This window comes from Astatotilapia calliptera, chromosome 7 (assembly GCF_900246225.1).
Source record: "Astatotilapia calliptera chromosome 7, fAstCal1.2, whole genome shotgun sequence".
NCBI lineage: Eukaryota > Metazoa > Chordata > Actinopteri > Cichliformes > Cichlidae > Astatotilapia > Astatotilapia calliptera.
In genome coordinates this window covers 3,397,501-3,505,647 of record NC_039308.1, presented here as the reverse complement: position 1 = coordinate 3,505,647, position 108,147 = coordinate 3,397,501, and the positions used below count along the sequence as shown (strand labels likewise).

Here is a 108,147-nt window from a genome sequence, read left to right as displayed (position 1 = left end):
CTGAAACGCTGTGGTTGGTTTAAGAGAGCTGTGCATGAATGAATGCTGAAAACATGAATGAACAACAGCAGCGCTGTAAAGACAAGTTCCTCCACAATGACGTGAGACACGAGTCGCCCAGAAAACCATTGCTGCAACATTTTGCTCCTAAATTAGGTCCTAAAAGCAACTTAGTAGGGTACATACACTGCTTCTGCAGTTTGGCTTCAATTTTTATCAGTAAATAATGACACGGTGTAATATGTCATATGTTGGTGTTCATCTTAGGTTGTGTTTAAGTCATTTTAAGACCTGATAAGGACCAGATTGATACATGAAACCTAAGAAGTGACAGACACACCTACAGCTACAGAAACTGTACTTTTGATGCTAATAAGAATTTTTGAAAGACTCAACTGGTAATAGAAAAAAATAGATGACCCTACTGAAAAGACATGCTACTGAACATTTGATGGCCCGTTTTTACAATTTGATACACCACTGCCAATTAAGACAGACCAGTTACACATAAAATATTCAATATATAACACATTACTGTTGTTCCCACTACAGTGTTGCTGGTTTCTGTTGTGGCTTTCATTTTATGAAATAATGTTTATTATTGGTTTAATGGCAAGCACAGACACCAAACAGTTGCTGAACCTTTTAAAAGGAACAACCGTCAGTGTAAATACGCTCTAAATATTTGTCAGTTTAAAAGGTGACACTTGAACACATTCATGTGTACAGTAGTAGCTCTTTATACTGAAACCTTATTTCAGACTTTAAAAACAAAGTGACACTAAATGTTTTAATAAGAAATCCAGTGAGTTTGGACGCAGACTCATTTTGGAAATCCTTGATTTGACGTCGCCGTAGCTTCTCCTGTCAGTGCTTTTGTGTTTGTTCAGTGCTGAATGTAACCTATTTAACTGTGAGTGTAATAAAGGTATTTTTCATAAACGAGGTGCATTTGGACCTGGTGTGATTCTTTTTTTATGAGTTTATGAATTTTATCTGTAGTAATTCAACATATCAAATCATTTGATATGTTGGAATGCTCTCCTTTGTTTTTAAGTTTACTGTATGGAAATTAGGTCTCCCCTTCAGAGGGCAGGTGAGTGGTCAGGTTTGGGTAGAGATCAGTATTACCATTTAGCCAGCTAAAATCAGAAACAGTTCAACACAGCTGGACAAAACCAGTTGCTCTCTGAATCTGATGCTGCTAATAAACAACCAGAGTACTTGAGGTCAAGTTTAAAAATGAGCTTCATGAAAAATCTTCAGAAAAACGAGGGTAACTGCATAAGTAGAGGCAGAAACATTAAGCGCCACCTACAGGAACTCTTAACAAAAGACAATCATTTTGAACTGCATCACATTAAAATAAAAACAACAAAAATCAAAGGTAAGCACCTCCCACATTTTATCCATAGGGAATAATCCAAACCTTTGGCAGAGTTGGATGAAAGGATATACCATATACCGTATATCATTGGACGAGTCACTGCAGCAATTTAAAAAATGAATCCTTCATCCATGTTAGACACAAAGACAGGTCTGAAAGGTAAAACCATCATGGAAGTGGAATTTAAACCTGCATTCTTCTTCGTGTCCTGCAGGGGGAGACTGGTGGTTGTGAAAGGAGCTATGCTCGCTAGCTAGCAACTTGTCAGATTGGTGTTTCAAAACAAAAGAAGCAAAAGATAGAGGTGGGCGGATTGATCCAAATGTCGATAGCATTAATGCCAATGCTGGTATTGGTATCGGGCTGAAACTAGTGCAAAAGGATCAATGAAACTGGGTCTGACAGGTTGCTAGCAGTGTTGCCAACTTAGCGACTTTGTTGCTATATTTAGCGAGTTTTCAGACCCCTTAGCTAAAAAAAGACGTGAAAGCGCGTATCGCTTTTACTCTCAACAAGCAGCGGGTGCTGTAACGCAGTCAGTTCTTTTACTCTTTTACTCTTATGCTGTTTTGTGGATCACAATTTTTAAAACTACTTATAAACACACACACACAAAGTAACTCCACCAGAGCGCCTATTTCGGGTCACTTTTACCGGTCCAAGCCCGGGTAAAGGAGCAGGTTTGGAATTGTGACATTAAAAAAACCAATAATTGCTAAAAGAAATTTAATTTGTAGTTCTAAATAAACTCTAAATGCATTTAGGACGTTTTTTACTCACTTTATGTCTCTTCCACGATGTTATTTCTCTCTCCAACAACATAGGTTACAATTAGATTAGCATGACCAATTATGCAAATTAGGTGATGACGTCGTTTAGCGACTTCTAGCGACTTTTAGGACAACCAATAGCGATTTTCCTTACTGAGGAGTTGGCAACACTGGTTGCTACACTGTAAAAAAAATCCGTAAAAATACAGTACAATCTAGTGTATAAACGTGAAGGAATTTTCCGTATTAGTCATTTACAGGTATTTTTCTGTATTTCTCAACTACTGCAATGCATTGTGGGAAAAAGAACCTGAAAAGGAGGGAAAAGTAAGCGCAAGAGCAGCCATTAGGCTTCTTTCAGGCTTCATCTGGATTTTGGATTCTGAAGTTGGAGAAACTGCCTTCAAATTTCTGTGGTAAGTATTAAAACTCATGTTTCGTTTTATTAAAATAATGTTTTTCAAAAGACTCCGTGTTTTTATTTAGAAAGAATTGTTAATTTATTTGTTAACTGGTTTCGGCTGTCTCCAGACAAGTCAGGAATATTTTGCTGACTCATTTTTTAAAATAATTGTTATTTAGGTTTAACATGACTTAAGCTTTATTTTAATTAATGTTAAAATAATTTTTACTGTGATACCACCAGTTTTGCCCTTCAGTGGCTGAACCAGTTTTCATAAATATTATAGTTAGCTGTCTGTGTCTCTCTGGGTATTACACAGCTGTGACTGCTAACTAGCTAATTAGCGAAAGTCAGCGATGTGGATAACTGGGAAAGTGAGAACTTCATGGTTCTAGAAATTATTCTAGGACTCTAATAAGTACTGTATCAATACCTGTGTTTTACAGTTGGCTCTACTGTACACTTTAAAGGGTTTCAGGCAAAGTTACACTAACCCTAGTTTAAGCCTCAGACCTTACTGGCTGACGCTAGCAAATGCTACTGTTAGCCTCTGATTTGGGCTGCTAAAGTAAAGACTTTTAGCTAGCTGACCAGCATAGATTATTTCGGTGGTTAACAGACTGTAGTGGTAAAATTATTGAAAGTATAGTTTCACCTCAGCACATTTACAATTACAGTATGTCTATTTTGTAGCACATAGAAATGTTTAGTTAATATTTACAGACAGACACATTTTCCCTGTAACTGTGTTTTTACTCCAACATTTGTTGAAAATGTAATTTATGAAATGCTGAGCAGCATTTCTTGTATGTGGAATATTTTTGTCACCCCACTGTGCTAATGTGATTAAATACTAAAAATTATTACTAAAAAAATTCAATAATAAATCAATAATAACTATTTCTTGATTGAACTATAATGTAAGTGCAGTGCTGGTGTGCAGGGGCTCTATATGCCTTGTCTATATCAAGCTTTTAGCCAAATATAAGCAGAGATATTTGTATCTTTCTTAAAAATCCAGATCCTTACAGATTATTTGAGAAATGGATCAACAGCTATCACTACTTGAAGCACTTTAAGTCCTGCAGTGGAAAAATATCCCTTATTTCACCTTTGATCACACACTTTGGTTTTCCAGTGCAGAGCAATGGCCAAGAAAAGGAAAGACTTCCCCTAGTGAAAAAAAAGATGAAGATACAAGCTGGTGATGATCCAGAGCAGCTGGTCTCAGGAAATGAAGAAAAACCCTGATCACCTTCTCTACAAACACAAGGTGAGTTTAATGTTGTGGTTGATTTAGTTTTTCAAGGTATGTATGTTACTTTAATTATAAACTGCTTTTGTTGCAACAGAATGGTGTTATGTGTATGCAACTCTACGTGAATTATAATCCTTTGTAGGGCTGCGTGATATGACCAAAGTCTCATATCCCAATATAAGACGTATCTCTCCTGATAACGATATATATCACAAAATAGTGCATTTTCTGTAAATTCTGTGATTCTCGGGCAACTCGACTTATGTGAAATGTTTTCAGTTGGGCGTCGTGTACCTGGAGTCGAGTGTTTTGACCGATGCATGAAACTATACATTTTTAGACATGAGTTTAAATGGCCGCCATTTTCTTTCTGAGTATTTATTAGACGGCGTGCTGCAAGGAAAAGCCTGTTCTAACGTTTGAGTCTAAGGATTATTTTGAGCACCTGACGACTCTTTTTTGCTTTTCATTCGTAAACTCTCTCGAAACTCTTTCATGTGATTCTTGTGTAGGTGGTTAAAGAGGTTTGTCGTGTTCGAGTGGTGGTGGGGACCAGTTTGTGGCATAATTTGCATAGTACAGTTTTCTGGGGCGTGTCAGACTTTTCATAACCAAACCATGTCCATGCTACAGAGGTAGCCCCTCATTTAACAATAAGGTCCTCGATTTCTTTTGACTGGTCCTTCTGGTTCTGCCTCATCCTTGCTGGCCATGCTGGTATTCTCTGTGCCTTCATCTGCGTGGTGACTGTAAGCGCCATTTATAGTTACTTGATGTTTTTATTTGAGGTCATTTGTTTGATGCATATTCTGAAATTTTATGTTTGAGAATAATGTATATCATTTCAGTTTAGTTTGAAAAGTCTCAACAGAAACTTGAGCTTTATTGTGAAAGGTTTATGTGGAAAATAAACAAGCGGACGGCGGAGCCACACGATGGTTTTATCCTCATTGTTGGTAACGAAAGTACGCGTAAAAACAGTCACTTGTCCGTCCATAGTGTGGTTATTTTAAGTATAAGAGAAGGAGAGAACTTTAAGAAATAATATAGCAACTACAGTGACCATCAAAACCATGAAAAAAATATTGCCGTAAACAGTTTATTTTGCAACACCACAAAACAAAGAATAGTGTATATGTAACGGAGCGGAAAGGCTGATTTTATTCCCACAGTGTCGTTTTTTAAAGGAAGGAAACCTTCCTCCAAACGGACAGAGCAGTGGAGCCGCCAAGGGAAAGCACACGATTAAAAAACTGTAGAATTAAAATATAATTTATTATATTTAAATAGTTAAAAATGTAAGATAAATTAAAACAACCTTGGCCAAGGGATAACACAATAAAAATCAATAAAACACAACATTAAAAGTCCAGTGGGATCCACCACAGCATAAAAGTCCCAGGGAGTTAAGAAATCCAGCGGAGTCCTCTCCTTCCTTTCCGCATTCGCGTCTTGATATGCTAGAGAAAGGGAGGAGCGGCAGTCACTATTCTTCCGGCAGTTTTTGTTCAATAAAAGGGGATAAGTCGAAGACTTACCCCGGGTGGGCAGAGCTCTCAACTCCGCCCGCCACTTCTTTAAAACTGCAACGCCACACAGCCGTCCCGTGCCTTCCGCTGGTGCTGTCTCCGCTCTCCCCGCTGGTACTGTCACTCTCTGCACTGGTGCCCTGTGCGCTGGTACTGTCCGTTCTCCGGTGCTGTCCGTCCTCCTAACGCCCAGCTCCACCAGCCCCTTCGGCTTGCAGGCGCCGCCGCCGCCTGGCACCACTTACTCCTGGCCGTCATTCTAGCCTCTCGGTCGAACCCCTTCCTTTGGTCTGCCAGGCCCTCTTATTGGCCTCTCTGGGATCTCTCGCAGGTGTGATCAGTTTATTATCAGGTAGGGGCGGAGTCTTTCCAGGACAAGTCACCAACTAAATACCATTAAAACATGCAGTAAAACTCATAAAAATAAACCAGTGTACAATATTAAAATATTAAAAAGGTAAAACGCAGCAAAACATGCATAGTGGACAAACTTAGGTGACTTGTCCCTTTCCACCCCGTGACATATAATATGAAACGATAGACATTTTTATATCGTAATCTGATATATATCGTCATATCGCACAGCCCTAATCCTTTTTTTGTTTATGTTGTTTATGCTCTAGGTTAAAAAAAATTATAAAAATACAAACTTTTTAAAAATGTCTTGTTGTTTCTCTTTTTTTCCTCAGAATAAATTGCGACTAGTCTCAATGGCTGACACGGAGGAGCAACACAGCGACACGTTAACTCCGACTGCTGCAGTTCCTGTATGAACTGAGCAACTCTTAAAATCCAAGGAAAAGCTGAGTGTATTTTACTTAAAGCTCAGATGGACCTTGATGTACTAACATGCAGGCTGCATTCAGGACTTTGTCACACTGTTATATGAAGAGCGGTAACAAGACTTTGTAGTAATTTGTCTTACTATTGTCTTATTTGTTGTGATTTAGGGTCTGTGCGCACAAGCAGAGGTTTTTGTTTGTAACTGTAACCTCGTTTTCAGAGCCTTGTCTAACATTTAATGGTCATGAAATATGTCAGACTTTTTCCTCTACTTAACCAGCTTAGAGAATTTGAACACCGTGGAGAAAAAGGTGTGCATTAAGGATTTTGAACTATGATGTTTAAGTGTTGTCACTGCTGAGGATTCGTGGACACAGATCCTTATTCACTACGCTGCTGTTTACAGTTTAACTTTTCATCAGAACAAGCACTTCTAATTATACTTTGCTCCTCACTGACAAAACAAGTCCCGTAAATACACTTTTATCTTTAAATTTGGGACAGTAATCTGTCTTAATTTATTATGTGTTGTAGTTATCATATGGGGAAAAGTCCTGTGGTTATCCATCAGTCCTGTTCGAATAAACCCAAAGTTCAGGAACATCTTCTTTAGATCTGTTCAGTTGTATTCATGTGGCACCACTTAAACAGTCAACAAATTTTGACTCAAGTATGTTATATTGTAAGGTAAAGAGCCCAAAGAGTTAATCTCAGACAAATGTTCACACAAATGTGAATTACATTCACTTCATTAATGAAGTGAATGCAATTCAGTAATCAAAGGTGTTTGGCTATAACTGACTACATGTGTATACTGTATCATAAGTGGACAGAGATGGATGTAAACCACACCTTAACCATTTGGCTGAGGCAAAACTACCACAAGGCAGTGATTCTAACTAAAAGGTACTCTGGATATTATTAAATGTGAACATGTCGTTAAATATGACATTTTTTGTTTGTCAGGTGTCCTGTTTGAAGAAAACACTTGGTAGCCACTTGAATGAATGTAAATAAACACATTTACATGAGGGCAACCTGATTTCAAGGAAATAAAAATGCTCAAATTTGAAAGCTTGTGAGTTATTTTGTTCATGTATCAGCTGTTTAGTAGTTTTATGACAAGATGGATGCTGTCATTATATTTAAGTATAGTGTTTGAGTTAAGGAGAATAAAAGAATATTTAACATTAATTGTACCAATGTTGTTGTGTACGAAGCACAAATTAATTTAAGTTTTAATTTATGAATTTTTGAGTACATGGTGTACTAGGTTGTAATTGCATAGAAATGTACGTTTAAGGATATAAAGAACTATATTTAATGAGTTACAGTGAAAAGAAGTGCTTGGAAATAGTAATATAAACAGAAATTTCAATTTTTCTATTAACGGAAAATATCAGTTAATGATACAGAAAATATACTGTGAATAAACGGAATTTTCTGTTTTATAGCTGAAGGAAATGTCCGTAAATAGTACAGAGAGTATACTGTAAATCTACAGAATTTTCCGTTTTATCATTTACAGAAAAGTCCGTCAAACCTCCGTAAAAAAACAGAAAATGTACTGGCAGAAAATTACCAGGACATTTTCTGTTTTTCTACGGAATATTTTTTTACAGTGTAGCTAGCGAGCATATCCTGGACGATCGTAGCTCGTACTGAACTTAGAGGACAGTTTGAAAACACAGAGAAAGTTGAAAGCTATGATTTGTTGTATTAACTTAAGATTATGGAGAGTAAAAGTCTCACAGTGATTTTGTGATCATTAAAATGTGTTTAGAATTTGCAAACTGATGATGAATCATCATTTCATACATGTAAATCATGACGCACTTCAAATTCAAATTTTATTTGTCACGTACACAGTCATACACAGTACGATATGTAGTGAAATGCTTGGACAACTGCTCGTGACCTAAAGAGAACAAAAAAGGAAAAGGCTATGAATAAGATAGGAAATAAATATGAAAAATTAAAAAGGGTAAATTAAACTAGGAAGGAATAAAATATAAATTAAGGTTAAAAATGAAATAACTGTACAACACAAATTAGAATGAAGGGTAAATTTAACTGGGAAGAATAAGATAAAGATAAATATATAAATTAAAGTTGAAAATAAAATAACTGTACAACAAAATACACAATACACTTCATCCTCTAACATGATTTTCCTTTATAGGCTAAAAGAATTGATATCGGCATCGATATCGCCCTGTATGTGATTGGCATCTGATCGATACCAAAACCTGCAGCATTGAACAGCACTTGCAAAAGCCTGCTTTACATCCATCTTTTATGTTGCATGTGGGTAAACACTGTATTCAAACTTGTGAATTTACCCATGCCTCACCCAGTATCTGTTATTCCTAACCTGCCAGTAACAATAGCAACTAAAGCTTCTGCATTTAATCTCTGCCTGTGAACTAAAATGCTAGCTGGCAGTGGGGATTGTTCCAGTCTCTTCCAGTCAAATGGTATCAGAAGAAATCGTAGTCAGAGGTGCACAGTAGGGGATGTCTGACATTACAATGAGCCTAATCATACAAAACAATCCCAGTGATTAAATGAATCACGTGTTGTTGACTGAAGGAAAGCTGCACTCTCTTGGCTGGTTTTAATGATTTATTAGAATCAGGACAACCTTTGAGACTGGGTCTGTTTAAAGTGCATGGTGGGTAGGTGTATGAGGGAGGAGTGTGTAGTGATACCACAGCTGGTTGGAGGAGTTTGGAATACTGAATGAACTGGTTGCAACAGAGGGGAGAGCTCTCACACAGGTAAGGCTTCTCCTATTATAGACTACAGCAATGAGGCCTGAGGTGTTTCTGTTTCACACTGATGCACTTCAGTGTTTTAAAGTGTCACCAGTGCATGTATGTGCTGCTCTTGTCTCCACTTAGAAGTGGTATGTGTCCTCTGGTCATCTTATAATGATATGTAAGCTTCATATGTGAACTCTTTAGGCTTATAATATTCTTTATTCCTATTTTGAAGCATATTTATCCTTAATTCCTCAAGAAAGTTTCCAATAATTGTTTGTGTTGAGACCTCTTGATATGGACTCAGTGTCTTAACACACAGAAGGTGTCACATGAAACTCATAGTCATTTTTGTTTACATTAAAGTGATCGCTGAGGAAAATAAACATGAGATACATGGTCACATGACTGACAGGTAATATCATGACATCATAATCCTTGTCTTCTGAGTAGTTTATTAAACTTGGAGCACGGAGCTGTAATTTGCAGGTGTCAGACCAGAGTCTATAGCAAAATCTGTCCTTATGATCATTTGCTAAAATGGGACATATTGAGAAAGTGTAGGTGTGACACTCAAACGTTGGACTGCTACATTAAACACTCTGATGTCGAAGAGCTGAAGTGTAAATTCATTCTGAATCGCTGTAAATAAAGATGAGAATGTCACAGCTTCTCAAAAGTGAAGCTAAAGCATCTTCAGCTCCCTTTGGTGTCTGGCTGCAGTATAGAAAACGCTGCTTTGTGCTCCAGCCACACTATAAAAATAAGATGGGAGGATTGCTGGGTGATTGATTTCTTTTTTAAAAAAATTTTGGTAATCACTGCACACGCAGAGGCTGACCGAGGTAACTGCTTCTGATCGCAAGCCGATTGTGCGCATTGCCTGGTGGGAGCCAACCTGTCTCTGAACAGAAATCTCTCTCGGACAGATCACTAAGTGCAGACTCACTGCTAACAATCCTGCTCTTTCACTCTGTGACCAGTTGCAAACTATTGCATAAGTGGTGGGCAGCGATCATGAAAGCACCTCTGGCTATTTTTTTAGAAGTTTTGAAGAGACAAAAAGGTTTTTATCCTTGTACTTTTATTAATCTAAAAAAACAAGACACAAACAGTTATGTTAGACAGAGGAGGATTCCTGATAGTTTCTTTTTTTAGTTAGCAGACATAATATCATTGACCATATTAATAAAGCTTAAGGTTATTGTTGCATTGCTCTTTTTTCTGTCCTATTTGATAGGTTTGTAGCTTGAACCCATCCGCTGGAACGTTGAAGGCAATATAATTACACTGCAAACAAGACACAAGTAGGCAAACTTCTTCATGGTACTCGTGCACGGGAGAGAACCGGACAGGCACCGTTCCTTCGCTTGACCCCAGTAGCTCTCGTCCGTTCTCCCGTATCACTGTCCTTTTATTGAGGTTACATGAATATGCATAAGTTCATTAACATATGACGTCTACATACACAAAGAGTACCTTGCCTGTGTGTGTGTGTGTGTGTGTGTGTGTGTGTGTGTGTGTGTGTGTGTGTGTGTGTGTGTGTGTGTGTGTGTGTGCGTGTGTGTGTGTGTGTGTGGGGACTGCTGATCAAAGGGTCAAACATCCTTGGTCAGGAAGAGGGTAGCCTCCCCCTCACCCTAGATGGTTCATCCTAGATAACACGGTGAGAAAGTCCTGCAGTTCATCTAAACAAAGAGCACTTAGACTAGAACAGACGCAACTACGTTAATCCTACCATAAAATAATAAGACACGGTATGACCTCTCATGCTCCCAAAGTGCTGTCTAATACACACAAAGTTTGCAGACTATCAAGGATCAAAACCTCTACCAATCTACAACTAATTACAAAACTCTAAGCATATATAAGTAAATATTTCTAAGCATAAATGACAATCAACAATACAAATCTAACACTATTTGGTGTCAAGAGGACTGTGATTGCTGTACATAGAGGTGTTAGATGTAGATGAGCATCAGATGACCACCATAGACTGGTATTAAGAGGGAAATCATTGTTTCTATATCTTCACTGGTCACAATTTGCTACTGGGTACTGGCTTGGATCCCCTTTTGCCTTCAGAACGGCCTCACAGATTGAACATTCTTCCATACGATGGTGTCATGACGTCGATTACTGTAACTAAAGGTCCCACATTTAAATCTGACCTGTCCCCTGCCATCCAGCAGATCATGGCGGAGTCCAGCCCTCTGACCACTCACGTGCTGAACGCTACCGACGGCGTCCCGGCAGCCAGGATGGCCCTCAGCCTGCACCGACTGGACTCCAAGCTGATGATCTGGGCCATGCTGAGTGTCGGGTAGGCTTTCATACATTCTTACACGTAGCTTAATCTCCGCTTAACGTGTTTATTATTCAAAGCCTGAAGCTGGATAAAATCAGAAACTGAAAAGGCCAGAAATGGGGGGGTGGGGGATTTCTTTTGACAACTAAAGAAATCAGGGAAGAGCTTTTCTTCCAGGTGAGCTGACGAAAACCTGCACATAGAACTAATTAATAATTTATTAATTATTAATTTTTAGGACAACAAACCAAGATGGCCGCTGCCCAGGACTCATGAACCAAGAAACTTTTACTCCTGGCATGTACAAGCTCCGCTTTGAGACGGGTTCATACTGGGAAGGCCTTGGTCAGCCCTCTTTCTACCCCTATGTGGAGGTGGGTCATGAGGTGTCACTATCCTATATCTGAAAGAAATAAACTGGTCTGATTTAGGTATATAGTAACGCACACATGTGAATAGATCCTTATAAGTGTCACGGGTAGGACAAGATGTAAAGACAACACATTTATTTGGGAACAGAAACAGTTTGGTAGCAGTTAGTTTGTTCACCACAAGGGGTCGCCAAATCTCCTAAAACACACAAATGTCATTATCAACAAATGAGCAACAGGAAAATTTAAATTTTAAAAACATTCTTACTTACTTATACTTACTTCAACAAAGTGTTTATAATAATGTCACAGCATTATTCACATCTTCATGTCCAATAAACACTGTGACATCAAAGACAGTGGGGTCTACAACAACCAATGTTTTTGTTGAAATCACTTTTGTATCAAACATTAAAAGGCATTTTTCATCTTGCTGTAATCATTTGTGTGTGCGTTTGTGTGTTTCCAGGTTGTGTTCACCATCAGTGAGCCGGAGCAGAGGTTTCACATCCCTCTACTGATGAGTCGCTTCTCCTACAGCACTTACAGAGGAAGCTGAAAGCTGCAGAGAGATGGATTTCTGCTGTTTTATAGATTCATGACTTAGGTTTCTCTTCTTTTATATTTTACTCAGGTGTTATTGTGTGCTACATTTGTTATTTGTTGAGTTTCACTTCATGAGTGTATTTACACCAATCAAAAACAACATTAAAACCTCCATTACAGTCTGCATTATAGGTCACTTGCCACTCTGTACAAATACCTGATGATTCTCTGCGGGTGTCCCTTCTTCTTATTGTGTGACATGAATGAATTTAATTTTTCTTTATCTTTAATATCTCTATGAATTATGTTTAAAGCAATAGTACACACACACTTGCTCTATTTATTATTATTCTTTAAGTGTTCCTTTAGTATAGTGAAAAGTCCATTTCTATTAGGCAATAATTTGAAATTATTTTAAAAGAAGGCAAACAAAACATTTGCTGGCTTTAGTTTTTTCTTTGTATTTGCTGATTTTCTTAAAATCAGTGGCTAAAGAGCAATATGTGTCCCTTTTTCTAATATTTAATATACCAAACAGTAACTTATTAACACTTTGAATAACAAGATCAATTAATAGTTAGTTGCACCTGAAACTTAACACTTTTTTCAAATCAACAGAAGCACAGCTTTTTGCTTAAAGTGACCAAATATTTTATTTAGATTGATTTAAAATTAAAATATATATAATTTACTGAATGTTAAATTGAACAGAATTTTTATGTAACACAGTCTCGATCAAAAGTCTAAGACAACTTGAAAAATGGCAAATAAATCTTATTTTGCATGGCTGGCTCTTAACAAGGTTCCAAGTAGAGCTTCAACATGCAATAAGAAGAAATGGGAGAGAGACCAAACATTTTTTGAGCCTGCAATTTATTGAAAACAATGCTTAAACTGAAACAGGCTGTTTTACAGCTGATCAAGAGTTTAGGACCACACCACCAAAAAAACCCTGTAAACGGGTTCCAAACATGAACTCAGTAATAAGTAGCTCCACTGTTATTGTTGATCACTTCAATAATTCATTGCGGGATGCTTGTTGCAAGCATTTCCATGAGGTGATTGGGAACATTTTTCCAAGTGGTGATGACGGCCACACGAAGGGCATCTACTGTCTGGAACTGTTGTCCATTTTTGTGAAATTCCCTTGCCTTCCTTCCCCAAAGGTTCTCAATTGGATTTAGATCAGGGGAACAAGCAGGATGGTCCAAAACAGTGATGTTATTCTCCTGGAAGTGTCCCTTGTTCTGCAGGCATTGTGTACTGGCGCATTGTCCTGTTGAAAAACTCAATCGTTACCACACAGACGAGGGCCCTCAGTCATGAGGGATGGTCTCTGCAACATCTGGACATACCCAGCGGCCGTTTGACGCCCCTGCATCTCCTGAAGCTCCATTGTTCCACTGAAAGTAAAAGCACCCCAGACCACTATGGTGCCCCCTCCACCGCTGCGCGTAGAAAACATCTGCCATCAGGACCATCAAGGTTAAATTTTTTCTTATCAGTGAATAAAACTTTCTTCCACCTTTCAGTGTCCCATGCAAGAGAGCACCAAACGTGGCGTTCAAGGAGACGACACCTTTGAAGACATTTTTGTTTTTGAAGCCCTTCAGTCTCAGATGCCGTCTGGTGGTTATGGGGATGCAGTCAGCATCAGTAACGGCCTTAATTTGGATCGAGGATCTTCCACTGTCTTCATGGACAGCCAATTGGATCCTCCGGCTCAGTGCTGGTGAAATTTTGGGTCTTCCACTTGATTTTTTTTGTTCCATAACCCTCAGGATCATTTAAGAAATTGCAAATGACTGTCTTACTGCGTCCCACCTCAGCAGCTATAGCGCGCTGCAAAAGACCCCGCTTATGCAGTTCAACAAGCCGACCACATTCAAAAAGGGAACTTTTCTTTCTCCTTTGCCATCAGTCATGACTCATGACAGTGTGACTACCTGACACAAAATGACAATGAATCCACATTTTGGCTTTTTAAAGGCATGTGGTCCTAAAACTTTGATCGGGACTGTATTAAATAATGTCATGAAGAAAGAAGCGAAGTCATTGCATGTTTTGGTAACAGCACTCGAGCCAGGCTTTCTCTCTAAGCCAATAAGTGACATGCTGTGCTATGAGGACCTGTATGATGCCTGATTGTAATAAATTTATATTTAACACAAATAAATGTGATTTTGTTGAATAAATTCAAAATAGTAATATTGCTGTAGTACATTTGAAAATGAGGAATATGACTGTTTCATTATTGCTAAATATATTTACTTCAGTAACAATTTCTGACAGGCATTTTATGGGAAGCCTCAAGGGCCTTTACATCATCCTCCGGTTGACATCTCACGCTGTTACTTAATAACACTTGCAGGCGTTACATGAAGGATCCCAGGGACAGAAGTAAGACCAACTAAATAAAAAAGTTGTGTTTTGTGGCCTGAAAATCTGGGTACGCGGCACAGCGGGGATGTCTCGGCTACTGAGGCTTCTCTCGGCGGCCGCTCTGCCTTTCTGCCGTGCTGGAGGAGCCCGGGCCAGGCTGTCAGCTGTGACCGTAGGACAGCTCTTCAGAGCCGGATACAGAAACTCCACCGGCCCGGTAAGTGACGGAAGGTGTCTGCGAAAGAGTTTTTAAAATTATCATTTTTTTACAGAAATATAAAAATCCACCAGAAACTTAGTCAACGCAAGTTTCCTTTCTGTGTGTTTTAGAAATTTAATTAACTAAATAAACTCGAGGCACGAGTAGCTACTAGCGAGGACGACTGCCTGCCAAGTTTAGTTGAAACAATTGTTTAAAGTCTTTTTTTTTCTTTTTTTGCTTAAAAGCAAATTAGTTCAAGCGTTCATCGTGAAGTCATATTTATTTTATACTTGTACCTTTTTTGTTAGTCCCTGAGAAAATCCATTTCAGCAGCTAAACATCATATGAGCTCAATGTCTTCTAATTGGCCAACTTCAGCTCAATTGCCTTACTATGCAGGAGAGCGTAAAGAATAGAAAAGAAAAACTTCATGAGTTTAACATTTTATTCGCTCACGGGCACTTCATTCGGTACATCTTGCTCCCACTGGGTTAGACCTCCCGGGTGAGCTTAAGAAATTAGCACGAGATGGTTTGAGTTTCGTGACGTGGTGCATTTTCCTGCTTGGAAACAGCCGTGAGAAGATGAGTACACGGTGGTCATAAAGCGATGATATGGTCAGCAGCAATACTCAGGTAAAGTTGTTAAGTTGTAGTCAGTTGGTACCCAAAGTCTGCCAACAACATATTCTCCACTCTGTTACTCTACCAGCAGCCTGAGTCATTGATACAAGTGAGGATAGATCCAAGCTTTCATGTTGTTTGAATTAGATTCTGGCCCTACACTCTGAATGTCACAGCAGAAACCGTGGGTCATCGGGCCAGCCAACATTTTTGTAGTCTTCTGTTATCCAGTTTTGGTGAGTCTGTGTGAATTAAATGGTCTGATTCTTATATACTTATTTCTACTCTCCTGGAGTACTCAAAGCAACTATATATACAACATGTCTCATTCACACAAGCACTTCTAAACTCAAGTGCAAACTAATAAACATTCACACACATTCACACTCTGATGAACGAATCTGAGGGCAACTTGGAGTTAGTATCTTTCCCAAGGGTATTTGGCAAGCAGACTGAAGCCAAGGATCGAACCACCAACCTTCCAATCAGAAGATGATCTGCTCTACCACTTAAGCCACCCCGTAAATCCCGAATTACAGCCCTATTGTTAGACGACAGGAGTGGCACCTGGTGGTCTTCTGTTGCTGCCGCTTCAACATGTTGTGCGTTCAGAGATGCCCTTCTGCATACTGAATGTTGGTTGTAAAAAGTGGTTATTTGAGTTACTGTTACATTTTCTCCCCAAGAACCAGGAATGTATTAGTTAGCTATAATATATATAATACAAATATATAGTATATGTCCTTGACTCATTCCCTAATGAGTCAAGGATGGACCCACTGAATGAATGTGACCTCCACTGATTAGAGGTTTATAGTTGCTAAAAGCCATTCTTCAGCAGGTTGTTGCTTGTAGATGGTGTCCAGTGTACCAGCGGTGACTGTGTGGTCTTTTTCAGAACATAACTCTGACTCCAGCTAACTTCCTGTCCTGTCGCAGATTCCAGTTAGCTCAGCGACGACTCTACGCCACAGAGCCCAAAGGTGGGATCTGCTTTTCTGTTTTTCTCAAACATCAATAACTATTTAAAAAAACTCACAAAGTTTGTTTCATTTGATATTATTGTGAATAGTTATTCACATTTTTTTTTTTTTTTTTTTTTTATTACCAAGAATGTGAAAAACAAAACTAAATGGCTAAATACACCTGTGGTATAACGCATTTTAAATTAGACATTTCAAATGCTGATGTTCAATATGAGGAATCAGCTTCTCGAGACTCACGCAAACCTGTGTCAGCCCTGTGACAAGTTGATGACCTGTACAGGTGTACCCTGCCTCTTGCCTTATGACAGCTGGAATCAACTCCAGCACCCCCTGCTGGTCATTTTCCTTTGCAAGGCCAAAATGTGTTTGGTGGCCATCAGAATATTTTATTTTTTATTTTTTATTTTATTATGAAAAAACCCTAAAAATTTACCCGAGTAGCTTCCTCAACTTGAGCCAGTGAGCAGGATCCGGGATGGGGCTGTAACTTCAGATCAAATGCATGTCAAACTGAAATAAGTAATCCAGTTTACAAAAGAATATCCTGATATTTCATGGATTAAAAACTGAGAAACTAGAAAAGGAACTGTAGCTAAAATGACATTTCTGAATTTCAGATGGAAAAAAAGGACCAACCGGAGGAGGAGGAGGGAAGAGAGGAGGAGGAGGAAAGGACTGGTGGAGGCGAATGCAGAAGGTATGTGGTAAACATTGAAAGAACCATTCAGTTTTTATTTTACAAAATAAGTGTAACAGAATTATGAATACAGCCTCAGTTTTCAATATATTTATTTTACGTAACGGGCGAGCAGCCCAACGCTGTTCTTACTCATCTCTTATTTCTTGCAGCTGACCAATTTTTCCTCAAATCAGCGTCATCCTTTCCTCTTTCATTAGCGTGTCATCGCATTAACAAATAATAACCTGCAGGTAACTTTCCTCCTGTGCCTGTGTTGGTCTGCAGGGCGACTTCCCCTGGGATGAGAAGGATTTCCGTTACGTGGCGATCACGGTGGCCGGACTGAGCTCGGCTCTGCTGTATTTCTACTTCAGAGACACCGGCAGAGAGATCAGCTGGAAGGACTTTGTCCACCGCTACCTGGGCAGAGGCAAGGTCAGGATGTTTGCTCCCAGACTGCAGGGATATTTAGTCCTGATTGTAGTGGTTGCTGACAGATGACATGGTACCAGTCAAAGTCACAGAGTGGCTCTAACCAGCCACCAACATGAAGGAAGCTGTTTTTACTCCCGTCCCTTTAACCAAGTGTTCACACAGTGCCCACAGATTGCAAAAATAGCAAAACACACAGAATGCTGTAATTACATTTCAGTAAACACTGGACCGTTCAATCCAAAGCAGAGTTTAAGTTAAGAGTCAAGTTGAATTTGGTGAACCCCTATTATCAGAGTGCATCTTTGTAAGGTGTCTCGGCGCTCAAACTCAAACATTGCCTCCAATCCTCTGTCTGTGTGATGAAATGAAAAGGTGGCTTAATATCAGAAATATTATAATTCTGATCATTTATCAGTACTGACAGTTGTGAGACTTGGAGGTGTAAGCATCACAGCAGATGCCTTTGTGACAAAGTAACTGAGAATAAAACACAGAAAAACAAGAAGGAGATTTTCCTGGCCTGGCTTTTTATAGCAGATGACCTTAAAAATATTCTGCAATTTTTGCATAATTTTAGTGTTGAACAGCAGAAATTAGGCTTTTTTGTCCGAGGTCATTTGAGTAAAAAAAAAGCAAGAAAGACTGCGGCCGACAGCGCTGTAAACAACGGTAGACTGGTGGGTAATAAGTGTGCATGAATTGTGTTGTTTTTTTGTTTTTTTTCCTTCTCTTTATCGTGGTGGGAGCAAAACAGCAAAGTAAGAGTGAATTAATGATGACATTTATCAAATGTGATCTTGATCTTCTTTTGCTGCTGGTTCAGTGAATTTTGGTTGGAGAGAGACAAAACCTGCAGCTCAGAATCGAGCGCAAAGAAGACGTAAACACAAAGCGCGGACCCGACGCATCAGAATCAGTGAGCTGTCGGCTTTCAGCCACGACGGCATGTCTGTCTACGTGCCGTCGGGTGAGAAAGCCGAGAAAAAGAAAGCTGATTCTGATGCGTCGGGTCTGCTGTGTTTACGTCTTTGTGTGGAATCTGTTACCTGCTTTCATTTACTGTTTGGTAGTTGTTGAAATACTTTTGTGAGCTTTAACCTGAGTTTCTGGCAAAATACATTTATATTTAAAAGTCGATTCAGGATTTAATGAATCGATATCGCTTTATTCAAGCTACTCACCTCCCTCCATCTGCCTGTACTTTCAAACGTACACACGAAGGACCACAGTAATATCTGGACCATGGCCAATCAGACAGGTCCCGCCCCTGACTATCTCTGATTGGTTTAGACCACGATATGGGCATAATGTGTGTCTGTTGTTGACCACACTGAGACTTTCAGAGTTCTTTTTTTTGGTTGCACCAGTGCGACCTAGGATTTTTTTTTTCTTTTTTTTTCTTTTTCTTTTTTTTAGTCACACCATTGAAAAATGTGGTCACATTTGTGACCAAATTGGTCGCACTCTGGAGCCCTGTACTGATGTTTCTGCAGGTTAACAGTTTCATGCTCTTTCCAGGTGGATCGACTGGAGGTCGTCAACAAGCAGTACGTCAGAGTCATTCTGGTGCCGGGAGCCGACACTGATGCGGTAAGGCAAAGCAAACCAATGCTCAAACTGATTTTGAAATAGATTTTTATCCAGCTGTCACAACCCCTAGTGGCTCTTCAAAGTATTGCTTGTGGTCAGTTAATTTGTTTAATTAGCCAAATTCAGTTAAATTTCTTTACATGTTTACATTAAAAAAACTAAAAGTTTCTTGTTTAAGGATTTTTTTTTTTTTAAAGGCACAATCTGGGTGTTATGTACGTTTAGAGAAAGCCTGAAAGAGTTTGGGCAGCTAGTGAAGTTTAAAAAGTAAAACAAATGTAACCAGAGTAACCATTGACCACTAGTAGTCATGTGAAAACAACCATCAAATTCGCCCCATCATCCGACCGTCCAGTGTAGACCAAAGTGGAGATGTTTGGCACATTTGGAGAAAACTGAACAGAGCATATTCGCACAAAAGCCTCATACTAACTGACAGCACAGTGGAAAGGCTGATGATTTGGGCTTAAAGTGGAATCTTCAGATGTATAAAAAGTGTCACAGTGAGGTGCTGCTACATACAGTACAAGTCAGTATTAATTACTCTGTCAGACATTCCCTGAGGTTTTTAACTCATTAAAAATGTCAAAGTTGCACAAAGACTATTTTTATTTTGCATAGATTAAAAACCCAAATGGCCTAGGAACAAGTAAGTCGCACAGTTCAGGCTACCTTTCTCTAGTTGAATGATGCATGATGTTTTTTGTCCCTCAGAGTTACGTCTGGTTCAACATCGGCAGCGTCGACACATTTGAGAGAAACCTCGAGACGGCAGTTCTGGAACTCGGAATGGAGTCAACGCACCGACCTGCTGTCGTCTACAGCTCTGAGAGTGATGGGTGGGTTTGGACACACAAACGCAGCATGCATTATGTCAGCCAGAGACTTTAATCAGGGGTAAAATCTTTATTAAAAAGGGCCTAACAACCTCAGTTTCTATAATAACATTTGTGAAAAAGTAGCTTTCCTAATGCTGCTTTTTCTTCCTTCAGCTCTTTCCTGTTGAGCATGATCCCGACCGTGCTGCTGATTGGCTTCCTGCTCTTCACGCTGCGGCGGGGACCAATGGGAGGAGGCGCTGGAGGTGGTAGGAATCCATTTAGCATGAGCGAGTCAACAGCCAAGATGATGAAGGACAACATCGAAGTGAAGTTCAAGGATGTGGCTGGTTGTGAGGAGGCCAAGCTGGAGATAATGGAGTTTGTGAACTTCCTGAAGAACCCGCAGCAGTACCAGGACCTCGGAGCTAAGATCCCCAAGGTAAAAATCCGAGCTTTGCAGACACGGACTTTTCATCTGGTGGAATTTTTGTGGTACTGCTGCCTTTTGCATCACGAGTTTTACAGCATGTTTTGGAAAATATTTTGTTTGACATCCTCCCTGTGAAACTCCCACTATCGCCATATTTTCCTTGTTTATATCTGGTAGTATATAAACATGCATGAATTAGGTCTAGACAACTTAATATTTCCATGGCAGCCTTTATTTGATGGTTACAATAAAGTCGTTTTAACCTCTCGATACATCAAGTGTATTCAATAGATCTCCCACCCCTAGTTTCTGCGATACCAATAACTTTGACTGCATTTGATCATCTGTTTTATTTATGACTTTGCTTACAATCTTGTTTGTCTGCATTGCTTTGCTCAGATATGTGTAGAAATGCTTATGAAGAGTTTATTTCACATTGATGAGTCCCTGCTGCACATTTTATTAATAAAGCTTTTACTGTAGTCCATTTTTCAGAGTTTTGTTCCATTCTGAAGATAAAGTACTTTTATTTGAGCACATTATTAGTGTAAAAACACTGAGCTGTTTTCCCTGCTGTGTGTTGGAAATTCTGGACTCTTAACAGTTTTAATCCTGTTGTAGGATCCGAAAAGAAAAATCCAAAAACGAAACCTGAAATGAAATCAGTCATTATTCGTAAAGATACAGGCTAAAGACGAGGCATTTATAAATTAGTGCCGTTTTTTTGAGGGGCAGTTTGTCTGGGATGTGAACTTCTCTCAATCACTCTTAACTGATGCCGTTTTTATCTCAGGGAGCCGTGCTGTCCGGACCTCCTGGTACGGGAAAGACTCTTCTGGCCAAAGCTACAGCTGGAGAGGCCAACGTCCCCTTCATCACCGTCAACGGCTCCGAGTTCCTCGAGATGTTTGTGGGCGTCGGTCCGGCCCGAGTAAGTGAATGAACCCGGAGCAGATCCTGGAGCATCTGAGATGACTCTGTTCAGACACTGAATGTTTGACTGTTCTCTCTCCTCATGAAGGTGAGGGACATGTTTGCCATGGCGAGGAAGAATGCCCCCTGCATCCTCTTCATTGATGAGATCGACGCAGTGGGGAGGAAGAGAGGAGGGGGGAACTTTGGGGGTCAGAGTGAGCAGGAGAACACCCTGAACCAGCTGCTGGTGGAGATGGATGGTAGGCAAGCTGCATTTTTGAAGTGGAACATACTATCCCCCCCAGCCCCCCATTAGATTTAAGTGTCTTCATCTTTTTCTACAGGTTTTAACACCGCCACGAATGTGGTGGTCCTGGCTGGAACTAACAGACCGGACATCCTGGATCCTGCTCTGCTGAGGCCAGGACGCTTCGACAGACAGATCTACATAGGTAAGCAGAGTCTTTACTGCCTTACTGCAGTCTCCACATCTTAAAGTATTGGAAAGTGCCCAAATCATTCTCCCACTAACCACAGTGCTGCCAGTTGGTGTGAGGTGTTGATTTGCTCTTGGCATTCTCCGAACATGCCATTTAGAAACCTGATTAAGTGTAAACATGGCAGCGAAATGTACCTACGAGGGATATCTGGGTTTTCCAATGTGATCAGCCTGCTGGAGGACGCATGTGGTGCCCTGTAAAATCATGCTCATGTTGAAGCTCCGCAGAATAAGTTTTAGTTGGAATGCAGAGGAAGAATTCTCTCCTGTCTTCTGTCAGGTCCGCCGGACATCAAAGGCAGGGCGTCCATCTTTAAAGTCCACCTGCGACCAATCAAACTGGATCCCAATCTGGACAAAGACGGTCTTTCAAGGAAGATGGCAGCTTCCACACCGGGATTCACTGGTTTGTAACAGTTGGATCGAATAACAACAATGTAACGGCACTATCGCAAAAATGTTCTTTTATTTTGAATCATTATATTTGATGACTGTTTTTTCCCGTTTGAATGAATCAGGAGCTGACATCGCTAGTGTCTGCAACGAAGCAGCTCTGATCGCAGCCAGGCACCTGAACCCATCCGTCAACAGCAAACACTTTGAACAAGCCATCGACCGGGTCATTGGAGGTGAGTGTGACATCACCTAGTACGTGACGGCTGTGTACGGTTGTTTCTTGTAATGGTCTTTGTGTGGTAAACGGGACAGTTTGTATCTGACGTCCTTACAGTCTGACTCCCGGGTTGTTTGCTTTCAGGTCTGGAGAAGAAGACTCAAGTCCTGCAGCCCACAGAAAAGAAGACCGTCGCCTATCACGAGGCCGGTCACGCCATCGTCGGGTGGTTCCTGCAGCACGCTGACCCTCTGCTCAAGGTAGGAGCTCTGTGCGTGCTTGGGCTGTGTCGTTTCTGTTATGACTCCAGCTGCTCTGTAAATCTCCACCAGTTACAGGTGTAGATGGAAGCTGTGGGTTAACCACACATGGTTTGTATCCAGGTGTCGATCATCCCGCGGGGGAAGGGTCTGGGTTACGCTCAGTACCTGCCTAGGGAACAGTACCTGTACACCAAAGAGCAGCTGTTCGACAGGATGTGCATGATGCTGGGAGGGCGTGTGGCTGAGCAGGTTTTCTTCGGACGGATCACCACCGGAGCTCAGGACGACCTGAAGAAGGTTACGCAGTCTGCCTACGCTCAGGTACGCACATGTGACTAAAAACACACTCCCTGTTTGATTCCCACCAGCAGAAGAGTGCTGTTTGTGCCGTAACGCATCGCTCTGCACCCTGATTTGCAGGTGGTGCAGTTTGGGATGAGCGAGAAGGTGGGACAGGTGTCGTTTGACCTTCCCCGACAGGGCGAGGTAGTCATGGAGAAGCCGTACAGTGAGGCGACAGCAGAGATCATTGACGAGGAGGTCAGAGAGCTGATAAATCGAGCGTACGAGCGCACCCTGCAGCTCATCCAGGACAAGAAGGACCTGGTGGAGCTGGTGAGACTGTCTAATATGCAAAAACACAACCTCAGATAAACGCAGAGTATTCTTTCCATGATTCATAGTTCAAGTAAGGATGAACTGAAGCCCAGATGTGGGGCTTCAGTTCATCCTCTGTCTGAAACAAACCAGTTAAGCTCCACCTCTGCTGTGATCCTCAGGTGGGGAAGCGCCTGCTAGAAAGGGAGGTGTTGAACAAGGCTGACATGCTGGAGCTGCTGGGCCCTCGGCCGTTTGAGGAGAAGTCAACGTATGAGGAGTTTGTGGAGGGGACCGGGAGCTTCGAGGAGGACACGAGCCTGCCGCAGGGCCTCCGAGACTGGAACCAGGAGAGAGGAGGGGAGGCGGAAGACAAAAATTCAACTCAGGACAAACGGCAGGCCATCTAGAGTCCAAAAAACACCCAACACGTACCAGCTGCAAAATAAAAAAAAAAAAAAGGTCTGACAGAGTCTGGGAGGTCTGGGGGAGGTACTGGGTTTAGGAGGAGCACGTGGCCATTCACCCCGATTTGTTCTACCTTCAAGAAACTTTCTCTAGTTTAACACGTTTAAGATAAGGTGAAATTAACATGTTCATGAACTTAAACATAAAAATACAAGATTTCACCAGGTGATTTCACAGATTTCAATAAAATTGTGCTTTTTATTCAGTCAACTTTAACTTTACTTGTCCGTCCTGCAGAGGATCCATACCGCACAATCTGAGACAGCTGCACTGCTCGTTAGTGCTCTGTCTTTAAAATGTAAATAGTTGGTGACCTGTATAACTAATATGAAGAAAAATGAAGGTTGGTGGTTATAATTTCCTACTACTTGTTAAAAATTGTATTTTAATATATAACTGTATTGATATTCTGCTCTGGCATCACGTCCACGCGGATTTGATTTTAATTAGATGCTAAAATAAAGTAAGGAAGTGGGCAAATGGGCAATGTTGGGAGCACCTCAGATACCTCCTCCTCAGATCCACCAGTCTCTGGTCAGCCTCTGCTTGTAGAATTTGTCCAGAGGTTCCTTCTTTCCAACATCTGGGCAGGAATTTGCTCCAGAATGCCTTTAAGACTCAAACAGGAGTCTAGAATGTACACTATGCGCATTTAAACAGTGCATACAGACTGACTCTTCCTTTATTTATTCTTCTAAAGGGGAGACCCCTTCCTGACCGATGCCTTGCTGATAATGAGGATTATTTTCTGTGTCCAGACTAAAAACACTGGATCGTTTTTAAACTTTTCTTTTTGTGGACAGCAGTTACTCTTCATACTGACACGAAGAGTCGTCGGACCGAAACACCTCAGCAGCATCCGTCACTTCGGATTTCTTTTTGTACAAACGTTTTGATCATATTGATTTTTGTGTGATGTTAACAGAAAATAAAAAATGGAACATTTCGTGTAAGTTATGCTGATTTAAAGTAAAAATCCCCCTAAAATACTGAAACACAGACCGTCAGTGATGGCTGCAGGCGTCGCATTTCAGCCCCAACGCGAGCCGTTCCCCTCAGAGTTAAAGGCTCGTCTTATTTTATGTTTTAAATTTTCATCGGCAGCATCCCTGAAGGGACTGAAACTAATTAAGCTTATCTCGCTAACGAATACTTTGAAGCCTGTTAGCATCCAAATGAGACGAGCGCCTCCTGGAAGTCTCCCAGCACAGGAGATAGATACTTCATGTCCTGATTTGTGTAAACTGATTTTTCATTTTTAAGATGGATTTTCAGGTTATTAATAAGCTTTATATTGGAAGATGGAGCCCCTACAATGTTAGAGGGGGAACTCGTACAGCTCCAGCGAGGAAGAACCCGCTGGTGTCGGGCATACGGAAAGGCAGCCTTATATATAAACACATGGGGAGTAGATAAGAACTACTGAGCCTATTGCAATAATAACCAATAATAATGTTGTAGAGTAGTAACAAGAATCATAACTTGGATTTATAGAGCACCCTTCAAAGTACCCGAGGTTTCTTTAGACACAGAAAAAAGGCTTCAGTGAGCATGTGACATTTCAGCTGCTTTTTGAGATGGAGGATCACAGATCTCAGAGGGGCGCATGTTTCAGAGTGAAAGCCCTGCTCCCAAAGGACCGCTGTCTGGAGTGCTTGATGGAGAGTGAGCATTTGTACTGAGGAAGGTAGAGTCCAGCGTGGGGAGAAGAATGTCTGATGAGTCCTGGGGAGCAAGAGCACGAAGGGATTGGCATGTGAGGAGGATTTTATAGGACATACGGGCTTTCACTGGGAGCCAGTGGAGGTGCGTAGCTAAGGGATGATTCAGGGTCACCTGATCCAGCCCTAACTACTCTGTCACAGACGAGCCTGATCTTAAAAGTGGGACAGCTGAAGGCTCTGCCTCCCATCCTACTTTTAAAAACTCGAAGAGTGTAGTGTAATGTAAGCCTGCAGCGTGAGAGCGACGCGCTCTGTCCTGATAATGAGGCGCTCTGAGGTCTTTAAGATGTGAGTCTGATCAGTCAGGACTTTGTATTTGAGGAGAAGGATGTGAAATTCAGAATTTAACAGGGAACCAATGAAGAGAAGCTAACATGAGCGTAACATGATCTCTTGCAGCGCTGTTGTGCATTTACACCTGCTTCACATAGCAGCTGATCAGCGGTGCAGAGGTAAGAGCCCATGAGCTCTGTAAGAAAATAAGGTCTGCATTTCACCAGTGTTGTTTTAATCAGCAAATCAGTGTCACACCAGTTTTGGGAAGAAGATCAAGGTTGGAATTTCCAGTTAATGACAGAAAATATACAATGACGGTGACTCTGAGAATACAATTTTATTTATAGAGCCAAATCACAACAACAGTCGCCTCAAGGCGCTTTAGTTTTCTTTGTAAATGTGAAAAAACCACAAACATGCTGCTGTGTAAAGTGAAAAATGTTTTTTTTTTATTGTGTTGACATTCCGAACAGTCCCAGTACATCTTTATCTATAAAAACTAATCCCTGAATGCTGTAGCTTCATTTCCACCTAAAGCCGCGACACCGCTTCTGTCTCAGCCAACAAAATCAGCGAGACGTCACTTTCTCTCCATCTTCATCTTTAACAGGCTGGCGCCGCGCTCCTCAGTGAGTCACAGCGTTTCCTTGCATATGGCGTGCGGCATCTTCTGTTAACCTTTGACCCTTAAAGCTGCTGAGAAAGTCTTTGAGTGTTTAAAGTTCTGCTTTTTTTTTTTTTTTTTTTTTGTCCGAATTTGAGAGTTTTGGTAAATCGAGGCTGTAAAACTCTACGTTTACACATCAGTTCTGTATCAAAAAGCTACAAAGGTGCTACATTCTTGTTCGGGTGTAATGGCAACGCGTCTCCACGCACAGGCTGCACTGTCCAGGAGGGGGTCCCCCCCTTATCATTTCTCCTCCAGCTGCAGAGCCACTGCAAAGCTGATCCAGAGTCCGTTTAGTCTATTACAGGTTTTAAAGAAAACCTTGTGTAGCCCTTTATTTGTGCTGCAAAGTGAGGCCGATCAGCAGCTGAGACAGTTTCTCCGTCCAAGTTTGTCTCTTATTCAAGTTTAAAAAAAAAAAAAAAAAAAGTCCTTTGGCTACCTGCTGGATGTTTAAGTCTCCGCCTCACTGTCATGATCATCTTGATTAGTGGGTTCATTTTGGTTTAGAACTCAGCGACCAATGAGATGAGCAGAGAGGCAGAGAAGAGAGAGAGCGACAGGGAGATGGCTGCCGCCCCGCCGCAGTCCTTAGCGTTCTCCTGTAGGACGAAACAAATGTGATGCTCAGTCCTTTCATAGCAGTTTCTCTGAGTACATCAGCATTCACCTGTTTCACCACACAATCTTTAGTTAGCTTTACAGAATGAACAGCAGATGACTTGATGTATGAACGGTCAGTGAAGTTGATTTTTCTGTCCATACTCTGGACTCATTTTAGCATACATCATATGCTAACCTGTGCATACTTAAAGCGAGTAGACCTACAGTATCACAGTTTTTCTCTTTTTCTCTCTTTTTTTGCTTTTCTTAGATGCACTCAAACTTTCTATTTACATGGGGCAGCCAATCAAACGACAGCTGGGTTAAAGGGAGGAGGAGCTAAAAACAGCTTACTAGAAAATAAGGCAACATATTTTTGGTTTGGCTTCTTTAGTTCTGAACCAACTGATGCAGAGTCTGAGATATTTAACCCACAGTCTGAGTGTTCCTTTGGAGATCATCCTGACATCCTGATAAATGATGCACCACAGTCCAGTGTAAGCAGTAGATTATTACAAGCTATGACCCATCATGCAAACCTCTTCTAGGGGAGTCCAAGAATAAAAATAAGGAGCTGGATTTGTGCCCAATACATCTGCTTTAAACAGCCATCAAGTGTGACGGGACTGATGTTAGAGATTATACACAAGCTGCAACAACGACTGTTAAATGATTAGTGGAACGTTTAAAGTGAAGAATTTGAATCCCTTAAAAAAATCACTCTTAACAAAAGAGGTGATGTTCTGCTTTTCAGCTGACTCAAGGATTTGTTGGATGTGCTGCAGGACAGAGGTGCATCAGTACCCGATTGACCCTGAGACCTGCTTCCCCTTTATTTCACACACAGACACACACAGCTTATGTGTTGTTGCTAGTTTTCTGTGTGAGATTCTTTATTTGCCTTTAAAATCACCACGTTTGTGTTTGTTAAATAGTCTTGCAGTTCTTTCGCGTTCACAGTCAGCAGTGGGGCTCAGCACTGACCTTTGGGTGGTAGGCGTGGCATGACTGAGGGCGCCGCCGCACCTTCTGGGATCTCATCCTGTTGCACTTCACTGTGGCGTTATGTTCACAGATATTAAGGAAAACTGGAAGCTCGCTGTGAAATAAATATATAATGGGGACGAAATTTTGTAGAAACAAAGCATGACGTAAATCTGAAGTTTCAAAGCCTCAGCTAAGAGCAAACAGATGTTGTGAGACTGCTCAGATAATCTATTAATGTTCTCATCATTGGCTGTGGAGTGCCAGTGAACTGCATCACTGATCTGAGGGAAAATAAGGAGATTACAGCACAAATGTGATTTTCCAGGCTGAATGCAGTCTTGCCCTCCCTGCAGTATTTGTGGCTGTAAGCATCCAGCAGGGGGCAGCATTTTGCTGCTGAGAATGTGAAGGATATATTTGATCTCTTTGGGCTCCAGCAGAATGGCTCCATACTGACGGGAGCAGTCACAGTAGGCCTGAGTCACGACCAGAACCAGGTTACTGTCAGGAATCTGCTGCACCACAAACATCCTGAAACGCAAAGAAGGCCGCAGTCAGTCACTGCCAATCATTCAATTATGCTTAAGTTGAAACTTCCTCGATTTAAGACCAGATTAACAAACTATGAATGAAGCTTGTTTTGATTTTTAAAGTGTGTGTGTGTGTGTGTGTGTGTGTCATACTTCTGGCAGCGTCCACACTTGTTGAGGCTGTTGGCCTCTCTGACAGACGGGTCGTACATGAAGCCTGGGTAAGCTGTGTCGCAGGGTTGCAGCGCGTCCAACTTCTTCTGCTTATGAGCTGTGGACACCACACACACACGTACACACGTTACACAGCATCGCTACACCTGAGATGGCTAGTCCCACTTTTTGATGAGCACAAGATGCCCACAGATGTGCTGTACTCACATGTGTGATAGCCAGCTTTGGCTGAACAGATGAAGATGGATCACAGTGACGACACAGACGGCACACGGAGGTGATGAAGGTGAGGATGGTGATGGAGAGATGATGATGAAGATGAGTAATTTATTAATGAGACCAAATGAAAACAAAACTTTTCTAATCCTTTTCTTTCATAATTTTGTTCTGTAAAGTTTCAGCGACACTGACACCTGTGCTCACTAATGTGATAACGATGGAAAGGATCACCAAAGACACTGAGTTCATCCTGAGAGGAGCACGAAAACCTCTTGAATTGCTCTACATATTTTTCCAGACAGCTACAGCATGCTGCCACCTACAAATATTCCTCCACTAATATGAGGTGCAATGATAAAGTTAGGCACATAACTCTGTATAAATAACAGAAAATGTATCCAGCCACCTCCTGTAGCTCTTTGGGGTAAATGCTGAGGTGCTGCTGAGCCAGCTGAGAGACATAGTTCCTCCACTTAGCTGGACACGCTTCATCAGCCACGAGGCATCCAGGAAAATCCTGGTCAGATGCTGAACCACCTGAATGGACTCAGGTTAATTGGGAGGAGACAGAGCTCTTTACCCCATCTCTAAGGTGGAGCCCAGACACCCATCACATGGATTACTCTTTTTGTCAGGTCATGGTCCTACATGAGAGGATGATTTGCCGTTATGGTGGCGGGGTGGGTAAAGGATTTTTTCTGCTCAAGTAACCCCATGAGCTATGCTGTCTGAGGCAGTTTGGCACCAGTAAGGTCCAAACTATCGATTGAGCAGGAGGTCAGGATGCGATTCCCTATGAAGAGAAAAACAAGGGGCCTGTTCTAACCAAGCAGACTGTATCCGGCCTAACCCAAATGGCCCTGCCTTCCTTTGGCTCCCATGGTCTGCTGTTACTTTCAGGATCAGGCAGCAGTCAGAGGTGGAGCTCATGGTGCTGTGATCCCCAGTTACCAGTACTGGTTGTAGGGATACATTGAGAGTGGTTGTTGTTCCCCTTCACAGGGTTGTGCCGTGTTAGATCCACTGTAATCAGACTGATCTCTACTGTAATGTCCTGAGCAAGCATCGACCTGTGGGACTGAAAATGAAACCAATTTGCTAAAACGTGCAGCTCCACTAATGACCTCTTGAGGCTGCCTCGAAAAAAGAGGCAATCCCAAACCAGCGCTCCTCATAAGATTTAACTTCCCGAGATACAAAGACTTCCCAGATTTGATGGTGATTAAGTGCACTGTCAGAGAACTTGACCAGTCAGGTCAGTCTGAGCTTACCATCCACAAAATAATCAGAGTGCCAGAGACCACAGAGGTTAAAGTCCAGCAGGAACCTGACAGAGACACAAAAACACCTTGTTAAAGACAAAAAAGCACCTGACATCCAGCAGCAGTAAGTGCTGTGAGGTAAACTGTGAAACAACTGAGGCACAAAGCAAAATTTAACTCTGCAGGTTTCAGTCAGTAAAAGTCTTTTGGTTCGGTGATTTAAAAGTTTGAGTCCAGCAGTCTTTAAGTACCACTATTTGATTTATTTTTAAGCTTTAAAAATCTCTCAGTGGTGGAGGTTCAGTTTGCAGTTAAAATGATTTATGCATATTAAAAATGTGAACCACGCACACTGGCTCATTATCCACACCCTGAAGACATGAAGCGGACAGAAGTCTCCCTGGACTTACAGTGTGTTTGCTGTTAACATCATTATGAAGACGTTTCTAATATAATAAGAACAGAAGCACATTAATAGTGACTGAGAGATGTAGATTTCATCCTATGTTATACCTTTACAACACTACAATGAAGTTGGAAACTGTATACAGTACAAAATATACGATAATATATATTTTTGTCTGTCACAGATTGAGTGACCCCACAGATTCGTGTGCCTAATCTGTCCATTTCCAGCTCCTTCTTTTATTCTTGTACTCTACCAGAGCAGCTTTGCATGATCAAAAGTTCAAAATAATCCTTTATTTGATTCTAAGCATTGATTTACATTTGGTTGCACAATCCCGTCAGCGTAGGACATTGTGATAATGTGATGTTGCTCTTTAGCACTTACATCAGCGCGTTGGAGAAGAACCATCTCATCAAAGCCATGATGACGTAGAATGGCTGCAAAAGGTAAAACAAGAAATGAGAACTTTTGGTAGAATAAGATCTTAAAAACCATCAGAAGATTTCTTTAATCTTCTGATGTTAACCATGTGTTGGTATATAAGAAATTTACAACAGATAATATCAAGCCTCTGTTGTCATCAGTAGCTAAATAGTAATGAGACTCACGCTGAGCAGAGGTCGCGCGCTGCTGGCGTGATGGTGGCCGGTCTTGCACATTGCCTGGTAGTCGAACAACGACACTCTGGAAAAAAGAAAACTCAATTTGAATTGTGACAGGAAAAAAGCGTGTTCTATTCTTCATAGTTACCAACATATTTTACAATAAAAAGAAACATGAGTGGAAAATGTGTCTTGAGTTAGTCATACTTTTTAAACATTCCCATCTTGAGCAACGAAGCCATGATGGACCCATCTACCTCGCCAAAGAAGCGACCAATCTGTGAAAAACAACATGAAGCCAGCAGGCTTTTGTTATTAGAATTCAGCAACATGAAAATTAAGGATCATTTACAGTGTGGAGTACTTTTACAGAGCTGTAAAACTAACAGCGAACTGGAATGGGGAGTTCATGGACTAAAACTGGATGGTAATAAAAGTGTCACCCGTCTGCTGAGCACCAGTGATACCTGTGAGGCATCTCTGCAGGACCCAAAGGACACTAAAAGGTAAAACCCACAGCAGCCAGAGCCTGCTCATCATTGGTCAAGAAATACAGTTTCTGCTTTATCGCAAAACTTCAGAACAGTTTCTTTCCTCAGGCCGTGAGACCACTGAATCATCTTTCACACTTTGTTTTAATGTTGAGATTCAGTTTTGATTATTTTATTTTGGATTTTTTGTGTTAGTTTCATTTGGTGAAACAACACTACCATGTCTATGTGCAAGCTGCTGTTTCATAATAATAAGTGATCGTGAATCTCAAACAGCTACATTGGTTTGAAAGAAGAAATGAGGGAACTACAGTCTCTTGACAAGCACCTTTTAAATGACTTTAACTCCATGACAGTTTTTGCTGGAGACAAAATTCTAACTATTCTGGTAAGAATAGAAATGAAACGTTATGTTTATTTTTTTATCTTTTTTGTATCCCAGTAGCACAAAACATTCACTGGGTACTGCTGTTTGAACACAGGTAGAAAAATCAGCTCCTCTTAGATTTTGCCATGCCCAGTTCATAGTACCATAACTCCCAGACCACTGTGGGCTGGAGAGAAAATAAAAATGGTTCCTAAAAATGAGAATTATTTTGTAATCTTGCAGCCAAAATTACACAATAACTTACTTGGGTGTTAAACGGTAAAGTTATCATGCTGACCCATCCATCCACCCTTCCCTCCTCTGTTACTCCTGTTATTATTACTATATAGAGGGCGCTGTTGCCATAAAATGAAATTCTTGGTCATGTGCTCAGGCCAAATGACTCTACATAAATGTCAACCAGTAGCCATTTAGCTGGTAATCTAAGTGCATGCACATCCTTAAAAAGTAGCCTCAAATTAAATTTCCTACACTCAACTTTCCTGAGTTTGTGGAAAACATTACTCTCTTGGCAGTCTCATCTATTCTAAGATAGCATGTAAATAGAACATGATCAGTCAGCAGGTTTACATGAAGATAAGGAATGTTTCAGACACATTTAAAGTCACTGCTGCGTTCAGCCTGAGAGTCTGCAGTGTGTCGGCTCTTTCCGGCGCTCAGCAGCAGCAGCAGGACCAGAGTCTCTGAATTATTCAGAGCATTTTGTCTCAGCGGCTCTGTTCACGTTTACAAGCTGCTCTCTGCCCACACTTCATCTCTGTCTGGACGGATTCTCCCAGCAGCCTCGGAGGATTCACAGGTTGCTGAGTGTTGGCAGTTGGATGCTGCTTACACACCAAAGTTGACCCTCTGTTTTCCTGGCAGCAGCAGTTGCAGCAGAGTGTAAACACACTGAACTAAACAAAAGCACGACGAGTGCCAGGAGCTCGGCGGGCGCGCAGCAGCAAAGGCAACCAGGCAGGTTCAGGTTTCCATGCTGCCTCTGAAGGGCTTCAACCAAAACTGGCTCATTATATTTAACAGGCTGAGAAAATATCCACCAGTAAAGATCAGGATTCATGAAATCATTGTCTAAACAAAAAAGCATAAACTTTGATTTAAAGAAAAATTAAATGTTTTTCAGACAAAATTTTTCTGGAGAACCTGCAAATCTGTGAGTTACAAGTAAGGCGTTCACAATAAGTTAAAAGCCGGCATGGTGTAAGGTTTATTAGAAGAACAACAGCATGCTTGGATCCTAAGTGTGAACCCTGAATGCTTTCAAATATATATATATATATATATATATCTGTGTGTGTGTGTGTGTGTGTGTGTGTGTGTGTGTGTGTGTGTGTGTGTGTGTGTGTGTGTGTGTGAAAACTAAGGAACAACCTACATGACGAAGAAATGAACCCACTGTGAAAAGTGTCAAAATTGCAGTTCCTCTAATGTCCACTAGAGGCTGGAACATAAACTGAGTCAGTCCCCACAGACTCCCATGTTAGACTGTCCAACTCATTAAAAATCAACACATAAAAACAGTTTAGTTCATAGTTACAGTATAATCACAGTATAATCTCAAATGTATGCTTAGCCTCAGATATTTGGAAGAAAATGTACGGATATATGCGAAGCTTCCAAACATGGTCCAAGAGAGGAAAACACAGGAAGCAGTTAGGAAACCTGCCGAAATGTAACAACAGGTGTATGACTTGGCCTCCAAATTCCTTAACCTAATTCGTTATTCAATGCAATCCAGCTTGAGATGGGCTGTAAAAACAAGCCTAGTATCCAATATCTCATATGTCATGTCTTGGTGACCTAATAGGATGATCTGATATCCTTGTGTTGGTGTTGTTCCCACATCATCATAATAAATGTTGTTCCAGGTTCAACATTGCAAGTGACCAATCACATTGTTGTGACGTCATACTTTTGCAAGCCAAGTGATTCATTCATTTATGAAATTCCAATGTTGTAAGGACAATATGTATAATGCTTAACGTTTATTAAAGAACAGTATCCTGAAATGCAAAGAATTCAAATTGCTGGATCGGTGGACAGAGGCGGTTTCTCGCAATTTATGTAGATTTTTTAAGGCGTTTTTTTCCGGTCGCAAAAGTATGACATCACAACAATGTGATTGGTCACTTGCAATGTTGAACCTGGAACATTTATTATGATGATGTGGGTACAACACCGACACGAGGATATCAGATCGTGCGTGACTAATATCCCAGGACCTTTGAGGTCTTCTGAGGTATTTGGGCTGTTTTGGTGTCATAAAGTTTAATTCTGAGAGACTAATGTTCTAAAATGTCCAAAGTATGTACAGTCCAACAGTTTCATTCAGTCAGTTTCTACTTTTTTAGTTGTAAGTAGTTTCCAGTAATTATGTTTCCCCTTACAGGGTCGCTAGCAGGCTACAGACTCCAAGACGTGTTCATTTCATCACATTATCACACCTTATAGTTGTACTTTTCAGTCTAACCTGCTTTCAGCCCCGAGGTTGAACACTGTACTCTCACAGCAGGTTCTCAGACAGGATCATTGATCATCACTCGGACGTTTCCTCCACACATGGCCAGCACCACCCAAAACAAGCCTTCTGTTTTGCTTTGTCACCCTGCTCACTACACCTTCTCTTGCTGACCCATTTCTTATAGTCAGCACTGACTTAATTTCTCTGCTGATTAAATATTTACCATGCCCTGCACAGCGGCTTCGGCATCGGGGTGGATTCGGGGCGTTTCCGCAAACTTCCTGCAAATCCCAGAGCTCAGCAAAACATCGAGGAAGTGCTTCATCATAATATCTGCTTAGTAAGACCACTGGGAATGCAGGAGGCATGCAAATAATGAAGAATGAGCTGATTCTGGCTTTAGGGTTACAGAATATTTTGCTGCTGCATGTAGCTGATGTTTCTCCTTTTAATCATACTTGAACACAGCTCTACTAGAACGTCTAGTTTTCATTTAACAGCAAATATCTCACTGTTACTCATCAGATATTGCACCAGTTGAACAAAAACATCCAGTGGCATTGCATTTGCAACAGCTCAACCTAAAAGCTTCTCACCTCCATGGGCACTTGTTCACTATGTGTTTTAGTTCCGTTCTTTTTGTGAGGGACAATCCACAAAAACATTAACCTCATGTTTAGCTTGTAGTCAGCTTCCATCTGCACTTCCTGGACAGGAATGTAGAACAGTATAATACAAATACACACATATACATATACAGAGGGCATTAAACACAAATAGAATGATGTAATAATTAGCCTAACAGCACACTTTAATAAACATAACAAGACAATTTCTCCATCACTGTCCTATCTGAATCCAAACACCACAGGCTGTGTGATATAACCATTTTTAGAGGTTTAGAATTAAACAACAAGGCACATGCTTCCACCCTCACACTCGCTCTGCATCTCCATTTTGCTTTCAAAGATCTCCTGCAGCATGACCGAGATACCACCTTTATTCTTTGTACAGGCTTTATAAAGACATTATAAGGGAGTGACACACCTTTCAGGTCTGAAAAGTGCAGCCAAGGTGGAAAAGGCATTAAATCTGCATTCTTTCTAATGACCAGCAGTGGCCGACTACTCTGGCTGCAAGAAGACTTACGTCTGTGAGATTACAGGCTCTATTTGTAGACATCTTGCTTCATTAAGAGACTTCACTGACCAATCGTGATCTCACGGTGGCTACGTCAGTCACAGATATCTGGGTCAAGACTTCCCATTTCCTGTCCCCCGGACACCATTTATGAAATCAGATATGTGTTCATACATGGTGAATAGAAATGCAATGCAACTGCTACACAACTACAGACTGCTGAAACATGAAACATTAGAAGCAGCCCTAAAACTCTCATCCCTTGCCTACAGATTGTTCATGGCCAGTTTGAAGAAATTAATTTTGATAATTTAAGATAAAGTAACTCACTTTGGCTTTTGTACAGATGTGTTTAAATCAAGTTTCCTGAAGATTTTAAATAGAGTGACCCAAGGCTTAATTTTAGGCCCCATTTAATTTTTTTTCATTAATAAAATAGGAAATAGGAAATAATATGCCTACAGATAAAAAGAGCACCTTTATGCTGATGACACCATACGCTGCTTAGTTGGCTCTTCTCTGAATGAAATGCTGAGGAGCTACAAGTTGCCTTTCAGCAGCTGAGGGTATTATTTTGAAATTTAAAATGGGTTCTTAATGGTAATCTTAAGAGCTTGAAAAAAGTAGGTGTCTGGACATCTGAAGCCTTTTAAATGAGAAATGTAACATCTTTCCAAACCTAAAGACATCCAGTCGCCTTCTTTTTTCAAGCCTTTCCAGGGGTGTCGAAGTCCAGGCCTCGAGGGCCGGTGTCCTGCAGGTTTTAGATCTCACCCTGGGTCAACACACCTGAATGAAATGATTGGTTCATTACCAGGCCTCTGGAGAACTTCAAGACATGTTGAGCCATTTAAATCAGCTGTGTTGGCTCAAGGACACATCTAAAACCTGCAGGACACCGGCCCTCGAGGCCTGGAGTTGCCCACCCCTGACCTACACAGACATATCTACGCAATGCTGACTAAACCAAATTTATGTTGTTTTCCACAAATCACTCCCAGATCGTAGATCTCAGGTTTTCATACCCTTTAAATAGATGTTATGTTCAAGAGTATAATCTTACAAATATTTGGGTATTTTGAGTGAATATTGAGAAATTAGGGGAAAAGCTGAAGGCTGGATTGGGTTTTTATTATTGAAATATGGTTCGTTTGAATGTATCAGTAAGGAATGTCTTGCAGCAGGGACTCACAGGGTCTGGTGATTACTTAAAGTGTCACCTTTCAGTTTATACATTGATTAATGTAATTTTTAAAATAGAAATATTTAATGAAAAAAATAATAAAAATCAATTTTATGATTTGAATTTATGAAAATGAGTTTAAATTTCTTAAACTTAATAAGACTGATCTGAGAACTGGTGTTTCTAAAGAGGGAGCTAGGGTGAAGCTTGTTTGGAGTAGAGACTAAATAAACATAGGTTATGAAATCCTTTTAACATCAGTTGGACTGCTGACTAAGTTACTGAAGTGATCCAAAGACACTGCAAGCTGACTGATCTCATTTAAGTCAAGGCGCTAAAGGTAACCTTAAATTATTTCTCTTATTGCAGCACACATAGAAAATTTTGTCCCCTGTAACCTCAAACTCAAAGTGCTTCTGGCAGCCAGAAGGTCAGCATACATTAAGTACGGATCATCTGGCCTTAAGATCACTAAGACTGTCATGTAACACAAACATCAGGCGTGCCCATGTACAGCTGTACTGCAGGCAAGTTAAAAAGCTGAAATACTTTAAGCGAAGCAGCAGATGTGGGATTGGAACATGGCCGCTCTGTACCAGAGTGTGTATATGTTGAGTTTGTGCATGTATGGAAGTTTGGTAGGTTCAGGATTAATCCTCAGTAATGTGGCTCTTAACAGGCTGGGTTAATCCAGAGTTAACGAGCAGCTGTCAGATGGACAGCAAACTCGCAGTCCTCACATTTCTTTACTGGATGACATCACCTTATGGTAACACGCACTATATTGCCAAAAGTATTGACTCACTCCAAATAATTAAATTCAGGTGTTCCAATATCTTCCATGGCCACAGGTTTTTAAAATCAAGTACCTAGGCAGACTTCTTTTACAAACATTCATGAAAGAACTGGTTGCTGTCATTGAATTCCAGGGTGGTACCGTGATAAGATGGAGTTCAGCTGGGAAATTTCCTTGATGCTAAATATTTCACAGTCAACTTCTAGTGGTATTATAACAAAGTGGTGCTGAAGTGTATAGTGCTCAGCGGTCGCCAACTTTCTGCAGAGCCAGTCACTACAACCCTCCAAACTTCATGAGATTAGTTTAAGAATAGAGCTTTATGGAATACCTTTCCATGGCTGAGCAGCTGCATCCAAGCCATACATCACCAAGTGCAATGCAAAGTGTTGGATGCAGTGATGTAAAACAGTGTTCTCTGGAGTGAAGAGTCATGCTTCTCCATTTGGCAATCCGATGGACTAGTCTGGGTTTGGTGGTTGCTAGGAGAACGAAACTCATCTGACTGCACTGTGCCAAGTGTACATTTTCATGGAGAGGAGATTATGATGTGGGGTTGTTTTTCAGGAGTGAGGCTCAGCTCCTTGTTCTTTCTAAACAAGTTTTAAAACTTCACTTTCACATAGCAATAAAGTACTGTGCAAAAGTCTTGCCCCTCATTTCTTTATATTTTGCTTCCAAGGAGCCAGACTTCTTGGTACATTTTTGAAATGGTCTTAAGCAATAATTCTGCGAGGAGGAAGCAGGAGTACCTAGAGAGAACCAACACAGACATGTGGAGAACATGCAAACTCCAAACAGAAAGGCTTCAGCCAGGTGATGGATTTGCACCCAGGACCTTCTGTGAGGTAACAGGGCTACCAACCATGCTGCCCAAACTGGTCACCATTTCAGGGAGCAATAAACCTAATTCCTAGTTCCCATTTTCCCAGCAAAATATAAAGAAATGAGGAGTGGCTTAACAGTAACGCCCACTCACATCTTGGGTCATTTGACCTCAGGAAATGGCCCAGTGGGCTCACCTGAAACCTTGGCTGATTGTGACCCACACCCGTTTTCACACCTTGGCTCGTGTGATTAGGTAGAGGATCAATAGGGGGTACATGACCCCCTTGGAGGACAATCCTATGGGGCTTAAAATCTGAGACTTGCCACCATTTACTCTTAGACCTGAAGCTTCTCGGATGAAACGTCTTCAAGAAAATTAAAAGAGTCCAGACGCTTTTCTTTCCAAGCTCCTTAGACTACGATGACCTGGATGACTGAGAACCTTCGCAGACATACAGTATGTTTCACACAATACTGTATAACCAAAATACAACCAGAGTGAAATCCCCAGTTGCAAAGAGACACAACACAAACAAGTCATGTCAATATGATTGCATTTATAATTAAGACAGCAATTATTTGTTGCCAATCTATCTGAGACTGATTGCAGTCAGTTCGAGCTGGACTGTGATTGTCTGAACAAAGGTTATTGCCCTCAACCTGTGAAATTGCTGATTGATTAAAAGTGATCACCCAGAGGTTGAGGCTGCTGCACATTCAACTTCTGGGCATTGCAACTACTTGCAATCAGTTTATAACAACAACAAAAATTCATTGCAATCAACGAGCAACCACCTGATCTTCCAAGCTGTAATGAAGTTGCACCAACATGAGGTCTGCAAATTACCACATCACATCATTATGTAACAGTTCTAATGTTTTGGTTCTGTTATATAAATAAATATTAATGGAAAAAATACTGCTACAGATTTTAAAACTGAAACACAACAAAAAACTATATAAAAAATATAATAAATGTCTGCTGTCTGGCTCTGCCATCAATCTGTGGAGTAATTTTGAAAAAGCTAAAAAAGGCAGCTGTGCTGATGCAGTAACACTGCAGAGGTTCATGAGACTTTCAGCTGTGTGGTTGCAGACTAATCTACTCTTTTTGCATTTCTTAATTTGCTGCATTCTTTGTGTGAATTAGCAGAGCGACTGTTATGTTTTCTTGTGGGATTAGTAGAGATGCTGATTGCATTAGCACTCTGGGTTGTACCATTAATGACGCCATGATGCCGCCAAGTCGTGTGGCTTGTGGAAAAACAACAAACAACTTTTAAAACGTATTTTAGGACTAACTCAGAAGTCTTGATGCAGTTTAAAAAATATCAGATTTGAAAAGCAATTCCATACATAAGTTAAGAATCCCCACTGATTTAGACAGAGATATTAAAATGACTGCCCATAGGCCTGTCGAGTGGCAAAACTTCCTTTTAAAACTAAACTGTCAACATTAAAAAATAAATCCTTTGTGTTTAATTACAGTGTTGTCCTTAAAACACAACTGGAGCTGAAATATCTGCAGCACAATCACTCAAGGCAAAGATTGCAGTCATTCTCATTTGAGAAACATGAAGTACAATTTCCAACCCTCCCTTTTCCTCTGATGTTTTTCATCAGTACTGTAAATATGTGTGATTGTCTTACTGTTCCTCTTCTGAAAGTTTGTGATGATGCAAGTGCGCACTCATGGTGCAACCATAAAGGGCTGATCCAAGAGTTTTTCCCACTTACTTTAACACTGGCCTTGATGGAAGTGGAGGTTTGAGTTTTAATGACGTAGGACAGAAAACACAGTGAGCATGCTTCAGGGAAGTAAGTAAGTTTTCCTTGTTTGCAAGAAAATTCTACTTGCAGGGCTTTTCTCTGAGAAGAGATGAGATGGACTTAAACCCACACGTAAACACAAGTGTGATCTCAGCCTGGCGAAGTCAGATCTATCCTGCTTCACAGGTCAGACGAAGGAGGCAGGCGCAGCAGCTGTGATGTTTACTGTTAATGCATCACACACGCACACAGATTAAGACCCAAACTGTCCTCAAATCCTGTGAGGCATCCAGATGTTGATTATGAGCACATTAAATGGTCCAGAGAGCTGCGTCAGGCTGAGAAATCACCTCCTGACTCTGACTGCAGGTCTGACAGACGGACAACACATCCACGACAATGATCGCATTTTAAAAATTTAAAAATCAAAAATAAACACAACTTCTTGACTCCAAGCAGGTTAAACAGAGGATTCAAAACCCAGTTTTTCTTGGTCAGTTCAATTCAATTTTATTTATATAACTCCAAATCTATAATAATGGTCACCTCAAGGTGCTTTGTAATGTAAAATAAAGACACTACAAAAATAGAGAGAAACTTCAACAATCAAACGACTCAATATTAGCAAGCACTTGGTGACAGTGGGAAGGAAAAACTCCCATTTAACAGCAAGAAACCCCTTGAAGAGCCAGAGCCTTGTTTTTTTTTCACATTTTCCCTTCATACACAACATCAGGATTTAAAGTCAACATTAGAAAAACAAGATAGGAAACAAGGTTTAGAACTAACAAACAAACAAACAAACAAAAATCTGTTTCAAAAAATGTCCTTGGGGATTATTTCAAATACTCTTATACCAAACACACTACATATTTACAGCCTCTATAAATTCGGTGTAAAGATACTTTTTGACTTTTTTCACATACTCATCTTCCTCCCCAAACCTCCAAGCTGTCTGCTGGAGTTTCCTTCCTGTTAAAAAGGAGTTTTTCCTTCCCACTGTTGCCAAGCACTTGCTCACAGGGGGGGCATTATTGGGGTTTTCTCTGTATTACTGTAGGGTCTTTACCTAAAAGTATAAAGTGCCTTGGAGCAAATGTTGTGATTTGGTGGTATTTTACCTCCTAGGACCTTGTGTCCACATATGTGGACATCACATTTTTCTCAAAGACAAAAAACAAATCTTGTAATTCTTTGTTTTTACATTTTTTAGGTCCCAATCAGCCCAAATAGCAAAGAAAAATTAAAAATGCATGCCATGAGAGAGCTTGGGTCTTAGGAGGTTAAAAAACAAACAAACCAACACTATACTATACTGAATATCGTACACAACTCAAGCTTCTCGGGCAATGCAGCATTTAGCTGCCCCCAGCGTCCTGTCTTTCACCCTCCCTTTAACTGTCTGTTAACCCGGATGATTTGTCTAATGCTACGTGTTGAGAAGCAGGTAGGCACTATTACTGAGAGAGAGAGTACTCGTGCTCCAAACGTCATTGTGAAAGCACACAGTCTATAGGAGAGAGTGACAGTGCATCCTCAGATGTTTATCAACGCATCCCTGCTATTATAAAGTCACTGCTCGAAATCATCGCAGGCCAAAATGACTCTGCAGTGCAGATCTAAAACTGTAGGCAAGGGCACAGATACAGTTGCTGGGTATATTTAAATTTTAAGCACACAAAATTCTGACTTCAAAATACCCACCAACAATTTTTATATATCCAAACAATGTGTAACAGTCATTTCGAAAACAGGGAACTGATGCGGTCATTTGATATTTTCCATCTTTTTCTGCTGAAGTAAACTGAAGTGTGGATGTGACTTTGTGAAAGGACGTAAAGTTTGGTTGACAGAGCAATCAGAGAAAAGTTCGCGCCATGAAATTCCTCACAAGAAGGTTTATTTTATTTGGATCATAGTTTCTGCTGCTGACGTTTTAGTCTGTGTATTTCTTTGGTGGACTTTGAGCATCACAAAGCAGACTGATGGCTCCTGAACAAAATGATCCAGATGGATAAATAGTCCAAAGGGCCAGAGGAAGAATACAGAGATTTGATTCAGAGGTGAAGTGTCCCTTTAAAACGAACTGCCCCACAAGCATAGTGGTAAAGAGTGGTGGATCTTACCTCTCTCCTCTCTTTGGACAGCATGACAAAGCCGTTGTTGTCGACCAGGTAACAGCTCAGATCCTGAACAGGAAGAAGCAGAAAGAAACGGGTCTCTTTAGGATCTTCTAACACAGAGGATGATTTTTAGTGATGAGCAACAAACAAGAAACAACTGCTGTGCACTTACAGCACTGTCACAGCTGAGAGGACACACACCTTCAATGTCTGAACACTGGAGGAAGGGAAGGAAAAGGAAAGTGTGGAGATTTTAGAGAATTTAGTCTGAATGCTTCTTTTTATGGAAAGTAATAAACCAGTAAAAACAACATAATTAATATAATTAATGTTTACTTACATCTGTGTCGTTGGGCTGCAAGATGAAACAGACAGTGAAAAGAGTGATGCATAAATTAAAATGTAATTATTATAAGAAATTAGAGATTATGAGAAACATTAAGCAACATTTATGTTGGCATCCTGCAGAAAACTAAAGCTCGGCTGTGAATCCGTTTCTGTGATAAACACAGAAAATTTATACGATGCAGGTGAGGACGGATGACAGCAGCTTTCACCCTCACGCTGCTGCAGTTTTTAAATTCAGATTTTTGAATCGAGCTTCCTTAAATGATCCCTTTAATCTGCTTAAACTGTCACAAAGAGCATCTACTTGCATAAGATGTGGTTTTATTTTGGGTCACACACCATCATTTGGTTTAAGAGCACCAACAGCTTCAGTTTCCACTCGCCAGGATCAGTTTTCTGCTATAAAAATGCAAGAAGGCATACTTTTACATCCTGTTTTGAAGACGAGAACCTCTAATCCCCAAACTTTAAACTCCACCGAGGCTGAGAGGTTTTTACTGAAAGGGAATGACACGTTACGAAGCTCAGAAACTGTAAATCAGCTGCAAGAGAATGTAAATGTGTTGAGTCGGTCGGATGAGTTAGTGTCGGCACTGAAGCTATCCTGTAAATACATTAATCCAGCCCGTCACAGCTGTCAGCTCCTATTAATAACATTATCTACACCATCAACCTCCACGGGACATCTGCAGCTCTGCTTCTGCTTCACTTAACTGCAGGGGGGGACGTTTGCAAGGTCAAAGACCTGCGGAGAGAGTGTAATACTAGCCGGCCTTCTGGGGACAACTTTTTCAACAGGATCAAAAGTTTGTAGCCAATTTTCAGCTTATTACACAGCAGGAAGGAAACCTGCAGAGCTCAGTTTGCTTCTATTAGATCTTCACCATCAGGGGGAAAAAAATAAAGTCTGTTTCCTAAATTATAAGGGGCTCTTCTTGTGCTCTGCAGTCGTTCCAGTCCATGACAAAAATACCTCTGCTTGGAGTCACTAGGTAGAAATACAGCAGCAATCTTTCCTTCTCTTTATCAGATGGGAAAAAGGTTTTGTAATTAGCACCTTCTTACATCTATTACAGAGACGATCAAGATCAAAACCATTAACTATTAGATAATGTGTGGCTGGGATTTGGTCCTGTTATCTCCTGTAGCTCCTGTTCCTCTGATTGGAGACACTATTCCTCACCATGCCAGGTGCTGACAGGTCAATTTTTTGTGGGGATTTTCTCAAAGCTGCAGGATAAATACAGTCAGAAACCAGATGAATAATCAAGTTGAAGAGAAAGCCACTTTTATTTACTTCGGTCACAATCCTGAACTAATCACACCTCGATATTTTACATGAAAAGGCTGCAGCACCTTCAGAGTGCGGTTGGCAAGAAGCAGACTTGGTGTTGGAGCGCTTTACAGCCCATTTCCACAATGCTGGTTGCTTTGAAACATTTAATGTTCAGTCCTTTTCACAGCTCAGGGAGAGGTTGGAGGGCCAGACTGGAGTTGGGCCTACATCTCTTGTTTGGTTCAACCATCTGAGGGATTATCTGCACCACAGTTCATTACAACCAAAGCTCATTGTTATAATTTACTTAAGGGTCTTTCTTGAAAAGAAATCAACACTCTGTTTTGTGTTGGGATAAACAGACGTCATTTACGATGGTGGTCTGCTGTAGTACCAACATCACCCACTTTCTGATATTTCTGTGCAAAAGCTTAATAAGTCCAAGAAGAGACACATGGAGAAGGAAATGAGCAAAAATGGGACCTCTTTAGACTAAATGACCCAACAGGACTAACTAAAGAGCACAATCCATTTCTGATGTATTATTAAGAATGAAATCCACTAGCTTCTGATCTTATTGACTTTATTCTATATGCACATTTTGGTTTAATCCTAATGAAAGGTCGGAGAGAATTATCGCCTACACTTAATGATTTTTGCTCTCTAATGAACAAAAAGGAAAATTGAAAAAATGACCTCTGAATCTGGAGGATTATAACTGAACAGTCACAAGCAAGAATCTCTTCTGTGTCCTTGGAAACTTGGTGACATTTGGTGCTGCTTGTTAACTACCTGGAAGACTCTGGCCCAACTGCAGACGAAGCTGCATCTCCACCACGAAGATGTTTATGATCCCACAGGGGGGCGGAGATATAAAACTTGGATGGCTTGATAGCTTATTTACATTTTAGCACCTCTGGCTTTAAATATTCTCAAAAGTCTGCACTGTTTCAGATCAAACCTGCAACAGCAGACAGTTTGTACAAGGTCACAGCCAGAATACAGTTCAGCAGGGAATTAGGATGCTAAAAACAAGCCTCTGTTTGTCCTCTGATACTGTATATTCAGTCAGATCTTAGTTTTTATATCAGAGGACATAGAAAAGTAACACAACTGTGAATCGGTTAGTCTTCAATTCTATTCTGCAATGAAGTTATCAGTGCTGTAACATCAATATCCGATCAATGCCAGACTCCCACCAGGTGCATGTTGAGGAAGTCTCTGTGTTCAGGGTCAATTTAGCAGAATTTGACAGAAAACTAGTGCCGTGGTCTTTGAAATCCCAGCTGCTCCATCCATTGAAAATGATGGTGTGAATAAGAGTTCTGTAACAGGAAGTGCATGTTTCATTTCACCAAATCAGGGCAGGAAATAAGAAAGAAACAAAGAAATTAAAATACATCCGCATGTTTTATCCACTTTAGAAAAAAGGCAATTAAAGCCTTTGAGCTAATGTTAATGTCAGCTTCAGTTGAGATGCTGAGTTGGCCCTTAGTCTTGACTGGCAGGTGGTCTTTGCAGTTTGTTGCTCCAGTTCATCGTTCTCATATACACACATTTACAAATACCAGTTTCATAAGCCAACTGGTTTTTTTTTTTAGAGATATTTAATTAATTAATAAAAGTCAAATACAAAGCCCATTCGAAGTCAGAATGCTATGTTAAATATAAAGAGCACTTAACCCTTTATTTAGAAACTGCACAAAAGGAAAAAGTGGGTTGCAAAGACGGTTGTACATGTGCAACAAATAAAGCAGCTAACTATACCAACTACAGTATATCAGATATACCAGTTAAATGTGTGGTAGGATGTGGGCTGGCATGAGACTCAAATATATTTAGCAACTGATTTTAGTGTCTTTTTTCTTTGTCTTTTTCACTCCTCCAATACGCTCTGCTGTCCTCCATGCTCTTATTTTGAAAGTTCCATCTCTGATATTAAGAAATCCTCAGCCCCGGTGTGGCATTTGTCATCCTGCAGTCTGACAGACATCAAATCCACTATCTTGAACTGTTGCAGTTTCTATTTCTGCTCGGAAGAACCACTGCAAGGTGGATGGTCTCTCTAAGCGGACCCTGCATTTGGTTTGACATTAACTCGTAACTTAAAGTGCTTGATTTGAACAGATGCTGCTGCCTGTCACATTATTCTGACAAATTCATATGGTGACCCCTAACTGAGAGATTATGAGAGAAAATCTCTACATGTAAACAGCAAAGGTTACAAAATAAGGAATTAGAAACATTTCAAAGGTTTTGGTAGGAAGCAAATGCCTGGCTGTGATGTTCTAAGGTACACTTAAAACACAATCTCCACCAACACCTTTAACTGGTTTGTGTTTCTGTAGTCAGCTTCAGCCCGCTTTTTAAGGGAAAATCACTTAAACTTCCTGTCAACCTCTAGACAATAAACACAGGTCAATGAAATGACCTCAAAAATGAAAGAAATCAGACAATGTGTGTTTGTGTGAAAGTGAGTCCTGCGGTCACCTGCTTGGCGATGGCCCAGAACCGCTTTTCCAGCCAATCCAAGGACATCTGCAGCCCGACAGCTAAAAATAGAAAACACACAGAGACACGCGCAGCATTAAGACAGACGCAGGGTAAGATGGACTCTGCAGAGGCGGCGCTGAACATTTTGCTGTGTTTGTGGAGGAAAGGGAGGTGGACAGGAAATCAATTCGACCCTCGGTTCACCTCTGTCGTGTCCTGACGCCAATGAAGGGATGTAAACACTGATGAGCCTGATGGTGTGTGTGCTCCCTGCAGGCTGGGTAATGACACATCTCTGGGTAATGCTCTGTAGCAGCTTCATTACTGTGAGCATCAGACTGTAGTACACAGCAAGCATTTAGGAGCATGTTGAACGGGGAACAGTTTATATTCTGTTGAGAATCCGTGTCAAGTTAAATCTGGGCTGATGTGTCTAAAGACTTCACTAAAACCCAGTTGACCACTTGCTGAAACCTTCGCCTGAATAACATTGGTTCAATTAGTGTGTACAAACTGTAACTCAAAGCAGATTCATCTAGTGCTTTTCTAGAGTAGCTCTACATGATTCATAGTTTAGATGAATCCTTTATCTTTCAACATGTATATTAAACAAATATGTAAGACTGCTTTCTTTAATTTTTGCAGTATTGCTAAAATTAGAAGCATCCTGTCTCAGAGTGATGCTGAAAAATTATTTCATTTATTTATTACTTCTACGCTGGACGACTGTAATTCATTATTATCAGGAAGTCCTAAAAACTCCCTGAAAAGTCTTCAGTTAATCCAAAATGCTGCAGCAAGAGTCCTGACAGGAAAGAGAGAGCAGATTTCTCCTGTTTTGGCTTCCTGTTAAATCCAGAATTTAAAATCCTGCGCCTCACATACAAGGTCTTAAATAATCAGGCCCCATCTTATCTTAATGACCTTGTAGTACCATATCACCCTATTAGAGCACTTCGCTCTCGCTCTGCAGGCCTACTTGTTGTTCCTAGAGTATTTAAAAGTAGAATGGGAGGCAGAGCCTTCAGTTTTCAGGCCCCTCTTCGGTGGATATAATATAACATTCAAGATGATCATGCTCACACTGGATTGGCTGTGTTCAGTGAATGAAGCCTACAGAAGTGTGAGTGAGTTAAAAATGTGCCAACCTGACAGCCAATCACTGATCTTGGACACTGTAGCCATCCCTGTAAGTACATATAAGCACAGTAGTCATATAATGCACTGTAATTTAGTTTGTGTTTGTTTGCTTTTGAGCTGGTTTAAGCTGATGTTTTTTCCATTTCTGTCACGCAGTAGAACCAAACCAAAGCATCTAAAGCAGGTAAAGCCTTAGATGGTGTATGTCACATGCTAAATTGTAGGTAGTCTGTGGTAATTTCTTGTTCTTTGGCATCAGTAAAACATCCCTCTAAGGCCTTCGGCTAATCTAAAAGCATGAGGCAATGAACGCATTTTGGACGACACTGCTCTGATTGTTTGTTCCCTGCAGAATTGATTTCAAATATTATTAATTAAGCCCAGAGATTTCTAACCCAAAGTTATTAATCAGATCTGCCTCCTCTCTCAGCACGAGTCTCCAGGATGACTCGTTCCTTTTTGCTTTGAGGTTAAAACTGGTACAAACTGATCTGAAAGGATTCCTTTGTCATGACTGAAGAGATGAAAGTTTCAAACCCTGCCATCACTGAAAACACTTTTAAACTCTTCTTTTGAAAAATTACGTTTTGTGAGTCATGACATTTCATGTTGCTTTACCCTTCATTCTTTCAGTGCTTTAACTATAGGGTTTTTTTTTAAATACTTTTCCAGGAGTCGTCATTTTTATGGTGAAAGTAAAAGCTGATAACTAAAATTAAAAAGCTGCTTTCATCTGTCTTAAACTCTTGGTCTGTGTTTTAATTACCACCATCCATTTCAAAGGTAAAAGTGCTGTGAGAGAAGAAAAAGCTTGATGGATGAGAACAATTACACAGCTAATGGACAAGGAAAGTGAGAATAAGACTTGAACAAAAACACTATCAACCTGCAAAATATTCTTCTTAGTGCTCTATAACTAACAACAAGGACACTCGAAGATGTTACCGTCACCATAAATGAGAGTCAGTAAGTGTGCACAGATCTGAATGGATTTAAGCTCACATGCTGGGTTATTGTGAAGATATTTCAAACAAAGTCTAAGGCGCTGAGAGAGGCACTGCTGAAGGCCTTTAATGAGCAGTAATGAATGAGTGTCTACAAGGTGGACAGGAGGAACACGTTATAGTTGACGGGAACAGATGGACACGAGAAACAAAGGAAATCAATCGAAACAACAACATCGAAAATGAGGAAAAGAAAACTGGATCAACTTCTGCTTTGTTGTCAGAGTGAATGATCTCGTTACCATTCGTGCCAGCACGGGGCATTTCAAAGTAGAATGGGAGGCAGACACCTCTCCTGTGGGGCCAGCTCCCAGCTTGCTTTCAGGAGACACACACCCTCTCTACTCATAAGATCAAAGTTTTCCTTTTTGATACATTTAGGGCTGGATAGGTGGTCCTGAACCCTCCCTTATTTATTCTGGATAAATGAGCCCAGTCAATACTGGATTTTGACAAAAATTGAAGCAAGACTCCAACATCCAGTCAGACCTGGCACCTCCGCCCTCCGTATATTACTTGGTAACCTCCCCGTTACAGGACCTGTGGGAGTCGTTTCACCTCACAGCAACTTAATATCTGAAACTGTTATTGTCACTTTCATAATGAAAACTCTTCTTCACGCAGGCAGCTGGTCTGCAGCCTACAGATGAGAGATACGAGGCGGCACGTCAAGCCTCTTGTGTTCTGGTATTATTGGAAAAGCCGAGCAGCCGTAAAAGCTTTTATTTGTGGTCATTGCTTGTTATCGAGCTGCTAGTTATTGAGCCTTCCACCGACTGCAGACTCTGCTCTGATGCTGCAGTATGAAGAAAAAATAATACACTTTTGTCCGTTTGGTTGCTGCAGAGAGTTTCATCTCCATTCCTGCACTTTAGACTAAATTTTAGTCTAGTTTCTGAAGAACAGAGAATACTCAGTACTAATTGGCTGTGCAGAGGCAATGAGGCACCTCGCCGCGCTTTTAATACAGAACCGCAACTCATCATTAACGATCTCTGACACACTGACCTCCAACCTTTGACTTTGAGCCACATTTTTGCTCCTGGTTCTGCTGTGCTGCTGAGAACTGTGCAGTTTGTGATCCAGAGACTCTCTCAGTTTTGTTCGGGTTGATTAAAGATCTTTCAACTTTGAGCTTTTGATGTCTTCAAGCTGAAAGATGCTAGTCCATCAAGTGGGAAGAGATGCATTTGCCTCCCTCACAGGAACAGATTGTTTGTTCATTCATTCTCACCTCGTTCAATACAAATACCCAGCATAAAGTACTCTAAGAGCTTCCTAACAATTCAAGAAATATCTGTATAAACCTAAGTGGAAACTGTCTCTGGCAGCATTGGACCTGACAAAGTGTTTTCAGCTCATTTGGTGGTTCTGCTCAGTTTTTAGGCGTGCTATAGTGAGCACATTGATTAGCTGTCTGGACACCATTTTACCCTCATTTTTGCTCTTATTAGTTTCCAGAGTAAGAGGCATAAAAAGCCCCTTTACACTCTCTTGGCAGCCAGAAATGGAAAGACTAGAATGAAACGAGTATTTTGCAGATAAAAAGCTCATTTAGATATTCCCCACAGAGAGTGGTGGAGACTGAAAACAGAGCTCAAAGAAGTCATGTGCAGGAAGGCTGTTTGGTTTTTCATGTTACAGGTAACGTTGCCAGTGGACTTGCTAAGTATCTTAACTCCAGACTCTGCAGCTGCTGGCAAATGAATCATTGACCTCTTCAGAATAATCTGACTGACAGAAGTATCTTTGGTAGTATGTCTGTGAAGATTCTCAGTCATCCAGGTCATCGTAGTCTAAAGAGCAGTGTTGGGTAAGTTACTTTAAATTAGTAACTTAGTTACATTACTAGTTACTTCTATCAAAAGTAACTCAGTTACTTCAAGTTACTTGTTACTTTCAAAGTAACTAGTTACTAGGAAAAGTAAGTTTGGTTTTACTCAGAATTCTCTTGTTAATGTGTTGCTTCCATAACTTTGCCAGTCTTCTAGCTTGCTTACTTGCCACAAGTGCACTGTGCCACCTACCAATAGAAAGGAAAAGATAATGTGCATATTTCCATGAGAGAAATCCCACGCCTGACCGCCATGATTCTAGCCTACGTCACAGCGTCATGTGCGCCTTTTACATCCAACACAAAAACTGCAGTCGTGGTGCTTTCGATTGTACTCAGAACTCTGAAATTCTGCCTTCTGAATAGGAAGATGTAGGTAACACCAGACTACAGATGAGCTGCATACAGGGCTGGACTGGGACAAAAAATCGGCCCGGGCATTTTGACTAGAGACCGGCCGCCATTATTAGAAAAATCATAAAGCCTTTGAATGAAAACAAACACTGTTCTGACAGTGATGTACACTGTTCTGATGGTATATATGCATCAATCTATCAATTGTTTGTTGTAAGATTCAGATAATTATTTTTTAAAAGCGAGACATTTTAAATGAGAATAAGAAAGAAAAGTATTTCTTTGTGCCCCCCACACAGAATAACTCCACCTTTGTGTCTTTTTCATTGTAGCTGAATTACGAGACAAACTGTGTTCCTTTTCAGCTCAATAAGAAACGCTAATATTTTCTCTGAGTACGAGACGATTCTGTTTTTTACGGGATGGTTGGCATCATAATAATTAACCTTATGAACAAAATAAAGTTCAACATCAATAACATCATAGCACCCACCCAGCTGTAGAAACTCCGTCATGCTAGCTAGTAGGCAGTAAGAGTTATTGTAACTGACTGTAAAAAGTCAGCGTAACGAAAATAAACTCCACCTAAACTTGGTTTATATCTGACCAAGATAGACTGCAGGTCATAACTTCTTACCTGAAGTTCAGTTCACACTCGGACCGGCAGCCGCCTAGGGTCTCTCCTCCTCCTGCCTCCCCTTTCCCTCATCCACCTGCTGCCTCCACCACTTGCTAATGTTACTGAATCTGTGGAAGCTCCGTGATAGCCACCACACGAAGTAACGAGTAACGACCCCATCTAAATCCCAGTAACGAGTAACGCGTTCCCGGTTTTGGCATAATAACTAGTTACCGTGCTCGTTACCACAATAATAACGTAGTTACTGTAACGCGTTACTTAATAACGCCTTAGTCCCAACACTGCTAAAGAGCTTGGGGAAAAAAGCGTCTGGACTTCTTTAAGTTGCTTGAAGACGTTTCACCTCTCATCCGAGAAGCTTCTTCAATTCTAGGGTCAAATGGTGGAGAGTCCCAGATTTTAAGCCCTATGGGAGTTTCCCCAACAGAGATGGGCAGTCTGCACCAGGGTAAACCTCCGCCTACCGCACTCCTGCTTTACAGGTGAAAATAGAGCAACAGGACCGCTGAGACTTTGACTTTATTTATTTTCTGCTGTGTTTTACTTGCATCTATTTGAAAGACTGAGTGTAAACACACAAAATATTTTATTTTATGTGCTGGAATGTGCTGAAAATAGGTTTAAATGTTAAACTAATTTCTTCCAGTCAGAGAATGTTGCATATGATTAAATGTTTGCTTGATGCATAAAGTTAAAAGATTAAAACTAATAAAACAAGTTTTAAAAAGAGACTTTTCCATTTGATTACATTTTGTATGATGGATTATGCAGAAAAAGTAGAATTGGGCTGAAAGATCTATCGCTTTATCACCTCTTCAGGCTGTAAATCGTGTTTTTAAAAAGTAACTAAGTCATTAATTACCTTTGAAAATAAGTAATCAGTAAAGTAACGGGATTACTTTTTTGGGGAAGTAATCAGTAATTAGTTACTGATTACTTTTTCAAGTAACTTGACCAACACTGGTCCCCAAGAGGGTCACGGACCCCCTATTGATCCTCTGCCTAATCAAACAAGCCAAGGTGTGAAAACGGGTGTAGGTCACAATCAGTCAAGGTTTCGGGTGAACCCATTGTGAGACCTAGCCCCCTCTATCATGTGACTTACTGAGGTCAGATAGCCCAGGATCTGAGTGGGCGGATTATAGATGGCAGACAGTTGGTGTCGTAAACCACCGCCTCTGTTCAAAGACGGTCGCTCACAGTGGACATAGATGGCTTCTTTCACTCCTCTTTCAAACCATCTGTCTTCTCTGTCCTAAATGTGAACATCCGTCCAAAAACAGTGGCAAAAGATTAGAATTATTGGACGGATGAAGTTGATCTGTCACTGTTGGATGGGGAAACAGGCACTAGCAAGCTAATAATGAACAGAGCCCTGCTGATAAAGAGAAAATTGCAGATAGGCGTAATGTTAGACTTCATTTAGCCACAGGCTAAACAACAACAGCTCCTAATAGGAACAAGATCATATTTCTTACATGCATTTTACACTAAAATGTCACATTTGGGTAGACAAATATGTGAAAGTATCCATATAAAGGCACAGATGTGAACATAACTGTAATCTTAAGGGATTAAAGGATGATGTCACATCAATATTGTGCCTAAAATTTGTTTCTGCTAGTCCCAAAAAACAATCAGCTTCTGCCAGTTCAAAGGTTGCTGGCTGCAGGTTGATGATGCAGCCTTTGGACAGCAAGGAAATTCTGTCTGTACTTTAAGAGAGTACAGTACTGGGACACCCCCCGAGATCAGTGTGTAATAGCAGGCTCGTAGCAGAAGGGGGAAATGTGACACTGCATTTGTGTTTGGGGAGTGTCCTGACCTTTGGGTCTTTTAAACCTCTTAAGGCATCACTCTCAGTCATTCCTCTAAAATAGCCTCTCTGCAGACTCAGTGGTCTGCGGCTTTGCTCAGCTGTTTGATTTCATTTCTCAGTTTTTTCTCCTTTCCTGTCAGCAGCGTCCTTATCGCCGCCCTTCAGAGCTGCAGCTGAACTGTTTCTGCTGCAGTCTGCAAGGACGGGACAAAACAAGCACCACATTTATTCATGCTTCTTGACATAAAGTAAAAATACACACAAATACTGAGGGATTCACGTAACAGTTATTCTCCCTTTGTCTCTGAGTATTTTAATCTGTAGCTGAAGCCTGCGTTTTATTTTAATAGACCACCAACTTCTCATTTGTGTTGAGTGCGCTGAAAAACTGAGAGCACCACTCAGAACATAAAAATTTTATGATCCAATTTATTGTCAGCTCTGTTTATAGTGTTAATCTTATTCTTTAATATTCCATATACTTATGCATACCTTTACTGGCCTGTACATATGAATTTCTACCTACAGTAGCAATCTTTGAAAATTTCTCTTATTGTTTTTGATAACTGCATTTGTAGTTTCTGGATCGTGCTACAGTGTTGCTGAGGTAAGATGATTTCACCACAGTGATCAATATAGTTTATCTAACCCATTTTTATGAATGTGAAATGCAAATCTGACGATGCAGTAAGAGCCCCGAGTGGCCTGCTCTGTTTTCTTTCTTTATCTTTACTTACATCTGCTATTTCATCTTTCACTGTGCTTCAGTAAGACTCATTATTTTTAGTTCAGTCAGGACCACGTTAGTACAAAGAGGGTGGTTATTTCCTTCTCTTTCCATTTCACTAATTTATACTTGTCAGCATGTGTCTGTTCCGAGACCTCCCTGCTCTTCCACACACATACACGAGCAGAGAGGCAAACCCCCCCAACACAGACCACAGCAGGCACTGATAGCAGCAGCAGATATAACACTGATGAAGTCACACAGCTTGAAAAGGGGGAGCGGGGTTGCAAAGCAGGCTGCAGAGCCCCAGTAACAGTCAGGCTATGGCCCGAGACAAACAGAGACAACCAATCAGAGGTGAGACCCGAGTGCCTGACAGGTGGTTCCAGAAGGTTGCTTGCGGGGTGAAATTGGTGGAAAAGAGGTATATGGTGCTGCTCCTTGTGATTGCTTTTATTGCTAACAGGTTGCCGTGGTTGATTGTAGTCTGTATAATGACTCTGACTTTGAAAGTAAAAGTTGTTCCATTTAAAATGCACTAGTTTCAGCTTAAAATTTTATATTAAAAGGTGAACATTCTCAATTTTTGGTTGGTATCACTGTTTTTAAAGTTAATCCTTGGTGGTTAGTTAGCAAGTGCATTTAGACAAGTGCAATCACCAGCACCAACTGGTCGGGTCATACATATTTTCCCTCGCAGAGGTTGGAGATTAACAGAAAACTGACATATTTTTAGAAATGCATATTTCAGCATCTGGCATCGGAGAGCTAACATAGCACGGAGGATGCTAACTGCAAGGATGAACAGTTTGGAGGTATTCCACATCGTCACATACACCAAGAGCTTCTCTCTGACTGTGTACAAAAGGTTTTGACTTAGCTCGTTAACTCATTATGTCCCATGTAACCACAGACAGTCTGTGGGTGGAAACTTTAATTAAGCTGATGTGACAAGTTGTCATCGACACATTATTTTATGCCACCTGTGTCTCTCTGCTCCACTCTGTGTATGATTGTCTAATTATTAAGTAATTTTCCTTTCTTTTCTTTTTTCTTTTACTAACAAAGAGAAATTCAGTACATTTATATTCTTGAATGTGATACACCTTTGGTATACTTTGTTGCTAAGTGAGGAGAGAAGTGTTTAAGTTGAGCCTAACGTTGCCTCAAACATAAGAGGATGAGTCCCAGCATTTTCCTCAAAATCATAAATAAAGTTTATTCCAGGGATGTCAAACTCACTGCGCAGTAAATCCCTGATATATTTAAATTGAAGGAAAAAAAAAGTGCAATTTCAATAATAAATCTCATTTTTTTCCCTACATGACAAAGAAATGCTGCTGTAGTACATTAAAAGTCTGTCAAGCATGACTCTTTGGGCATAAATTGTAAGAAATGAATGTGTAAAATTACAGACAAGGTCCTGTTAGCTCATTGCACATACTTTCTTGTAATTATAAAATGGAACATTTTGGTTTTTTTCACAGTCCATTGTCCATTTTTTACTGAAACCACACTGTTAAAATTAGAAATTTATCTTGTAGATTGTGAAAAACAAGAATTTTCTGTCATTTAATTATTCATCTAGTTCTTATTTACTTTAACGTCAGTGGGGGAGCTCCTTATCAGCAGGAATTGCCATAAAACAGTTAAAAGTTTATGCCCTCACACACATTTCCATAGCCGTCCAGTGGACCAGATTGGGGTCTGCCTTATTAATTTAACACTGATATGGGATCAGTGCTCTGCATCAGCAGTTACCTGAAGTCAAAGTTTTTGTATCGTCTCCATAAATCCATCTTAAGATGTCTCATATAAACACTAATACTTCTGACAAATTAGATTGTTTTAGTCTCTCTAGCACGTTGTAAATTTGCCGCCCTGGCACATGCAGCAGTTAAGGTACCGTGAAGAAATACTACCGATTACTTTCTCTCCGACTCTCTTCATTCAGAGCTCAGCCTGCAGCTGCAACGCACTCTGCTGTTACTATTTCTGTCAAACAGCTTTAATGCACATTACACACTCGATGCAACACAGAGAGGACGGGTGCTCCAGCGCACCAACACACACACACCCACGCGCACACACGCAGCATTAGCAGCAGCATGTGGCTTCCCTAGCCCTCTCTCTCTCCCTCTTTTTTTACACACAGAGGCTCGCCCGTCCTCAGTCGGTGGGCTGGGTGTGTGCTGGACAGAGCGCACAACGATCGGAGGAAGCCAAGACAGCGAGCAACGTGAACGAAGACGAGGAGAACGAATGTGAGCTGTGTTTGATCCGGAATAAAACTCCAGATTCTGGTTTGAACAAAGACTCGAGCCTCTGGCTTTTAAACCGAAACCACTTTGTGCCCTTGAAGAGAGAAAGCTGGTTCAATCAGAATCCAGAAATCGCTGCCTTTAGAGCTGCTCCTTTACCGAATGCTGCAGATGAAGGAGAAAAAGAACAGTTCCTCTCCTCTTTCTCTCTTTGGAGGCTGAAACTGCAGCAGATGGTGAGCCGCTCTTGTGTGTGTGTGTGTGTGTGTGTGTGTGTGTGTGTGTGTGTGTGTGTGGGGGGGGGGGTGTATACTCAATAACATGCCTTTGAAAGTGTGTGTTTTTGTCTATACACCTGTGCATGAGGGTGAACAATAGGTGAGCAGAAATAAGTGGACACTCGTCCACTGTAACTTTAACTTAGTGTTTGTTTCAGCCTGTTTCATCTCTCTGCCAGACCTGCAACTTTTCATTTCATTCATGATGATTATTTCCATTTTTAATCCATTGTGAAACTGGACAAACGTGTCCCGTATCCCACAGATTAAAATAGCATCTTGACTTACTGTTGCAGCTGTAGGGCATGTAATGAGTACTTTGGGTTTCCACAGTTTGCCCCTATTCCTGTTTCAATATGACATCTCCCCCCACACACCGGGAAATTGCCATAAAGGAATGATTTTTCCAGTGTGGTGTGGAGATCTGCACAGAAACCTGCCTGTGAGCCAGACCTCATCACCATGCATCAGTGTTTGACTTCACAAATTTTTACGAGCTTGAATGGGAAACCAGGATGTTAGTGACGCCCGTTAATGTCCAGACTTTGGAGTCCCCCGTTCATCCAACACACACGGCTGAAATCTTTGGGTGTCCACATACTTCAGGCCATGCAGAGTACAAGCTGATGCTTTTAATAGAAAGAGAGACTAAACGCGTGTGGGAGTGAGCTTGTGTGTGTGTGTGTGTGTGTGTGTGTGCGCGCGCGCACGCTTTTGGCATGTATTCAGTGTGTGTATGTGTGCGTGTTGTTTACTTGCTCCCTGTTGTCTCCCTGCCCGCCTCAGTGTAGATGCTGCAGTGTGTTTGTGCTCTCGGCCTTTTGGACCCAACGCTCGGATGCCTCATTCTCAGGCTGTTTGGAGGAAAAGTGCAGCCACGGGGGGGGTGGGGGGTGGGGGAGAGACTGCCTGTCAGAGGCCATTAAGCAGCTCGCCGGATGCCAAGTTAGAGCCCAGAAAAGCATGGCAATGCACTGCAGATGAAGCAGGGAACGTCACATGGCAGCACTTCAATGACAAAATTGGAACAGTGGAGTTTTAAATCGAGATAATAACCCTCCACTTTTCCACATAAGTGGAAAGCTGTTTGCTGATTTGTCTTACACCATTTCAGCCTGAGCAGATAATGAAAGGCTTAAAGAGAGAACTTTAAGTGAGAAGGCTGTTGTTAGAATCACTGCACAGTCAATAAAAAGATGATATAAAGAAATAAGAGCAGCATTAACGATCAAGAGGTTTTTGAGGAAATGTTTTTGAAGCCTCAAGGTCTGATTTAATGACCAGAACCACTGCTGGCAGTTACAGCGGGACAAAAACCTAATTTGATCAGAGAGACGTGGAGCTGAGGGGGAAACTCCAGTTCACCTTAATTCAACAACAGATTTTTGGAGCACTGAGTGTCTGTAAGAAACACTGTGGTGTTACAGCTTGGGGATAAGTTAATAACTAAAGGTAAAATGTCACAGAGCCCTGCAGCCTTTTACCTTCAGCAAATGTCAGGAAGGATAACTGAAACATCAATTTCACCCAGTAATTTAGCACATGCATATAACATAATGCTTTCAGTCACTCATTCAAGTGACTTTCATTCATTAATGGTTGAAACAAAGCAAAATCCTCTGAATTATCCCCAATAATTCACACACGTCACCTGCATTGTGAAAACATCGCGGCCTAATTCAAACCTCACTGACGCTCGCTTCTTGAACCCCACTAATCTCAGAGTCGGGGGGAATGGTTTTAAGGTCAGTCCATTAATACAAATGTAACCTGCTAAATGATAAGAAAACATTTATTTGAACACACTGGAATTAACCTATTAAAGCCCAGGTAGAACTCCAGGGTGTTCACTAGTCACTATTTGTCTGTTTCTTGTTTAAACTAGTGATAAAAAGCAGTTAATTAACCCTCATAATGTCCTCCCGATTGCCATACACCTGTTGTACTCAGGGTTCAAAAATGACCCCAGGACAGCACATGTGTTAAAACAATGCTAAACTTATTTGAATGTGTTAGCGAGCAGCGATTCACAGCAAAAGACCGGCAGAGGCTACAGTGCTTGTTGCTAATCTACCCCAGGAGCTAACCATGGTACTGAAATAAAGACAAATCCTGTCAAGCATTACACTGTTATTCACCAACATTAAGTAAATATTTGGATTTTGGGGTCATTATTCGCAACAAGCAATTTTACACTAATAAATGGGTATAAAACTGGTTGTATTACAGCTACCAATCGCCAGTATGTCTGATTAAACTAACCCAACTACAAAGCAACCATTTAGGATTATAATAACTAAGCTCGTGCATCAACTTAAATAAACCAAGGAACTCACTTCCTTGGTATACACATAGGAAGACCCACTCAGTGTGGAACTTAGACTGCTGCAGAGAAACAACCAACAAGGTGACATTCTCCAAAAAGAAAATCATGGCTGCATGATGCTAGCTGTTACCAGAGTGGCTCAGTGTGTATGAGGAGATCAGCTGTATATTGTTTACCGCTGTGAAAGTGATTTAACTGACAGGCCAAATAAAAACAGCAGATGTGTGTGTGGTAATAGCACGATAATAAAAACCGAGACAGCGCGGGTCAGAGGCTGGTCGGGTCGGGCGGGCGGGGCGGGAGGAGGTGTTTTCTGGGATCAGATGTTTAAACAACATCTGGACTCCTGCACAGGCATCTGCCCTGCTCAGGGATTGAAACTGGGGTTTTAATCTGCGACCCCTCGCATCTGTGTGGGTGGCGTCTAATCTGGCTGATGGTGCATTTGACAAGCTGCTTCAACTCAACAGCCGTTTGCTCACAAAACCTCCATAAAGTTGAAACACAGGAGGAACGGAGGAACATTTTGCTTCAGTTTTTATAACTGGGAAAGCTTTTACTGGGACGTTACTGTGGGAGGATCCATGCTGTGTCCTGCAGAATGAGGAGGAATATGGGCTTCTGGGGTGGGAAACGTTTGAACGTTGAAGAGACATAAAACCCACAAAGAATATTACAGTATAGCTCAAACCACAGGAACGCAATTATTTCAAAGACTTCTACAACCCAATATTGTGTGATTAGTAGAGCTGGATATTAAACTTTAGTACTTTATGGCCCCAGAAAATATATACACATGTATATCAAAAACATGCTTCTCCGGGCTCGGTGTAGAAGAGCATGCAAAGTGCACTTTTACACTTCTAACCTATCAGAACGTAGGAAAGCACAGGAGAGGATGAAATACTTTCTCTGCAGATCCTCAGAGGCCATACTGGCACTGCAAGTCTCAGTCTCTGGGGCGTCTCCAGGATTTTTTAAATGGTGCGGAAAAGAGAAGGAGACCAAGAACAAGGCAGAGATGTCCCACAGGAAATCAGAATATTTGCTCTGAAATAAATGCAGTGTAGAAAATTGGCATAGAAGTAGCACTACACCAGAGACTAAAGATTGTAAAATATGGTTTCAATGCCAAACAAAGTGGGGAAACAAATATTTCCTCTGTATTTAAGAAAAAGTCATAATAATTCTTAATAAGGAAGATGTTTCAGCATCCTGATAGAATCAGTAGTAGTCATGTGAAAAGGAGGATTTCACAGGACTTTGTACTTTAGCAGCAACAAGTTGCAGAAACTGTTTTCTGTGCGACTTTATCAATCTCTCACATCCCTGTGGAGGAATTTGGTCCACTCTTCAGTTCACTGAGGTTTGCCACATTTAGTTATGCACAGCTCTCTGAAGGGTCCACCACAGCATCCGAGATTATTGCCCTGTAGTGTGATCCATTTTGGACAAAGCTTTAGCTGTTGGACAGTTGGCCTCACGTTTAGCTTGAGAACACCTGACTCAGTCAAGGTGCCTGGATCCTGTGGCTGCACAACAAACCCAAATCATCAGGCCCTTATCACCGTGTGGACAGTTAGTATAAGCTGTTTGTGCATTACTGCCAAACAGCTCCACTTTGGTCCAGAGAACATCTTTCCCAAAGTCTTTTCGTTTGTTGAGATGCAGCTTTGCAAACCTAAGCTGTGCTGTCCTTTTTAGAGAGAAGAGTTTTCTCCTGGCAACCTTTCCAAACAAGCCATACTTGTTCAGTCTCTTTCTAACTGTACTGTCATGAACTTCGACATTTAACATGCTCACTGAGCTAACCTGTAGAGTCTGAGATGGAGCTTTTGGGTTGTTCTCTGACCATTGCACCGGGTGAATTTGCTGAGAATGTTTTAACACAGAACACTTAAATACTTTAAATCAGCAAAGTGACAAAACTTGTGCTTTAATAGAGCTGCTCACACTTGCTGATGATCAGTTACTCACGTAATTTGATTAGCAGCACCTTGCTGCTACTTACCCTCCCACTTCCCATGGAAGAAATAAGGGTGAACTTTAATACACATTCCTGGAACATCAATTTTGATCCATTAATATATTCATCGGTTTAGCATTGTAGCTATAGATGACTTTAACTCATTGTACACTGCTGATTAGTATTTATTTATTTATTTTTTAATTTAGAGCAGCGGTCTCCAACCCATGGGCCATGGACCAGTACTGGACCATGAGTCGTTTGGTACCGGGCTACAAGATTTGAGGCTCGGGTGTGAAGTTTTTATCGTTATTTTTTAATCGTTTTTATCTTTAACTCGGTTTCCCTGGGTCTTTTCCCGTGTGTTATGAATAAATCTTCCTTTTTTGGTACCAATACTGGTTTCATTTGTTGTATTTATCTGTGACACCTTAAAGGCCGGTCCGTGAATACATCGTCCGACATAAACCGGCCCGTGGTGCAAAAAAGGTTGGGGACCGCTGATTTGGAGTTTAAAATCTGCAAAATAACATGCAACTAAAGCTTTATCCTATTTATATTTTAAATATTTGCTTCCATTATATAGACATTTTGATTCATACAATAGACTAACTCAGGTATTTACCAGAGCTAGCATCAAAAGCCTCCATCAGAAAAAAACCAGCAGTCTTTCCTTGACTGTCTCAGAGGCTGTATTTTTTTTTATGAATAAACCCACTGGGAAAATTTGATTTTGGACCTAGCGTCCTCGACCTACACCCAGCAGCCTCTGGCGCTCAGGGGTGTCCTTAAAAGTCCAAAGAAGGAGACACCAAGTAGGGCAGAGAGGAGGGCGAGCTACAAGGAGCGAACGACTGAGGAGAGAAACAGCAGAAAAGCAGCCAGGAGCAACTTCACAGATTGATAAACAGAAGATGACACACCAGCCCCTACATTTGTTTTTGGTCCTCGGCTCGCAGCTGCGCATGTGTTTGAGTGTGCAGCGGCGGGCGAGTGTAGAGCACCGAGGGTGCTCACTGGTACTTTAATCCCAAAGTAAAGGGATCTGGATAAAGACATCGAGTTCAGCTCTGCCTGAAGGATTTATACAATGTGAGATTTTGTTCTTTCTACAAATACTTCGGATCCAGCACCAACATCAGAAAGCATCAGAGGTGATTCTGCATGCTCATCCTCTTAAGGGCAACTCTGAAGATCAAATGCAAATGACAGCTGTCCCTCAAAGTCTGGTTGCAGGATTCTCATTTCACTCCCCTTCACAGTGTCCAGAACAGAAAAGCCAACAGACTGGGGTTACTCTGCCTCTGCTTTGGTTTTGTTGAGGTGACGGCTTCTGATGAGGACAGTCTAATCCTGCAGACACTCTGAGCACCAGTACTTACAGTACATTATCTTCTATTCATACACAGAGGATGTGCCTGTCAATATCATCCTGGGATGAAGGCCCTGATTTTTTTCCCCTGGTCTCTTGATGATGTAAAGTGACGTCAAATATTCTTTGAGGGAGCCATTATCTCGCTTCTATACCTGCATTGTAATTTCCCCTGTTTTCTAATGTCAGTTGTGCCCCGAAGGCGACTTTCTGCCTCACACAGTTCACAGCAGAGTGACGGACATCTTTGTGCCAAGTTAACAAAAGAAGGACCTGCAACAAAAGAAAGACCTTGAGGCAGCGTTTCTCCAGCTCTTTACAGCAGTTAAAGATGGATGGTGGAGTGACAGCACTTTTCTTTTTCCACTGCAGCTTTATCTCCCCCTGCACACTTTCCTCTGCATATCAGAAGTGCCCCAAACATCCAAAGATATCAAGAGAAGTAAAGTCAACGATTTTTTTTTTTATAAAAAAGAGAGAATCGTCAAAAAATGTAAACAGTTTTCTTGATTGCATGTGTGAAACAATGCTGTACTGTATCCACAGCGTACAGGAACTGCGAGTGGGCGTTAAGAAGACAAAAGTTGGCAATGACTTTTCCTCCGATGTTGGTGGATGAAAACACAGAGGATTATTCCACTTCAGCATGAAGCGCATTGTGCGTTTTCTCTGAGCAAGAAAGGAGAAGAATGAAAAGGATTGAGGGCGTGCAAAAAAGCTGCCCATTACAGCACAAGTCTGCAGTTTTTAATCTGACATACTCCACTTAATCTTCCATACTGAGCTGCACTCTTTGTGATTTAAATTAAACAGGCTTGTAGAAAGGAAACAATCAGTTTGAAGCCCTGGAATAAAGACCTGAATAAAGATAAAGCATCACAAAGATGACCTGTTATTCTAAAAGGGCGGCTTTTTCCCCCAGTCGTCCAAAATTCCCAAATTAAAGTCCAGTTCACCTTCTCGTCTTACCTAACAGACATGGCTAGGACGGTCACTGGACGCTATGAGTATGTCTGTATGTAGTTTCATATTTTCTTTATCTAGTTCCAAAACCACTCATCAATTCTCTTCAAACTATCTGTGTGTGCGGCTGGGAGCCCGAGTAAGTGGAGTGCCGAGTTTGAAGTCATTTGAATGAGTGATTTTCATATTTTGGATAAAATTTGTTCTCCACTCTGTGTGTAGGGGGAGGGGCGCATACACACAGGATACATGAACCTTTTCCTTTCACTCTGAACCCTACATTTGTTTCAGTAGCCTTAGTAATGGTACTATTACAATGCCCATATACTATATACACACAATACTTATACTGCAGTATTTCTTTGCACTTTTACCTTACTTTTGGATGGAAATATCAGACTTTATTTATTTATTTATTGTAAAGGTTTAGCTCATCTTCATGTTTCAGCATTAAAGAAATATACATTCTTATGAACTTAAGTTACGTTAAGTTCTTTAAGTACATTTTGAAACTAAACATTATGGTAGTATTATAACTTTTACTTATACTCTTTGACTCATATCATAAAATATTTTTTTTGTGTTTCTGAAACTAATCATGTACCTAATCCTTTAGGCTACAGTCTTGTGCTGATTAATAATATTTGCAACTATTTTTTGTAAAAGATCTCAATAGTAGTTCACAATCTGCAACTCCAATTCATGTTTAGCTCTGCATGTACATTTTTTTCAGGACACTCTCCAAAGCTGAAAGTTTGCGTGACCCGGCCGAGAGAAAGAACAGCTGGATGGCAGCCTGAGGTTTCAGTGGATTTGATGTGGCAGACATGAAGAACCAGCACCAGTATGGACGAAGTCATCTGGAGAGACTGGGTGAGTCCACTTCATATACTATACAAAACCTATATCTTCACCTAAATATAATGTATAGTTTACCTACCAGAAAGCTAAAATTAAGTGTGCCGACAAACCTGAGAGACTCCAGCACTGGTGACTGAGACGTCAACATGAATCACTGCAGGAATTAATCTGATGCCTTCATTTAGGCTCCTGTTCTTATGAAGAGATGTGGAGCACACTGTTCTCTACATCGCTCTCTTTCTGAGCTTCAGTGATCAAGTGATCTGCTTATAACAGAGGAAAATCTACTATGATTCATTAAAAAGCTAATTTAGGTGAACTGAGGGAAGTAGGCTTGCAAGTTTACAACATTAAACCGAATATAGCTTCACAGAGTTAATGCATGAGGTTTAAATGTTTCTAAACGATGTACTGATAGTTTTGGCAGTGTAAAAGACGCTGTTATTCTGTTCGTTTCTCGTGTCTTCCAGTCTGCGTGGCTCTGTCCACTCTGGTGTTGGTTCTGCTGGGACTTCTGGGTTCCGTCACAGGCTGTCCTGGTGTCTGCACCTGCTATGGCAATACGACTGACTGCACTGCTGTTGGACTCCTCTCTCTGACGCCTATCCTTGGGCTGCTCGCCCAGGACTCTCTGGCACTCCACCTACCCCAGAACAATCTCACCTTCCTGGGCAAAGCTGAGCTGTCCAACCTCAGCAGCCTGGAGGTACTGGATCTTTCCCAGAACCACTTTTCAACCGTGCAGCCAGGAGCTTTCCTAGGCCTGAACAGCCTGCGCCGCTTAAACCTGTCCACCAACTACCTCAGTAAACTCAATAGCAGCGCAGCGACAGTCGAGGCCTTCAATGGAAGTCAGGGGAGTATTGGATTGAGCAAGGAGGTTTTCAAGGGGCTATGGCAGCTGCAGGAACTCGATCTGTCCTCCAACGGCCTCCTGTGGCTGCCCAAGGGCCTGCTGGATGGGCTTCAGAGACTCACCTGGCTGTCTCTGGCCAGCAACCGGCTTGTCACCCTGGACAGAGTCACATTTGAACCCCTGGTGGGGCTACAGCACCTCCTGCTGGTAGGAAACCCTTGGAAATGCGATTGCAAGCTGAGAGACTTCAAGCACTGGATGGAGTGGTTGATTTACAGGGGTGAGCAGGGCTGTTAGCAGGCCTCTCCATATCTCAAATACTTTAAGACTTTACCGGAGCGAGTCTGGGGTGTATAATCTAAGCAATTAATCTCCACTCTGCAGGATGGATGTATGCTGAGCAAAGACATCTAAGAGTACAATGACCTCTATATCTTTCAATCCTTCCCTGTCTCTCCTGGTTCCCTTCTTTCTCCCTTCCTCCTTCTTTCCCCTTGTTTTTGTGTCCCCTCTCCATCTGTTTTATAGATGGGCAGGTAGATGTGATGCAGTGCAGCCTCCCGGAGGATTTGAAGGGCAGGGACATCCGCAGCGTGCCAGCAGAGATGTTCAGCTACTGCCTCCAGACTTCAACCAAGGAAGGCGCCACCCGGCCTCCTTGCCCGCCCGGCCGGGTTGGAGGTGCCGATGATTGCATCCGTCAGCGCTACAGACCCGCGAGCGTCCGCCGGGCACAGGGCACGCAGGTAGTTGCGGCCGTTGTGTGCGGCACAGTGTGCGTCATGATGGTGGTGGCAGCGACTTACGGGTGCGTCTACGCCTCGCTGGTAGCCCGCTACCAGAAAGAGATGAAGAGCCGCGGGCAGCCCCTGATGGCTGAGTCTGGAGCTGACACCGACCTGGAAGACGGGCAGACGTCATCCCCGACCTCACTGGAGGAAACGCCGCCCAAAGAGGCCTGCGGCTTCGTGCACAGTTATCGAATCAGCAGTTTCTAACACACTGATTTCTGCCTCTGTACTTCAGCTCTCATCACTGATGAGACGAGGTCTGCAGAGAGAAACCCTGCAGCTCACTGGGCGAAACTCTCCGGGTGGGGACTGATTGTGCAGCTTAATGGAGCGGACTAAATCCAGTGAAGCTGTGATTCTGCAGTACTTCTTTTAATGTATGGATGCTCTGTGAATTGTTATTCCCTGCGCTGAATCCCTCAGCCAGCTTTGAAACTTCTCTCAAGCTGCTGTTTGGCACTTCTGCACCTTGACTTTCCCTTCATGTGTGTTTCTTCTTTAGAAATATGAATCTACATTTAGTTCCCGTCTTTGGATCTAAGCCCAAGAAGCACAAAGTCAAAAAGTACAAACGTCTGTGAATGTGTGACATTTCTCTTGATGTGAGCTGCAAAAAATTACTTTTCTCTTAATCAGCTGTGCGTGTTTTACATTCCCCATTCTGCAGAGTAATTCTTTGTACCTGTGTTAGGTGGATGCCCCCGCTGAATCTCCTCAGAACAACAAACACTTTGAACCACATCAGAGTTCTGCTGCTGTCAGGTAAACGCTGCTTTAAGCTTCATCACAGGTTAACTGCATTCAAACAATACTAGAGCTGTACTGCCACCTAGAGGGCAAGCTTAGAGCTGCAACAGCTTCTAATCCAGCACAACGAAACAGCGATGACTATTATCTCCAACATTGTGAAGTAAAGAAAGAGCGTGAGGAGATCAGCTCACATGTGATAAGCACATGAAATAAATTGAAGTGTAATTGAACTCAAGGACTGTTAATCATGCTGAAGGTAATAAACTCTTTATTTATCTAAACTGGGTATTTTTTCTTTTTAAAGAAGTGTTTTTGGTCCATTTCACAACCTCTAAATCGCTGTTCTTAAATGTGAGTGAGAGGACTACTTCCTTACAGAGTTCTGAGAGTCGTGTTCTCCTTTGCTTTCGACCGGGGAGGAGAAGTTACCTTGAACTTCATTTCCACTGCATGTTACAGTTTAATTAGACGATAGCCGCTGCTGTTGCAGGCAGCGTCACCACATGCTTCATGTCACGTGGTGTAAAAATCCCACACAAAGCGATTTGAGTGAGGATTCTTGCTGACCACTGTATGACCTTCAATGTCTTCATCATTATCTTTTGCTCTTGCCCGACTCAAGAAGAACAACTGAAAATGGTCAGCATATGGCCACTGCTGTTCCTCAAAGTGCCACTCGCAGCTGGCTTCTAAAGTGACTCCACCCACATAGACTCCCATGTTAAAATGTCTTATTTTCCAACAGAAATAAACATGTTTGGTCTCCACAGCTAACTCCAGCTCCCTGTTAGACGCTGATCTGCTTTGGCTGTCACGGATTAATAAAGGAAACAGTAAGCAACTAAAGCAAGAGGAAAACGCGATAATGACAGTGCATGCTGTGTTTTTGTGATGAAGATGAAGAAGGTGAACATCATAGCTCTTCCACCACTTGTTTGAAACTCACCTCCAGCCATGGCCGTCTTTCCCTCGGTTGACACGGTCACCGATGTCGTCGCTATGATGTACTTCACTCCTGAGGGGCAAAACATTTCGCCCAACATTAACTACAGATCACCTTATCAGTAATTCAATGATAACGAGTTACTTTTTGTTCTGCAGACGTGTTCAGGGGTTCGTCACAAACAAACCTTTGTCATTCACTGGGTAGTAGTAGAATTTTCCAGGAGTGTTTTCTACAGCCAGGCGGTACCACAGCGGGAAGTGATCGATGGTGAACAGATTATCTTTATCAGCTGGAGTCAGGAACTTCCTGCAAAGTGAGCAATCATCCTCAGATAACATTTTACTTTGAAATTCACTCCTAGGCTCATTGACTGAACTGGTCAGTGTGCAACTGGAAGCTCTAATTTTACTATTTATTCCACAGCAGGAAGCAGCTATAACAACAATTCTTAAACCAGCTGGAGTGTATCAGCTGGGATCGTGCTCTGAAGTGTGACATTATTATTTTTAAAGAAAGAAGGAGGGAGGGAGAAGATATGGTTCCAGCAGTTAGTGTTATAACATAATTTTCTTTATGCTAATAGTACAGATGAATTGTCTAGCTAATAATGAGCACAAACAGTGTTGAAAAGCTGCAGCTAGGAGAGCAACACAAAAGGTGCTGTTCTGAAAGCAGAAAGTATTTCGCCACATAAACCTGAACTCTTTGCAGAAGCACGTAAGATATATTTGCTGTCAGGTCCAGACCACCTGTTGGAGTTACACTGTAACTGTGTCACGTGAGTAAATGTGCACATTGCCAGTCATTTTTTTATTATTTATACCATGTAAAAGGTAAATGGACTGGTTTTTATATTGGATTTTTCTTCTCTATATGAGCACTCAAAGATTTACACAACTTGCCTCATTCATCCATTGCACAAGCACTAGAGCAGACAGGAATCGAACCACCAACCTTATGACCTGCTAGGACCTGTTAGGTTTTAATCAGGTGACTGAATGCTCCCTTAGTTACACTACAACAGGTCTGGGCTTCTAGATTTTTCTTCTTCAGTCCCCTTTTCCACTTACACCTCTCTGTATTTAATCATTAGTTGTTATTAACCTCTGTCTCTCTTCCACAGCATGTCTTTTGTTCCGTCTTTCTCCCCTCACCCCTAACCGGTCCCAGCAGATGGCCCCGCCCCTCCCTGAGCCTGGTTTTGCTGCAGGTTTCTTCCTGTTAAAAGGGAGTTTTTCCTTCCCACTGTGGCCAAAGCACTTGTTCATAGGGGTCATATGACTGTTTGGGTTTTCTCTGCATTATTGTAGGGTCTCCCTTACCATATAAAGCACCTTGAGGAAACTGTTGTTGTGATTTTGTGCTGTGTAAATAAAATTGAATTGAATGGAATTTAATTATAATGGCTTGAGTTAAACAGATTCTACATCTTATATGCATTTGGTCTCAACCTAAACTACACAGTGAGATATTTCTGTCTTTTCAGCTTAATTTACTTACATTCACATAAACAGTGACACTTATCTGCAGAGTCTGCATAAATGATTAGCATGTTGAACGCATAAAATCTGCCCATAACATGGGAATACCTACAGCCCCACATCTACACCTTTCGAAGTAACACCAAATGAAAAAATCTAAACAACACAAGTAATTTTTCAGTTGGCGCTCTTACTTAAATATTCTATGATTTTGTGAGGCATGTCAGATTTCTAATTTTGCCTCAGGATATCAGTGGATCTCATCTCATCTGCTGTTTTTATGTACCTGCCATTCACCACTCTGGTTTGTCCCCACAAATGAGAAAATCCTGTATAACCAACCATTTGCTTCAGCTTCACAATCCACTGTGATTCAAAAATATCTTTATCGAAAGGATCATTTATTCCTACTGCCATTCGATGATCTACACCAGAAGCCAATCATCCTACATCTCTCTTTATCAGCCCACTTCTCCATATACAGCAAATAAACAGCAGCATTTGTATTCAATTTAAGTAGGTCCCTTTAGAAATAAAGCATGAAAAGATTCAATACATGACATTTCTTCATGGCCTCACACCTCTAGTAAAACCACACGGTGAAACAGATAACAGATAATCCCAAATCTCTAGCTTCAGTTCACACACTATGAAGGGCTTTCCTGGCCTGCCCCACTTGTATCTCAAATCTGGTGGTAAATAATGTTTGGTGTTCTTCTACACATCACACAGGTCAGCTGTTCCACACAGATTTCAGGTTTATCCGTATCTGAACTGCTGCACTGTTTTCAGAGAGAAGCACGAGTCAAACCTACACTGGAATATTTTTGTTATAATCACTCCCTCAACAATCTGAGTCCCTCAATAATCTGAGTCCCTCACTGCGTTGTGCTAATTATTGAAATGAACGACTGCATCTTCGTATATGAATGAGCATGCATCAGGCTTCCGTTTGTCGTGGGCTATCAGTTCCAAAACTGCCCCTGAGCCTCTTTGGTAAACCTAACAGCAGCTTTTTGACACCAGGAGAAGGTTTGATGACGTAGATGTTAATAATCTGGTCCACTCAATTTATCTTTATTGACTTTCTTGCATGAAATATTCTTAATGTCACAACTGAACTTTAATAGATTTAAATAATTAATAGCAAATATTGGAAATGTGGAGACGTTGGCTGTTTCTCAAAAGGCACCGATGCAGCACACCTGCAGAAAAGCAATATCACCTTGAAGATGTTATAATGCTTTGTTTTGTTTTCATTTCTTTTACTTTTGTTTCTCTTGTTGGAGATAACTGTGATCATTACAGAGCTTGTAAAAAAGGCTCTGATTAACCTTACAGTTATTATCATTCGAGTTATTGTAGATAAAGTCGATCAATATATGTTCTAATAAACTGTGCACACGTACAGGTTAATGATAGCAGCTGTGCAGTGAGATGAGCTATACGACCAATTTAAAATGAGTGATGGCACAGGAGGTTAGATGCAGGTTTGAGTACAGCTATAAAGCATCCGAATGAGCCACAAGTGCGTGCTCAGGCCACTGTAACACTGCAGATGCAAGATAAGTTTGAACTGTAATACAAACACAGCTGCTTAAAACAGGAAAATCGCTGGAATATCTGCACGAACAGAACCATGCAGACAGAAGGAAAGAGTCCACATAGTGGCCTAAGAGTAAAAGACACTGATAATGTGAGTGTTCAGGATATTAGTTTCATTTCTGCTGTCTGAGTTAGGATAAAAGTGCTCTAAAAACCTAAAAACGTCCCACTGTGGAAAAGGAGAGAAATATACAGTTATAACCTGCATGGGAACATCTGAAGCTGTGGACTGCAGCACTGCGGTAACATAATCAGTGTTTATGAAGATCAGGCCCTGCCTGAACACAGAGCTTGACTGATTGTCTAATCCTTTAATATTACGCAGAAGATTGCATCAGCTAAGAAAACACTTCCTGTATATTTAACTGCTGCAGGTTCTGGCTCCTCCTAGCAGTGTGTGTGTGTGTGTGTGTGTGTGTGTGTGTGTGTGTGTGTGTGTGTGTGTGTGTGTGTGTGTGTGTGTGTGTGTGTGTTTGATCGTGACACGGGTCACATCCACCTCTTTCCTCTCTTCACCCCTATCTGCACCCAACAATCAGCCAGCATCAAGTTTCCTGTTTAAACTGCGAGTTTGGAGGAAATAGACTGAGTGGAAATCAGAACTAGAGTTTGTAGATGCTGGTATCAGGCTTCTATATAGCTGTGAGCCACTTGTAAATATTCTGTAAATAGCAAATTAAACCAGTGATCATACACTGTAAATAAGAGCACTTAGTGTCAGGTTAGCGGGAGTGAGAAGTCCTATTTGCTGAACACGTTTTTCTCATATTCTTGGTCACAGAAATCTCAATATTTGGCGTTTTCCTTTCTGGTAGGGCAAATGGGGAGACATTAGTATTCTGTTCATGATTTTGGGAACGGCTCATCTCTGCAGCAAATAATCTGTTGCTCAAAACTCCTGGGAGCAGGAAAAGTAGGGAATCTGTGTTTAGGTAAACCCTATGCTTTAGTGATGAAATGGCTCTTAGAGCCGAGGCGGTAGTTACACTCAGTAGCTCAGGAACAGAGCGGGAGGGAGAGAGAGAGAAAGAGAGCCAGGGACGACAACATCACATTAGAAAGGTATAGTAATCATCCACAACTATTTTCAGTTGCTGATGATAAAGGATTCAGAAAGTTTATTCATGCAGGTCCATATGACAGAGAATATGCATCTTCTTTTTGTTTTCATATTATAATTTATATTTAATTGTGTTGTGGTTTGCAGTGTTTTGTGTTGTTTCACTTTAAATTTGTAAAAGGAAAAAGCTGAAAATTTAAATAGTTAAAAGTTGAAATATGAATAGTTGGTTTTTGTATTATATGATTTATTTATTACATTTTATGTGGAGTGAATAAATAAAAGTATATTTATGGTGGCCCCTACAGACAAAGCACGTAAAAACTCCAAAACACGTACAAAACACAACAGAAGTGCTCCAGGATGCTGGGCGCAGTGTTGAGCTTTTGTTACCTAGTGGCTACACAAGCCAGGAAGCACCAACGACTGGATTTGGTGTGTGGTAGTAACAGGTAAATGAACTTTTTTTTAAAATTATTTGAATATATATGAGTGATTGTGTATAAATACACAAACAATACACATATGCTGTCAATTGTGTAATTTAAGTGATCTAGGTAGCTCTGTTTTGAAGTTCAGTTCATGCTAGATGTGTTTTGGAGTTTGGACGTGCTTTGTCTCTAGGGGCCACCGCATATATTTATACATAAACATATATAAATAAAACCACTTTTGTTTTTTACATTAGTAATTCCTTTTGTGCATAATTTTATATTATTGTTAATAATAAATTAATTAAAGCAACAAAATAACCTGGAGAGCCGGTTCGGAGCCGAAAGAGCCGGCTCTCTAAAAATAGCCGTAAATCCCATCACTACTATGCTTGCACATTACATAACTGAGTTGCTGCCATTAAAAAATAAAGTAAATTGCCATCATGTTTTCCAGTATTCAGGTATTTCTTGTGTTTCTGTTCATTTTGGGTCTTACTTTGCCACTCTGGTCTCCACTCCTGCATATCTCACAACCCTCATCAGGCCGGATCGAGTACCGAGGAAAGCCGTCTCAACCCCTGGCTCCACCCTGCATACAAACAACAGTAACACAAGATTAAAAGGGAAATCAGCTCTTTATCAGGAGCAAAAATCGGACAAACGTCACACGTTCCAAGAAAAGCCCCAAAAGTTTTTACAAGTAAAACACCTCAATTGATCTTCCAGATATTTTTGGTTTTATCTGTTTAGGTTTTAGGACATCTCATAACCAATAAAACGTCAGGGCATGTCATGTCTCCTGCCTGACCTGTCGTTCAGCATCAGGGTGTTCCAGTAGGCCTCAAGCGGAGCTGTGACCACGGCGTCGAACAGCGTCTGCGACAGCAGCACCTCGTCACCTGGTTAATGGGAAAGCTTCAGTTGAATGAAAGCAGATTCAAGGTCAACCTGGACCAGAGCTTCTAACTGAACACAGAAAAGGGGAACAAACTAAAGCTTGAGTGTCAAAAACCTACACTCGAGGTCAGGCTCCTTCCCCAGCAGGTAGCGGATGGCGGCCTGCAGCTGTGAGTACTTTCGGTGAGCAGGGTCGATGTCTGTCTCACAGTAAGTCCTGAGGAAACCAGATCTATTAAACCAGGTTCACAGAACCTCTGTATTCTGCAGGACGTTTGACAGGGTTTCAGGCCAACAACATTAATATATTTGTAGGCTGTCTGATCAGTGTCAGTATCAGAACAGATAAATGAAATGGCTGAAAACATTTGTCTTAAATCATCATCAAGGACGGTTTTTACCACTCAGAGGCGATGGTGAGATCTGGTGAGGTCAGATCATGCAGCCCTGAGAAGCAAGGTAGAAAAAGTTTAGTCGGTTCAAATGAAAACACAGAAGTTTACTTCACGTTAGTTTAAGAAATGTGTTGCAGAGCATGTAGTTAACAGGCTCCACACAGCACACGATTTCAAGTCTGTGCTGAGGGCAGTTGTGGGAAACCTCACCTTCTTCCACAGATACATTTCCCATAAACATGAGCTTCCCGTGACCTTTGGTCAGTGCCATGCCGAAGCTGCGGAGACAGGTGGGGAGACGGTGACACTAATTTGATTTCTGCACCGTACAGTGTGCCCTGCTGCCCTCTAGAGGCCTCCTGGATGAAGCTCAAACATTACAGGACATATTTTCTGTACTAATATACAATAAAAAACTTTTTGATCCATCCCTCTGTATTTTTGATTATCTCTTCTTTTCTTTAAAGACCATAAGCACATACTACAGGCTTGTGAGATGAATTTCTGCTGCTATCTTTTACAGGGGATCCGACTTTGACCATTCCTTCGTAAAAGCTGGAGTTGTGCGCCCTTCATTAATGTTCCAGTAGAATAAAATCCAAAATTAAGCAGCAGGGAATAACATTCGACCTAAATTTGATGTTGTTTAAATTATGTGATATATTATAAGTTTTCCTTCTTTTACCCTGACTAAACATTAAGTCAGGATGCATGAACAGCGTACAGCTAGACCCTACAGGCTTTCACAGCTGACTGACAAGTTTGACTGAAAATTCAGCGAGTGATGATGTCACTGTGCTACGCGTGAACAACCAGAAGAACAAACTGTCAGACAGGGCACGAGAGGACTGATGGACAAAGCACAAAGCACTGCGCGTTTACCTGAAAGGCGTGTTGTCAATGTTGGTGTAGAAATATTCGTTGGTGAGGTACAGCGGCCTTTTCTGTGGCACAAAGAATCATTTTATCAGTGATGCTGCAGTTTATCGGCACATTTAATAAGCAAACTCTACGATCGACTGACTGAGACATCAGTATTACCCCTTTATCCACCGACGCTCTGATGTTCAGGCTGAGAGTGCCCGTCTCTCCTTTCACCATGGCCGTCCTCAGCTGAAAGTAGAGAAAGGAGTTTAAAATAAACTCTGAGATATATTTTAAATGTTTTTCTGCCTAAAGAAAAAAAAGACACTGATGCTACTGAACCACTTTAGAAATTCTCTCATGCAGAGAGAAATCAGGGATTACTAAACGCGAGGGGATTTAATAATAATAATAGTAATAATAATACATCCATCCATCCATCTTCATCCGCTTTATCCGAGGCCGGGTCGTGGGGGCAGCAGCCTAAGCAAAGACGCCCAGACCTCCCTCTCCCCAGCCACCTCCTCCAGCTTATCCGGGGGAACACCAAGGCGTTCCCAGGCCAGCCGAGAGATATAATCTCTCCAGCGTGTCCTGGGTCTGCCCCGGGGCCTCCTCCCGGTGGGACATGCCTGGAACACCTCACCCAGGAGGCGCCCAGGGGGCATCCTTGTCAGATGCCCGAACCACCTCAATAAAGTTCATCTGTACTAGATCAGAGAGGTATTGAATTACAGTAATCAATTCGAGAGATAATGAGATTATGGATGAGAATGGCAGTGGCATGAGGAGTGAGGAAAGGGGGGAGGCGATTGATGTTACGGAGCTGAAAATATGCTGCACGTGTGACATTATTGATGTTTCCCTTTTCCTGCTTTTGGAACTTTTGACATTCACATGATGATATCCGAACAAACCCATCAATAATTGTGTCCTGAAATAATCTGCTTGTGTTTACCAGCTCGTCTGTGTCCTCCCACTCCACCTCTGACAGATCCACACTGTTATAGTTTGGCTTCGGCTTCAGTTTCTTTCCGTCTTTGTACTGCAGGACAGAAGAGGCACTGTTACTGAGTGTGTGTGTGTGTGTGTGTGTGTGTGTGTGTGTGTGTGTGTGTGTAATACTGTACAACCCTTCTCATAAATATTTGATACCGTTCCCTCTTAATGCACCCTTCAGGAGATTTGCTAAACTTTTATTACTTTAAATTTAGCTCAAGTAAATCAGAGCAGCTGCCACGGAGCCCGTGAGCTAAATGTGTCTTCCAAAGTGGCCTTGAAACACAGCTCACCAGAGGTCGAAGGTCGGGGTGAGACAGGATGTAGCCGTTGTTGTTGATGAGGAAGGCGTAGCCGTGAGCTCCCAGCTGAGAGGAGAGCAGAAAATATTTAAAGCGTTTATTTTGGAAATAAAATAAAGCAGAAACAGAGTAAACCGCCCAGAGCTCACCATGTATCGGGGTGCCAGCTTCATCACCTCCATCAGCGGGATGTCGGAGCCGACCACACCGAGCAGGATGCCATGGGACAGCTGGAGACAGATGCACAGTCAAAACTCAGAGTTATAATCAAGCACCAGCCTTTTGGTTTGTGCTTCTTTCAGACACATTCAGCCCACTTTGACCTTCAGTGGCGTGTCCCAGTGAAACTTCCTTTTCTGTCACTGTAAAGTTTAACTACACTTTTAATGCCTGTGCAATTTCAATATAACAAAAGATATGCATTTTCAACAGCAGGCTATTTCTGCAGCAGTGTTTAGTGTTCAAAAGTACAAAATAGTTGCTCTCTTTCACATTTTCCAAAGCAAAGCAGAATTTAAAATGTCATAGTAAACGTACGGCATGACAAGTCATCTGAACTATTTATCGATTTATTTCTGTTTTCATTGACTGTACAGACGTGCTGCTCTTCATCGTCAGGCTGATGTGTATCAGAGCTGACACTGACCGTCTCCTTCTTCTTGCTGAAGACCGGCATGGCCACTGAGGTCATGAGCAGCAGACTCTGAGCCTTGGTGGTGAAAAGCTGAGAGACGGGAGAACATTGGGCACAAAGTGTGATTATCTGAAGTACAGAGACAAACACTCAATATAATGAACAACAAATCTGTAACAGGTGCACACAGTATTACTGTCCACATTACACAACGTGTCGCTGGATAGACTCTGACAGACGGGACCGTACAGGTTTTACATTTTTGTTTTTATATAGTATGTTGGCATTTTGGGTCATTTCTTAATTTTAAAGGTGTTTTGCAGACAATGTTATTTGTCGGTGCGTTGATTTCACATTATGTGCACATCTGAGCTTGAACTCCAGGTGGTGGTGTGGTCCTGATGCGGACCTGCCATGATGATATGAGCACTACAATCAGTTTGAGAACACTTCAGGGAGGCCTCCAGCAACTTTCAGGAAACTGAGAAAAAGCCACCTTTTTAAAAGTCAACCCATATATCTATTTATTTGAATGTGGGAATATGGGATGGATGAATGGATGATCTTCTACATGAACAAAATAAAGATAAAAGAATCTAAAAAGTCTAATTTTCTGAAGCTCAGAGCTGATAAGACAGAGGTTCTAGTTTCTGTACCAGAAAATATGCCCTTTCTGATCTAGAATAATCTAGGCCTTTGCCCTCAACTGTTCCTGTCAGTGTACCTGATCTAAGACTTCGTGTTGATCAGTCCTTGTCCTTCGACACACAGAGTTCTCCAAATGCTGTTTTTTCCGACTCACTAAAATCATCAAGGAAAGGTGCTTGTTTGTGTTTTGTCTCTTCTTGTATAGACTTCTGTAACTCTCTTTTTCTGCACTCAGTAAGTCGACACCCTGGGTTGCCTGGACGCAATTTTAAAAATGCTAATTTACTACATCAAACAGACCGTCTCATACAACTCCACTTTGATGTTACTTCACAAGCTCCCTGTAGCACTTACAATGCTGTTTAAAATCCTCACCCTTACCTACAGAGCATTTCATGCTCAGGCATGGCAGCTAATGGCTATTTGAAAGGCTTCTCCTGTTGCACAGGAGGAAGAACATGGCCTAAAACCTGAGATCCAAACATGTCCATGCAGTTCTCAGATATCTTCACACAGGTGTGTTGTAGTATTTGTAAGCTGGGTTTCTGCAGCTCTGAACCATTGCAGCTTAAAAAGCTGAACTTTGTGCTGATCCTTTGGATCTTCTGATAAAAGAAATGCCAAAAATAAACTCCATGTTATATACTGATGGTAGAACCTGTAGGAGCTTCACACAAGTCCAACAGATGAAGAACTAACTATTAATCTAAAACTGCAACTTCTTTTTTTTTTTTTTTTACCTCCTCTGTGTTTGGAAGCTGTTGGGGTGATGGAGATGAAGGCCCAGAGGATCATGGGATAATGGGTTCATGGAGACGAGGAGAAAAAACACACATGACAATAATGACATTGTTCTGATTTAAATGAGCCCTTCACAACAGATTTAAATAGAATGGTAGTGTATACTGTAAATATGTTTAATGGCTTCTTTAAGCCCTTTGATTGGCCAGGCAGGCTCACCACAGTGTCCATGTAGGCCTCTGTCCAGATGATATCGTGGTCATGGTTGATGACCATTGGCCGACTGAGCACGTGCAGGTACTCCATGACGTTCTCCTGCACATCTGCCAGTGTGGAGATGTGTGTGTAATAACCTGAAAAAACACATGTGAGCATATTAGTGTCTGCATGAAGAAAAAGCAGGAAAGTATCACACACAGGACCGACCTTTGTTGTTGCAGGCGATCCACTTGGTGTTTTGAGCAAAGGTCATCTCTCTGCCAATCAGGTAGGTGAAGACTCGCACCTGAACACAGTGGCACACCTGTTTATGTCCGTGTTTGCCCGTTTACAAAGTTACCTGCTAATGTTTTTGTGCAGGCAACTGTAGTTAAACACAGGAAGTCGGGTTTAGAGCACCTCATTCTTACTCAAACTGAGTAAGAATGAGGTGATAAGACAAAGGAGTTGATAGTGGACTTCCGGAGGTGCAGAGAAGTACACACCCCCATCACCATCAACGGCGCTGCTGTGGAGAGAGTGAGCAGCTTCCGGTTCCTTGGTGTACATCTGGCTGAGGATCTTACGTGGTCAGTACACACAAACAAAACAGTGAAGAAGGCGCAGCAGCGCCTCTTCTTTCTCAGGAGACTGAAAAGATTCGGCATGAGCCCCCGCATCCTCAGGACCTTCTATCACTGTGCCATTGAGAGCATCCTCACTGGATGCATCACCACCTGGTATGGCAACAGCACCGCCTACAACTGCAAAGCTCTCCAGCGAGTAGTGCGGTGCTCTGAACGGATAATTGGAGGTGAGCTTCCCTCCCTCCAAGACATCTACAGGAAGCGGTGCCTGAGGAAAGCGGGGAGGATCATCAAGGACTCCAGTCACCCCAGCCATAAACTGTTCAGACTACTTCCATCAGGAAGGAGGTTCTGCAGCATCCGGTCCCGTACCAGCAGACTGAGAGACAGCTTTTTCCATCAGGCCATCAGACTGCTGAACACGTCATAGACACCTCAGCTTCACTACTGGAACTTCAACATTATGCACTCCATACTGTACAGTAACGCCACTGTTTTGCACAATATCCAACTAACAACCTCTGTATATTTTATATATTTTATTTATTTTTTACTCTATTTAATTTGTAAAATATGTGTACACACACACACACACACACACACACACACACACACACACACACACGTAGGAAAATATTTAGTATACACATCCAGAAATGCATATACTATTATATATTGTACATATATTTATTAGTTTCAGATGTAGCCATTCTTGTATTTTGCTTGTTTACATTATTGTATTTTGCACAACTCTGTTGCTTGTGAAGCTCGCACACAAGAATTTCACTCACATGTGCTGTACCAATGTACCTGCACATGTGATGTGACAATAAAAGTGATTTGATTTGATTTGATACTTTGACAATAAAGAGGTAATAATCAATAAATTACCAAAGTAATACACAAGTAATACGCTGATACAACAATTGTATATAGAACTGTCTAACAACAGACAAAATACATTCAAAGGTTACAGTATATAGAGACATTTAAGTGACGTCACTATAAAATATATTCATATATTTACATATTATTGTAACAGTAACTTTTTAAGAAACAAATATGGTGATATTAATGGTGTAATAATAGTAAGTAATGAGGTGAAACAGGCTATGATGTAGAGTTAATTCATTTCTAATATGGAAAAGCTCTCAGCTCGCGGTCCTCACCCTGCGCTCAGGCCAGTTGAACTCCTCAAAGACGGACTGAAAGTCCTCCATGGCGCCGTCTGTGATCAGCATGATGGCCTGGTTACACATGCTGCCCTGACCGTTCGCCCTCGCCTGCACACAAATGCACAACTTAGACACAGCAACAACTCCATCATCGATCTCTACTCTTTGAAAAGAGAATAAAAAAGCACTTTGTGATGCTAGATATCATTTTTTAGATTTAAGCCCCTTTTAAGCCAAGGAAACAGCAACTTTACTGTAAAGAAAATCTTTTTGAGTCTTCCCGCTCTCCAGGAAGCTTGTTGTGAACATTAAACCAGCTTAAAATTGTTTTAAACCATGAATATCCAAACAACAGTTTAACAAAGTATTGTACCCAACAGAGAAAACAATAAGTGCATTACAGTAGTCCAAACATCTTGTCATAAAAGCATGGACAAGATGTTCAAAAACATAAAAAAGATAAAGTAAACTCACTAAAAGCCTCAACCATTAAAAAACTAGTTTTAATAAGAGAATTTATCTCCTTATCTTAGATTCACAGTCCAGTTTGACACCACAGTTTTCTGCTGGGTCTGAACACCTCAGGTTACTCTCAGTGAAATAATTAAAAAACCAGCAGCAGCCAGCAGTGTTACTCAATGCACCAAAGGTAAAAATGTGAAAAATCCAAGGTGATTGTCAGAAGACTTTACCTCTGACCTTGACTTTGTCGAGGTCACTCAGAATTACTCGGCGGGGTGACAAAAATACCCCACGAGCCTTTGATGGTTGAGGGATAAAAAATGATGGGAATGTTTACTTTGATGTTCTTTAGAAACTCCACCTGTGGTTTAGGGGAGTTGATATTTTCATTGGTAGGTAAATGTAAGTGTTGTTAAAAAAAATGGTAGACACGGCCATGTTATTTAGAAATCAGGCCAAGATGGAGCAGATAAAATCAATATAAGTTAGGAGAGTGGTAAAAAGCGGGCTGAGCGGACACTAACCTCGTTCAGGATTTTGAAGGACTCCTTCATGGCATTCTTGATCTTTGCTTCGCCTTTGACATGCAGCTCCTCCACCAACACCTTAAAGTGCTGAGACAGGAAACGAGTACAAAGAGGCTTTGTATACAGACAGACATTCATTTTTATTGCCCAGATTCAAAGAAATTCTGATTTAATTTAATTTGAATATATGTGCCTCCCTTTATCCTGTCAGTCAACTACAACCAAGTTTCAATCATTTATTACTTAGGTGACTAATTTTGATCTTGTGTTTGAGGTAGTTTTGAAAAATACGGTACCTTCAGCCTTAACACTGAAACTCTCACAAGCACAGAGGCTCTCTAGCTCCAGCTTGACCTGCTGTGGTTTCTGATGCCACTTTAAGAATTAGGCTAAGAGGCTGATCTGATAATGACACTCGGGGTTTTCCTCTGTGTTTGCGTCTGTGTGATGGCTGCTAAGATGCCTCCTGGGCTCTTTAGGCTTCCATGAAGCAGATAATGGTCTCACCTCTCTGTTGTCCAAGTCGGCCTGGACCAGAGTTCCTCTGAAACACGGCTCCACGTAGCGAACGTAGTCTGTGTACTGCAGACAGGGAAAGAAACACAGACGAGGCAGGCTCATGAGCAAAAACAGGCAGTCAGTGGTTCCATTAACTAATCCAGTAATTGAACCTTTAATGTTTTAGTGATAAAGCTATGAATTCACAATGATGTTGATGTTACCCAGACTTAAAAAGTACTCACACCAGCACAACACATGCTTTTCATAATGAAACTGAGAAGTGATTACAGTTTTTAAGATGTGAGGGGTTTCCTGACCAGCCAGGTCTTAATCCAACATCAAATTAACGTGTTGGAACCAACACGTTAATTTGATGATCTTATAGTTATTTGGTTATAACTTGTGACATTTCTATGTTAGGAGTTCTTCCTTGTTCTTGTTTAGTTCCTTTCCATTTCATTTGGATAGTGTTTGTCTCTGGTACTTTGTATGTAGTTTTCTGAGTACTGCATCTGAATCCTTTCAGGGCTTCAGGATATGCACGATATGAGAACTTATGAGCCTGTAGCGCTAATGAAGCAGGCATGGATTACCATCACTGTAAATACCATCTCTTTGCATAAATGTGATTTATTATCCAATAAGTCTTAAAAAGAAAGGAAATAATTATGGTTATTTTTTAACTCTAGATACCAGTAAAAATAATTTAAATTGAAAAAATGTATGAAACTCCAAATTTATGCCACTTGTGAAACTTTTGGTCATGACTGTTGTTTTCCTGCCATTTTTCACTTAAACGCTGCTCAGAGTCACAACACTGTAATAGTTTTTAAGTAGATGTGCGCATGTCTCACAGCAATGACGTTGACAAAGTCGTTCTCTCCCAGTGTATCCAGAATGGTGTTGATGGTGTGTTTGGCAATGGTCATCTTCAGTCCCTTCATACTGCCGCTAATGTCCACCATGATGATGATGTCTTTGGGAGACGTGGCAGCCTGGATGTACCTGTACACAGGAAGTGGAGACAGCCAATGGCTGTTGGGATCAATAACATTGGTCCAAACTCCACAGAGTAGTGGAGCAGTGCCATTGACATTATACCTGTATACATATATTATATATTATTAGCATACACTCAGAAAAATGAAATTGGTTGGTTGTTACGTGTACAAGATTCAAACTTGTAATTTGAACTAAATAATTTCATGTTTCTATGGTGAACGTGATTAAATCATATAGCATCTGCATGAACTTCAGCAACTTAATTTGTTCTTGTTGAGATGACCTGATACGATCTAGTAAGAGTGGTTAGTTGTCTGGAATCACGAAATTCACAAGATCATATTAGAGGTCAAACTGCAGGAAAATCGCTGGAGTTTTAAGAGGCAGACAACTACACCCACACCACGTGTATGCTATTGCTATTTATTGTGGTTCAACCTGTCAAGGACAAAAACGTACAGAAAATTCTGCATCAAGCCTTGTAAACATATCTTTCCTACTTTTGTTAAGCCTGGAGTGACAGCTTGGAGGTGTGATGGTTACTGCTGTTGCCTCACAGCAAGAAGGGCCTGGGTTCAAATCCACAATCTGGCTGGTTTGCAGTGTGTAATTAGAGTTACGTTAATTGGTGATTCTAAATTATCCATGAATGTCAGTGCAAATGGTTGTTTGTCTCTATGAAATCATCAACCGCCATATTGGTTCATTAAGCAAGACTAATTGCCTTGATTACCAAAGTAGTTGTTCAAACAACAAGATTTCATTGTGTTCTCCTAAAGTTTTTAACTTGTGTCGAATGAATTAAAACAAATTTCACTTTAAATACTTCAATAAATCACTTCAAGTCAATGTAAGTATACTACGTTGATCCAACGTAATCTGATTACATTAAACCACCAAATGCCAAATGTGTTGGTTTGACATGGTCAAAAATGGGTTATTGTACTTGGTTAAATCACGTGGAAAAAGGTGCCACGATTAAATTGTGTTCATCCAACAACAGATTTTTTTGAGCGTACATTATCATTGCTATGCAGATGATACCTAGCTGTATCTATCCACCAAGCAAGATGACACACACCAGTTACTTAAACCACAAGAATGTCTTAAAGACAAAGGAGTGGCTGACCTCGAATTTCCTGCTTCTAAATTCAGACAAAATTGAAATGATTGTAGTCGGCCCATAAACCTTGGAGACATGATGTCTAACCCAATACTTACTCTGGATTACACTGGCCTCCAGTAACACTGTGAGGAATCTTAGAGTGTCCTTCAACATCCATTAAAACAATCTAACTGCAACAGTTCCAGCAGCCAAAGGTCAAATGTGAACAGGAGCATCAGGCAACCTTCGAGCCTGCAAAGTACAGCCAATATAGAAGAACCGAAAACTGCACTTCCCCTAATGGCCACTTTAAGCTGTCTGCAAAATGTCCAACTTAACTAATTATGATAACACATAACAATTAAAAGCTGAGCAGTAAATCATACTTTAAGCTGTCACTCTCAAACATGGACAGAGATATTAGAGGGAACCATGAACTGCAGATCTTCTCGTCTCTGGGAAAAACTGTGTGGATGCTCCTGGGCCAATTTTTGAAGAAGAAAAAAAGAAAGAAAGAAAAGAAAAGTGGCCTCATCATATAACTCACAGAAATCTGGTTCTCCTGTACTCCTTTACTTTGCAAAGGTGAATTTAAACCTTTAGACTGTGACTGTCCAGCACTGAACAGAATAAAATATATTTATGGTTAACAGATTGTTAGCTTCATACAGGGGAACTGGGGATTTGTGTAAAAATCAAATCTTTATAGTTTGGTGAATTCTAATCAACGTAAGGAGTTTGTTATTAATTTCTGGCAGAAATGTCTGATTTCCAGCGAACATTCTCAACAGATTCTTTATGAGCTGCTTTTAGAAAATCCAGGAATTGCCCCTGCAGATAAAAACGTATCATCTATCATCACAAACTCAATCTGCATGTTTCACAGTCTCTCTCAATGTAAGTCCCTGCAGATGTATGGCAGCTCAGCTGCAGTAATGTGGAGCGATGAGGCATTCAGGGACATATGCAGTTCTCTGGTATTATTTAGAAATGCATGAGCAGTCACATATGGTGCCATGTGGGCTGCCGTGACCCGGCTAAGGAGCAGCTTATCGTCTTTTCCAGAGGATCAGTGTCTGGCTGGCCTCTGCTCAACCAATGCAAAGCCAGCGGAGTGGCCACTTAGACTGACTCAAATTCAGCCTCATGGAGGGATTTATTCCATTTTTGCATTGTACTAATTCCTGCTGTTATATAGATAAGTCTATACACAGTAGCACAGTTGGTACATCCCTGATAATGAGGTTTTACTCTTAAAGATGATGATTCTACAAGTGTTCAGAAATTTGGAAGCTTTTCTATCTCCCACTGGAAGAGTAAGCACCATGTTTGGCTGGTTTACGTTCAGGCAGAAGCATTTATGTCTTTAACTGAAGCAGCTTTATTTGTGTGGGGAGCTGAAGGCAGTGAAATATAATGAAGTCTTCTTCTTCTTGCATCTGTAAAAAGATTAAATTCACACTTTGACTGAGGTGCTTCCAGCCTCCCTCATTAGTGGATTCTGTGTTTCTCTTTCTCTGCTGCTGGTGAGTTGACACCTTTAAAATTAACATGCTAAACTTAGCAACCCAGCTGCCTCAGTGTTTGCCTGCAGGACATTTAAGTATTTAATATCATTCGAGTGAGACACAACCCTAATCAAGCAGGCTTCAGTGGGTCATCAAACCAAACAGCCAAGGTGAAATATAGCCCTTGTTATGCTTAAGCACATAACCTCAGAAATGATTATTTTACTGTTCCAAAAATAGCAGAGCCCCAGTGAGTAGTGTGACTCTGTCACTTCAAAGCCTCTCGGAGATAAAAAGCAGGAAAACCTGAGCCCATTAAGCTTTTGAGGTTCTCGGGTTCTGGAGTAATGTGTCCCCCACATGATTATCACCACTGAACTTTACCATTTACCATAAATACAAAAAAATTCAAATGAGCTGTACCTCAGAAGGCAAAGACAAATGATTGGTAGAACAAACTCACCAGTTTCTGTTCCTGCAGTCGAAGGCTACAACACCGTTGGAGTCTGGAGTCCATTTAATACCTGACCAAAAGACAAGGAGTCAGTTCACAGAGTGACACCTGTGATATCAATAAGAAAAAACGTACATGGATACAAGGATATAAGAAATATTGAAAGACAAACAGGGAAGTTTGTGTGGATTGTATGGAATTGTATTATATGATCATTCCAAAATGATGTCAAACTGCCTAATTTCACTTGTTTTATTTCAGTCAGGACCATAAGGGTCAAACAAAGACTGGTATTTCCACAGCAAGAGCCCAGAACAGAACAGAGGCACCATCAGTGGCAACAGATGCATGAAAAAGAGTAAATGATACCATAAGGATTATTTTGAATTGTGAAATAATGCAAAGCTACTCTATTAGAGCCAAAAATAAAATCATGGAGCTGGAAACGAGCAGGACACTTTATGGCTGAACTCACCAGGGTAGATCCTGAAGAAACCCGTGGAGCTGCCAAAGTACTGCCAGGTGAGTGTAGGATCCTTCTGGAAGTTACCGATGAAGACGTCGTTTAAAGCCTCTGTGTTGTAGATGGCATTGAGGATGTTAGGATCTGCACACAGAGGAAAAACATGCTGATTTAGAGCTTCCTTTTAAAGAGCCATGACCTATGTTGAGGGAGTCAGCCATGAAGCACCTCTGACCTTTGTTGTACACATTGGTGGGAACCTGGATGTTGCTCATCTGAGTGTTGACAGGCAGTTTATTAAAATGTTCATTCTCCTCGAGGGGAAATTCTCCACCCAGATCCACATAGTTCCCATCCTCATCCGCAGTGTTGATCATCATCGAATTGTAGTAATCAAACTGGGAGAGGCAGCAACAGGAAATTCAGTTTGTTTTGTTTTTCACACAGAAATCCTGATTTTCAGTTCATTCTGATTATTGAGGAGTTAGAATCTGGTCTAATGTGTTTTTGTGTTTTTGACCCCTCAGGGCCACCATAAGCATGCAGAGCTTGAAAACTGTCAGGTTTTTGGCAACAAAGGCTGAGAAAAAGTTTTTGATGTTGACAGTAGCTATAAAAACACGTTGCATCTCACATTTCCTTTTTAATAAGGTTTGACTGGATCAGGGCGCCTCTGCCGCTACGGGCTCATTAAGGTCCTAAACGTCCCATAATGCATGAGTGCCTCTTGTGTACTCTCTCACCAATACTGTATATCATTAAGCTTTTATCTTGTGGTTTTTCTTTCTGTCCTCTCTCTCCTTGTACAGGACCTTCCTGCATCCCTTCCTGTCAAAAATGAGTTTTTCCCCTCTTCTGTCACCAAGTGATGGTAATGGTATTGTTGGGTTATTATTTGGACCTTATGATATAAGGTGCTCTGGTATAACTTTTATTTAGTGTTGCTTAAATGAAGCTGAATTGACTTAGGACTTCTACCATGTACAACATCACAAACTCTATCATTAGGTGCTTGTGTTTGAATATACTGTTTAACCCTTTAAGACCTACCATAGAACCAAGTCCGCCAGAGCTTATATTATATTTTTACATGCTGTAGTGACATTTTTGGAGGCATTTCAAGTTGCTATACAGCAATACAACCATTACAGTCCAAATTTTAATAATATGTATGCATTAAGTGCATACTAATTACATAAATTGCAAAAAAAATTGAAAATCGTTTTTGTTTTTTTAACATATATTTCTAGTTAGAGAAATTTAAGAGGCTTAACCCTCAAAACTGCAAATACAAAAAAGTTGCACAAAATAGTTTCCCACCACAGGAAATTTATTTTAAGTGTCTTCATAGTTTTATTTTTGAAATACACCAATTTTTATATACTGCAGGAAAAACAAAAATAAATATTATAATGCAAATTATTAAAAAAAAACCCCACCAGTATAGGCTCATAAGGCCCTGATGGTAAAAACTACATTTCCGCAAAATGACGTCACTTCCGGTTTCGGGCAGGTCATGGCGGACATGCGATAGTTCGCGCTGATGGACGTAGGAAGTGTTACAAACAGCCAGAGGTGGGACCAAGTCATTGTTTTGCAAGTCTCAAGTAAGTCTCAAGTCTTTATCCTCAAGTCTCAAGTCAAGTCTCAAGTAATGTCAGGCAAGTCAGAGTCGAGTCTCAAGTCACTGGTGTAAAAGTCCGAGTCAAGTCACAAGTCTGAAACTTTGAATTTCAAGTCCTTTCGAGTCTTTAAAAAAAAAAAAACAACGAAAAAATAATGTTGCAGTTATGCTAAATGTAAATATTAGACCATGTAATTTTAAAATCTGTGTTTTTCTCAACACATGACAAAATAGTGAACTTAGAAAATATACACAAATTGTGAAATTGCACCTCTTTAAAATGCAGCTCAATTAAACCTAGCTCCAAGAATAATTTTCACCGACAGTTCTGAGATAAGCTGCATGTTATTCTTGGATGCGGTTGTAGGACCGGCTTTAAAATCGCATGACAAAAATATCATACACATTAAAAAAAACTGTATCACCAACGTAGCCTGGAAAACATTTGCTAGTTAGATGAAGTCAGCTATCTCATCGTAGCATATTTATATGCATATTTATAATCATACGGTTCTTGGAGTGAGCGCATACACTCATGAAGTTTAGTAACTTCAGGTCACTGCAACAAGCCCAGGTACAGTTTACCGACGGATGGGTGCAGGACCTTGAAATGCACCGTGTAGAACGAAAGACCATCGTACGAACAAAGGTTAAGTTTACCAGTCTCACAAATCGTCGTCATAAATACACATTCCTTAACCGTTTATTAATAGGACCTTTGAGCTCAACGGTAATTAATTAGTAGTGGAAATAATTTCTGGTAGCATCACAGAAATGTAGCAGTGACAATAATATTGTATGCTGTAATCGTACTGGGCAATTAGTGATACAAAAAACCTGTTTTATCCTGTGAATAAAAGTATATGTTTTTGTCAATGTACCATAATAACAGAAGCGAAACGCAATATTGTGTCAGGACAATTCACTATTTATGCACAATAAATAAAGGAGCATAGCGCGACAATTTCTGTTCAGCGCCAGACTTGCTTGTAACCTATATCACCAATTATGTTATGAAAGTGAAGTATTAACTACTAAAAAACACTGACCTTCGTGTAAATGCTTGAGCAGACTAACCTGTGAGCTGGAGTGTTCTGGGACGTTATATTTGATCTTTGAATGGCTGCAATCCAGTCGCGTCTTTGTTACTTCGGAAACATGGCTCGAACAATTTCTCTTCAACGACGTAATCCGATAACAACCGATCTCTTTACCCGTCGGCTTCCCTTGGCTGTCATGCGACCGGCTATTGCAGTTAATAATACAACGGCTTCTTGTGTTTCTTTTTATCGCTGTATAACTGATTTTAATTGAAAGCCTGCGTGCGCTAGTACCGCTTGCCACGAGTTCCCAGAATCCTTTGCGGTTCTACCCGTGAATGACGTCACATTTTCAATCTCTATATAATATGCATGTTAAATTTTGTATTTGGGGTAAAATATCAAGTCTTTTCAAGTAAACCGGTTCAAGTCCAATTCAAGTCCCAAGTCATTGGTGTAAAAGTCCAAGTCAAGTCACAAGTCTTAGAACATTTTTTCAAGTCAAGTCTAAAGTCATAAAATTAATGACTCGAGTCTGACTCGAGTCCAAGTCATGTGACTCGAGTCCACACCTCTGCAAACAGCTGATCGGATCAGCAAAGCGTGTTTCTGGAATATTATGCTTTTGTTGCTGCAAGTGCTTTTTATGCAGTTTTTGCAAAGCTTTATGTGGAAGGAAACCGTGACCTAGGACAAGCTGATGGCATAAGATGTAAGTACAACTCATCCGGCTTCATATGCAAAAAAAAATTATTGCGCTAGCTTACATGGTTGCAGTGCTACTGGGATTTAAAAATAGTTACGCAAAAGGAGCGTGCCCACTCCGACCGGCTTTAAAGGGTTAAACATCTCTGGCTTCACAATATGAAAATGTGTACAGAACAAATTACATTTGTTTCATTCACATAAGTTTACGGCAGAATATCAGAAATACAAACCCACAGATGGAAGAATCCAGAAATAGTTAACTTCCCTGATGCTTATTGTGCGTTTCTTTGCGACCCAGTTTCCTATAGGATCAGTGAAGTTTGACCTAATCTAATTTCAGGAGTCAGCTGAGGTTTAAACCTCCAATCTGCTCCGGCCTCACAGCCTGCTGTCAACTCTGATCCACGCACAGTCAGCTAATGATAGCATTCAGCTAAAGACAAGGAAAGTACAAATGCACCAAACACTGACACATGACAGACTTGGAGGTTTTATCGTCCATCAGCATTAATTTAAACATGCAGAATACAGAATACGTCCTGGGTGATTCCAAACTAGCCAGTGAATCAGTTATCATCAAAACCAAAGAGTTGCACTGACCTTTAATGTTGCATTGAATTCATGGTACAAATCTGAGTCTTCTGCAGATTCTGCTAACCTCTGGCACAAGAAAAAGAGGAGAGAAATAAAACGGAGACTAAAAGACTGCACTGCACATGCACAGAAAAGCATACCAGCGAAAAATTATGAAATGTTCATTAGCTACAATGAGCTAAGAAATTATTATTATTATTATTATTATACAGTCTCAAAAGAGTATAGAAAGAAAAGGACTTTGGTGAGCAGATTCTTTTCGTTTTTATTATCAATATTATCAGGACTCCTTAGAGCCACAACAATATGAGTTGTGGCTCCATGAGTTGTGGCACTTCCTTTAAGAAAAATTCAGATATGAATGGCTTTAAAGGAATATGCACAGCTGGATTTAGCTGCGTTGGGAAAAAGTGAATTAGTTACTGTAGCGCAGAGTTCAACACAAAGGAATTCATCAACAAAGGCAACATTTAAGCACCAAAATGATTTTTATCAAGGCTAGTGTCACAGTTCTGGGTCATTTTGACGCAGCTTTTTCTGTTTGTTATATTTTGGTGTTTTTCTAGATTATGATTTATGTTCTGATTCTTGAGTTGTGCTGGTTTGATTTTGTATTATATTTTCTGTCAAGTCTGTCTGTCTCTGTCAAGTCTGCGTCTTTGTAAATTGTTTCCTGTTTTATTTTGATAGTTCCAGTCCTATGTCAGCGTATTCAGTTAGCCCTAATTTCTCCCAGCTGTGTCTCCCTCCTGTTTTCCATTCTCTGATTACGCCACTGCGTATTTAAGCCCTGTGTTGGCCTTTGGTCTTTGTTGCGTCATACGGTCTACATGCTGTGTGTTTGTAGTGTTCCAGTGGTGCAATTCCTCTGTTCTGAGTTTTGTTTTGTTTTTGTGGGAGTTATTTATAAGGAGATTTTTCCAGCATTAAAGTTGTGTTTTCAGTTCCAGTCCCGTCTTTGAGAGTCCTGCATTTTGGGTCCTTTTTCCTTCCTGCCTGCCACACAGCCTATCATGACAGTTAGAAACAGAACATGATTTGAATGCATAAATAACAGAGGCTTTTTTAAAGCTCGGTTTTCTGAGCTTCCAGCTTGATGCACAGCCATGAAACATTCTTCCAGTTGAAATACATTTAGGACCATCACACATTTTTCCATAAGACCAGTCAGACCCAACTACTTCTACTTCAACTGCTCCAGCTGCACACTTTATACAAAGTGATCACAGTGATATTGTTCATGCCACAAAGAAAACTGTCTAACGGATCATTCTGCTGTATTTTGTTAGGCAGCAAACTAATGACACAAATTATAACAGCATGTACTAAAAAACACAATCTTGTAATGAAGATGCAAAAGCAGGAATCACATTATTTTAAAAATCATGGGTTCAAATTAGTTCGGTCTCCCAGGAATAGTCCTGAAAAACCTCCTTTTAATGATCCTCACCATCACCGACTTCATCTTACTTCCCAACATTCGTTCGATTTCATCAGAGTAGTCCTTCACCAGGTCTTGTCCATCCACCTCTACGATCTTAATGATTGGCTCCACATCCTTCAATTTCTGAGACAAAAACAAAGACAGAGTCAAGAACAGCAGAAGTTTTTTTTAAATATACAATAACAACACATATAACATATTTAATATTTATTTCAATGCACTTTACACATCATCCCCCATTCACCCACGCACTCACATTCCTACAAGCACTTTCTTCAACATCTAACTGCTTTTCTATCTAACATTTAAACTCATCCGCGCTTAGATGAATGCATTAGAGAGCACCTTGGAGCAGCCAAGGCTCTAACTCCTGAGCTGCAGCCACCAAAATATCCATACCGTTCTGGTAACAACAAAGAAAAGCATTGAATCTGTACATTAAATAAACATTAACTCTAGAAAGACAAACTTGCAGCGTGTCATCAGTTATTACGACATGTGTGTGCTTGCGTGTATTCTTATACTGAGGGGATATCTGAGGTTATTGGGTCACTTTCTTTGGATCAAGAAGCTCGAGGTGGATAAACCAGCTGAGTGTGCGGAGGGTCAGCCCAGTCTGGGTATTTACACTCTGAATCTCTTCATTAAGTCACTCCCTAATTCCAATTAGTTCAAGCTGCCCAAACTGAAGCAAATACACAAGCAGAGCCAAACATTGAGTCCAACCTCTGTGAAAATCTTTTATCTCAGTCCTGCACACTTGCTGTACAGTATAATGAGCACAGAGCTCTATGGAGTCACAAAAAGGATTTCTCAGTGGTTGTTTTGCATCTTAGAGGAAGGGGCCTCAGTGGAAATGTAACCTAGTGTACCTTTGATTATGATGGGTTGCTGCAGAGTGACCCATCACTGAGAGGTCAATTCAATTTAATTTTATTTCTATAGCACCAAATCTCAACAACAATCATCTCAAAGCACTTTATATTGTGAGGTAAAGACCCTACAATAATACAGAGAAAACCCCAACAATCATATGACCTCCTATGAACAAGCACTCTGCAACAGTGGGAAGAAAAAAAACCCTTTTAACAGGAAGAAACGTGCAGCAGAACCAGGCTAGGGAGGGGCAGCCATCTGCCACGACCAGTTAGAGGTGAGGGGAGGAAGACAAGACAAAAGACATGCTGTGGAAGAGAGCCAGAGATTAATGATATCCATCCATCCATTCACTTCCGCTTATCCAGAGGACACCCTGGACAGGTCGCCAGTCTGTCACAGAGCTAACACACAGAGACAGACAACCATTCAACCATTCGCACCATTATGCCAGAGTACACGGGGAGAACATACAAACTCCACACAAAAAGACCCTGGCCTGATGGTGGGATTGAACTCAGGACCTTCTTGCTGTGCAGCAACAGTACTTTCCTTTGGTGTGATACGGTACTATGAGGTCTTTAACCTCCTAGGACCTGATGTCCACATATGCGGACATCCCATTTTGGGTTGTCTAGACCAAAATACTAAATTTTGCTCTACAAGGGCCTGATATCCACTTACGAGGACATTATACTGCCACATGTATGCTATGCCTTCTGAAGATACTGCCAAGGGAAACCATGTATAACATGGGTGGGCAACTCCAGGCCTCGAGGGCCGGTGTCCTGCGAGTTTTAGCTGTGTCCTTGATCCAACACAGCTGATTCAAACAGCTAAATGACATCCTCAACTAGGGATGGGTATCGAAACCCGGTTCTTGCTGAGAACCGGTTCCCACTGTTTCAATTCCTTGGAATTGTTTGCCATTTTTGCAAACGATTCCCTTATCGAGTCCAGTCGCCCTGAATGACGTCACCACGTTGCGGAGTGTCATTTACCTGGCAGGAAACACGGCGCCAGCGGCTCAAATGCTCAAAAGCTTGGTTATACTTTACGAGAACGGATGACAACAGGGCAACTTGCAAAGTAGATATTTCATTTAAGGGGGGAAACACTACGAATATGCAAAAACATTTGCTCACAAAACACGCGATAACCTTAAATGAATGTCGTGTTTTTAATTCCGCTCCGGACTCGTGAATCTCAACCCAGCAGCAGCGGTAACGTTTGCACGTCCTCTCCCGTTAATGCGGCAGGTAAATAATCAGCTAACAGTGCATATTATGTTAGCGCGATCTGCCTTATTGCAAAACCTGCCATTACTGTGCATTTAGTGACCATGATGAGAGAGACAGAGTCTGGCTCAGATGCTGGCAGTTCTCACTGCAGTCTACCGGTAGCGTCTCCTTTCAGGCCAGGATAGACGAATGTCACCGAGCAGTGACTGAGTTTGTGGTCAAAGGCTTGAATCCATTTGCCACAGCAGATGCCCCCGATTTCACTTTGGTAAGTGAATGTGTTTAATTGTAGGCAGGGACATTACTGGATATTCTTGTGTAATTGCTACAGAATAATTTATGTTATACTTTGTTATTGCTACAGGAGAATATTTATTTTATTATTTTACATTTACATTTTTTTTCCTGGGGCCCCTGTGACACCCCATTGAAGAGCCGTAGGCTGGATCTCTTAAGATCTCACTGTTGGGTTTGTAAGGCCATGTTACTCCTAAATTTCTATCTTGTTCAAAGAGAAGGTAAAAAACAAAGTTCTAAGCTAATCGACCTTAGTGTTCTCCTTTTTTAAAAATAAGAATCGATAAGAGAATCGATAAAGAATCGAATCGTTAAACAGAATCGAAAATGGAATCGGAATCATTAAAATCTTATCAATACCCATCCCTATCCTCAACATGTCTTGAAGTTCTCCAGAGGCCTGGTATTGAATTAATCATTTGATTCAGGTGTGCTGACCCAGGGTGAGATCTAAAACCTGCAGGACACCGGCCCTCGAGGCCTGGAGTTGCCCACCCCTAACGTATACTGTTAACAGAACTGGTCCTAGCACCGAGCTTTACAAAACAGGGATCCAACGCAAGAATTAAAACAATGTTGAAAAGTAGAAGCATTCAGAGAGTGCAAACCAAATGTACTTTAAGAAGTTTGTAGTGCAGTAAAAACAAGTGCAAAGTGCAGGCTTTATTAAAATGTGCCTTCTTAAAAACAAAGTAAATATACTTGACATCATTTTAAGTGCAATTATTTTCTATCATTTATGTGGATTATTACATGTATGACATTTATTGCAGTGTTTCGTAAATTGGTTTTTGTTAAATTGTGACCAATAAATCATTAAGTTGACTTCGAAAACCTCGATGGATGTAAGCCAGATTTTAATGGACTGCTAACATGACCCCACTCTACGCCCCTACAGTTTTATCACAAGATCATTCAAACCTTTTTAAGCTATGATGTTTACAGAATGATGACACATGGATGCAAACACTACCAAAAACATCCTTGTAAGTACCGTAATTACCCGTAGCATCATTTTTCTCCTAATAAATCTGTGCTAGGGCACTGAGCTGCATGTGCTCTTAGTTTTAAATGCTAGTTTCCAAAACTGGATTTATTTCAGGATATTCTGGCTTCCTGTCTTCCCCCACACTGCTGAAATGCACAGTGATGCTGATGATGTAAGGTGGGCTTAAACTCCCTGAAAAAAAGGTTTCTTGATCAGCCAGTTGGGGATGTTTCAATCATTTTTTGGTCCCAGTCGTGGCCTGAATCCTTTCAAGTAGCTCTACCCTGCTCGTCTCTGCAAGCGAACCAGACTTTAAGTGTGAACAACACACAAACACAACTCACCATTATTAATGTGCTTAGCACTACTATTGCTGAAATTGGCATTTCATTGTTTTTTTTAATTTATGGTGGATAAATGTGGTTTGAATCTTTGTTTAATTATTTTTATTTCTTTGTGTTATCTTCCAGATGTCACTGAGGTGAGAAGGATAAGGAGGCACATAAAGTAACCCCATAGAGTTTATGGGGTGGTTATTATACAAGATGATCTTGAGGGTCAGCCTTTTAACATCATTTAACATTCATTTTAGCACTGATACATTCATAGATTTGCTCATATAGCAATCCTCCAACAATTGCTGTATTTTATCTCTCATTCATGGCCAGAGAAAACGTACATGAAAACAACATGAAACCCGCAAGGCAGAAAACAATGTTATCTGGGGGTTATTTTGGTTCCTATACACGCATGTTGTGTATTCTGCAGGAGGTGGATGTGTGTTTAAAAGCATACAAACTGCTGACTGCCTCTGACGGCTCTAAATCTGACAGATAAATGGATGAATGTCTAAAATCAGAACAGGCCGCAAATCCTGACGCTGGTAAAGAGGGCTCAGTCCTCAATCTGGGCATTATCATGATCCCTGGGTGTGTTTGTCCTGGCAAACAAGCATAAGTGTGCACACAGACTCACACACACACACAATGATAGGCACACTCACCAACATACACGAATGCACATCCGAACTCTTCCAATTGCTCTTTGTTTCCAGTTCAAACAGTCAGAAGCCTCAGGACCAGTTTGAGGGTAAGAAACTCACATCTAAAGTAGACTTTGGCCATGTTTTAATTATTAAAAGAAAATTCAACCCAAATGAATACAACACCAGAAAAGACAAATACAAACCTCAATGGTTTATGAGACTTCTTTGTAGAACCTACAGAGAGTGAACGCTCCAGAAGTATGAAAGGCTGAAATAGAACCTCTCAGTTTTGGACACGTTGGCCAAACCATTGCTCAGTCAGTATTTATGCTTTCTTGCAGCCTTGTGCAAATGTTTGGTAAAAGTCTGAGGCTTGTCGAAATGACAAATCCTAGAACATTTTTTTAGGACGACTTTTGAATTTGAAATTTGCTTTTACCAGTTCTGGCTTCATTTACCTTCTGCAGCAGCAGAGATCCAGAGTATTTGGTTGCACACTCTCGAAGTTCTGCAGAGAATCTCAACGCCCACTGCTGCACCCTGCAAGACAGAAAGACAACAGACAATATCAAGGACTCACATTACAGACTGTTAGAAAACCACAAGAAGAGACGCAAACAAAAGATAAGGAAACAAAACAAAATAAAACAAACAAGCAAAAAGAAAAGAAAAGAAAATCTCACCACTAGATATCAGTAGATTGCAGTTAAATGAACTTCATGTATTATCCTAACTAAGATGGCTGCTGTAAAACAAACAGCTCTGGCTGTAAAGTGAGTGTTGGCTCTTAGGCTGTTGTTTACCTCAGCTGTCAATGTGTCCATGTCTATTTGGACTGTAAAACATTGTGAAACGAGTTTAATACAAGCCAATGACTCCGAGAAGCTCATCAAGTTCTGCTGTTTTTGCTATTAGCCACTGTTACATCCACTTCAAAGAAAGTTTCACCAACGTTGTTGGACTCTGAAACTTTCATACAATGTGAGAATGTAATCAAACTGTTTATCAAGGGAAAGCGTGAATTTTAGAACAATTAAGCCAAACATTAGCTGAAAACAAGAACACTGCAGGCAACAAGGACACGGACCAGCCGGCTCATTATCGGTATTCAGCTCAGTCCGCCTCTCTGATGGTACGGAAGTGCGTCAGTGTCTAGAACTGGCAGCTCGAAAATCTGGAAAGGTGAAATCAATGCTGACAGAAATATACACTTTTTTACAGATGATGTCTTTGTCAGAGGTGCCTTGTATATTTCAGAAAGATAATCTTATACCGCATACTTCATCTACTCGAACAGCATGGCTTCATAGTAGAAGAGTTTGGTTGCTGAACTTTCCTGCCTGCAGTGTGTGAGAACATTTGGAGCACCAAGAAAGCAAAAATAGAACAAAGACAAGCCAGGGCTGCTGAGAGCTAGGATCCTCTATCAGACAAGAATGGGAAAACTGTCCTCTCCCAGAAGTAGAGTTAAAAGTAGAGTGGATACTACACAGTGGGAAACATGGCCCTATTCCAACTTTTTGAGACGTGTGGCTGCATTAAAATTAGGGAGAAGATCCTCTAGGACACCATCCATCATCTCATTACGAGCACGGCCCGGGTCAGGCATGCATACAAGCATGCAGGCCGTAGAAACTACTGAAACAATGTGACATCCTTTTATTCCCAACACATCATGCAGTCCATATCTGTATCGATATGCAGCATGATTTTTTTTTCCAGTGTTCTCTCAATTTGTCGGAGCAGTGTGTATATAGTGTCATGCCACATATTATTTTGTGTTAAGTTTCACTCTGTGTACTTACCGATTTGAATATATGAGGTTTATCAGTTTTTATTCCTTTATAATATGATTCATCCTGCTTGGTTTCCTGATTCTTGTGGATCGCGTTTGACCACCTGGGTTGGCTGGCCTGATTTGTAGCACCTGTCTGAGCTGCTATCGATGCCAGCTGGGTTTGAATAACGCAGTGTGCTGGACCTTTTGATCTCCATCTGTTACATACACGCTGTCCTCTAACTTCTTTGATTAAACATTAAAATACTAGTTGAGGAAAGCATCGCAGCGAAACGGTCATGAAAGAAGCCCATGTTTAAAATTTGCTGTTAGCCACTGCATGCTAAAAATCATTGGTGCACTCAGACAAACTGGACTCGTACTGAGCTTGGAGCACTTCTCATCAATGGTCTATGTAGCAGAAAGGCAGGGACCCTTTGTTTATGCTATACCACCACTTTACCTCAGGATGAAAAGTTCTGTTGTTACGTTCTTGCGCTGTCAGGTGTTTAGCGTAAGCTTGACCGTGTGTTTCCATGACAACGCTTGGCTCAGCAGCGGTGCATTACAGCAGAAAAAGGCCCTTAAATATGACAGTGATGAAAGAGATTTAGATAATCTGCTCCTCATCTGGGTCACAGCAGAGAGCTGCAGGGGTCCACTCAGCACAGACCCACAGCAATGCAACAAAGCTGCAAGTTAAAGTTTTGGTTTGTGTCGCAACAGCAAAACGGACAATTAACACAACAGACACTATAATGTTTCTATCATATGATATAGAAATATAATATAATAAAATATGTACAGAGGAGGTCAGGAGAGATGTAGAAGAGTGAAGTACTATAACCATCTATGAAAACCAGTCAAAGCTTTGTCATGGTTTCTGCATTTCAGCCATGTCTCAAAGCTGATGATCACTGATTGTGAACTAAGGCCATGCACACAGGCTGGTTAAAGCTCCATCATGTCATAGATGCACATGATCCAGAAACACTGCCTACACAGTTTGTTTCAGACACAGGATGACCTGAAGGCCCATTTTGAACTATGAATTATTCAAAGTTACCCCTGGAATTGGAAAGCAAAAACATCAATCTGGAGATGAGGAGAACAACGTTCACTTTAACCATTCTGAGGGAAAACATCATCAGAATATTCCAGGTCCAGGTGATGAATAATTACACATAATGAGGACAGTGTGAAGTGCCTCAGTCACAGCACTTCACACAGACAGACAGAGGAGAGAGAGAGTTTACCCAGCATGTGTTGAAAAGGAGGGTAACGCTCCATCTGTTCTGGACATTAATCCTCTAAGTTCAGTGCAGACACACACACACACAGTAAATACACTGTGGGCTTGTAACAGGTTTGACAATAACCCATGTAAGACACACTGCTCTGCTACAGATGTAACTAATTACTGTTCATTTAAATTCTGGGTGCTAGATTCCTTTGATGAATCATTTAAACTATGAAATGCTATGTACCATCATGCACACGTCTTATTACACTGAACAAAAATATAAACGCAACACTTTTGTTTTTGCTCCCATTCCCCATGGGATGGACGTAGAGACCTAAAATTCATTCCAGATACACAATATAACCATCCCTCCCAAACAGTGGTCACAAATCAGTCCAAATGTGTGGTAGTGGGCACATCTGCTATATTGAGATAATCCATCCCACCTCACAGGTGTGCCACATCAGGATGCTGATCTGACATCATGAGTAGTGCACAGGTGTACCTCAGACTGCCCACAACAAAAGGCCACCCTGGAATGTGCAGTTTTTTGCGCTATTGGGGGTCTGGGGACCCAGAACCGGTCAGTATCTGGTGTGACCACCATTTGCCTCATGCAGTGCAACACATCGTCGCATGGAGTCTATCAGATTGTCAATTGTGGCCTGTGGAATGTTGGTCCACTCCACTTCAATGGCTGTGCGAGGTTGTTGGATATTCGTGGGAACTGGTACACGCTGTCGTATACGCCGGTCAAGCACATCCCGAACATGCTCAATGGGTGACATGTCTGGTGAGTATGCTGGCCATGCAAGAACTGGGACATTCTCAGCTGCCATCTGCCCTGAACAATGTGAACCATGATTCATCCGTGAAGCGCACACCTCTCCAACGTGCCAGACGCCATCGGATGTGAGCATTTGCCCACACAAGTCTGTTACGGCGACGAGCTGGAGTCAGGTCAAGACCCCGATGAGGACGACGGGCATGCAGTTGAGCATCCCTGAGACGGTTTCTGACAGTTTGTGCAGAAATTGTTTGGTTGTGCAAACCAATTGTTCCAGCAGCTGTCTGGGTGGCTGGTCTCAGACGATCTTGGAGGTGAACCTGCTGGATGTGGAGGTCCTGGGCTGGTGTGGTTACACGAGGTCTGTGGGTGTGAGGCCGGTTGGATGTGCTGCCATATTCTCTGAAACGCCTGTGGAGACGGCTTATGGTTGAGAAATGAACATTCAATGCACGGGCGACAGATCTGGTTGACATTCCTGCTGTCAGCATGCCAATTGCACGCTCCCTCATTGCTTGTGGCATCTGTGGCATTTTGCTGTGAGACAAAACTGCACATTCCAGGGTGGCCTTTTGTTGTGGGCAGTCTGAGGTACACCTGTGCACTACTCATGATGTCAGATCAGCATCCTGATGTGGCACACCTGTGAGGTGGGATGGATTATCTCAATATAGCAGATGTGCCCACTACCACACATTTGGACTGATTTGTGACCACTGTTTGGGAGGGATGGTTATATTGTGTATCTGGAATGAATTTTAGGTCTCTACGTCCATCCCATGGGGAATGGGAGCAAAAACAAAAGTGTTGCGTTTATATTTTTGTTCAGTGTATATATGAGCAACTCTCAGCGGCAAAGAGCTGCCAAAACTGTAGTTTGTTAAAACTCCCGATGCCATCAGTGATCATGTGATTTAAGTGCTCGATGCTTTGCCCTTTTTTCTTAGATTTTTATCTGTTTTTTCTTTAATCCCGGAACTCTTGACAGTATAAAATTTTAAAAATAACAATAATTTTGTTTGAATCATGTTTACCCGTGTAAGGAACTCTTCTCTTCTCTCCATTTTCTCTTTACTCTTTTACACATCAAAAATGGCAGATTTTGACCACCATGAATAGAATAGAAATTTGACCCCGGAACATGTTATCAGTAGGCTGGCTGGATAACATCTTATAGTTACGTATTTTAAAATGTAATAGTCAGCAGAACAACCCAAATAATTCAATCTGATCTCAGAGAGATGATGAACACTGCTGGAAGACTGAGCTGGAGTCATGGTAGGCACTGGTTTGCTTGTGTTTCTGTCTCGCTCCTGTTTTCTTTCTCAGGCCTTGGCTGGGTTGGGCAGGTGGAGCTCTACCTTTGGGTGGAGTTGCCACCATCTCCTGCACACCAGCAGGAGATGGTGGCACACCTGTTGCTTATTTTCCTGTCTCCAAGTATTTAAGAACCAGCTCACACATCCAGTCTTTGCCCAATTGTCTTTTTTTCAGTGTGGTATTCAAACCCTTCCTTGTGACCTTCCCTGGGTGTTTGGCACCCTCCTGGACCTTACCAACAACCCTCACGTGTAAGCCTGCACCTTCAGTCCTTACTTCTCCCGAACCCAGCCTTCTGGATCTAATACTGCTCTCCTCTCTCCCAGTGAACCTTCGTCTAACTGCATCTCCGGAAACTCAGGAATTCCGCTTTTGCCAGTGTCCTCTATCCTAGAGAAATTCCCCCATGGAAGTTATTCTGTGTTTTAAAATCAGTGCTTCTTGTAAACAATAAAGGTCTTGAGTTTGATCAGTTCAGCCTCTTTCTGGTTGTGCATTAGAGTCCACTATGCCTTTGGTGTTCATGCCTTGATAAGCGTCTGCCTTTAGTTTTCCAAACTGTTTAACTTAAAGCAGCAATCCTTGATGAATCTCTCTGTCCTTCAGCTCTCTGCAGATTTACGTTTTACTTTAGTTGCTGTATTTAATCCTTTATTTGCTGCCTTTGAAACACTTCAGTCGCTCATTCTGTCCTCCTTCAACACATGCTTGAATCTTCTGAGGTCTTTCCCTTTTCCTCCTGCCTGGCAGCTTTATCTACATGATCCTTTTTCCATCGTATCCACTATCCCTCCTCTGCACATATCCAAACCATCTCAGCCCCAACTCTTCAACTTTGTCTCTAACCTGAGCTGTCCCGCAGATATACTCATTTCTAAGCCTGTCCATCCAAGTGACTCCCAAGAAAAATCTTACCATTTCATCTCTGCCCCCTCTATCTCCACCTTCTGTGTTTTTGTCAGCACCCTTGTGTTCCAAATCATTTGACTGATATCATTGATCGAAACTATAAACTTCATTTAAGGCAGCACGGTGGCACGGTGGTTAGCACTGTTGCCGCACAGCAAGAAGGTCCTGAGTTCAATTCCAACATCAGGCCGGGGTCTTTCTGTGTGGAGTTTGCATGTTCTCCCCGTGTTTGCGTGGGTTCCCTCCGGGTACTCCGGCTTCCTCCCACCGTCCAAAGACATGCAGCTTGAGGGGATAGGTTAATTGATTAATCCAAATTGCCACTAGGTATGAATGTGAGTGCGAATGGTTGTCTGTCCCTGTGTGTTGGCCCTGCGACGGACTGGCGACCTGTCCAGGGTGTACCCTGCCTCTCGCCCTATGACAGCTGGGATAGGCTCCAGCGCCCCCCGCGACCCTGAAAAGGATAAGCGGAAGCGAATGGATGGATGGATGGATAAACTTCATTTATTCAACACTCCTCCCAGAGCTTCGCACTGAACAGGTAGCAATGATTACTCTGACATTTTTCTACCTGTTATAACATAAAAATGTTTTCATTTTCAATACAAATTGTGCCAGGTCTGAAAAAATAAATAATAAATGAATCACCTACACTGCCTATAAACGTAAAATGTCACATGTCAAACATCTGGGAGATGTCAATAACAAAGAATGGGTAGTGCTCATTACATCCCTGTAAACTCATCTGCCCCGAGTTTCCTTGTTTTTCTGACACATTGTTTAAAACATCATAATTTTACTTACTAGCCTTTTCCAAAAAAATAAATAAATAAAAATGTAAAAATACATTAAAATAAGTACTGCCAGGCATGGGAGCCTTTAAACTCTAAATAAGAATGTTAAAGTGTATTTCATGTGTTCAGAGGTATGAATGGAAGCAACTGAGATACTGGGTTGGTATTCCTGCTACTGAAAGTCTGATTGTATGGGTCATGAACTCCAGGCAATGTTGGCAAAACCAGGTCGGTCCAAAAAAGAACTAGAAGCACGCTCTTCGGTTCAGGTCTGTCCACGCCATACCGCTGTGCAGTTACTGGACAGTTACTTGTTCTCGCCTGCGTCGATGTTGGGTAGCGTGTAGAAATGTTCTGGGCTGCAGTCCACCTGTGAAAACAGCTTCCAGTATAAGTCTGAGGGGGCAGAGCCCTATAGAGCAATTTATTTTCTCACATTTAGAGTTCTAACAGTACCAGCTGATCACTTTATATTCACTGTTAGGTTTAACAGTCCTAAAATGCTGCAGCATATATGAAAGCAACGGTCTCCCATCCGTCTCCAATTCAATCTAAAAATGCTCCCAAAATAAATCCTCCATCAAGATCACCTCTGAAGTCTATTCAGCTAATCCCCTGTGCCGAGGGTGATCTGCCCAGCAGACTGACTGACAGAAAATACACAGCCATCATTTCATTTCACAACCAGGTCAAAGGTCAGCAGTCCAGACAGCGACCTGGAGCGATGTCAAAGTTTTTTTTTAACTGCTTATCTAACTCATCGTGGTGATGTATGGCAAAAAAATCGGGTTAATGTACTGTCTAATACAGCCGATAAGACAGCTTTATGATTAAGCCTGGAGACAAGCTACAGTTAACTGTACACTATGCAGCACTTGCATTAAATACTTGTTTTATTGCTTTATATTAAGGGTTTATAACACAACCAAAAGAATAAGACTTTCCTCTAGTTTCTTGGCTGCTTCTAACAGCCTGTAGACTGTGTGCAGGTTGGGTTCAAGGCACAAGACTTTTATACTCGCTCCTGCCTCTGTGAACCTCATCTGCCATCTTATAGAATCACAGTTAGCAATACTAGCTCATATCAGCCAACAGACACCATTAATCACCAACATCAACAAACGAGCCGCTCCCACATATGAAACACAAACTTTACAAAAGGGGCAAAAAAACAATCAGTTTAATCTAGTGAAGCACTTTTGGTCAAGTGGTAATGTGACCAGTAATGAGGCAGAACTGGTCACTACATCAGCACAGCATCTTCCTACTTTGATCCATGCATGGGTGTATGAGCAAGCAACCAAGCAGCAGCAGGCTGGTAAAAGGTGACAACTACAACTATCTGGATGAAAAACAAAACATTCAATAGATCGATACTTTACATGCAAAATAAAATAAAATATTATTATTGTGTGTGAAATACATGCCTGATCTTCTACATCAGAACTGCCAGTGAAAGTGAACTCTGCAGCTTCTTATTTCATTTTGTTGATGCTGCCATCTGTGACAGCCTGCTTGAAAGTCTGACAGTATCCCGTTACCTCAGTTACTGCTCACTGAGTGTCACTGGTACAAAGTCCTGCCTCTTTAGCTCTGCATGTCACAGCGGCTGAGGTGGATTTGCATGGGTTTAGGTGCATTTGTAGCCAGGTGACGTGGCCCTGTTTGTCCAGGCCTATGGCGGTTTGGTGGAGAATGTGGGTCAGGCTTGGAAAGGTGACCGTGGCCAGTGAGCCATGCTGGCCCACAGATGGTGATGCGGAGGGAGCGTGTGAGGAAGCTGTAGCCGTGCAGGACTGCAGCTGCAGGGAGCTGCTGCTCTCTAACTGCCTCACAGATTCATGATAATGAGCTTCAACGGCAGCAAAACAGACAACACAAAACCACAAACATGTTGGGTAGATAAACACACTGCAAGAGCTTTGCATGTCACAAACAGTACATAAGAGACAAGCAAAGTTGCTACAATTTTAATGAGCTTGAAAATCAATATTTGGTACGACCAGCTTTATTCTTCAACAGCCTGAACTCTCTTAGGCAGCTTTCTTATATATTTCCTTAAGTAGTCTTCAGGAATTGTTCTCTGAAGGGTGTTCAAAGCTCTTTGGATGTTGGCTGCCTATTTTCAGGCTCTCTTGAGGTCCAGACCCTGCGGAGGCCAATCCATGGCTTAAAGTGTGTTTTTCTATCCAGGTGTTTTTATTGCGCTGGCAGTGTTTGGAATAATTGTCATAATAAAAAAATGAAGCCACTGTCAATCAGACACTTTCCAGTTTGTGTTGGTCGATCAAAATCTGTGTTCTCCATAAATTCTGGAAAGATCTCAGACACCACTGACTGAAACGCGGCCCCAAACCAAACAAAGCCTCCAGCATGTTTTACAGATGTAGACAATCAGTCTTGCAGTTCTCTCCTGACCTCCTCTGCACATATTAACAATAATTTAAACCAGAAAGTCAAAATCAGAAAAAAAATCAGGGGATAGAAGTCTACCATAGTGGAGATTATTCGTATGATGAAAAATGTACTGGAAACCCTCGATTCATCCATATTGTCCTGCTCACCTGGGTTGCAGGATCAACAATCAATGCAGAAATTCCCAAACCTTTTCAAGCTGCTGAAAAGTCAGTTGAAAGGCAGAGTCCTGGTTCTGCCCTGGATATGTCTGAAACTTCTCACCTAGGACCCACCCAATTAGCATCCTAGTCAGATGTCTGAACCTTCTCCAATCACTTCTTCCAAAGTAGTTCTATTATGAGCTCCTCAACCTCTCTCCAAGAGTGAGACCAGGCATTTTCCAAAGAAGGTTATTTCCGCTCCTTGCTCATTTTTCCAGTTGCCTCCCACAGGTCCCACACACAGAGGAGAGCAGGGACATGTAGTCAAAAATGTGCAATACAATGTATTTCTTATTTTAACAAAAGAAAAACTTTATAAACCACACAAAAAACCTAAACAGCTTAGAACCTAATAGCAAAGTAACTGTTTTTTTGGCCAAACTGGATGCTGTACTCCAGTTCGTGTGACCCATGTTGAACAGCTGAGTTAAAATAAGCTTTTGGGTTTCCTAAATCTGAGTTTTTAGAAGTGTTACATCACTTTTAACTGTCACACCTGCAAAAATCAAAGACAGTGGAGAGCAAATTTCAGGGAGTCCTGAGGGAAAACAGCCTGCTGAAACACAGTTATTCTCTCGGGACCTCCATAAAAGCGCAGTGCACTCTGGGAGTTGACTATCAGAAGCTGGAATAAGCCCATTCAGGACTATTTTCTACAAGCTACACGCTTACTATATTCTATATGCGTTCATATTAACATGTCAGTCATGTTACCATAACTGCGAATGACATTCAGCTTTCCCATCCATAGGTTTCTAACGATATCTACAGTCTTACAATAATGCAGGCCTTTAAAAAAACATTTTTAACCCTCTGCAGAGGTTATGAGACGTAAACATTGTGCACTTACGTCTCAGGTGGGATCTTCATCTGAGCCTCAGCTGTGATCAAAAGGCAAAAAATTCCCATTAGCCTCAAGAGGGTCCTCATTCCCAAAACATTAATGCTGTCCATCCTATATCCCTGAAGTCCGGACATGGAGCTCCTTTAAAGAGACTTTAAAGGAAGATTCTCAAACTGGGAGAAGCTCTGAATGTTCAAGAAGATGATAAAGAGTTTGTAGGAAACGGTTTCCTCATGTTGGCTAAAGACAGGAAACGGTGACATTTATAGTTACAGACTTTTGACCCTGAACTCTTTCCATCACGTCTGAATAAACTGGTCCTGCTGCCAGCATCTTCTCTGTTTGCTTCAGCCTCTCATCTTCATCAGAGCAACTTCTAAAAGATCCAGAGAAACTCAAAGTCATTGCACACCCAGACAAAGAGTTAAAAATCCATCCTACTGTCCACAGGAAAGACTACTGTAGCAAGTTCCTCCAGGTTACTCCTTATGGAACCAGGAACAGTGAGTGGGTTCATTTCACCACCTTGCAGATATTAAAGAAAACATAAAGCTGGTTGTCTGCAGTAGACACTGCAGCCACTTGCCTTCCCTGTCGCCCAATTTGTGGTGTAATCCACTTGGATTAAAAACTCCTCTTCCTCGTGGAAGAGAGCGTCACAGAGAGAGAGAGAGAGAGAGAGAGAGAGAGAGAGAGAGAGAGAGAGAGAGAGAGAGATGAGTGGGGAGGGATTGGAGCAGGGGATTGGATGCAGGCTCTGTTTTATCAGAGAGGATTAGAGCAATTTCTGGAGACAGACTCCCCAGCAACCAATCGCAGCTGCTGTAGAGAGAGAAAAAGAAGAAAAAAAAAGCACAGGCTCAGTTTGGCTGCTCAAAGAGAGAAAGGGAGAGAGAGAGCAGCTAACAAGACATAATGCCCCAACACACACACACTCAGATAATCAGCTGACTGACAAAAAACCCCCACACTCAAGCATTCACATAAATTACATTTTATTGACACTCTTTAAAGTCATGAAGCTAAACCAGACACACACAAAGAGACACACAGTCCAAGGTTTCACTCTACTATCTGATCCAGATCCACCAAGACTTTAAACCTTCAGTAAGCTGATAAAAACCCACTTAGAGGTAAAGCTGCTGACCAATTACGGCTCACCATTATCTCACTATCGTCATCCCAACCCATCAACAACATTATCTCCACAACTGGAAAAGACAAAAAGAGGTGCAAATGTTACACTGAAAACAGGGGGGAAAGAATCACGAGAGTGATTATGACTTGCGTCTCTCATGCAGTCGTTTATTGCAGTGAGGAGAACTCGCAAAAGCTCCCTAGTAGGGATGGGTATCGAAAACCGGTTCTTGTTGAGAACCGGTTCCCACTGTTTCAGTTCCTTGGAATTGTTTGCCATTTTTGCAAACGATTCCCTTATCGATTCCAGTCGCCCCGAATGACGTCACCACGTTGCGGAGCGTCATTTACCTGGCAGGAAACACGGCGCCTAAGCGGCTCAAACGCTCAAAAGTTTGATTATACTTTATGAGAACGGATGACAACAGGGCAACTTGCAAAGTAGATATTTCATTTAAGGGAGGAAACACTACGAATATGCAAAAGCATTTTCTCACAAAACACGCGATGACCGTAAATGAATGTCGTGTTTTTAATTCCGCTCCTGACTCGTGAATCTCAACCCAGCAGCAGCGGTAACGTTTGCACGTCCTCTCCCGTTAATGCGGCAGGTAAATAATCAGCTAACAGTGCATATTATGTTAGCGCGATCTGCCTTATTACAAAACCTGCCATTACTGTGCATTTAGTGACCATGATGAGAGAGACAGAGTCTGGCTCAGATGCTGGCAGTTCTCGCTGCAGTCTACCGGTAGCGTCTCCTTTCAGGCCAGGATAGACTAATGTCACCGAGCAGTGTCTGAGTTTGTGGTAGAAGGCTTGCACCCATTTGCCACAGCAGATGCCCCCGATTTTCGCTAAGTGAATGTGTTTAATTGTAGGCAGGGACATTACTGGATATTCTTGTGTAATTGCCACAGAACAATTTATGTTATACTTTGTTATTGCTACAAAAGAATATTTATTTTATTATTTTACATTTACAATTTTTTTTCCTGGGGACCCTGTGACACCCCATTGAAGAGCCGTAGGTTGGATCTCTTAAGATCTCACTGTTGGGTTTGTAAGGCCATGTTACTCCTAAATTTCTATCTTGTTCAAAGAGAAGATATAAAACAAAGTTCTAAGCTAATCGACCTTAGTGTTCTCCTTTAAAAAAAAAAAGAATCGATAAAGAATCGAATCATTAAAAAGAATCGAAAATGGAATCGTGAAAATCTTATCAATACCCATCCCTACTCCCTAGTGGAGAATAGAGACGCTACTAATCGATCCCAGAAATGGCTTACTAGCCGACCAGTGATGTATAGATTGCAGTTCTCTTAAATAACATGAAATCCATTAATATAACATGAAAAATAATAACCTCTTAACCATTTTCTTACCATATTTACATTATTTTTGTCCTTATATCAACTGATATAAATTAGTACTAACTGAACCCTTTTATATTCAGTAATCCTTCAACCTGTCACACTCTCCCCCACTCAAAAAATGTGGTGTGGTGACGCTGAGCTGAGTCGTTTTTGCAGCCCCTGATGATCTCTGGCTGGCCTCAGGAAACATGCGCTAAAACACAGCTACCAGTTCGCCTCAATAGCAACACCTTCCTCACTGC

At 41.3% G+C, this 108,147-nt stretch overlaps 4 protein-coding genes across 12 annotated transcripts; 3 read left to right on the top strand and 1 right to left on the bottom strand.

The window, feature by feature from the left end:
• The first annotated feature begins 1,431 nt into the window (after window positions 1–1,431).
• LOC113025117 (5-hydroxyisourate hydrolase-like) lies at window positions 1,432–12,301 on the top strand. 5 transcript variants are annotated; one of them, XM_026172559.1, is made up of 4 exons: window positions 1,432–1,546; window positions 11,085–11,215; window positions 11,439–11,574; window positions 12,041–12,301. In XM_026172559.1, exons 2-4 carry the CDS (start codon window positions 11,088–11,090, stop codon window positions 12,128–12,130), a joined length of 354 nt encoding a protein of 117 aa, XP_026028344.1. In that variant the 5' UTR covers window positions 1,432–1,546; window positions 11,085–11,087; the 3' UTR covers window positions 12,131–12,301. The 5 variants fall into 5 exon arrangements, with proteins under 5 accessions (XP_026028344.1, XP_026028343.1, XP_026028345.1 ...); XM_026172558.1 differs by having other exon boundaries at window positions 11,082–11,215; XM_026172560.1 differs by lacking the exon at window positions 1,432–1,546 and adding an exon at window positions 1,608–1,691.
• A 2,155-nt stretch (window positions 12,302–14,456) lies between these two features.
• On the top strand, window positions 14,457–24,566 carry afg3l1 (AFG3-like AAA ATPase 1). Its single transcript, XM_026172543.1, has 16 exons — window positions 14,457–14,716; window positions 16,223–16,307; window positions 16,928–17,007; window positions 17,275–17,424; window positions 18,943–19,014; window positions 19,729–19,853; window positions 20,007–20,274; window positions 21,059–21,196; window positions 21,287–21,440; window positions 21,525–21,632; window positions 21,960–22,085; window positions 22,198–22,308; window positions 22,437–22,552; window positions 22,676–22,876; window positions 22,976–23,170; window positions 23,335–24,566. Exons 1-16 carry the CDS (start codon window positions 14,585–14,587, stop codon window positions 23,560–23,562), a joined length of 2,289 nt encoding a protein of 762 aa, XP_026028328.1. The 5' UTR covers window positions 14,457–14,584; the 3' UTR covers window positions 23,563–24,566.
• A 1,782-nt stretch (window positions 24,567–26,348) lies between these two features.
• LOC113025111 (voltage-dependent calcium channel subunit alpha-2/delta-4-like) lies at window positions 26,349–105,994 on the bottom strand. 5 transcript variants are annotated; one of them, XM_026172537.1, is made up of 40 exons: window positions 105,399–105,994; window positions 95,556–95,637; window positions 90,717–90,833; window positions 89,273–89,332; window positions 85,536–85,698; window positions 85,313–85,444; window positions 84,847–84,907; window positions 81,623–81,773; window positions 80,775–80,849; window positions 80,265–80,354; window positions 79,273–79,386; window positions 77,745–77,823; window positions 77,538–77,671; window positions 77,318–77,335; window positions 75,942–76,019; window positions 75,445–75,525; window positions 75,287–75,361; window positions 74,953–75,039; window positions 74,172–74,243; window positions 74,013–74,074; window positions 73,341–73,408; window positions 73,137–73,182; window positions 72,855–72,952; window positions 72,647–72,737; window positions 72,335–72,427; window positions 67,443–67,564; window positions 67,259–67,327; window positions 46,368–46,429; window positions 42,594–42,608; window positions 42,426–42,470; window positions 42,257–42,319; window positions 31,281–31,351; window positions 31,080–31,155; window positions 30,856–30,908; window positions 30,072–30,127; window positions 28,789–28,809; window positions 28,561–28,678; window positions 28,293–28,408; window positions 27,875–27,957; window positions 26,349–26,889 (listed from the first exon to the last, which is right to left on the bottom strand). In XM_026172537.1, the coding sequence occupies exons 1-40, from the start codon at window positions 105,524–105,526 to the stop codon at window positions 26,794–26,796; spliced, it is 3,321 nt and encodes a 1,106-aa protein (XP_026028322.1). In that variant the 5' UTR covers window positions 105,527–105,994; the 3' UTR covers window positions 26,349–26,793. The 5 variants fall into 5 exon arrangements, with proteins under 5 accessions (XP_026028322.1, XP_026028324.1, XP_026028323.1 ...); XM_026172539.1 differs by lacking the exon at window positions 28,789–28,809; XM_026172538.1 differs by lacking the exon at window positions 77,318–77,335.
• LOC113025112 (leucine-rich repeat and transmembrane domain-containing protein 2-like) lies at window positions 55,235–66,593 on the top strand. Its single transcript, XM_026172542.1, has 4 exons — window positions 55,235–56,385; window positions 63,788–63,927; window positions 64,386–65,051; window positions 65,300–66,593. The coding sequence occupies exons 2-4, from the start codon at window positions 63,882–63,884 to the stop codon at window positions 65,767–65,769; spliced, it is 1,182 nt and encodes a 393-aa protein (XP_026028327.1). The 5' UTR covers window positions 55,235–56,385; window positions 63,788–63,881; the 3' UTR covers window positions 65,770–66,593.
• Window positions 105,995–108,147: the final 2,153 nt, after the last annotated feature.

Excerpts from the sequence above, each read along its gene's own strand:
- LOC113025117 (XM_026172559.1), top strand. The coding sequence starts at position 11,088 with ATGGCGGAGTCCAGCCCTCTGACCACTCACGTGCTGAACGCTACCGAC. Across the intron at positions 11,216-11,438 it reads TGGGCCATGCTGAGTGTCGG|GACAACAAACCAAGATGGCC; the intron begins GTAGGCTTTCAT and ends ATTAATTTTTAG. Across the intron at positions 11,575-12,040 it reads CTTTCTACCCCTATGTGGAG|GTTGTGTTCACCATCAGTGA; the intron begins GTGGGTCATGAG and ends GTGTGTTTCCAG.
- afg3l1 (XM_026172543.1), top strand. The coding sequence starts at position 14,585 with ATGTCTCGGCTACTGAGGCTTCTCTCGGCGGCCGCTCTGCCTTTCTGC. Across the intron at positions 21,441-21,524 it reads GCTGCTGGTGGAGATGGATG|GTTTTAACACCGCCACGAAT; the intron begins GTAGGCAAGCTG and ends CTTTTTCTACAG. Across the intron at positions 21,633-21,959 it reads CGACAGACAGATCTACATAG|GTCCGCCGGACATCAAAGGC; the intron begins GTAAGCAGAGTC and ends GTCTTCTGTCAG.
- LOC113025112 (XM_026172542.1), top strand. The coding sequence starts at position 63,882 with ATGAAGAACCAGCACCAGTATGGACGAAGTCATCTGGAGAGACTGG. Across the intron at positions 63,928-64,385 it reads AAGTCATCTGGAGAGACTGG|TCTGCGTGGCTCTGTCCACT; the intron begins GTGAGTCCACTT and ends CGTGTCTTCCAG. Across the intron at positions 65,052-65,299 it reads GGAGTGGTTGATTTACAGGG|ATGGGCAGGTAGATGTGATG; the intron begins GTGAGCAGGGCT and ends TCTGTTTTATAG.
- LOC113025111 (XM_026172537.1), bottom strand. The coding sequence starts at position 105,526 with ATGTCCGGACTTCAGGGATATAGGATGGACAGCATTAATGTTTTGGGA. Across the intron at positions 74,244-74,952 it reads GGGAGGACACAGACGAGCTG|CTGAGGACGGCCATGGTGAA; the intron begins GTAAACACAAGC and ends CTCTACTTTCAG. Across the intron at positions 46,430-67,258 it reads AAAGACGGCCATGGCTGGAG|CTGTCGGGCTGCAGATGTCC; the intron begins GTGAGTTTCAAA and ends TTCTATTTTTAG.